The 144,179-nt window shown below is 37.1% G+C and overlaps 1 protein-coding gene and 1 pseudogene across 1 annotated transcript; one reads left to right on the forward strand and one right to left on the reverse strand.

Moving 5' to 3' along the window:
- The first annotated feature begins 1,810 nt into the window (after positions 1–1,810).
- Positions 1,811–63,160, forward strand: PTH2R (parathyroid hormone 2 receptor). Its single transcript, XM_041737580.1, has 12 exons — positions 1,811–1,900; positions 10,646–10,756; positions 10,891–11,012; positions 19,371–19,468; positions 23,265–23,454; positions 24,911–25,064; positions 34,264–34,324; positions 37,329–37,395; positions 45,231–45,325; positions 58,773–58,911; positions 60,551–60,592; positions 61,956–63,160. Exons 3-12 carry the CDS (start codon positions 10,935–10,937, stop codon positions 62,349–62,351), a joined length of 1,320 nt encoding a protein of 439 aa, XP_041593514.1. The 5' UTR covers positions 1,811–1,900; positions 10,646–10,756; positions 10,891–10,934; the 3' UTR covers positions 62,352–63,160.
- A 2,083-nt stretch (positions 63,161–65,243) lies between these two features.
- On the reverse strand, positions 65,244–100,383 carry LOC121480832 (annotated as a pseudogene).
- Between the last annotated feature and the right edge of the window lie 43,796 nt (positions 100,384–144,179).

The raw sequence follows: 144,179 nt of genomic DNA on the forward strand, positions 1-144,179 counted from the left end.
CCTTGCATTCTTTCTGGAATCACTCATCTATGGGAAGCCAGTTGCCACGTTGTAAAAACACTCAGGCACCATATGTAGAGAACTGTATGGTGAGGAACTAACATTTCTTCCTCTTATCAGCCTCTGAGGAACTTAAGCCCTCTGCCAATAGCTGTGTGAGTGCACCATCTTGGAAGTGGATCCTCTAGTCCCAGTCAAATCTAGGTGAAAGCATCTATAGATGAAGTCCTTTTTTTTTTTTTTCAGATGAACCCTTAACTGAAATCTCATAAGAGACTGAAACCCAGAACCACCCAACTAAGCCTCTCCCAAGTTGTGAGATAATGTTTAAGCCACAGAGTTTAATATGTTACATAGCTGAAAATAACAAAGATCTTTCCCTCCTTAAAAATCTGTTTTTTGGATTCATTTTTGGTACCAAATGAATTATATCATGTTAGATGAAGCATGACTTTGTTATTGAGTTTTCTGGAAATTCAATATGGTTTAAAGATATGTGTATGGGTGCCAAGTTGGCAGAGGTGGATTTTGGTGCCTTTGTTGGCTTTGTCAACTTGGCTATGTTAAATATTTTTTTCTAGAATCCACATTCCCTTTAGTTTCTGGTTAGGGTGACACACGACATTTTTTCATGAGCACTGGAGAACAGAAGTGAAGCAGCAGCCATTTTGTTTTTTACATTCAGATGGTCAAGGCAGGTACTTTCATATCTCACATGTTGTTGCTTATTTGTTGGCTCAGCTCACTGGGGAGAGATAGCAGCCAAGTCTGTAGATGCTTCTTCTTTTCCTGGGTCCTCATTTAACTTCTCTGGTTCCTGGGCTAAGTGGTGTTTGGGCCCATGATAAAGAATGCCAGCTTCTGCTGGACACCTACAGTATGAGGGTTGGAGCTGCCAAGAATTTGCATGTACTCTAGTGTGTCCTCATGGTTTCTAGCTCATGCTCATGGTTCCAGTTTGTTTTTACTTTCCTTCTGTTTACACTCATCTTCTCTTTTTTACTGGCTGACCTTCAGATTTCCACATCCAGCATCGGACCCCCACCCCCAACTCAAAAAAAAAAAGCCTTCTGGAGATTGTTTAACTACCTCCCACAATCATTTAATCAAACCCCTAAAACAAGTACTTATTGTCTCTATCTCTACCTGTATTTCTCTATAATCTACCTTAATCTCTTAATAGTTCTGCTTCTCTGATTTGTAACTTGACTAATAGAATGATCTTCACACTTATTGTGTGCCTTCAAATATGTTCATTCTCAAACCCATTAAAGTTAGTGCAAGAAACACAAAGTGTTCTTGTGAAACATGAGGATTATCAGGCTCCACCTCCAAAAATAAATTCTGATTCACTGAATCTGATGTGTAGCCTAAGGATCTGCATTTTATATGTGCATCAGATTCAGGTGGTCCAAGCATCACACTTTGAACAAACATTTCTGAATATTTTGTCATGTTTAAAATATATTTCACTGAAATGAAAGTTTTCCAAAGTAGAATTTCCTCTCCATGACTGGTGCTGTTAAAGTCAAATCAAGGTGAACTCATTCAATAAGAATTCATTATTCACTTGTATGTTAGAAGCATGTTCCAGGGTGAGAATGGGTATCAAGGTGTCTGGTGAAAGGTATCTTGTAAAAAGTTTGACTCAGACAGAAGGCTATTCCAGATAGGTGGATATCAAAACTTTAATTTTCAAATATATTAGGAGGTAGATTAATGAAAGATTATGTCATGGCTTAAAAAAAAAGAGGTAATGGGAATATTTTTCTGTTTGTATTTTGTTCATTTCCACAGCTGGATTCTGATGGCACCATTACTATAGAGGAGCAGATTGTCCTTGTGCTGAAAGCTAAAGTACAGTGTGAACTCAACATCACAGCTCAGCTCCAGGAAGGAGGTAAAGGTGCTGAAAATTATGTCTTCTTGTGTTCCTACCCCAATCCTCAAAAAGACTCAAGTTTCCCTTTTAAGTAGTAACAGAGTGTTCCTCACTAGTCTTTCCATGTTTCTATACGGAGCGTGTAGAATGGAATCAGGCTCTTCTCATTTCTTTAACCGCAAGCTCTTCCCTCCATATGGACAGAATGACTTGCCTGATTTTTGAGTTTCAGAGTAGCAGCTGGGCATGTGCATGTCAGTCTCTTTCTCAGGCCTCAGATCTGTTTGCGTGCAGAGAGCATGAGTACTGGTTTGCCCTTAACTAGGTAGTAGGCTTGGAGGGGGCAGGCTCTGTTTCTTGTGCATATTGCTTGGACTTTTGGGTAGTACAGATAAATATCAGAAGAACAAACAAGGAGGCCCTTTTATATGTACCTAAGCCCTGTTCTCAAAAAAAAATTTTTTTTCTTAGTAAAATAATCATTTAATTTCCATATGCCTGACTCTTTGTGTAATTAGTTCCAAATTCAAGTGGGGAACTAGAAAAACAAAACAACACTACAGGTGAGCTTGTGGTGGTGTTGGTGCTTTTGAGTGGTTCTACTCTTGTAAATATACAGGAATCTGTGGCTTGTGCTCCTTGGGGCCTGGTGCTCACTCACAGTTCTTATTGGGGCCATTGAAAAAAGTTACTTATTGGAATCTTTGGAGTAGTAGGTAAATTATAATAGTTTACATGGGAAAATTTCTTGCCTTGATAGTTGATTATAATTAAGGAATTTTTTTTTATTTTTTATTTTTTTTATTTTTATTTTTTTTAGAAAGGAATTTTTTTTTTTTTAAAAGAGAGGTGCTATTGACTGAATTTCCTAACTTCCCAACAATCAGAATGCAGCAGATAATGTCTTTAAAGCTATGCCTTACTAAAATTAGCAACTCAGGAAACAACAGATGTTGGCAGTGATGTGGAGAAAGAGGGCCCTCTTGCACTGTTGGTGGGAATGCAAGCTGGTTTAGCCACTCTGGGAAACAGTATGGAGGTTCCTCAAAAATGTTAAAAATAGAACTACCCTACAACCCAGAAATTGTGCTACTAGGTATTTATCCAAAGGATACAAAAATACCGAGTCAAAGGGGCACATGTTTGAAAACACAATGTCCATAATAGCCAAATATGGCAAGAGACCAGATGTCCATTGACAGAAGAATGATTAAAGAATATGTGGTATACATATGCAATGGACTGTTAGCCATCAAAAAGAATGAAATCTCACCATTTGCAATGACTTGGATGGAACTAGGGGGTATTATGCTAAGCAAAATAAGTCAGAGAAAGACAAATACCATATGATTTCACTCATGTAGAATTTAAGGAACAAAACAGATGAACATAGGGAACATAGATGAACAAAGGGAAGGAAAAAATAAAATGAAATCAGAGCAGTAGACAAACCATAAGAGATTCTTAGCTATAGGAGACAAACTGAGGGTCACTGGAGGAGAGGTGGGGGAGGGGGGATGAGGTAATTAGATGATGGGCATTAAGGAGGACACTTGATGTAATGAGCACTGGGTGTTATATGAAACTGATGAATCACGAAATTCTACCTCTGAAAAGAATAATACAGTATATGTTAACTAAACTGAATAAAAAAAAAACGCTATGCCCTAGGGTGCTTGGATGGCTCAGTTGGTTACGCTTAAGACTTGATTTTGGCTCAGTTCTATGATCTCAGGTTTGTGAGACTGAGCCTGGGATAGAGCTCTGCACTGGGTGTGGAGCCTGCTTAAAATTCTCTCTCTCTCTACCTACCCCTTCCCCCACCACTCCCTCCCTAAAAAGAAAAAAAAAAAGCTATGCCTTATAATGAAATATCTGGTTTGATCTACTTCATTCTAATCTCCAAATACTTAATTTAAGAATTTTTCTTAAAGTTTATCTATAACTTCTACCTCTTGAATAATATAAGCAATTTGAAATATTTTAATTTCTTCCAAATTATGTTATTGTCATATAATATTACATTAATAAGGTCATATAGTTTTATCTTAATTATATATTTTAATTTTTCTTCAAAAATTTACAAGAATGTCTTTTTGTAAGATTTCTTTATGTTAGAAGTTGCTTGCAGTGAGTTCTCTCAGTGTTTGCTTGTCTGAAAAGCTGTTTATTTCAGTCTCAGGCTTCAAAGATGCTTTTTCTGAACATAGGATCCTTGGTTGAGAATTATTTACTTTTAGCACCTGAATATTATTTAATCTTTGCCCTAGCTTCCATTGCTGTTGGTGGCAAATCAGTTTTCAGTCTTTGTTGATGATTAATTTTTTTTCTCTCAGTTCCTTTTAAGAGCTTTTCTTTGAGTTTGATATTCTGCAATTTTATTCTGTTTTCTAGGTACAGATTTATTTGATTTCTGAAGTCTGAGGATCTGCCTTTAGCCATTGGTGGGAATTGTTTGCTATTTTGTCTTTGAAACTTTGCTTTCCCTCATTCTCCTAGTCTTTCTATCTGGAACACCAATTAGACAAATGTAGGATCTTTTCACCCTACTCTTTGTGTCTTCATGTCTTGTATATTTTTCTTTTCTTTGTTTCTCTACAGTTTCTTTACTTTGTTTCTCTACTGTTTTGGTAATTTCTTCAGATATATTTTCCAATATGCTAACTCTTTGTTCAGCTTTGTCTAATGGCTGTTTAATCCATCCATTAAGTTAATTTTGATTATCCATTTTTCACTTTCTGGAATCTTTATATTTAGTATTTATAGTCTTTTTTATCTTCAATATCTTTTCAATTTCTTCTCTTTTTTATTAAACATGTTTTATATTCTTTTTTTTAAGGATTTTATTTATTTATCCATGAGGGACAGAGAGAGAGAGAGAGAGAGGCAGAGACACAGGCAGAGGGAGAAGCAGGCTCCATGCAGAGAGCCCAACGTGGGACTCAATCCCGGGTCTCCAGGATCAGACCCTGGGCTGAAAGCGGTGCTAAACCACTGAGCCACCCGGGCTGCCCTATGTTTTTTATTCAAAGAGCAGAATTATAATATTTGATAATTCTAATATTCATAGACTTTGCTTTTCAATACTTATTACCTCACATGGTGGTTTATTTCCTGTGTGTCTAATGATTTATGATAAACAACTCATGATGTTCTCATTGAAAACACATTTAAAAAATATTTTATTTATTTGAGAGAGAGAGAGAGCACACAAGAAGTGGGGATGGGTAGAGGGAGAATCAGAATCCTCGCTGAGCAGGGAGTCTGATGAGGGGCTTGATCCCAGGGTTCTGGGATCATGCCCTGAGCCAAAGGCAGACACTTTACTGAGTCACCTAGGTGCCCCAAAGACACATTTTTCCAGAGACGATTTCTGTTACTTCTGTTAGGTGACCTAAGTCTACTTTAAACTAAATTTAAACCACACATGAATGTGAGCTTTTAGTTAGAAATTTTCAGAGAATTGTTTCTTCTGTTGTTTTCTATTCTAATTCTACATGGAGCCAGGAGTGAAACAAGCCAATCTCTTTCTGAAGGATAGTTTTGTTTCTTGTTCACTAACTAATGGGGTCATGTCTGGATGGGATCCTGACATTATGCATGGAGTTCCTGTTCAATTTCTTGACTGCATCTGGCCTCAGGCTCATCTTTTGTTACTTGAACACAATCTAAATCCAAGCTCTAAGCCAACAGATCAGTAAAGGCCTCCAGGGTAAAGCCCTAAATACAGTGCCTGCTGATCCTATGAAATAATTTCTGGCCTCAGCTCTATTCCTTTCATTTATAGTCAGCAAAGCCATGTTTTAAGAAAGCAGGTTTTTATATTAATCCAGTCTTTGTAGGTGTCTTTTCCTAGGAAGGAGTTCTCTGACACTAATAGTGTCAGAAAAGAGATTCATTCATGTACCTGTAAAGAGCACTGATTCTGATAGCTCAAACATGCAGGTCTACTAACAAGGAGTAACATCGCCATTAAGGAATTTATAAAGATTATTATCTATGAAGGCTAAATGAACTATTTTCTATAAAGTCCCATGAAATATTGAGCTGGAATATAGAGACTAGCTAGTCCAACATTGTCATCTTTAGTGTCTCTTTAACAGTTCAACAAATATATTATTTGCTCACAGTGTATTGTTTCTGTAGTAAGTGCCGGAAAAAATGACCCTATTCTGTCCTTGCCCCATGGAGATGATGGAGATGTAAGTTTAACAACAGGAGTATGTGTGTGTGAGTTTAACAACAGAAGTATCACAACTATGGACCCATTGAAAGGGTATCTTATTTGATTGAGGATGATGGATTGGAGGAGGCTTCCTGGGGGAATAATCATTTCATTTTCAGAGTAAGGGGGTGGGAATTAGATGTGTAGAGGAGGAAAGGAAAAAGACATTCCTGGCAGAGGGAATAGGATAGGCAAAGCCAAGCAATGATGAAGAGTCACATGTCACATGAGTGACACATAAAAAGAATAAAGGATCTGGATATAAAGTTCTGTCTAAAACTTCTGAAAGTGTGAATCATGGGAAACATATAGGTGAATAAATATTTAAAGAGAAAAGGCACTTTCTAAATGTCTTCAGTTTATATGTAAAAAAACTAGAATGATATTTTGAATTCACTAGTAATTTAAGAAATTTCCATCTTTAAGTTCTCTTAAAGTTGAAAAAGGAGTATCAAAATGTTTAGGAATGAGCTGTTGTGCTGTCTACAATATACTCTAAAATACCACAGCAAAAAATAAATTAGATGAAATAAATATGGGAAAATATTAGCAAGTGTCAATTCTAGGTGATGTATATATACATATATACGTATATATATAACATTCTATGTTTTATTTTTGAAAAAAAGTGTAATAAAAAGAAAATACAAATTTTTTTCATGACTATGAAAATGAAAGTTTAAATGCAAATACCTATCTATAAAATGATTCAAGTAGTTAAAAACAAAACCCAAAATATTATTGATCCCAGTTTGATTTCACAAATGTTTGGTTACACTTATTATGGGTAGCTGTGGAATTGAAAGAGAAAAAGTTAGAGTCTCCAAATTTTAGACCATTCTGTGTAAAGATCATAGTTTGACAAGCATCACTAATAAGTAGTTTGTCCTGGCATACACAAGAGATAACAAGGAATGTAATTAATAGTGTTAATTTATAAAGAGAGATGGGTGAATCATCAGGCAATTAATTAGTTTCTTGGTACCGAATAAAAGTATTTACTTGCATAGGATGTGAAATGATGATCAAAGAGTAGATGTTAATTAAGATCTCTATATTAGCTGTGTGAGGCCATGGCTTCCCCAATCCTTTCAACCCTTGTGAATATTTATTATTCTCTTTGCCAAAGAGCCACCAGAGAGATGAACACAATCTACAGAAACACTATTTTTGAGGAATGTTGGTTTTCTGAATTTTGGGGAGTGTGTGTGCATGTGTGTGGGATGGTATCTTATAGGGAACTAGAAAACTGTCCCCTTGAGCATGAGGAAAATATCAGCAGATTTGTCTCCATAGTAGTTTAAAAACTACATAGTTATAGAATAAAAGGTCATTAGGTTTTAAACTTGTATGAACACCTTATTCCATTATGTAACTATTGCCAGAAAATTGCAACATTGCATTTTATCTATTTTCTTTTCTATCTATCTATCTATCTATCTATCTATCTATCATCTATCTATTATCTATCTATCTATCTATCTATCTATCTATCTATCTATCTATGAGAGAGAGAGAGAGAGAGAGAGAGTGCAAGCAGCAGCGAGGGACAGAGGGACAGAGGAAGAGGAGTCCCACTGAGAGGGACTCAGTGTGAAGCCCTACATGGGGCTTAATCTCACAACCCTGAGGTCATGACCTGAGCCAAAATCAAGAATTGAGTGCTTAACTGAATGAGCCTCCCAGGCACCCCTGCAGCATACATTTTAGAGGGGCAACTATCGGGATATAAGAATGTGTGTCCAGGTCCAGTTTTTGTAGAGTGCACGATAGCTGGTAAAGGATTGTAGGTAAATGAGGATGAATGACTTGTTAAAGACAGCGTGAATGAATGGGAAGCCATATGGAGTGGCAGCAAGATACAGAAGAGTGTCTAGGGTAAAGTTGATAAAGGAGATTGATTCACTGCACTCTGTTTAAACAAGAAAGTAAAACAGAACACAGGTAATGATGGAAAGGAACAGGTGAAGCTGTGCTCCAGCAGCAAAAGCCAGTGTGATGTATTCCTGGGTTGCTTGTGATATGGGAAGCACAGGCTTCTATTGTGTGAGCAAAGTGAGGCTGTTTCCAAGAAAATGTCCTCTTCTGTAAGAACAGTGTGGGCGACAGAAGACATTTCCTTTTTCTTATTGCTTCAGCAATTCCCAAAGCAAATCAAGTTATTTGTTTCCATTCGATATGGAGGACGCTAAAAATTTAATTTCAGGTCTATGCTGAGTTCTTTTCTATACAGATCAGGGTTTGTGGGACTGTTCGAAGCTGAACAAACAACTTGACAACATGAACATCAGCTAGAACAAAATTCCTCAGCTGCAGTAAGTGTCATTGGCAATTAAAAAATTGAGAAAGCTGTAAGGGATGGTACTCATGGTAGCAGAATAAGGGTCCCCAAAGATGTCCAGACCCTACTACCTGGTGTTATGCCTGTGTATGCTATGTAATGTGGCACAAGGACGCTGCCGATGGGTTTAGTTATGGGCCTTAGAATAGGGAGGTTATCCTGGATTATCTGGGTGGGTCAGATTTAACCTCTTGTTCCCTTTAAAGTCTCAGAGGAGGGTGGATGAATCAGTAAGGGGAAAGAAGAGTGGAGGAGAGACTGGAAATGTAAGAAGGGTTCAACCTGCCTTGCTGACTTTGAAGATGGAGGAAGGGAGTCATTAGCCAAGGAATCCAAGTGGCTTCTAGAAGTTGATAGCTAGTGAGGAAATGGGGAACTCAGTCCTGGCTGAACTCACTGGACTTCTGACTTAAAGCAGAATAGTGAGATAATAAGTCTGGGTTATTTGAAGCTGTAAAGTTTGTGGTAATTTGTTATGGTAGCAATAGAAAAATGAATATAACACTCATTAAAAGTAATCTCATTTTGAAATGGAGGATATGCTCTTTTCTTGGAAGTTCAATATACAACTAATGAAGAGGAGTCCTGAAGAACAGAGTGTTGACACTGACTGAATATTTGTTAAGCCCTTGCCAAAAACAGACAAAATTCCCCACACTTACTATTGGAATGCGATGAGAATGCAGTTAAAAAATATAGAAGGAAAGGGGATAAGGAGTACTTTGGATGTAATGGTAAGTGGGGAGAGTTTACTCAAAAGTGAGCTGTGAATAAAAGTCTGTAGGATGGAGGGGAATAAGCCTTCAGGCCATTTGGTGAACACACCAAATTGGAGGGAGAACTAGGAGGATCTTAGCAGAACTGAAGTTGAGGAGATAGCGGGGAAAGTGGATTTTGCAGGGCTTTCAGACACGGTAAGACTTGGCTTTTGCTGGGAGTGATATGGGAAGCCTTTGGGAGATTTTGGCTTATTGTGTGAACGAATGAAGGGAGAGCAAGAATGGACCCTGGAAGACCAGATTTACCTTTCAATGAAAAATTTCTTCAATGTATGTGTAAAAAACTAGAACAGCATTTTGATTTCAGTAATTTAAGAAATTTCCACTTTTAAATTCTTTTAAGGTTGAGAGCTGCATATCAAAATATTTAAGAGTGAGCTGTTACGCTGTCTGCAATTTACTTTAAAATACCACAGCAAAAAATATATTAGGTGAAATAAATATGGTAAAATATTAGCAAGTATCAATTCTAGGCAATGTGTGTGTGTATATATATATGTATATATATAAATATTCTGCTATATTTATGAAAAATTTTATAATAAAAATTTTCCTAATGTCTATGAAACAGAATAAAATGTAAATGCAAATACCTACCTATAAAATGATTCAAGTAGTTAAATTTTGGGAATTGAAAACCCAAAATTTATTGATCCCGGTTTGACTTCACAAATGTATATTACATTGTGTTATGGTTACATTATCAGTTCAGTTATAGAACTGAAAAAAGACAAACTTGGAGTCTCCAAATTTTAGATTGTTCTGTGTAAATATCATGATTGATGAACTTGGACCATGGTGTGGCAATGGAGGTTTTGAAAAGTACTGCAGTTATGGATGCATTTTGTCAATTTGATACCCTCCACTCCAAATCTTTATACTTGATTCTTGAGGAGAATAGAGCTTGTGAGAATTTTGAGATGAGTGTTAGACTCAAACAACAAATTACTAGAATTATTGGTAAAAAAAAATAAGCAAAGACATATTGGTAAAAAGGCAAACTCAAGTCTTGGAGCTTACCTGGGAAGCTCAGTCTGTTTCACATATCATATTTTTTAATAGCAATTTTTAAAAATCTCAAGTAAAAAATGTAGTTATAACTATGGTTGAATTTTACTAAAGTTGTTCACAATGAATTCCAGTGTTTCCTTTATGTTACTTGCTCAACTCACATATAGTGGAATCACTAATTTTTAATTTATGCAAACCAAATGTTCCTATTAATAGATCTTTATGAAACTAGGTGGATGACTCTTAGGACATTTGCCTCATATCAACCCCATTCTAGTTTCCACAATGACCAATTTGTTTTACACTTTGCTAAGATGGAGACCTGGAATTTTGTATTTTGAGTGCATCTATTATCTGGTTCCAATTGCATTTTTGTTTATTTGCTTTTTAATTTTTTTCTTTACTAGAGGGAAATTGTTTCCCAGAATGGGATGGACTCATTTGTTGGCCCAGAGGAACAGTGGGGAAAATATTGGCTGTCCCATGCCCTCCTTATATTTATGACTTCAATCATAAAGGTATTGAGTTTTTCTGAAATGATTAATTTGGAATAGAAATGTACTTTAAAGAAAAAAAGAAATGTGCTTTTTTCCCCCCTAATGAGGGCCAAGTGAATTGAGCAATTTCAGTGTTTTTCTTCATGTCTTTACAGGAGTTGCTTTCCGACACTGTAACCCCAATGGAACATGGGATTTTATGTATAGTTTAAATAAAACGTGGGCTAATTATTCAGACTGCCTTCGTTTCCTGCAGCAAGATATCAGCATAGGAAAGGTAATGATAACTTTGTATTTGTGAGCCCCTAAGGGAAAATGGAATAATATTTTTATTGCATTTCTTAATTGTCAATTATAACATATAAAAACCTCTTTATTCTAGGACACAAAGATTATAAAAGATGAAAACAAAGTTGGAATCTTTTTAGCTATCCAGTTAAGGAAAGGTGTAGGACCTGAAACATTCTAGTTTTTTTCTTTTTTTTTTTTTTTAATTTTTATTTATTTATGATAGTCACAGAGAGATAGAGAGAGAGAGAGGCAGAGACATAGGCAGAGGGAGAAGCAGGCTCCATGCACCGGGAGCCCGATGTGGGATTCGATCCCGGGTCTCCAGGATCGCGCCCTGGGCCAAAGGCAGGCACCAAACCGCTGCGCCACCCAGGGATCCCTCTAGTTTTTTCTTTAGTTAGAGTTATCTGGCTGAGATATATGCATATATACTTATAAATATGTGTCTGTATATTGTGTTATAGTATGTTATGTGTACATTATATTTAGCTATACTACATTAGATTATGCATACAAATCAAAATAGGTAGTCAGCACCATGATTTACAATTTCCTGTTACCTGTGAATGGCTACATCTCATTTCATTCTATATTCCTGAAGGAGATTTGTATTCTATTTTATTACTTATTTTATTTATTTTAAAGACTTATTTATTCATCAGAGACACAGAGAGAGAGAGGCAGAGACAGAGGCAGAAGGAGAAGCAGGGTCCCTGTAGAGAGCCTGATGCGGGACTTGATCCTAGGACCCAGGGATCACGCCCTGAGCCAAAGGCAGATGCTCAACCACTGAGCCACCCAGGCGTCCTGAGATTTGTATTTTGAAGATGTATTTTTCATTTCATAAGATTAGCCAGTAGGTGATTTCATTAGCATAAGAAAGATTAGAGTTGTAGAATTAAGGATTAGAAGCAAGGGGCATCCTTTAGGTCTTGTGGAAGATGCCTTAATTTTATACCTGAGTCAGCTCAGAGCCAGAGATTAGGTATTAGTCACAGTGGCCCAGCTCACTGATTACAGGCTCTAAAGCAGAATCCCGATATCCAAGTTCTTCATCAGTGCTATTTGCAGTATAGCAAACTGTTGTAAACTTTGGAAACTTCTAGATAGTCACTTTTAAGTGATACGTGGTGCTTTAAAAGTCATGCTTAATTTCCTATCACTCAAACCTCATGAGTAAAATGCATGATGATACATGCATACGATGTTAAGAGTGAACATGATAAATAGATGTATAAATGATTTTTATGGGGACCCTGAGAACAGTCTGTCATACATAAACTCTACGAGCATTAGAGATTTTTCTTTATGCTTGATTTTTTTTGGAGAGGGGAGAAGCAGGGAAAGCAGGAGAAGCAGTGAGTTACAGATTTCTTTGATTTTGCATTTTGCACTAGTCAGGACTTCCTTTCTTAACTTCCTTCTTTTCTACACAAAGCACTACCTACCACCTTAATGAACTCTTTAGTAAGTTGCTGAAAGACCTTCAGCTCCATTTAGGTCACTGTTGACAAACTTTTTGGATAAAATTAGTCAATGTGAGGAGATGATGTATTCCACAATGGAGCTAAAACTAACAGTGAGTTTGTATAAAATGTTTGAAAATAATTTTAATTTCATCAACAGAAAGAAATACTCAATATATTTTTAGTGTACTCTGTGATGAATTTATTTGTACATGAAATGATGATGAATGCATGTCTTTCACAGCTTTTAAATGGACATTAAGTTAAATCATGGTTTTATTTACACTGAACTCTAATCTTGTAACCACTCTTTGTGATTACTGTGTATTCCAACAATCAAAGTAGCTAAGGATGGTAGTATACCCAAGCATGTATTGTTTCATGTAAACATGATCTAAAAATTAACTGAAAAAAATTGATGAATTTTGTTAGCATCAATAATTTTATCTCCATAATTAAAAATGTAAAGAGTGTTTTCTCTTGTTTATAACCCTAAGCAATAATTTGAAAAAACTTAAGAAAACTAAATATCCCCTAGTAAGAAAACTGGATATCTCCTGAAATTTTGATATACTCTAAGGCAAAGTGATATTACTTATTTATGAGATATTAATTATTAATGGTTGTAATGAGAATTTTTATATAAGGAACAAGAAATAAAAAACAAAAATGTGCACATTAAGAATAAACATCTTTACTGGGATAAATAAGACTAAGGTTTTTTAAACATCTATTTTTTTGTTTCTTTAATAATTTCTTTGCTGTTGGCTTGACAAGATAAGACAGTTACTTTTAGGAAAAAGATGGGAAGGAACACTTCTGATAGGCCAGAAGTTTATTAAATTCGTTAGAGTATTATATTTAAAGCAGTAGCAGACTGTAGAAATTACCATATAATACGTCTCATGTTTAAAGGTTAAATGAACTTCTGGATAGCAATTTCGAAATGTATATTACAAAAACTTCAAATCAGTCACATCCTTTGATCTTATAATGTTATTTCTAAGATTCAAGTATAAGGATTTGACGTGGGAATTGAATGGACAAAATGTTCATTGAACCATTAATATTTATAGTCAATATTCTGAAGAATTTAAGTTTCTAGTGAAGAACCTTCCAGAGAAAATCAAATAAACTCCTATATATATTTTTTTTTTGTAAAGAGCTCATGGCCTTAGGAAATTCCTTTGTTATGCAGTTAACCGAAAAAAAACCCCAGGTAATAAAGTTGTATGTAAATTGGGAATGTAGATGCTCAAAACAATAGAAAATGCTGCATAGAGATAGAATAAAAAGACATACATGAAATATAGTGTTTCTTTTTGGTAGGAATTCAGAAGTTCCCCCTCCCCCCTGCTTTTGTATTTCACATATTATCCAAATATTTTCTTTTTTCTTTTCTTTCCTTTTTTCTTTTCTTTTCTTTTCTTTTCTTTTCTTTTCTTTTCTTTTCTTTTCTTTTCTTTCTTTTCTTTTCTTTTCTTTTCTTTTCTTTTCTTTTTCTTCTTTTCCTTTCCTTTCCTTTTCTTCTTTTCTTTTCTTTCTTTTCTTCTTTTCTTTTCTTTTCTTTTCTTTTCTTTTCTTTTCTTTTCTTTTCTTTTCTTTTCTTTTCTTTTTTCTTCTTTTTTTTTAAAGTAGGCTCTATGCCCAGCATGGAGCCCAATAAGGAGCTTTGAACTCATGACCCTGAGATCAAGACTTGAGTTGAGAGAGACCAAGAGTCGGTGGCTTAACTGACTGAACCACCCAGGTGCCCCCAAATATTTTCTACAAAAAGTTTTAGTATTTTATTAACTGATAATAATACGTAGTAAACATTTTAAAAAAAGGAACAAGAGGCAAAATCTTTTGCTTTCAGTTAGGATGCAGGAAGTTGTCACAGTAGGAGTAGATTAAGACATAAAATCAGTTATTTGTAATAACTCATCAGTGAGCTGAGGATGCCAAGCAAGCCTAATGATCCTCATTCTAGAAGTGGGCCATGACTGATATTTATCCCTGGGTTTGTAGCAGAAGAGGAACAACCAGGCCATAGAAGGTGATTGCAAGAAAAGAGCCAAGCTTTTAAATCAACTGTTTATTTATTTGCTTTAGAGAGAGAGAGAAAGAGAGAGAGAGAGAGTGCACGCATGCACAAGCAAGCTGGGGGAGAGGCAGTGGGAGAGAGAGAGAATCCTGAAGCAGACCTTGCACTGCGTCACAAGCCATTTGGGGCATCAGTCTAGATGCAGGGCCAGGTCTCAGGACCCTGAGATCCTGATGTCAGCCGAAACCACGAGTTGGCTGCTAAGCCAACTGCGCCCCTCAAACCAACTTTTAACAGACGAGGGCTGGCATAAGGGCTTAGAATCCCAAGAAGTGAGCCCCATTCAGTGTGCTATCACCCATTAGCCAGTTTTTTTTCCCCATGGAGCCTTCATTGAGTGTGTGGAGGCCTTGTTGTCAAATTTGGTCTGGGGGCAGCACTGGGGGGGGGGGGTAGCTAAGACAATTTCCCCCAGAGGTGCAAAACACTCTCTGAGTGAAAGGCAGCACTTAGCCAGAGGCATAGAACAGAATATAGCGTTAAGAGACATGCTTTAAGGTACTTGGTGCTTGATTGCACAGCCTGCATGCCAAGGGAGGGTGGCAGAGTGAAGTAAAATCCTTAACATCTCAAAAAACTGATGGATGATTCCCATAGCAAAAGTTCTGTGGTTCAAAAATGTCAAGTGGACTAAAATTCACATAATGGCCAGTAGGGGCTGCTAGTGCTAAGATCTCGAGGTCCGCTGTAAGAGTCCGATTCTGCTCTCAAATCCTAAAACCAGGATAAAAGGGTCACAAGAAAACATAAAACTACAACAAAGCTCAACTTAGTTTAACAACAGAGTAATCCAGCCTCTGGCTTACCTGATGGAGGAAGAGGCTTGTACTTTTCAGGCAGTTGACATCATACACTTTAGTCTCTACTATTATTTCACTAACAAATAGGTCCTGGAATGTGATACCAAATTATGAGGCAGAGACCCAAAATCTAGAGTAAAAGTAAGAGCAGGAAAAAAACAGATGATCCAGATGTTGGAATTTGCAGACGAGTATTTAATAATAGCTATTATAAACATGTTATATTATTTAGTGAAAAAGGCACGTAAAACAGGTGGGAAAATCAAAGAAATAAAAACCTCAAAAAATAGCAATATAGAAATTCTAAAGTGGAAATATTCAATTCAAAAATGAAGCATTCATTTGATATGCTCAACAGCATACTGGATACAGCATGATAAAAAAGATCAATGCACTTAAAGAGAGGTTGATAGAAATTTTCCAAATGAAGCATTAGGAGAAAAAATAAAATAACAGAAGCATCTGAGACTTGTGAGACAAATATTTAATTGTCTAACATAGGTGAAAGTAGAGGTAAAGAGAGAGAATGGGACAAAATAAATATTTGAGGAGACAATGGCCAAGAATTTTTTAAATGGATGAAATCAGTCAACCCACACATTCCAAAAACTTAGCAAACCCTATGCAAGATAAATGAAAAGAAAATCATACTTAGGTACATCATAGTTAAACTGCTGTAAATACAGTAAAAGAAAATCTTAAAAGCGGACAGAGAAAATGGCACATTAATATGCAGGGAACAGCAATAAAAAGGATACCTGTCTTTTAGGCAGGAAACAATGGAGGCTGAAATACAATAGGGTGACATCTTAAAGTGATAATATGCATTAAGATAATGGTAAAATAATGATACTCTTCAGACAGAAAATATATAAGAGAATTCATCTTCATCATACCTTCAGTATAGGAAATGCTCAAGAGAGTTCTCCAGGTCAAAGAGAAATATATCAGCTAGGAACATAGATTGGTAGGAAGGAATGAGGAGGACCAGAACGGTATATATGGATAAAAATGACAGACTAAAATAATAAATGAAACTATATTCTTTTCCTTATTAGTTGTTATATATATATCTATCTTTATATCTTTAGCTATAATTCATTTAAGTCTATTTACTGGGGTGCCGGGGTGGCTCAGTCGGTTAAATGTCTACCTTCAGCTCAGGTCATGTTCCGGGGGTCCTGGGATCAAGTCCTGCACTGGGCTTTCTGCTCAGCAGGAAGTCTGCTTCTCCCTCTGTGCTCTTTCTCTCTCAAATAAATAAAAAAATCTTTAAAAAAGTCTATTGACTGCTTAAAGCAAACATAATAGTCTCTTATTAGGGTTTATAAATTATGTAGACAAAATCTAAAAGGGACAAAGTCTGGAAAGTGAATTTGAGTATATGGTTGTAAACTTTTTATGAGAAACTTTTTGTGAAATAGTTCAATATTATTTAAGTGGAGGCTCTGATGAGTTCAGGATACGTAATTGCTAAAAAAAAACCCCCACAAATGAAATATTAAGAAATATTTGATTGGCCCTCCCCTCCTCAAATAAAAGGTAAGAAAGCAGGTACAGAGGAACAAAGAAAAGTAGACATATAGAATGTGAATATTAATGTGTTATTTTTAAGCCCAACCATAGCAATGATTATGTTCAATGTAAATGAACTAAACAGCCACTTGAAAGGCAGAATGGGTAATAAATGTATGACTTAATTATATACCATTTGCAAGAAATGTACTCTAAATGTAAAGATATAGATAAATGTGGAGATAATAGATCTGTTGAAATTAAAAGGGTGAATAAGTCATATGCAGTGCATAGCCTAAGCCTAAGAAAGTTGATGTGGCTAACTAGATTTTAAGACAGAGTACTACTAAGGTGGAAGGACATATCAGAATGATGAAAGAATCTATTTACCAGGAGGAAATAGTGATAATAAATATCCATGCATTTAGGAGCTTCATATTGCATAAAGCAAAAATTGTCAAAGCAAAAGGGAGACATGATCAAATCCCACCAAGTTGGAGTTTGTAAAAGTACCATTCTCTCAGTAATTGCTGAAACAATTAGACAAAAACTTTCATAGGATTTCTTTCATACAATTTGATGAAAATGACATTTATACAGTCACCAAACACTACAAAGTTCACATTCTTTTAAGTTACAGACTAAAAGTTCTTCAAGATTTAACATATACTAGACCTATAAACAAATTTCAATAATTCTCAAGACTAAAATCATATAGAGTGTATTTTCTGACCACAAAAGAATTAACTGGAAATCAATTCAAATGGAATATATGGACAATTCACAAATAGTTGGAAAATATGTGACCCATGGCAAAAGTTTGAATAATTATGAAAGCTGGATATATAAAAATTGTGGAAAACAGGAAAAGCAGAGTTTAAAAGGGGATTTATAGCTTATTATATGCTTAATGAAAAAAGAAGAAAGGTAAGTATTCAGTAATCAAAGGCTCCGCATTAATACCTAGAACAACCACCACAAGCAGTATACAAAAAGGGACATCAAAATGGAATTCTGCAAAATGTTTAAGTAAACCACAGGGTGGCAGGAAAAATAAAACAGAGAAGTGAAAAATAGAACAACAGAAAATAAAAAATAAAATGATGGGCTTTGCCTTAACATATCAATATTGTATTTAAAAAATGGTCTAATTATGCCAATTAACAGATTGAAAGAATCCATTAAAGAGCAAGACCCAAATGTATGCTGTCTACAAAGTTTGAAACATTTCACAGATACTGATAATTGTAGGTTGCATGCATACCATGCAATGGTATTTAGCCATAAAAAAGAACAAGCTTGATATATACAACAGCTTCCATGGATCTTGAGGTCATTATTGTGAGTGAAAAAAAGCCAATCTCAAAAGGCCACATACTGTATGATTCCATTTCTATAACATTTATGAAACGACAAAATTACAGAGATAGAAAACAGATTAGTGGTCATAGGTGTTGGGGATGCCAGGGAAGAGGGGGATATGGGTGACTTTAAAGGACAACGCAAGGTAGATCTTGGACAGGGTAGAATGGCTATGTTGATTGCAGTATTGGTTGCAAAAATGTACATATGTGATAAAATGACACAGAACTGAACTATAAACTCACAAATTGCACCATGTCAGATTTCTGCCTTTGATATTTTTTTTTTTGCCTTTGATATTTTAACATAATTATGTTAAGATGTAACCATTAAAGAATACTGGGTGAAGGATACATGGGACCTTTTTGACTATCTTTACCAGTTCTTGTAACTTTATAATTTTTTTTAAATTACAAAGGAATGTACTATTGATTCATGCAACAATATTGGTGAATATCAAAAGTAGTATGTTGACAAAAAAAGTATATCCTAAGTATATACTATCTAATTCTAAGAAGTCTAAGAACAGTCAAAAAGTACACGAAGTACATGAACAGATAATGCCAATTTGTGATGACAGAAATTGGAGTGGTAGTTACCTGGGAGCGAGTGGTGAGTGGGTTTTTGACTGGCAAGGTGCACAGCAAACCTGGCTTGTCAAAACTCATCAAACTGCTCATTTAAGATCTATACATTTTATTTCATGTAAATTACAGCTCAACAAAAAAAGCTTAAGGAAAATGAGAAATAGTAGTCCAAAAATGACATTGTTTTTACCAGTTTCCTCTTACGATAGCCCTGCAAAATGTGTTTTGTTTACTTCAAATATCACGTCTGGTATACAATTCCAGTTAGTCAAAACGACAGTGCAAAAATTCTTGAAGGAAATATTGCAATATTTAATTTGGCCTCACTTAAGCAAGAAATTCCAAATATTATTATTACGTCTTTAACTCTGACTTGAATTTAAGAAATAAAAGAAAGGCCAGATGAATAACCCACATTATATAAATGTGATAATACACTGCCTGTCTCTAAACAGGAGTGTGATTTGTTAGTTTATTGACATGTACTTGTTAAAAGCTATTTTTCTAATTAAATCTCTTCGCCTTCAGCAAGAATTCTTTGAACGCCTCTATGTCATGTACACAATTGGGTATTCTGTCTCTTTCGGTTCCTTGGCTGTGGCTATTATCATCATTGGTTACTTCAGGTGAGTGATTCCCAGCCCCTATCTCCATGAAGGGACAGATTCTGTTTCCTATGCATAGAAGACAAAGTTGTCACAATTTCTGGCCCAAATACTTTTCCCAGCACAAGTTTTTGAATTCAGCCTAGTGCTATAATATTATTTGGCATTGAAAATTTATTTTTCATGAGGAAATTCAAGGTTTTTGGTTTTTTTTTGTTGTTTTAAAACCAGAAAAATCTTTAAAAAATTAAAGCAGTATAAAACCTAAATTAAACACATAGATCTGCACTATAGTGTATTTGTTTGCAAAGTTATACAGATTTAGAGCAGAATGAGTTACAAAAATTTTCATTCATGATGCAAAGACTTCATTTTTTCCCAAATGATTTTGGTGTAATTGAACAGAAATCCATTTTAAATCATGAATAAATAACTTCCCAAATTATTATATGGAAAGAAGTCATCTTCTGTTATGCTTCTGTTATGGTTTATTTTTTATTTACTGAAATTTTTGTCCAATTCAATTCAACTTAATCTAAATCAGTACAAAATTTTCAGCACCAATATGTAGATAAAACAGTGTACAACAAATATGGGAAGTGTGTACTCATGATGCTTGTGATACAAATAGCTGAGAAAATGATTAGCGTCCAGTGTGAGAAGTGCTACGAGTCAGGTGGTATATGGTAGTTGGGAAGGCAGAGTAAGGAGATGTGGGGAGACCTCTCAAATGAAGCCAAATCTCAAAAGATACATGAGTATAAAAAAGATTTAACCAAAAGAGAATACTGGGAGACAGAATTCCAAACCCAAGTTTAGCTCAAGAAAGGCATGGAATATTTGAGAATTCAGAATTTTGGTGCAAGTTAAGTGTTGGGCAATGAGACTGGAAAAGTGAGCAGGGTTGAGAATGTTTTGAGACCTGTAGGTTATATGAAGAAATTTGAACTCTACCCTGAGAGTGATGAACAGCCGTTGAAGGATTTTAAGCAGAGGAGTGACATGAAAGGTCACTTGTAAGGTGGAGTGGTGGGAAACATGATAGGAAATCCCTTTGTAATAGCCCTTTGAGGGCTATTACAGTAATTCAGGACAAGAAGATGGTGGCCTGGTTAAGGGCAGTGGCTTTGAGGATTGGATAGAAATGGAAAGTATTGAGGTATATTAATTAAGACAATAAAATTTTAAGAATTCAGTGCTAAATTATATGTGGGAAAAGGAATAAGGGTAGATGACATATTTAAAAAACAAAATGTTTTATATTTTGTTTCTTATCATCTTATCATCCTCTCTTCCCTGAAATTTCTTATACCTGCTTCCTGGTTTGTCTTCTCTTTTGATTTATCACTGTCTAATGCACTATCTGATGTTTTACATTTATTTATTTATTTATTTACTTACTTACTTATTTATTTATGATAGAGAGTGAATGAAAAAGAGCATGAGTGAAGGGTATAGGGCGAGGGAGAAGCAGACTTCCTGCTGAGCAGGGAGCCCAACACAGGGCTCCATCCCAGAACCCTGGGATCATGGCCTGAGCCGAAGGCAGATGCTTATCAGACTGAGCCACCCAGGTGCCCCTTCTTTTTATTTTTCATCTCTCCCTCTAGAATGTACAGCTACATGAGAGTATGAGATTATGTATGTATGTATGTATGTATTTTTTGCTCATTGTAGCATTTTTAGTAGCTGTAATATAATTGATATGTAATGGTGCTTAATAAATACTTGTTGAATTAATAAGTAAATTAGTTTAATATTCCAACTACTTCTTCTAAAATAATTACTCATATTATGGTGATATAGTTTATCTTCCTAAAACTTTTTTTTTTTATTCACTAATCCATCTACACAACAAGCATTTTTCTGTACCATATGATAGACTCTTTTTTAGTATTGATGGAGAGGACAAGTTAAGATATGTTACATACTAGAAAAGCAGTATATATGAGAGACTGACTCATTAAATGATTATCAAATAAAATATTGTTAATACCATAATATAGTTTTTATAAAAGGTTTTGAGAACACCAAAGAGCTAGGCTAAAACCAACTAGATGAGAGAAACTTCCCAGAACACTAACATGTGAACTGATATTGCAATGATGAGAAGGAATTCAGTATATTACAGATGATAGGAACAGAATGTGCAAAACTTAGAGGCAGGAAGGAGCAGAGTAGACTCTGGGAACAGAGAAGAGTCCCATGTAATGCACCATTTGATGCAAAGGGTGGAGTGGCCACAGAGCAATGGCCAAGAAGAAACTAGATTCTGTGGCCCTGGCTTTTGCAGGCCCTTGTCAAAGGCTTTGGATTTTGTCCTGTAATGGTAGAGAATAGGGAGCTAATGAAATTTTTGAGAAGGGGAACACAATGGACTTATGGAGGAGTTCCCCAAAACAGCCCTGTAAAACTAGCTTGGCAGTATTATCCCATTTTACAGACCAAGAAACTGAATTTCAGTGTCCAGGATCACAAGGTCATAGGTGGTTTGGCTGGAAACAGAACCTTCATCTTCCAACTCCTATCCAGAGTTCATTCCATTATATCAAGTGTTGCTCTGGTTCTTCAGAATAATAGATGAATATTTACAAAAAAAAGGCTACATAAAATTTCAGGAGGATATAAATCATTAAGTAGTAATTCTTCAATTCACATAGAAATTTATTACTCTATTTAAAAGTTCTTTCTATAGAATGCTTTTTATATAATTACTATACTACATAGCAGAATATTATACAAATTTCAGAAACCTTTTTTTTTTTCACAAAACAAAATACTTTTTTTTTTTTTTGTAGGATAGTAAATAGTGTTGAGTCTTCTAAAAATCAGTACCTATTTATATACTGTGATGGCACTATTCACAGTCAGAAATTTCCACCGATACCTGATAACCTATGTGGTCAAATTCTCACCTGTGAAGACATTCCCTAAAAGAAATCAATCAATGAGGAGGACTGTCTGGGCACAACAGACATGCATACATGTCCCTAACATACTAACAAAATAACAATGCCAAAATGTCTAAATTTAGTTCATTCTCATTTGGCCTAGCTCTCCTATATTATGAGATTTAAAAATATATTATTGGATTAAAATTTTTCTTACTCCCTTACACTTGTGGAGTTTGTCCTTTCTGGAAGAGAAGTAGTATTGGTATGATCATCGTACAGGGAAGTTGTACTTTCTCACGGTCAAGTGATGGTAGAGTGGGGCCAGATTATACAACCTTTTCTTATTGTTTTTTTTTCCCACCAAACTTAAGAAAAGGTTTCTTTTGGAATTAGCTTTTTGTACCGAAATTAGTAGTACTGGGTCTACTCCTAAGTGTGTTTATGACTTGTGTCTAATTTTCTTTTATTATGTTAAAGTCAGCTTGTTTACTCTTTAACATTACTAGGACATAAAGCTGTATAATGCTATCAAAATATTTTACTTTTTCTGATAGAGAATGTGCTGAAAATGTGAAAGCTCCACTTTTAACAATATTTATCCCTTTACAAAATGTGGTTCTCCATTATTCATTTATTACTTTAATACACAGTTTCATATAATGCTATAGTATAATATAATAGTTCACTCTGCAAAATTGGTATAAACATGGTAGTAGATGTAGATAAGTTTGAAATTATTCTCAGAATGTTTTAGTTTTTGATCCCAGCTGTTTCTATTGGAAATAGATAGGAATGGGTATCTGTCTTTGTTCAGGTTTACTAGATTTTCTTCTTTTTTGGAGGTGTAAGGACTCATTTATCTATTTTCTTTCCCCCTTTCAAATTTCATTCAAATCTAAATATTAAATGTTTTCTCTCCATAGACGATTGCATTGCACTAGGAACTATATCCACATGCACTTATTTGTGTCTTTCATGCTGAGAGCTGCAAGCATCTTTGTCAAGGACAAAGTGGTCCATGCTCACATAGGAGTAAAGGAGCTACAGTCTCTGTTGATGCAGGATGACCTGCAAAATTCCATAGAAATGCCTTCTGTGGACAAATCACAGTATGTAAGTGTTTTCACCATTTTCTTTCATTACTGATTCATATTACATTACAGACAAGTAAAATTTTACAATCCGTTAAATATTAACTTGTTTTGGCTTATGTAATCTCTGAATGAACTGAAATAGGTGACCAATTTATATAATGATGTTTACTACCTCAATTTTGTCCTTAAGCTTTATGCCTAATTAGTCATCATGTTAGACAATTAAAAGTCTTGGGCTCTTTCTGCAAGAACATTCTGGAAATGGAAGCTTCAAAAAAAAAATCACATGACTGGAGTGCATTTGATGTATGGTTCATAGTAGCTGTCATGGCTTATGGTGTTCAAAAATAAAACGCCCACTTGCAAAACTAGAAGTGTGATTGATTGATAGGTTTGTTTGTTTATTTATTTATTTATTTGAAGTGTTATTTAAAAGCTCATGATATTTAGTTTCTTTATTGTAGATTCAAAGACTTGTTCCAATATAAAATTCCAGGGTATTTGATTCAGCTCTAAAATGTCCTGGTGTTATTTAGTAAATACAATCACTTAATAATTCAGTTAATTAGATCACTGGTGCAATATATCTGGAAATTAAGTATAATAGATTATATGTCTTGATGGTATAAATTATGTCCTTTCTGTGGCTTTGGCTTTTGCCCTGTAACTTTGTATTCCCTGTTGGTTCTGATTCTGGGCTGGCTTTTGTGACTTGTTTATCCAATAGAATGAAGTGGCAGTGATAGTGTGCCAGTGAAGGGTAGAGGTCTGTGAGTGAGCTTAGCCAGTATTAGCTGAGCCTGGCCCAGATCAGCAGAATCACCTAGCCAATCCAAAGATTCATAAGATATATTGTTTATTGTTTTAGCCATTGACTTTTGAAGCATAAAAAAGATGAGAATGAAATAAATTTGTGGTAGAATAGTGGCTAATACCTCTTCTTTATGCTTTTCTGTACTTTCTTAATTTTTTCTGATGATCCAGTATTAATTTTATAAACAGGGAAAATTAAGGAAAAGTGATTTTTTGGTTACTTCTAAAGGAAAAAAATCTTTTTTTTCAAGTTTATTTTTTAATTTTTTAAAAGATTTTATTTATTCATGAGAGACACACACAGAGAGAGAGACAGAGACACAGGCAGAGGGAGAAGAAGGCTCCATGCAGGGAGCCCAATGTGGGACTCGATCCCGGGACTCCAGGATCACGCCCTGGGCCAAAGGCAGTCACTAAACCACTGAGCCACCCAAGCTGCCCTAAAGGAAAAAAAAAAACCTTATTTTAAAAATAGAATTGAGCTCATAGTCTTAGAGATGCTGTCTTAAACTAACTTTGTTCTGATCTCTTTCAGTAGTCTGGGTTTTCCTACAGGAAAGATTCTAAAAAAAGAAATACAGAATGACTTGTTCATGGTCTGATGTTGCATGTAGTACAATTAAGAGTTCTAATATGAGGCAATTCTGATTTATTTGTAACAGATTGGGTGCAAGATTGCTGTTGTGATGTTCATTTACTTCTTGGCTACCAATTACTATTGGATCTTGGTGGAAGGTCTCTACTTGCATAGTCTAATCTTTGTGGCGTTCTTTTCGGACACCAAATACCTATGGGGCTTCACCTTGATAGGCTGGGGTAAGGTATTTATGTCTCCTTTCTTTTTAAACTGGATTATGGATTTCTGTTAAGCTACTGATGTGGCAAACAAAGGCAAAAGAAAAAATTAAATTTCTGTACTACTTACAGCTCATTGACAAGTCATTGGAACAGGCAGAGTGACATTTCCTTTAGGAACTCAGCTGCCTCCATGTTAATGCTTTGCTAGGGGCAAAAGGCAATCTTAACATTATGCTGACCTCCAGGATCCTGTAAATCTTCTCTTACATGTTAACTTCCTTTCTCTCTACCCCATAAGATCTATGTTAGCAATCATCCTCCAAGCATATGGCCCACTGCTATACATCTGAAGTATCTCAAGACCGAGTTTTTACCAAACAGTATAAATGATTGTTATTTAATAATAGCTAGCTCCCGCAGGGTCCTGGAAACCTTCTTTCTAAAATTCCTTGGAGGTTTGTGTTGTCCCTAACCACCCCCCAACTTGGAAGTATAGAATCAGACATCCATCACAACCCCAGTGCAGCTCCTTCTACCCATAGGTCCTGTCCTTGTGTTTTAATAAAGCCCCCTTTTGGCACCGAAGACATCTCAAGAATTCTTTCCTAACTGTTTTGAACCCAACATTTTCCTACATGACCTGTCATTAGCATACTTGCAGCATTTTCCTGAAATCTTTTCCTACCATTGGGGAAAGTTATTAAGATCAAGTTTAAAATCCTCCCAGTGGTAACAAATTTTCATGTTTAACTTATGGTTAGTGTTCTTAGGTCAGATTCTTGAGAGAATTTTCTGGTGGAAATATAAGAGAACACATTGTTAACCATACACACTGAGAATTGGTGTGCTTAGTGTAACTGTCTTATGTCAATGTCCTGACTTAGCAATAATTTCATCCTACATATTTTGATTTTTAAATTTCTAAGCTATAGTGATGAATTGTTGATTTTTATTTTTAGGTTGTATGATGAGAATACCAGAAAGGAATTTATAAGACTATCTTGGCTGCATTTAATGATACAAATTCCCAAATAATTATGTAGATTTCCATGTCTTTGGGAAGAGAATGATCCAAATTACTTTTTGCATAAGTAATTTTTGGAAAAAGGGTATTCAGCTCTCATTCCAAAAATGCCTTGTCAGCACTAGACTGCACTAAGCATTAAGTCAACATGACATGGGGAAAAGGATGTTGCTTGTTTGTTCAAATTTAAAAGAAGTTGAAATTCATCTGTAGTTACATTTAAGAAGCCTCATGATTAACAATTGCAGATCTCCATTGTTTTTTTAATATCCACATTATAGGTGCTCAGCATAGGAAAAAATTAACTGAGTGGCTCAAGATTAAATTTGAAGGTTTTTTTTTTTTTCCCTCCTCCAAAATAAGAATTTTTCTTATTTTGCTTGTTTGGCTCTGCTTGTTTGGCTTTAATATTGTGTGGTTTTTTTTTTTAAGATTTATTTATTTATTCATGAGAGACACAGACAGAGAGAGAGGCAGAGACATAGGCAGAGGGAGAAGTAGGCTCCTCGCAGGGAGCGTGATGGGCATTCGATCCCGGATCCCAGGATCACGACCTGAGCCAAAGGCAGGCACCCAACCACTGAGCCACCCAAGCATCCCAATATAGTTTTTTTTTAACATTAGAAAATGTGAAGGAGGGAATATTGAATTTCCTGCTAGTTACTAAGTAATCTTTAAGAAGACAGAGGGTCTAGGGGATCCCTGGGTGGCGCAGCGGTTTGGCGCCTGCCTTTGGCCCAGGGCGCAATCCTGGAGACCTGGGATCGAATCCCACATCGGGCTCCCGGTGCATGGAGCCTGCTTCTCCCTCTGCCTATGTCTCTGCCTCTCTCTCTCTCTCTGTGACTATCATAAAAAAAAAAAAAAAAAAAAAGAAGACAGAGGGTCTATTTCCTATAATATTTCATTTATTATGAAATGATTATTGTGACTCAAGTTTTATTTCTGAAGGCAGCTTGTCTATTTTAAAGCTGTCCCTTTGACTAGCAGCTACTAAAAATAAAAAAAAAAAGACATTTTATTTTTTAGGGTACTTTGGAAATTTCCTGAATAGTTTGTGGTAGTTTGCCTTCAAATCAAAATTATATCTGTGTACCCACATAATTACTAGAAGTCGGTAAAGGTGTTGGTAGAAAATTCAACAATGAATGTAGACATTTGTCTGAGATACATTTTGTATTTTGGGTTTCTACACCACTGGTCACACATAATGAATTCATCTTTCCTCTGTGTACTTATTGGGTTGATAGCCAGCATCTCCAGTAACTCTTAGTTGGTCTCTACTGATGTGATCTGAAGTGGGGTTCATGAGCAAATGGTGAATAAATAATTCTTGACACATTTTTTTTTGGCGCAAAAAGGTGCTTTTATGGAAGCATGGGGACAGGACCCTTAGGCAAAAAGAGCTGTCCTGAGATCGAGAGAAGCAATTGATTATATACTTTGGAGTTGGGGGAGGTAAAGACAAAAAAGTTTCCAAAAGGATTTTCAGATGCTAAAGAAAACTTAACAGGATCCTGGAGGCCAAGCTGTTGTCAAGCTAGGGTTGTTTTTATCTCTAGCAAGGCATTAACATTAAGACAGTTGGTAGTTTCTGGATGAAAGTCATACTCTGTCTGCCTCAAGTATTTGTCAATGGGCTGCAAGTTATAAAGAAGTTTAATTTTATTTACAATTTATTTTGCCTTTGTTCTCCACATCTCTGATCACTCAGTCTGTTCCTCTTTCAAGTCAGGAGTTTGTCTCACTTAAATGCAAGAAACTAGTTTTCAAACCTTAGTTCTATGAAAAACAATAAAATATAGTCCAGTTGATATAAGAAACAAAGGCAGAAGAAAAATTGTTAAATTTCCTTACTGCCTGCAGCCCACTGACAAGTCCTTGAAACAGGCAGAGTGACATTTCCTCTAGGGACTCAACTGACTCAATGTTAATACTTTGCTAAGAGCAACAGGTAGTCTTAGCCAAACCCCCAAGATCCTGTAAATCTATTTTAACATATAGAAATTCCTTTGGAAACTTCCTTTATCTCTATGCCACAAATATATTTTGGTGATGTCCCCCAAGCAAATGACTCACTGATACACATCTGAAGGGTCTCATGACTCAGGTTTTATTAGTAATAAATGACCATTTCCCAACAATATGTAGCCCCCCTCAAGGTCCTGGAAACCTTGCTTCCAAAGTTCCTTAGGGACTTACCCCTTCCCAACTTGAAATATATAATAGGCTACTCCTCATGACCCCGGTACAGCTCTTTCTGCCCATGAGTCCTGTCTTGGTGCTTTAATAAAATCACCTTTTTGCACCAAAGACATGCTTTAGTAAAATCACCTTTTTGCACCAAAGACATCTCAAGAATTCTTTCTTGGCTGTCAGGTTCGAATCCTCACGTGTTTTCCTGCATCATAGTTAGCTTCTATATGAGTATGAATTTCTTACCTTTCTATAACAAGTTCATTGATTTGCCCACAAGAACTTTGGCATTGGAATGATGACTACAGTAGATAAGCATTATTACTTGAAGTCTTCTTTTCATCAAATGGTTTAAGAACAAACAGAAGAGCAACTAGGCTTTACACAGAAGGTTGCTTGGAAAGCGTTTTACATGTGATATATCACATACAATTAACCACAACCTAAAACACTAATAACCAATCTTTATAGAATTACAGTTCCCCACTTAGTCTACCTTCTGACTCTCTCTCTTTGCTACTCCACTTTAAAAATGCTCTAGTTTAGGGCATATATAATTATAGTAATATTCTTTAAAGAATATCTCCCTGCTACTGGGGTGCCTGGGTAACTCAGGCTGTTAAGCACCTAACTCTTGGTTTCAGCTCAGGTCATGATCTCAGGATGGTGAGATTAAGCCCCAAGTACAGTCCTGCCTCAGGCCTGCATCAGGCTCCAAGCTCAGCCCAGAGTCTGCTTGAGATTCTCTGCCTCTGCCCCTTCCCCCCACTCATGTGTTTGCATGCCCATGCTCTCTCTCTCAAATAAATAAAGTCTCAAGAAGAAAGAATATCTGTCCATTACTTAAATGTAGCTCTATTTAATGAAGTAAATACTGAAGTCTATTTGATTAATAGACAGTCTGATTTTAGAATATCATTTTGCTTTCTGACTCATTTTTCTAAATTCCTATAAGAAAAATAATGATCAAAACCATTATAGCTGCTTTGCAGGATCTTCTACTCGAGTAATTTGTAGTGAATTCAATTTCATACTTCCTTCCAATGATGTGATTTATTGGCTTCACTAGAGAGGAGTGCTTGGATTCCTTTGTTACTCATTGGACCCAACCATGATAACTTTAAGCTCTCTTCAGCTAAATAAATAGTCAGAACTTTACTACTCACATTATAGTGACATGTGGGACTATATTACTTACATTGATTTGCTGATTCTTTTTTTTAAGATTTTATTTATTCATGAGACACACACACGCACACATACACACAGAGGCAGAGACACAGGCAGAGGGAGAAGCAGGCTCCATGCAGGGAGCCCAACATGGGACTCAATCCTGGGACTCCAGGATCATGCTCTGGGCTGATGGCGGCGCTAAACTGCTGAGCCACCTGGGCTGCCCTTGCTGATTCTTAAGAATAAATTGGAAGGGAAGGAAATTACAATCTAAAGAGGAGCAGATGCTGCCGTATCTGACCTTTAGTAAATTGAAGGCAAATGTTTAAAATAACTGTTTTTACACATCTTCATCACAAAACAAGATGTATAGAGGAGTAAAGGCAAATTCCAAAGATGACTATATTATTTGTTTTTCAACCAATCACATTCTAAATTTTCCCTATTCTTGCTTCAATTTTCTCATAAATAAGGCACTTTATTCTTGGTTCCATTTTGTTCTTTCAAGTATACATTATTTTTTCTATGTATTTGATTTTGTGTTTAAAAGGTGTCAGTCTTATTTCTTTATCCTTACTTAATGTGGTAATTTGCTTCTATATTAGCAATCATCCTTAATTCTCAGCTGTCAGATAAGATGCCAGAATGTACATATTATCATATAAGATCACGTATCCTGATTATACCATGTAGTCGTATCTCCACTGCCAAGCTTTCCTGTAGAATATTTTCATATTCTGTATTCTCTGAAGATAATCAGGAGATTTATTATCTCTGTATCAGGTGATCTCAATTCAGCAAATATTTTTTGATTATCCAGTTGGCAGTAAATATAATTGAAATACAGATGTGTTAAGTTCTCTGCACACAATAAGCATGTAGTCTGACCCTATAGGTTATTTTATTTTGTGTTTCGCTGTTCTGATCATATATATATTATTTTCAAAATATTTAGTTCATAAGATCTGTTCTCCAAAAAATTTATGATAGTCAATACCTTCATACAATTAATAATTTTCAATTGGCTTCAAGCAAAATTTAAAAATCTAGAAAAGCTATCTCTCCCTTCCCTTATGATTTTTAATGCCATTATTACATATGCTGAAAGTTGCCTTAAAGTTAAAATTACATTTAACAATTAGAGTTAAAAAAGATCAAAATTTTAACCCTACTTTATGAAAGATACAAAAGTTGAATCTCTCTGCTTATCATTTTCCCCAAACTTTGTACATATAATTTGGGGTTTTGCTCCTAACCACTTATTTTTTATTTTTTTAAAAGATTTTTTAAATTTATTCATGAGAGACAGAGAGAGAGAGGCAGAGACACAGGCAGAGGGAGGAGTAGGCCCCATGCAGGGAGCCCGACGTGGGACTCAATCCCGGGTCTCCAGGATCAGGCCCTGGGCTGAAGGCGGCACTAAACTGCTGAGCCACTAAGGCTACCCATGCTCCTAACCATTTAAAATTATATAGACTATTACCTCTTCTAAAGAAAACAAATTATAGTCGTGTTTAGATTTATAGTTGTAACAATTACATAGATTTATCTTAGTGAGTTCAGCTGGTTTCAAGATTTCATTTTATCTCCATCAATTCAATCTTTTACACTTTCTGCCCACTGGCAATATTTAATTCAGTAAACATATTTTCTTTTTTATTGTAACTCTTCTGTTTCAGACTGATCTTTTCCCACAATACCTTACTCTATTCTTCTAATAATTCTTCTAATTTTTTGGATTATAAATTAGATATATTTTTTAAATATTTCTTTTGTTTCCTGTAGCAATTACATCTCAGGAAGAGGTAGCTCTTCTAACTTTTCATAAATAGACACTCTTCTTTATAACAATGGAAGACTTCAAAGCCTTTGCAATTTTCTGGAAAGAGAGATGTACTCATTCAGTACTGGCTTAGAATATCGTGAGAGTTGAGAACAATTATGCCAAAATCATATGGAGAATGAATAAAACATAGGTGATGGGTTTTGAATTCCAGCATTCTGTGATGAGTAGTGAGGGAACTGGAAGCATAGCCTAGAGCTACATCTCTGAGCAGTCAACATGATGGATTCCTAGGAGAATCAAGGTTTCTGGTTGGAAAGATACTACTATATGTCGGTAGCAAAGCTAGGCATCCTATGTCATGATGGGTCTCTACTTTTTAGAACTAACTTTACACTTTATTTATTTTTAAAAAGATTTTTATTTATTCATTCATGAGAAAGAGAGAGGCAGAGACATAGGCAGAGGGAGAAGCCAGCTCCATGCAGAGAGCCCGATGTGGAACTTGATCCCAGAACTCCAGGATCACTCCCTGAGCTGAAGGCAGACACATTTAACCACTGACCCACCCAGGCTTCCCAACTTTACACTTTATGATCAACCTGTGACTTTACAATAGTACAGTAGCACCACAGGAGGAGGGTAAGGGTGTGGTATGGTTCTATGAAGCTTCTGGAAAATCCCAAGCAAGATGAAACTACATAGACCAAGGTGAGAAGATACTATTAACCCTCTTTGGCTTCAGAGCATCTCTGTTTTATGCAGCTGGTTGCTGCATAAGTTTTTATTTGAAGAACGGGTTTAGTTGCGAAAACCTTTTGACTACTATTAGTCCAAAACTTCATTTTAATGGAGCCACACAAGAACCCACATCTAGTTCTTTTTAGGCTAGAGACTGCCTCCCTCTCAGAGATACGTATTTATACTGATATTTTGTGAATATAACTGCTCTCAAGGTAAATGCATATATTGAGTAACATTCAAATTTACATTAAATTTACTTAAATTAGCATTTAAATTTAAAATAAAATCTAAATTTCAAAAATTTCCCCCTGTATTTATGTGTTCTCAATTATGTAATAATATGATACTAAGTTTGGTGATCAAAAATCCTTCAATCCCAGAATGCTTTCAATTTTTTTTTCTTCCATGGTTGTGTCTGTGCTAGTTTTGTGAGCGAGAATATTCCAAGATGATGAGAAAAGTAATTTCATTAAGACATGGTGTCTAATGTAAAATATTTGTTCTATCTATCATCTAAAACAGAATTCCAACTCAAGCACCATTGATCAATGTGTATAGAACGTTATTCAGGAAATTGCTTGATCAGGAGATTGTAAAGGAAGCAAAAGATAAAGACCTGGAAATGAGAAAATGTGAAAATTCTGATCAAAGACAGATGCTTTTTAAAGATAGCCAAGGCAGGAAATCAGTAAAGGAAGCTACATCAGGCCTTTTGAACCACCCTGTCAGAAGGAGCTCTACTTCATTATACAGCATCATTCTTGTTTTTTCTTCATAGTGCTGATTGATAACCAAAGTTATGTTATTAATTTTGTATCTCCTTCCAGAATATGCTTAAGAAAAAAAGGGATATTGTTGATCTGTTTATTGTTTTATCTTCTGAAACTTGACACACGCTTAATAAATGGTTATGGGATAGATGGATGGTTGGATAGGCAGATGGGTAGATATATAGATAATAGAAAGATAGATAAAATATGTGAAGTGAACCTAAAAAATAACCAGAATTGAGATTTACTTCGAAAAAAACAAACAAACAATTTCTTGGAACATAGAGTTTGAGCATATTTATTTATGATGTTTGAAATTTAGATGTTCTATACAAACAATAAATAAGATTTGAATGTGGAATCATAAAATTAAATAGCCACACCAGCAGGCTGAGGTTAAATTCAATTAAGTGATCACTGAGGAGGCCAGAACATTTTCTATTGCAGTGAATCATCTTATTTTCACTTTTAATGGCATTTTCCTTCATCTGAACCTATTCTTTTCCACTTTTTTTGCTAAAATAAGAGTATTTGAAAAATGACAAATGTGTTTTTAAAAGTGAAGAGTTTAATATTGTGTTCAATAATCTAAGGTAGATTAAAACTTTTCCTGTCCCTTTATAGGTGCTTCTTAACTTCTGCAGTGTTTCCATTATACTCTCTCTTTCCTTTTTTAAAACCACTTTCATAAATTCCACAGAATAAGAAGTTGTCCATTAAATCCTTTGGTCCTGTTTTGTCGTGTTCCATAAAAGTTATGGTTTGTGAATTTTTGTATGTGATGTCAAGAGTCTAATCAACTATAACATGAACTAGACAGTCAGCCTTTACCATGGGCAGCCTTTTCAGACTTGTGGAAAGTCACTGTAATAGATTTGACATTGCAAGCTCATGAGGTGTTTAACACTTATGAGAGATGCATATCTCATGCTCAAATCATCAGATTCACGTAGTGGCCACCCTTTGCTATGGTCTAAATGCATGCAAATGCTTAAGTTGAGCCGATATGAAGCCCACAGAAAGAAGAGGCTAAACTGATCCAAACTTCCCAATTTTATAACTTCTCAGTATAGCTTCTTTATGGTTTGCACTTTTAGAATGGCTAAGTTTGAATTTTTTAAAATAGCCTCCCCGCTGCTCCTCATGACATCTGTCATGTTGCTTCACTCCTCCTTGAGAGCATGTAGCTGTCAGGGTGGCAGGAGTCAAAGTCCAGTGCTCCAATCACTGCCTGCTTCTGGACCCAACAACCTCTATTCCTTCCCCATAAAGCTTGATCCTATATCCCTTAAGGGAAAATTGGGCCAACCTTCAATCTTTAGACTTTAAGGAACAAATGACGGCAAGGTACCTTGCTCACTTAAGTGGACAAGATGAAGACTAAATGGAATTTCTTGTTGATATATCAGCATTTACCATGTCTTTCTCTCTTTCAAATTTTAATAGTATATTCTTATGTGTGCTGAGTATGAGATTAAAAATTCCCTTAATATTAAATATGGTCTCTGATTCCCTTTTTGATTGCAGGGTTCCCAGCAGTATTTGTTGTGGCCTGGGCTGTGGCACGAGCAACTCTGGCTGATGCAAGGTGAGTGAAAAAAGGAGAAGTAAAGAGAGAGCCACAGATTTTCTCAAGACTCAGTCTTCCTGCCTGGAATTTACACTTGCTGCTATTATTGATCACATGTCCCTTTAGGGATGTCATGTAGGAAATTACCTTGATGTGATTGTAGCCTTTGATACATCTCAGAGGACAGAAAGACTCATGGACCTGATCAGGATGCTGAACCTCTTTACTTTAAAATATTATTTTAAATGTATTGTGAGAAGCAAGGGAAAGAGATGGGTAAGTTAATACACCGGAATGATGCAAGCATGTGGAAGGGCCACACCACCTGAGTCCTGGGATGGGCAATATTCAGATCTCTTCTCTCAGTTGGAGCCACATCAGCCTTTCCCACATAATGTCTGATCAAAAATAATGTTTTTATTTATTGTTATTCCATTAGAAAGCAAGATTTATCCTTTCATTAATCCTAGCTAATGATATTTATCTTCTCAATTTGGTGGAGCCTTGATTCTGCTAAAGTTAGAGCTTAAAAATGAGGCTGGAGAAGAAATGGGGGCCAGAATCTTCCAGACCTTTATAGATCATACTAGGATATTTGGGGTTTTTTTTCAGTGATAATGACAATAAATTTGCATTTTGTAAAGATCATTTCCACTACGTGGGGGAAAGATAGGAGAAAAATAATAATAAAGATGAAGCTAGCAATTTTGAATGATACATTCTAGACACTTTCTAAGGGTTATGCAAATAGTAATTTAATTGGACTTCGTATCAACCCTATGAGACTGAGGCCAGAAAAGTTGTACCTGGCATTGCGTAGCCATGAGTGGTAGAGAAGGAATTTGTCTAGATGATGGGGCTCCAGAGTCACTCAATAAATACTATGAGCAGACTAGAGGTTTCTATGAAGATCAGTAGTATTTGTTTTCTGTGGAGGAGGAATGTTGTAGAGGGATTCTTTTATGATACCCCTGACAGCTGCTCACTCTTCAGTTGTTTAGATACCCCTGATAATGAGGAGTGCACCGTGGGCAATGCCCATTGTACACAGGACAATTTTCATTATATCTACCCTTTGTCCTTCTACCTGTTGTAGTGCTTCCTATTCCCTTAATCAGAAATAGTCCATTACCTATCATGGAATTTTCAATAGTTCATATTTTTTTTTTTTTGCTGAGATACGAGTTCAAGCTCGTGCATTTGTACTGCATGGAAGTGTACAACGTTACTAGCACATGTGTTTCTCATTCACATGATAAAATTATATCTGCATTTCATGGTGTTCAGAAAGGGAAACTATAACTACAAGTACTCTACCATTTCAGGATGTTTCAGATGCGCCACTCCCGCATGTAAAATCTCTCTCAAATTACTGCATTTTGTATGTAGATTCTATAATTATCCCTTTCTTATATACTATCTTATTACTCTTGATGTGCATGTGTAACTGTCAGATTAAAAAAACCAATTGAATTACAAATGGGCAGGAGTGAAATTCTCTGTTTCATAATAGAGAACTCTCCAATGCTTACGGATCAGTTCTTAGGGATCTATTTAGCCACTTTCCTCCATTTGTTGAGTGTCTGTTGAGCAAAGAGAATGTTTGACTCCATGCAAGTTGTGAGTTACTAGGAAATGTATATTCTCATCTATTCGTTAATTGGCAGTTTTGGTGTCTCAGCCTTCCCATTTGTAAAATGAGAGTATTCCTGGCTATGAGTAAGATTGAGTTTACAGGGGGTAGATTTGAAAATCGATGAAATCCCATCTATGAAATGGCTTTGTAAACTCCACCTTCCATACAAATGTTACGTTAACAGTTGAGGGTTAATGTTATCAACATTATCGTCATTGCTGCGTATATACAATGATACTGGAAATGTCCAAGAAAACATAGTGTCTGCTAATTGATTTCTTGGAAGTGGGTGGGTTGAGTAAGCAAAGAGGTACTAGATAATGCTAAATAATTTTACCATGAGATGTAGAACCGTGTAACAGATTTGGAATTTTAGAGAAAATAAATCCTAAGGCATTTTTTGGTTCAATCCGCTGATTTGAAAGATGAATAAAATGAGTCCCAGAGACATCAGGTTGCATCTTCAAATCCTGTAGCAATTTTGACTCATTCATTTTGACTTATGCATTATTGTCAGTATTCTACAATGTGTAATAACACAGAATTACTAGAACTTCTGAAAGTGAGAGAGCTTTATCATTCCAGTGATAAGAAAAATGAAGTATCAGGTGCACCACATTTATTTGTTTATTTATTTATGATTATTTCAGAGAGAAAGAGAATGAGTAAGGAGGGGGAGGGCAAAGGAGGAGGGAGTAGAGAAGCAGGCACCCCACATTGATCATGGAGCCTGTCATAGGGATCTATCCGTAACCCTAAGATCATGACCTGAGCCAAAACAAGAGTCAGAGTCAGATGCTCAAATGACTGAGCCACTCAAGTGCCCCCAGGTACACCACATTTAAAAGGCAACATTTTTTTTTGTGGTTCGGGAAATGTGGTTTTGAATCTTGTTGCTATAAAAAATAAACGATCTTTATATTCCTCTACCACTAATAGTATGGAAACTAGGACCCATTACACATTTTTTTTTAAACTGGTTTGGGCGTTTTTTGAGATTTCTTTTTGTCTACTTATTTTTATTTTTATTTTTTTAAAGACTTATTTTTTAAATAGTCTTTTTAAAAATTTTATTTATTTATGATAGTCACACACACACACACACACACACACACACACACACACACACAGAGGCAGAGACATAGGCAGAGGGAGAAGCAGGCTCCATGCAGGGAGCCCGACGTGGGATTCGATCCTGGGTCTCCAGGATCGCGCCCTGGGCCAAAGGCAGGCACTAAACCGCTGCGCCACCCAGAGATCCCTGTCTACTTATTTTTAATAAAAAGCTTGGGACTGGAATGTTCAGTAAAACTTAAAGTGCTACTTAATTCTCACTGCCTATTTGCTTTGCCAATTTATTCATGAAAGTTCTTTTTCATGTCTCAGATGCTGGGAACTTAGTGCTGGAAACATCAAGTGGATTTACCAAGCCCCAATCTTAGCAGCTATCGGGGTAAGTGTTAAAATCCTGTGTCATGGAAAGAAAGAAAGAGGATGCATATTAAACTGCTGCTAAAATGGAGAGACAGTGTGTCTCTCACTTTGTTCTACAAAGGTTTAGGAGACTCACATTACAGCTATAGCTGTTGGGAGAGTCTGGGCTGGGGATCATATCCATATTTGTGGCTGGCACTGAGATCCATGCAGAAAGGACATCCTTCCCTTTAATCAGCAAGCACATCGGTTCAATTCAGGTCTTCAAAATATCTGTGAACATTTACATGTTCAGGCAATTGGAAGGTCTTTAAAACCTTTCCTCCTTTACGTCCATTATGTTAGAGCTCCACTTTAACTTTCTGATTACTTGGTAGCAGGTCAGGAGGAGAAGACAAATAGCCAGACAACAGAGGAATTACTGAGAAAGAGAAAAATGATAGTATGATTCATTATAAAGGATTGTCAAAAGCTCTTACTTGGCAAACGTCCCTGAGGAGTTAAGATAATGCCATATGGAGACATATCCCACAGAATCCTATCTAATAGGTCACAGGAAAAAGACTGAAGTAAGCAGTGCGTATTGTGTGGATTTTTTCTGCCTGTAGTATTTCACCTGCATATAACATCTGTGCTGTGAAAGAAAACAAAGTTATGCTTCTTTGTGTCTAACACAACTCTTCAAAATGTTTACTCTTGACTTCCCTTGAAGATTTTATCTCATTAGCTTCTCCATGGTTTGATGAAGAAATTATACTTGTAATAATTCAAGATTATAAACATCTTAAAAAGAGGACTTATGTTCCCATATTAACTGTTAAATCACTTGAAAGTAATGTAGCAGCCTAATTTTTAACTTTGTCTTTGTTCTCCAGTTTCTTGCTTTCCTCAGTTTGTTTTCTGTCTCCTAATGCATCCCCAGGTTTGTCATTATGTTGCCATGCTGGGTACAGAGGGACAGCTATAATAATGGGACTGAGATTTTGTAAGATCAATCCAGAATCGGAGAAAAGCTTATTTATCTCATAGGAAAAATGCGGAAAGAGAAATAGAGAAGCATGAAAGGGATTCTTCATTTCAGAAGCCCATTGCACAAATGTTTATAGGGGGAAATAAAATATGGAACACTTCCAGAGAGGCTAGTTTGTATCCTTGCTAAAACAGCCAGTTAGCAAATTAGACCTCATTTTTATGTCCTATGAGAAGCTGGAAATGTACTGTGGATAAATGAATGAATGACTTAAATTTGTGAACTCTTATCATTTTAATTTTGACTTAAATTAGTGAACTCATCATTTTAATTTTAATGAAGTGCTGCTATCTTAGTCTAGTGATAAACCACACCATCAAACCATCAGGTGATAAACTATATGCCTGGGGAACATCAGCGAACTAAAAAGACAGAAATTAATTTTATAAAGTAGCATCTGGTGTTTACTACCCTGATTTCCCTTTTATCCACTGATACTGTATCATCATCTGTGTTGCCCAGCCTTTCAGTTTCTTTCCTCCTTGTTCATCCTCCACTATGTTTGCTTGTCCATCACTTACTATCCTCTTTTTAAGGGGACGACTCAGGTCTTGCTACTTTTTTTGTGTGCCTGGGTACATTGTACTGAAATTGTGAAATAAGAGATAATTAAATATTATATGAAAATATAGGCAAATTTAAGAACATTGAGTTTTCATTTGATGAAAAGAAAAGATGTATTAAAACTCCAAGAAATCCTTTTAAAAATTAAGAATTGAAGCAAAGGACAGGAGACAAAAGTAAATTATAGGATGTCTTCCATTGAAACAGTTGATTTTTTATCCAAAGCTTCGTTTTTTTGTTTGCAGATCCTATTCACATTGTCAACATGGATGAGAAGTCTATATGCTGAGGTTTCTAAATTGCAAAGAAAAGCAGTAAAGTTAGGTGGTTATAGAGGTTCTAGAAGATTCCCTGTTGGAGAAAGACAGCTAGAAATGATGGTATACTCAGTGCATAAGCATTTTGGAGAAAACTTAGATGGAAGCCATTTTTTGTCTTCCTGAACTAAATGATGACAGCTCCAAAGCAAGAATTCTTAAATGTTTTTCCAAAATCACAGCATCCATTTAATCTAAAAATATCCTAGTCATGATCTCAAGGTCATGAGATCGAGCCCTGCAGGGAGTATGCTTGAGATTCTCTCTCTCTTCCTCTCCCCCTCCACCCATGTGCCTCTTTCTCTCTCTCTCTCTCTCTCTCTCTCTCTCTCTCAAATAAGTAAATAAAATCCTTAAAAACATTCAGAGAAGATTCAAGAGCACCTTTCTGTTCATTGAGTTACTTTTTAGTATTGCAATTCAGTTATTACAGTTTTGTTTAAAATCCCCTCATTTTACTGTAGAATCAGTCTGTAAGGGAAGAGATGTGCCCCGAACTCCATCCTAGTGTTTTGAATGAGGTGCTCCTTCCTCTCAGCTAGCTGTTCAGTGTCCTGAAGCCAGGAAGGACGATGCAAATAATAACAATGGACACTGCATTGTATGGGTACTGTTCTGGGTACTTTATTTACACAGATTTATCTAATCTTCTAAATGAAGAAACTGCCCAAGGTCACACAGCTAGTGAGAGGGAGTGGGATTCTAATTTCAGGTTCAGTATCCCTACCCAGTGAGCTCCCTGCACTTACAATAAAATCCAGTGTCCCAAAATAGTCTAGAGAAGACCCTGTCACTTGTGCCTGCACCCTTTACTTGCAATACCTTAGCCACGTTGTTTTCCTTTCAGTTCCTTGAATCTGTCCACCTCTGCCTCCTCAGGGCTATTCCATATTTGGTGCTATAGCCCTGGAAGCTTGGGATGTGCTTCCTTCTATTCCTTGCTGTATTTTTAAATTATATTATTTTTTAGATTTTATTTACTTGAGAGAGTGAGAGAAAGAGAGAAGGAGCAGGGGGGAAGGGCAGAGGGAGAGGGAGATACAGACTTCCAGCTGAGCAAGGAGCCCGATGTGGGGCTTGATCCCAGGACTCCTATATCATGACCTGAGCCAAGGTGGATGCTCAACTCACCGAGCCACCCAGGGGCCACCTCTTCCTTTTTTTAGATTCCTGTTCCTCACTTTAAATGCCACTTCTTCATTGTGGTCTCCTTGATGCGTCCAGTCTAAATTAGCTCACCTATTATAACCCACAGAGCAAGGTGAAGTTTTTCCTTCTCAAGATCATCACAATGTAAAAAACTTATTGTTGAATGTCCATCTTGTGCACTAAGCTATAAGGTTTATGTGAACTACAGCCATATTTTCCCTAACCTTCTAGATTTCTAGTGCCTAGCAAGCTTTCTGGCACATAGTGGCCACTCATAAATACTTGTTGAAAAAATAAAACCAGTATACAAAGTAAATGCCTTGAGGAACTGGTAAGAGGGAAGAGGTGAAATTAGAGCACAAAGCAAAGTTCTGTATGATTACAGAACCCCTGAGTCCATTCCATGCAACCTTTTCATTTCTAGAGACAGAAGCTAAAGCCCACACATAAAGGTCACACAGCTAGTGTGACAAAATAAGACTACAACCACATTTTTGGCCATGTTCTTTTCATTTGCACTCCAAAACATGTCAAGATTGTTTGAATTTATGGGAAAAAAGATCTTTCCATTTTTAAGGCAATATTTATAGTTTTTTATATATGTTAACTCTGGATAAGATATTTGTTTTTCAAACTTTTATGTAGTATGGTTTTATATAAATAGATATGCCCCATATATGCTATCAAAAATTATTTATCAATAATTTTATTTATTTAAATTTTTTTAAAAGATCTTAAATACTTTAGAGAGACAGCAAGAGAAAGTATGAGAGAGCGAGCAAGAGCGAGTGAGAGGATGGAGGGGAGAGGCAGAGGGAGAATCTCAAGCAGATGCCCTGCTGAGAAAGGAGCCCGATACAGGGCTCCATCTCCTGATCCTAATATCATGACCCAAGCTGAAATCAGGAGTTGGATGCTTACCTAACTGAGCCGCCCAGGTGCCTCACCAAAAATTTTAAGTATAAGTTTAGATCCCTCACTTATTTCTGGCTTTGGATATTAGAATAGCAGAAATCCTATTAATTGGAATTTTGTGTATCTGGGAGTAAAATCTGATAAAATGTGATTAGAATTTCTAAGCAATATAGGAAGGAGTTTGTAAAGGATAAGCATTTATAGGTTCTAATTTGAAGAAGTCCTATCAAGAAAATTGAATTTTAGATATAATCATAAAATTCAGTATAAACTTAAGAGGAACCACTTGACTTTGAAATCATGAAATGTAAAGTTATTGCACTGTTGTTGTCTGTGTTTTGTTCCTATGTGTTAAAACTATGCTTAAGAGAATAGAGTCATTAGAAAACATTAATTTTTGTTCTGAAAATAAGTATCTGCAAATATAATGATTTGTTATTCACCTTGCAACACTTAATGTTGATTTGAGGATAATTTTTAAAAATTCTTCTAGAGGGTTTAGAGAGGGCATCTCTCATTCAATCAATTATTCATTTACTCATTTAACAAATCTTGATTAAACACCAAGAACATTGTGGGTGCTGTGTGAGGTAACGGCCGGATACGGTTTGGAGACAGACACCAACCCTGAAGTTTAAGCAGAGTGGGTGAAGCAAAAACTGAAACATGACAAGTGCTGGGTGGAGCTGGAAGAGCTTCTGAGAAAAGCTGACATTCAGCATGAAACCTGGGAATGAGCTAACCTGAGAAGGAAGGAAGTAGGAGAATGATCCAGGCAAAGAGGACTCTAGGAACAAAGTCTCAGAGATAGCCCAAGGGGCCAGAGGTTTCAAGTCTGAAATTTTGAGTTGTTTCAATTCATCTGTGGTTCATTTTGAATACATCTTTAAATTTTTAATTGAGAAAGAATCTAATGTTTATATTTGCATTATTTAAAAACCATATTTGCATACAATTTATTCTCTGTGTGACTGGTTTTAATGCTTGAGAAGTGGTCATTTTATTCACCTTCTCGGTTTTTTATTTCTTTGTTTTATCTGTACTTTGCCTGAAAGAGACTAACGTTAAGCAAAATTTTACATCTTTTAAAGTAAAATTTAAAATCTCACCAGAAGTTTCCACCTGGTTTTGTTCTTTTTTGTTCCACTTGCCCAATGTATAATATTATTTAACAGGCTCAGATCTTCCTTTAGTACAGGGATTTTCCTTTAATATTTTTATTGATTTGTTCAATTTATCATAATCTTTTCTACAGAGAGAGAAATAAATCTGCACGATGACTCTCAATTCCATGTTACCCATGAAGGCATGTCTCTCTTCATCATATGGGTCTTTGTTCTTTATCTCCCCATTTGGGGAGAGTCTTCAGTGGTTTTCTACATTGCTGAATGTGTTCTCTTGCTTTGTTAAATCTCTTGTTTTCTGTTTCTAATGTTGATTTTAAAACTTGATGATATTTTAGATTCTTTACAATCTGTTCTTAATCCATCCCGTTCTTTAATAAATTTCTGTTTCTGGGGCACTTGGGTGGCTCATTCGATTAAGCACCTGCCTTTGGCTCAGATCGTGATCCCAGGTTCCTGGGATCAAGCCCTGAATTGGGCTTCCGGCTCAGCAGAGAGCCTGTTTCTCCCTCTCCCTCTGCAGCCCTGCCCACCTGCCCTGCTCATACACTCATACTCTCACTCTCTATCTCGAATAAATAAAACCTTAAAAAAAGAGCATGTGTGTGCATGGTATATTTTGTTGACTGATCTTTTAAAGCATCATAGTTTACTGAATCTTAAATTTTTCTTAATTCTTTCCATAATCCACTTAATTGTCCTTAAATGCATCTTCTTAGCTATTTAAACTTATGTATTGGATGTGTGTATCTTCTTTAGTCAAATTTCTGCCAGTTTTCAGTATTTATTTAGTGTGGTCTACTGGCCTGAGAACAGAGTTCCTGGTCATGGGCTTTTTTAAATAGGAATGGTGTTTAGGGTTGGCCCATCTGAAGCCATCTATAATTCTTCCTTTTCCAGGGATAGGAACTGACCAGTGACACTCTCCCGCTGGCACTGCTTCCATAGCACTGTCAGCTTCAGCTCCTATCCCTTTGTCCTTTGCATAGTAATTATACAGCATTGCTTCCCACCATTTTCATGCCCAGCTGCATCATATTGCCAGGGGCTGTGGTTGTAGGGAGTGAAATAGATGGGGCATGACATAATTGGCCATTCAAAAAGGAAGCATTCATGTGATATCCGTGAGCAGCTCTCATCCTCTTATTGAAAAATATTCTGTCTTGAGCCAGATGTTGGAATTGGTGAGGATGAATGGAGATTCTCAGCTCTCATGTTTTGCATCTTTTTTATCATCTTGAAGAGAAGGTAAAGATGGTGGTTAAGAATTCATATTACAGACTCACATAGTCATGGTTCAGAGTCCTCCAATAGCTGGGTAGCTTAGGTCAAGTCACTTGATCTCTTTGAGCTGATGTTTTTTTATCCATAATAAAGGGACATAAAAAATGCTTGTCCCATATCCGTGTGTGCTAAACTCGAGGGCTCCATAAATGGCAACTCTTACTAGCCTGAAGAATCCTTCTTCTATCACTTCACAGCACACCTCTGTCCTTCCCCCAGAGTATGAGACTCAAGACTCTGCCCCTAGTTATTATAGAAAGCTGCAAAATTAGTGAGAGGTGAGAGGTTCCAATAGTGTAGTCAGTAGTAGGATGGCAAAGAAGGTGGCAGGGGCTTAAGGAGGGGCTGATTCAGTTGATCATCTGTATCAAGTGGGGCACATGAATTACCCAACAACCCAAATTCTCCAAATTCCAGAAATGGTTGAAAACTCTGCAAGACATCTTATTTCCAAGAATGAAAAACTTGATGATTCCTCTCTTCCTGCTATTGCTTTTCCACTGATACAAGCCTATTCTTGGCAATCCACTTTTCCATTATTCCTAAATAGTAGCACTTTCTGGACTGCAGACATCTCCCTGAATATAAGGACTCCAAGAGTTCAGGCTTCCACTTCCTTATGACCCTAGATCTGGAGATCTTTTCTTTTTATTCACTCTTCACTCCCCTTGAAGCCTCCAAGCCCCCACAAGTTATCCTACCCAAACTTCCATTTTTAAAACCAGAACTTGATTGTCACTGGGGTGATCACACCTGTAATATTTCAAATTCAATCTAATTGCCTACACTGGGGGCTTTTTCTCATCTAGCATCTAGTTTGTGTGTGTATCTGAGAAGTGGGTTTAAAGAATTTTTTTTTAATTGAAGTATAGTTAACATAGTGTTATATTAGTTTCAGGTGTACAACATAAGGGGTTAACAATTCTATACATTACTCAGTGCTCATCAAGATAAATGTGTTCTTAATCCCCTTTATCTATTTCATCCATCTTCCCACCATTTTTTTTTTTAGAAACCTTATACTTCATTCAGTACTTTTCATATGTCATAAGAGGGATAGTATCCCCCAAACAATTCTATTATTCCCCTCCCTAAAATAGATACAGAAGCTGGGAATTCATTTCAAAAAGGGCAGTTGGCTATATTTATATAATAACTATTATCCTTTCTCCTGCTAGCCTGCCACAGGACTTTATCTAAACTTTGGTTTGGAAATTCCCCATGGATTCTTACAGATCATCCTCTGGTATTCTAGTTTCCAGGGCTGTTGAAACTTTTTATCTCTGTGTTTTCATGAGGGCAATTCAAGAATCACTAATTGTCCAATATCTTATCTCAGAGTCCCTCATTCACATTTATGGAATAGGTAACTTTCTGCTTTTGAATACGAAGAAGTTCAATTTGTATAAATTTTTATGAACATCTTGAAGGCTGACTTAATGATTCTTTGTAATATTACCTTCTCTTTCAGCTCAATTTTATTCTGTTTCTGAATACGGTTAGAGTTCTGGCTACCAAAATCTGGGAGACCAATGCAGTTGGGCATGACACAAGAAAGCAATACAGGTAATGTAATTGCAGGACAGGCACCCACCAAAGGAAATATCTGGGTTACTATTTAAAGAATAGATATTGATCGATCTGAAATTTTTGTTTGGTTTAATTGAATTTAATTGAATTTTAAAAATTAGTGTGAATTTTTATTTGGTTTAATTGTGCAATTTATCAGAAAAGTGTATGTATTTTATGAAAATCTAAGTAATCCAAAACCTTCTTAATGTGCTTAAATTTTAAGTATTAAGTATAATTTTTTTAAATCTGTTCTTAACAGATTGGGATTTTCCCATAAACTATGTGACTTCCTGGAAAGTCTCTTGTGGATGATCTTGGCAGACAATTTTACCTGTGTTCTTAAAATAATATGTCAAAACTGAAAATACCAAGAAAGTAGATTTGCTGTGTTGTTTCCAATCTGTCCATCATACTGGCCCATACCAAATATAAATTTTTAAGATTATTCAGTCTTTCAAGAAGAAAAGGGCAAATTGAAATGCTATCTGAGACACAGAAAGGAAGAAACCATAGTTGGCATTTTGGTCCTGTGTCACAAATGTTCTTGAAGTCCTTTGTTGAGTCATTTCCCTCTATGTTTAGACAACATTCACTGTCAGGCAGAAAAGATGATGGGTATGGACTGAAGTCTGGAATAGGATGTACAGTATGGACAAACCAGCAGCAGTAGGCTCCAGTCATTTGTATTGTGCTACAAGCAGTAGTGTTATAAAGTAAATTGTGCCTAAGAGTTTACTGTGAATGGCCTTTGCTATATTCATATAGCATGTCTCATGTCACATTCCACTGATGAAGACAAAGGCCAAAGGATGATAGAACGATGGAAAATGTAAATAGTTTTCAGTTTTCTCTGTAAAGAGAAACAGTACAAAGGTTTCTGAAAGCTGTTTATTTCTCTAGCTCTGAATAAAAGCTCCTTATTTCTCTAGTTCTGAATGATATGAACTTGTACTTTCAGTTGAAAGTTAGTCAAGAGATTTGAAAAACTCTGGAGAGAACAAAGGGTGAATTATCTTAAAAAATAGGATAGACAATATTTTGAATTCATTCATGCGGGATTATTTCTCAGAATAATGGAAGAGAAAAATTTATCAAGGACTAAAATAGTCTAGTATTCAGAATTCAGAATAAATTTTAAGTAATCTGGGGCCCAGAATTTTTTTAATTTTGGAGTGATTAATTTGAATAGGGTTTAGACTAATAATAGGGAAAGTATTTTCCGGCCAAAAACATTAAAAAAAAAATAGCCAAAACACATTAAGTATTCTTACTAATATCTAAAGTTAAGTTACAGATAAAAATATTGCGAGGAATGACTCTTTTTGGAGAGAAAAATGTGAGTACTTTCTTGGTAGTGATTTGGTCAATTTAGTATTTAATTTCTGAGGCCTTAGATTACCAAGTTTAAATAGCTTCTCATTTTGTAAATAAAGAAACCTAGAAAAGTGTAATTTGTGTCTCTGTCCCAGTGAAATTCTACCTATGAGGTTTAGCTGAGTATTTAAATTTATACCCACTCATTTTTGTACCTTTAAACTTCTATTTCATTTAGTTATTACCTTTGTCAAACAAATGTTCAAATATCAAATATTCTTGCTAACAATGAAAAAATATATTTATTTATATTATATTTATATTTCCAAGTGGTAGCATCTAAAACCGTTTTTAAAACACATTCCTTTGCAATGAAAAAATATATTTATTTAAATTATATTTATATTTCCAAATGGTAGTATCTAAAACAGTTTTTAAAACACATTCCTTTGCATATTACTCCCTGAAAGACTGAAAACATCTTTCGAAGCTGAGTCTCTTCCAGTGAGCATGCGCATACACAAAGACTTGGAATAAGTACATGGTATCCCTACATTGGTATGATGGTTTAAAGATGAAATAAACTGGGCAGCCCTGGTGGCTTAGCGGTTTAGCGCCACCATCAGCCCAGGGAGTGATCCTGGAGACCGGTATCTCTAATACAGAGTTGTAAAAATAATGCACATATATGTAATATATAACATATATACTGTTTACCCAGTTTCCCTTGAAAGTGATATTCTACATAACTGTAGTTCACATCAGTTATTTAAAAAAGTATTAGGGGTGCCTGGGTGGCTTAGTCAGTTAAGCATCTGCCTTCAGCTAAGGTCATTATCCCAGGGTCCTGGGGTCAAGTCCTGCATCAGGCTCCCTGCTTCATGGGGAGCTTGCTTCTCCCTCTCCCTCTGCCTGCCACTTTCCCTGCTCCTGTGCCCCCTCTCTCTCTGTCAAATAAATAAAATCTTAAAAAAAATTGGTGTGTAAAAAATAATTTATCAGATTCAACAACAGGACTAATGCATTTTTTTTTTCTCTTTTAAATTACAACTCAGTCCCCTTGCAAAGTAAGAGAAGATTGCCAGGATGGAAGAACATGAGACAGGAAAAAATGCAAGATTCAATGGAAAAGAATACTTGAATGTTTTGGCTAATTTGACTTTTCATTCAGTACTAGCCAAAAATCATTATTTATTATTTATTATTTTTGGAATGAATTAAACCAGTATCTATTATGCAATATGATAGTAAGGAGGACAGATTTTTAGGTTGAATCCTCTACTCATTGTCTAACTTTGGGTGAACACTTTCCTTTTCTGAGCCTCTGTCCTCATTTGGACATGGGAAAATAATGGCTCTCCCACATGGTTGACAGAGTAAAAGGAGGCAACCAGTACAGGATCTGACAAGGGCATGATAGCCAACAGCTTCATTGACTGGGTGCCCTTCTTGTGCCACACAAGAGATTCAAAATTAAGAAGATATGGTTTCTACTTGAAAAGCAAATTTGAGAGAGGGAGGGAGGGGGAGAGGGAGACAGAGAGAGAGAGAGAGAGAGAGATTAAAGTGAGGAGAGTACTAGTAGAGGCACTTACAAAGTGTTATTTGTATAGAAAAAAGGAAAGATTAATTCAAGCTCAAGAGGGATTGAAAAAGACTTAAGGGAAACAATACTTTTTTAAAAAGCTAAGTTGACTCTTAAAAGAAAAGTAGCGGAGTAGGGGGCAAGATGGCGGAGGAGTAGGGTCTCCAGGTCACCTGTCCTCAGCAAATTACCTAGAAAACCATCCAATCATCCTGAAAACCTATGAATTCGGCCTGAGATTTAAAGAGAGACCAGCTGGAACGCTACAGTGAGAAGAGTTCGCGCTTCTATCAAGGTAGGAAGACGGGGAAAAAGAAATAAAGACACAAAAGGCCTCCGAGGGGGAGGGGCCCCGCGAGGAGCCGGGCTGAGGCCGGGGGAGTGTCCCCAGGGCAGGAGAGCCCCGTCCCGGAGGAGCAGGAGCTGCACCAACCTTCCGCGCGGAAAGGGGCTCCCCGGGAATTGGAGCAGGATCCCCAGAAAGGCGGGGACGCCCTCGGGCTCCCTGGGACAGTAACAGAGGAACTGCGCCCGGGAGAGTGCGCCGAGCTCCCTAAGGGCTGCAGCGCTCGGCGGGACCCGGAGCAGCTCGGAGGGGCTCGGGCGGCGGCTCCGCGGAGGGGGCTGCGGGGCTCCGGGAACAGCTCGGCGGCGGCGGCTCGGGCGGAGGAAGAAGCTCCGCGGAGGGGGCGGCGCGGCTCTGGGAACAGCTCGGAGGGGCTCGGGCGGCGGCTCCGCGGAGGGGGCTGCGCGGCTCTGGGAGCAGCTCAGCGGCGGCGGCTCGGGCAGAGGAAGAAGCTCCGCAGAGGAGGCGGCGCGGCTCCGGGAACAGCTCGGAGGGGCTCGGGCGGCGGCTCCGCGGAGGGGGCTGCGGGGCTCCGGGAACAGCTCAGCGGCGGCGGCTCGGGCGGAGGAAGAAGCTCCGCGCGGAGGGGGCTGCGCGGCTCCGGGAACAGCTCGGAGAGGCTCGGGCGGCGGCTCCGCGGAGGGGGCTGCACCGCCGGGAGCGCGAATCCAACAGCGCAGGCTCCGGAGCACAAGGCGCCGGGACACAGCCCAGGATCCGGCCTCCCCCGGGACAGGCAGAGGCCGGGAGGGCCCAGGACAGCGAGGACGCTCCTGCCTGGAACTGAGCAGATCAGCGGCCCCGCCCGGAGCCCCCAGGCCCTGCAGAAGGAGAGCCCCGGAGCTACTGCGGGGGCTGACTCCAGGGTCCCAGAGCTGCCCCCGCCACTGTGGCTTCCTCCCGGGGCCTCACGGGGTGAACAACCCCCACCGAGCCCTGCACCAGGCAGGGGCAGAGCAGCTCCCCCAAGTGCTAACACCTGAGAATCAGCACAGCAGGCCCCTCCCCCAGAAGACCAGCGAGACGGACCAGTTCCAAGGGAAATCAAGGGACTTAAACTACACAGAATCGGAAGATACTCCCCCGTGGGTTTTTTTGTTTTTTGTTTTTTTGTTTTTGTTTTTGTTTTTTTTGTTTTGTTTTGTTTTGTGCTTTTTTTTTCTCTCTTTCTTCTTGATTTCTGATTGCTTCCCCCACCCCCCCTTTTTTCTTTTTTCTCCTTTCTTTCTTTTTCTTTCTTTTTCTTCTCTTTTTCCCCTATTTTTTTCTTCTTTCTCTTTTTTCTTTTTCTCTTTTCTTTCCTTCTCTCTCTTTTTCTCCTTTTCCCAATACAACTTGTTTTTGGCCACTCTGCACTGAGCAAAATGACTAGAAGGAAAACCCCTCAAAAAAAAGAATCAGAAACAGCCCACTCTCCCACAGAGTTACAAAATATGGATTACAATTCAATGTCAGAAAGCCAATTCAGAAGCACTATTTTACAGCTACTGGTGGCTCTAGAAAAAACCATAAAGGACTCAAGAGACTTCATGACTGCAGAATTTAGATCTAATCAGGCAGAAATTAAAAATCAATTAAATGAGATGCAATCCAAGCTAGAAGTCCTAACGACGAGGCTTGACGAGGTGGAAGAACGAGTGAGTGACATAGAAGACAAGTTGATGGCAAAGAGGGAAACTGAGGAAAAAAGAGACAGGCAATTAAAAGACCATGAGGATAGATTAAGGGAAATAAACGATAGCCTGAGGAAGAAAAACCTACGTTTAATTGGGGTTCCCGAGGGCGCGGAAAGGGACAGAGGGCCAGAATATGTACTTGAACAAATCCTAGCTGAAAACTTTCCGAATCTGGGAAGGGAAACAGGCATTCAGATCCAGGAAATAGAGAGATCCCCCCCTAAAATCAACAAAAACCGTTCAACACCTCGACATTTAATAGTGAAGCTTGCAAATTCCAAAGATAAGGAGAAGATCCTTAAAGCAGCAAGAGAAAAAAAGTCCCTGACTTTTATGGGGAGGAATATTAGGGTAACAGCAGACCTCTCCACAGAGACCTGGCAGGCCAGAAAGGGCTGGCAGGATATATTCAGGGTCCTAAATGAAAAGAACATGCAACCAAGAATACTTTACCCAGCAAGGCTTTCATTCAAAATGGAAGGAGAGATAAAGAGCTTCCAAGACAGGCAGGAACTGAAAGAATATGTAACCTCCAAACCAGCTCTGCAAGAAATTTTAAGGGGGACTCTTAAAATTCCCCTTTAAGAAGAAGTTCAGTGGAACAATCCACAAAAACAAGGACTGAATAGATATGATGACACTAAACTCATATCTATCAATAGTAACTCTGAATGTGAACGGGCTTAATGACCCCATCAAAAGGCGCAGGGTTTCAGACTGGATAAAAAAGCAGGACCCATCTATTTGCTGTCTACAAGAGACTCATTTTAGACAGAAGGACACCTACAACCTGAAAATAAAAGGTTGGAGAACCATTTACCATTCAAATGGTCCTCAAAAGAAAGCAGGGGTTGCCATCCTTATATCAGATAAATTAAAATTTACCCCGAAGACTATAGTGAGAGATGAAGAGGGACACTATCTCATACTCAAAGGATCTATCCAACAAGAGGACTTAACACTCCTCAATATATATGCCCCGAATGTGGGAGCTGCCAAATATTTAAACCAATTAATAACCAAACTCAAGAAATACCTTGATAATAATACACTTATACTTGGTGACTTCAATCTAGCTCTTTCTACCCTGGATAGGTCTTCTAAGCACAACATCTCCAAAGAAACGAGAGCTTTAAATGATACACTGGACCAGATGGATTTCACAGATATCTACAGAACTTTACATCCAAACTCAACTGAATACACATTCTTCTCAAGTGCACATGGAACTTTCTCCAGAATAGACCACATACTGGGTCACAAATCGGGTCTGAACCGATACCAAAAGATCGGGATAGTCCCCTGTATATTCTCAGACCATAATGCCTTGAAATTAGAACTTAATCACAACAAGAAGTATGGAAGGACCACAAACACGTGGAGGTTAAGGACCATCCTGCTAAAAGATGAAAAGGTCAACCAGGAAATTAAGGAAGAATTAAAAAGATTCATGGAAACTAATGAGAATGAAGATACAACCGTTCAAAATCTTTGGGATGCAGCAAAAGCAGTCCTGAGGGGGAAATACATCGCAATACAAGCATACATTCAAAAACTGGAAAGATCTCAAATTCAAAAGCTCACCTTACACATAAAGGAACTAGAGAAAAAGCAACAAATAGACCCCACCCCCAGCAGAAGAAGAGAGTTAATTAAAATTCGAGCAGAACTCAATGATATCGAGACCAAAAGAACTGTGGAACAGATCAACAGAACCAGGAGTTGGTTCTTTGAAAGAATTAATAAGATAGATAAACCATTAGCCAACCTTATTAAAAAGAAGAGAGAGAAGACTCAAATTAATAAAATCATGAATGAGAAAGGGGACATCACTACCAACACCAAGGAAATACAAACGATTTTAAAAACATATTATGAACAGCTGTACGCCAATAAATTAGGAAATCTAGAAGAAATGGACGCATTCCTGGAAAGCCACAAACTACCAAAACTGGAGCAGGAAGAAATAGAAAACCTGAACAGGCCAATAACCAGGGAGGAAATTGAAGCAGTCATCAAAAACCTCCCAAGACACAAGAGTCCAGGGCCAGATGGCTTCCCAGGGGAATTCTATCAAACGTTTAAAGAAGAAATCATACCTATTCTACTAAAGCTGTTTGGAAAGATAGAAAGAGATGGAGTACTTCCAAATTCGTTCTATGAGGCCAGCATCACCTTAATTCCGAAACCAGACAAAGACCCCACCAAAAAGGAGAATTACAGACCAATATCCCTGATGAACATGGATGCAAAAATTCTCAACAAGATACTAGCCAATAGGCTCCAACAACACATTAAGAAAATTATTCACCATGACCAAGTAGGATTTATCCCTGGGACACAAGGCTGGTTCAACACTCGTAAAACCATCAATGTGATTCATCATATCAGCAAGAGAAAAACCAAGAACCATATGATACTCTCATTAGATGCAGAGAAAGCATTTGACAAAATACAGCATCCATTCCTGATCAAAACCCTTCAGAGTGTTGGGATAGAGGGAACTTTCCTCGACATCTTAAAAGCCATCTACGAAAAGCCCACAGCAAATATCATTCTCAATGGGGAAGCACTGGGAGCCTTTCCCCTAAGATCAGGAACAAGACAGGGATGTCCACTCTCACCACTGCTGTTCAACATAGTTCTGGAAGTCCTCGCCTCAGCAATCAGACAACAAAAAGACATTAAAGGCATTCAAATTGGCAAAGAAGAAGTCAAACTCTCCCTCTTCGCCGATGACATGATACTCTACATAGAAAACCCAAAAGCCTCCACCCCCAGATTGCTAGAACTCATACAGCAATTTGGTAGCGTGGCAGGATACAAAATCAATGCCCAGAAATCAATGGCATTTCTATACACTAACAATGAGACTGAAGAAAGAGAAATTAAGGAGTCAATCCCATTTACAATTGCACCCAAAAGCATAAGATACCTAGGAATAAACCTAACCAAAGACGTAAAAGATCTATACCCTAAAAACTATAGAACACTTCTGAAAGAAATTGAGGAAGACACAAAGAGATGGAAAAATATTCCATGCTCATGGATTGGCAGAATTAATATTGTAAAAATGTCAATGTTACCCAGGGCAATTTATACGTTTAATGCAATCCCTATCAAAATACCATGGACTTTCTTCAGAGAGTTAGAACAAATTATTTTAAGATTTGTGTGGAATCAGAAAAGACCCCGAATAGCCAGGGGAATTTTAAAAAAGAAAACCTTAGCTGGGGGCATCACAATGCCAGATTTCAGGTTGTATTACAAAGCTGTGGTCATCAAGACAGTGTGGTACTGGCACAAAAACAGACACATAGATCAATGGAACAGAATAGAGAACCCAGAAGTGGACCCTGAAATGTACGGCCATCTAATATTCGATAAAGGAGGAAAGACTATCCATTGGAAGAAAGACAGTCTCTTCAATAAATGGTGCTGGGAAAATTGGACATCCACATGCAGAAGAATGAAACTGGACCACTCTCTTTCACCATACACAAAGATAAACTCAAAACGGATGAGAGATCTAAATGTGAGACAAGATTCCATCAAAATCCTAGAGGAGAACACAGGCAACACCCTTTTTGAACTTGGCCACAGTAACTTCTTGCAAGATACATCCACGAAGGCAAAAGAAACAAAAGCAAAAATGAACTATTGGGACTTCATCAAGATAAGAAGCTTTTGCACAGCAAAGGATACAGTCAACAAAACTAAAAGACAACCTACAGAATGGGAGAAGATATTTGCAAATGACATATCAGATAAAGGGCTAGTTTCCAAAATCTATAAAGAACTTATTAAACTCAACACCAAAGAAACAAACAATCCAATCATGAAATGGGCAAAAGACATGAAGAGAAATCTCACAGAGGAAGACATGGACATGGCCAACATGCACATGAGAAAATGCTCTGCATCACTTGCCATCAGGGAAATACAAATCAAAACCACAATGAGATCCCACCTCACACCAGTGAGAATGGGGAAAATTAACAAGGCAGGAAACAACAAATGTTGGAGAGGATGCGGAGAAAAGGGAACCCTCTTACACTGTTGGTGGGAATGTGAACTGGTGCAGCCACTCTGGAAAACTGTGTGGAGGTTCCTCAAAGAGTTAAAAATAGACCTGCCCTACGACCCAGCAATTGCACTGTTGGGGATTTACCCCAAAGATTCAGATGCAATGAAACGTCGGGACACCTGCACCCCGATGTTTCTATCAGCAATGGCCACAATAGCCAAACTGTGGAAGGAGCCTCGGTGTCCATCGAAAGATGAATGGATAAAGAAGATGTGGTTTATGTATACAATGGAATATTACTCAGCAATTAGAAACGACAAATACCCACCATTTGCTTCAACGTGGATGGAACTGGAGGGTATTATGCTGAGTGAAATAAGTCAATCGGAGAAGGACAAACAGTGTATGTTCTCATTCATTTGGGGAATATGAATAATAGTGAAAGGGAATATAAAGGAAGGGAAAAGAAATGTTGGGAAATATCAGGAAGGGAGACAGAACATAAAGACTCCTAACTCTGGGAAACGAACTAGGGGTGGTGGAAGGGGAGGAGGGCGGGTGTTGGAGGGGAATGGGTGACGGGCACTGAGGTGGACACTTGACGGGATGAGCACTGGGTGTTTTTCTGTATGTTGGTAAATTAAACACCAATAAAAGTTAATTAAAAATAAAAAATAAAAAAAAAAAAAAAGAAAAGTAGCAATTTTCCAGCCCTTTTCACCTAGGGAGAGAGATATTGCAAGAATTGGGTATCTATTTTCTAAAGAGGACACTGAGTCCAACAAACCATTTGATTTCATTATATTCCTCCCATGGCTTTGCCCTTGGACGCAGAGCCACCATCATGTCTCCAACAAGCCAGAATGCTACTTTCAACTGGTGCACCCCTGATCATCTCATTAGACAGCCGTGGCTTTCCAGAGAGCTGGGCTGCAAGGATGTATAGTGTGCATGAGTGACCAGATGGATGCTGAACAAATCAGTGCCCAGGAGAGCTGAATGATTTGATATGAGTAGAAAAATCCATCTTTATAAGTGAACAGACAGATGACCCATGTATGCATTGGCCTGGCACATACCACTACTTCAACTTGTTCACTGTCATTGAAGGATAAATTTTAAAAGAACATGTAACAATAGCTCGTATCCAAATATAAATGAACACACTTCAAAGATTTTATTTCATTCATTAATGAAGGAAATGGTAAGGCATTACACACGCTTAAATTAAAAGAATTATGAATGCTAAAATGAATTTACAAATGGATGCAAATTGTTAATATCCACAGGGCTATAATTAGTGGCATTCCATTGGACACAACTTACATTTCTATGGGCAGGAATTATTTGCACTGCTGTGTAGGTATATTTCTAAGATGCATGCCACCCCACCCCCTGCAAGATTACCACCTCCATGGTGTGCATGCCTTATATAATCCTCATCCTCCGCACCCCTTCTTGAGCAAGACCTATGAAGGAATAGTTTCTCCCTTGATTAGGTTACATTATATTGGAAAGGTGATGGGGTAATCACTCCTGTGACTGGCTACGTGGAGAGAGATCCTCTGCTGACTTTGAAGAAGTAATCTGATATGTTGGGAATGTCTGTGGTTAAGACCTGAGGGACTCTGGCTAGAACCTCTCAGCAACTGAGAGAGAATAAATGGATTCTGGTTTAACTCACTAAATTTGTGATAATCTGTTTCGTAGCAACAGAAAATGAACTCAATTATTATCTGTTTTCTACAAATTAACTTTTATCTCTGCAGAATTGTAAAAGAGCCTAGTCATAGATAGAGAGAAAACCCAGATGGCTGAGCTAGCAGGATTCCCACTAAATTTTAGTCTTGGATAACTTTCTTTACTCTTTATGGAACCAAACCATCCCTAAACTTTTATGTTTATCATTTCACATTGTGTTGCACTTATTTGTCTTTCCCTCCCCTCCCTTCCTTCTTTCCTTCCTTCCTTCCTTCCTTCCTTCCCTCCCTCCCTTTCCTTTCCTTTCCTTTCCTTTCCTTTCCTTTCCTTTCCTTTCCTTTCCTTTCCTTTCCTTTCCTTTCCTTTCCTTTCCTTTCCTTTCCTTCTTTCCTTTCCTTTTTCCTTTCCTTTCCTTTCCTTCCCTTTCCTTTCCCTTCCCTTCCTTTCCTTTCTTTCCTTTCTTCCTTTCCTGTTTTACTCTAGTTTTTGGCTCCTAGTCGCACACAATAGGACCAATAAAAGTTAGCTTGATTTTGAGAATTGTCTTGGTGGGGGTGGGGATTCATCCATTCATCTTAAAGGAGGAAATTCAACTTTCTTTTCAGAGTCATGTTAAACAAGACTTCTAAAGTTCTGTATGTGTAGTTAATGCTGTCCCCCCTTACCTGATTAGACTGAATTACAATTACATGACACTCACAGTGTCTTGCTCATATATGTAGTAATGGTAAGAGGGTAGTCACTAGTCAGGATTCAGGAGGACAGCATTTCCCCAGGAGCCTCTGGAAAATGAAAGGATGAGTTAGGTCAGAGAAATCCATTACCTTTTCAGAGATGCTGCCTTGAATGAAACAGACTTAAGGTAGAATTTTCAAATTAAGTAGACTATAGGTTAGTTCATGTAGGAGGTGTGAGATTAGAGCAGCATAGAGAAAGCCTATAGGCTGCACCAGGAAAACTATGGGTGTGAGGCAGAGTAGATGGCTCAGAGCCAAAGAGGAGCAGATGGTTTGGACACTAGTGACAGATACGAGAGGAAGAGGAGAATGAGATGGGGTAGATGTGCAACTTCAAATGCCTAGATTAGCCATTTCAATATGATTCTATGGGACACCCAGCTCCTACAGGAGCCAGAAAGATGGTTATGATAGGAAAGTGGATGTGTTTGGAAGATGAGCCCTAGGAAAGTCTTAGACTATGAGAGCTCTTATAAATGTCTGGGCCCTATTCCCTCATTTTAGAGAAAAGAAAACTGAATTATAATCACTTAGAAAGTAATGGAAAATCTGGAACATGAATCCAATTCTGTTTGGTTTCAGTTCAGTGTGATCTCTACTCACCCACATAGCTTATTTCTAAGAAGAAAACTAAATAAGTATATAAGTAAGTACATAAATAATGAAGGAGAGAAGAAAAGTAGCTGCAGGAAAGATCAGTAAGAAAGGGAGAGGGTTGTAATTGTTTGAGATTACTGAAGTACAAATGATGTGTAAAGAAGGGAGTATTTGAGAAATATGAAAGAGGAAGCCAGATTTGGCAGTTTCTTGGATAAAAAGTACAAAAGAAACCAGTGATGTGCTTGGGTCTACCAGCTGTCTATTGTGCAAATGACCACAAACATCTGTGGCTTAAAACAACACTCTTGCTATTTCACAGTTTCTGTAGTCAGGAATCTGGGCATGGTTTAGCTGGATCTCCTGCTTCAGGATCTCTTACAAGGCTCAACTGAGATGGCAGTCAGGACTGCAGTTTTATCCTAAGACTGGGGAAGAATCCACTTTCAAGCTTATGAAATTGTTGACAGGATTCAGTTTCTTGCTAGCTGTTGGCCGATGCCACCTCTCCTTGCCACATGGGCCGCTCAGTAGAGTAGCTCACAACATGGTTAGTTGCTTCATTAAACCAAACAAAGGAGAGAGTTTGCTCTCTTAGAGTAAAATAAAAGCTACAGTCTTATGAAACATAATCACAGAAGTGACATCCCATCCTTTTGGCTGTAATCGTTTGAAGCAAATTCCAGGTCTTTGTTCACACTCAAGGGGAGAGGATTAACAAGAATGTAAATACCAGGTGGGGATCATTGGGGGCCATTTTAGGATCAACCAACACCTTGGAAATCTGGCGTTCCTCCAGATACACAAGAAAATGTATATGAAGAGGTAGTTACAGAAAAATAAAGTCAAATTGCTTAGCTTGCAAAAAAAGAGCACAAAATCTAGAACTGTAGATTTTTGTAGAATATTTGACAGAGGATATTTAGAGAAAGTATTGACCACATGCAGCTCATTAGAAAATATGAAGTGATTAATGCAGATTCAACTGTAAGAAGAAACTAGGTAGTAGTTACTTTTAAAATGAACAAAACAAGCCAAAATGTGGTCTGTGAAAGTCAGACAGTTAACATGGATGGGAGTAATACTTGTTGAAGTCTCAAATCTAGATGCTAAAAGAGTTGAAATCTCAAGCATAGATGTTAAAATAAATTTAAGACAGAAAAAAAGGACATTTCATGGCTTCATGATGATAGTATCCTATGTCAGGAGAATGGGAATGAGATTAGAGAGATGTAAGGGATAGTAATCATGGGAAATGAGGATAAATGATTTGATTTAGTATAAATGTGACAGGGAGAGGAGGGAGGGGGAAAAAAACTAGCGGAAGTTGGGATCCCAAGAGATGGGGAGAAGTCAGCCCGTTAGCTCTCCTCGGCCTCATTTTTTCCCCCCAGCAAGTTGTCCCTCCTGATGGGCACTCTCAATGGATGAATAAAAAGGCTTGGCATTCTCTTTCAGGAAACTGGCCAAATCAACCCTGGTCTTGGTGCTGGTCTTCGGAGTGCACTACATCGTGTTCCTGTGCCTGCCCCACACCTTTGTGGGGCTGGGCTGGGAGATCCGGATGCACTGTGAACTCTTCTTCAACTCCTTCCAGGTAGAGAGAGCCAGTTCGTTATGTGGTTCTTGCATTTTGCTTCTCTTCTTCCCTTGCAACTCTGCCCTCTGCCCCTGTCTCTGGCTTTCATGTACCTGTCCCCAGAGGGCCACGGGAGGGCATCATTCCCTGGAGCCCATGCTTTTCACCTCTGACCAGAGGAGGAGCTGCTTCTCACAAACACGCCTGGGCAGCAAGACAGGCAAGCATGTTGCAGAATGTGTGCTGCATGCAGAGCAGGGGCCTCTGCGTGAATGTATGGAAAGCAGACGGAAGCCAAAGGAATGAAAAAAGGTAGGGAAGGAAGGGAAAAAGGGGAAGGGAGACAACAAAGAGGTAGTAGCTTCTACATGTTTCATCACATTTGAAAAGACGATCACCATCATCCCTCACATGGCTTTCTGAGGACACCAAATTCCTCCTCCTGGCTACTTACTCGCTGTCACCCCCTGCCGCCTTAAATCTAGTCTCTGTGCAATAGTCTGAAGGATCTTATTTTTTTTTTTTTAACATTTTACTTATCCATTTATGAGAGAGAGAGAGAGAGAGAGAGAGGCAGACATAAGCAGAGGGAGAAGCAGGCCTGATGTAGGACTCGATCCCAGGACTCGAGGATCACACCTTGGGCTGAAGGCAGATACTTAACTGCTGGACCACCCAGGCATCCCTCTGAAAGGTCTTAAAAATAAATTTGATCACCTCATTTATCTACCAGAAGTACCCAGAGGTTTCCCATTGCACTCAGAATAAAGCCCAAACACGATTTGCTGGTGTGCACAGCTCTGCATGGCAGGGATCCTGGTGTTACATCACACTTCTGGTCACCCACTAAGTTTGAGTCACACTAGTGCTTCCACACTTTGCTCCTCTAGCTCATTCCTGTCTCAGGGGCTTGCTCCCTTTGTGTGGAAAGCTCTCCCCGCTAATATTCACAAGGCCTGGCTTCTTCTTGTCACTCAAACCAGCTTAAATGCCGTCTCTTCAAAGCAGTCTTCATTGGGCTTCCCATTCAATCTACTCCATTCTTCTCTTTCACACCACTTGTTTTGCCTGGAAAGCCCTTATTATCTCACATTTTTCTAGTGTGGCTAGTTGTTTATATTTTACCCATCATTTGTATTTCCTTCTAGAATGTAGCTCTAAGGGAACAGGGACCTTGTCTGTCTTGATTGAATTGTTTATCCCTGGCATGCTGAGCAGTTTGCCCTGTATAAGCTCAATAAATATTTTTGAATGAGTGAGACAAAAAGTTTCTTTGTCCTTTTACCATATATTAGCCTCTGTCTATCGTTTCCAGCACTCACAGTATATAAATATGTTTTACCAACCGGGGGATATTCTGTGATCCTTGAGTGACAACATGAATGAAGCTAATATAATAGAAATCAGTTATTTCTGGGTGTCTTGGAGTGTTTTATTCAGTTACTTGTTTGGTTCCACTGACACCAAGGAAGGATCTCAGACAAATGTAATATAAACTTAAAGATCTGGAGACACCAGAAGAGAATACTTCATATAATTTTCTGAAGGAATCATAACACAATCCAATTTTTCAAAGTACTTATTATGACACAAGACATCTCGGTTGCTGTGATCTTCATGAGTTGTCCACATGCTAACCTTCTTTCTTATTCTCCAGGGCTTTTTCGTGTCTATCATCTACTGCTACTGCAACGGGGAGGTAGGTTTGAAGAACCCCTGAACATCCCACAGGGCCAGCTCCAAGTAAGCTTGGTAAATGGCCATTACAGTGTGACCGGAATCTCTTTAGGATCCCCCGGAGTTACAGGAAACAGTGAGCAGGGAGAAAAGAGATATTTCGAGAAAGCAAGAATTAATGTAAATAAGCTAGAGTCTTTCTCTTCTGGCACTTTTCAATGTTAATTCAGCTGGAAACTCTGATAGCAAAGAGCCACCTTGTTGGAATGTAAATCGATTCTTGGAAGGACAGTGCATTTCATATTCCAGTTAATACTTATACTCAATGTCATGTTCTATAAGAAACTAAAAAATAAGTGTTCTTGGGACAAGTCCATGAGAATATTTCGATATTTTTAGAATTACTTCATGGTGATGCTTTCAGTTCATGTAGGGGTTAGCTGGAGACAAGCAGCCCTACTGTTCTTTTAGGTGACATCAACTTACCAAGTGCCACTGTTTCCCATGGAACTTCCAGATGAGCTCCCTTCTGGTAAATGGCAATAGCAGTAGAATTGAATCTTCAACCACAGGTTGGAAGCAGGAGCCTCTCTCCATTAAGAATGCATTTGCAGGGATGGCTTTTCCCATTTTTTCCTCCTTCGGGATGCCCATGCAAAGTGCTAGTGTTACATTTTAGGTTGAGTACCTTCCATGCCATTCCTGGCACTATTTATCTCTCCTTCTTTCCAACCCAGAATCTTCTTTTCCTTCTCCCACAGGTCGGATCAATTTCTTTCTCTTTCTTTTCCTTCTTTCTTTTCCTTCTTTCTTTTCTTTCTTTCTTTCTCTTTCTCTCTCTCTTTCTTTTCTTTTTTTCTTTTCTTTTCTTTTTTCTTTTCTCCTCCCTCCCTCCCTTCCTCCCTTCCTTCTTTCCTCTCCTTCCTTGGTTTATTTATTTGAGAGAGAGAGAGAGATTGCAAGCAGGGGTGGGGTAGGTGGGAGGAGAGGGAGAAAAATTCCCAAACCGACTCCCTATGAGAGGGGAGCCTACTTGGGGCTCCATCCTGGTCCTGGGATCATGACCTGAGCTGACCCAAGAGTCTGCCCTTAACCGCCTGAGCCACCCAGGCGCCGCAAGCCAGCTGTTTCCACGGGCAGCACTTCAACTTCTGTGCAAACACTAGTCTTGGGTTAGGTCCCTTCACCTCTCGCCGCCTCCCGTTATTCGTCTCCGCTAGCCCACCTAGCTCCAAGGTGTCTTGAGGCTGGGAGAGAATATGTACATCGAGTCCCTGGCGCGGCGGACACTCGGGATTACGGTCACGGAAGGGCCAACGTTCGGTGTAACAAGGCTGCAGGGTCTCGCCCACGGCACCTGACGCTCCGTGTTTCCCGCCACCTAGGTTCAGTCTGAGGTGAAGAAGTTGTGGAGTCGGTGGCATCTCTCCATCGACTGGAAGAGGACGCCCCCGTGCCGTGGCCACAGGTACGGCTCCGTGCTCACCACGCTGACCCACAGCACCAGCAGCCAGTCGCAGGCCGCCGCCAGCACCCGCATGGTGCTCCTGTCGGGCAAGACGCCCAGGCCGGCAGCCCGCCAGCCCGACAGCCACGTGACGCTACCTGGCTACGTGTGGAGTCACTCGGAGCACGACGGGCCGCCACACTCGATCCACGAGGAGCCCACGGCAGGGAACGCGAGGCTGGGCGACCAGATGCCCGCCGCCGAGTCTCCCGGGCCGGTAGCCTTGAACCCGGAACCGGAAGGAAGCCGCGGAGAGATGGAGGACGTCCTCTGAGGCGACATCGGGGACTTCCGCTTCCGAGGGCGGGTCCTTCCGGTTGGGTCTGAGGAGCTTCCCTGGCGTTTCTCTGCTTGAGCCAGAACTGAAAATTCAGTGTTCAACACGTTCCTTCACCGAAGTTTTCAGGAGGCGTCGACTGGATCCTGTAGATACTAAAGACCCAAAAGGAGACGCGTCAGGGGAGTAGTCAGTTACCTTACTTTGGCTTAGGCTTCTCTTCTAATTGGTTGTGTGGTACTTGCTCTGTGGTAATTCTTTTTTTTTTTTTTTTTCTGCTTCTTTTGAGTAGAAAATGTTTCAATGGCTTGGCTCTAGCTTTCTGTCCGAGATACCACTCTAAGTATGATGGCGGGCACTCCCTGTGTGTTATTTCCCTTTGAAGACATTAGCATTCTCTTTTTCTCTCATTTTAATGTACTTCGACCATTGCGTTCCTTTTGCCTGTGCATAGGAGCAATTCGGGTCTGAAAACATACCTTGGACGATGAAAGAGCTAAGCACCAGTAACATGCTAGAAAAAAAGTGGCTGGACTTTGATAAGATAATTAATTTGTGAAATAGCTGTTTCTTTCCAGGAACAGGGAAAATTACTCAAAAAGAATGTTGCACATGTTCCTTCTTTTGAACGTCTCCTCTGTGACCGGCCAAATCTCAGGTCTTCACTTCTGTGCAAACCTTGGCATGCCACCCGGTTTTCTCAGTCCGTGAGCTTGTGTCTGCAAACTGCTTCTGTTTGCAATCCTCTGCGTGGATAGCAAGGCACGCTGCATTTGTACCTTTTTCTTCTTTGTTCTATTACTGTATTCCAGACGGCATGTGGAAAAAATTAAAAGTTTGTTTTAAAAATACCTTTTGGGTCGCTTTTAAAGATTTTCTCTCAGCATCTAATAACTTTGTTTTTGAGAACCAACCAAATGTTTCTTCTTCAAACTTGCAGAGATCAGCATGTAGCTCCAGCACTTTCCCGAACTTGAAACTTCAGTATGTTGCAGTAACGAAGCATTTATTGAGTGTATGTCAGGTACCCACCATCCTGCTGTTTTTTTTTTTTTTTATATAAGATTAACTTATTTAATTCTCACTACAAACTTATGGTTCAGTTTTATCACTGTCACCCCATTTGTTTTTACAGAGGGCAATGTGACTCGTAGAGGTGGAGTAACTTGCCCATAGGCACAGCTACACGTTGACAGAAGGTGGTTTCAGACACAGATCTACTGACTTCAAGTCCTGTGTTCTTAACCATTGTGCTCCAGTGTCACCAATATATATGTTGCCCATTAACCAATCAAAGCATTTAATTTCTCCTCGGTTGAGAGTGCTTTAAGAACTCTTATGTTTTAGCCTCTGACCTTCATGAAATTTCCACTGTAGTGAGGTAGACAAATATATGTAGGAAATGAAAATATTACAGAGCAATGTGTTTCTAAGTGAAACAACACATGTCAAACTAATCTGTCTCATTTTGCTGAATGATTTACCCAACATGCCACTGGAGTCATGATGAATAAGGTGCCCTGATGTCTACACACCTTCTTGAAAAATACTATACTTTCCTTCTATACTCATTCTTACCACCCTCTTCTGTACTACACAGAGGTAATTTCCTCCGCATCCTGTTTATGAAGGTGCCATTGTGAATATTTAATTCATCTGATTCTATGCCTTATTGTCACACTTCACACTGTCTCCTTTTCAGGGGAGAACCATCATGGGCTGAAAGATTGAGTTCAGTTCGATGGCTAATTTTCTGCTAAAGACTTTTCTAAAGTCTTTATAAAATTGCTTAGCTTCCTTCGTAGTTCAAGTTTTCCATCTCTAAGATGAAGATATTATCTACCTTAGAGAAATGTTCTGATGATAAGAGAAATCACATACTGAAAGCACTTTGTAACATAAAAATTTACAAATACTTGGTTTAGGTTGTTATATTACAGTTTCAAGTTAAGATCTGGCTTTGCCCCTTACATTATAAAAGATCTTATTGGTCAGTGCAACATAATGATTGTTAGAATATCTATCCATATATCTTTTGATAATATGGAAAATATTAAGGTTTCTTTAAAAATTTTTTAAAAGACTTTATTTATTTATTCATGAGAGACACACAGAAAGAGGCAGAGACATAGAGAGAGAAGCAATCTCCAAAGCAGGCTCCACACCCAGCGTAGAGCCCAATGTGGGCTCAATCTCATGACCCCAACATCATGACCTGAATCGAAATCAAGAGTCAGATGCCCAACTGACTGAGCCACCCACGCACCCTAAGGGTTCTTACTTTCTATGGTAACCCTACATTTTATAGGTCGCTACTTCTTTATGCTAACAAGTATGAGTATAATCCTCAGAGTAACCAAAATTCTCTTTAAAGTTCAGTTATTCATTTAACATTTACGTAAAGCCTATTATGTGACAGAAACTATGCTATGTGTGTCATAACAAAACATGAGGCATAATTGATTCCCTGTAAGGAACAAAGAACCCCTTAGGCGCATGCTAAGGTTCTTTACCTCATCTGTGTACACACATTTTTCTTCTAGGTTTTGATGTTTGCATTCAATTAGACAAGTTATACCACTGTTGATTTTTTTTTATCATTAAACTTTTGTTTTAATGGGTCTCAAAATTCTGTGACAGCTTTTGGTCAAGTTGTTTCCATTAAAAAAGTACTGATTTTAAAAACTAGTAACTTAAAACTGCCACACACACACACACACACACAAAACAAATGGCCCACAAAACATTCTCCTTTCCTTCTGAAGGTTTTACGATTCATTGTTATCATTAACCAGTCTTTTACTATTAAACTTAAATGGCCAATTGACACAAACAGTTCTGAGACAATTCCTTCATCACTGATAAGGACTGGGGTGGCAGGTATTGGGGATAATATTCATTTAGCTTTCTGAGCTTTCTGGGCAGCCTTGGTGACCTTGCCAGCTCCAGCTGCTTTCTTGTCCACTGCTGTGATGACACTCACAGCAACCATCTGTCTCATGTCATGAACAGCAAAACATCCTAGAGGAGGATAGTCAGAGAGGCTCTCAACACACATAGGCTTGCCAGGAACCATATCAAGACTGGCAGCATCACCAGATTTCAAGAACTTGGGTCCATCTTCCAGCTTTTTTCCAGAATGATGATCTTCTCCTTCAGCTCAGCAAACTTGCAAGCAATGTGAGCTGTGTGATAATCCAGCACAAGTGTATATCCAGCACTGATTTAGCCTGGATGGTTCAGGATAATCATCTGAGCCGTGAAGCCAGCTGCTTCCATCAGTGGGTCATTTTTGCTGTCACCAACCACATTGCCATGACAAACATCTTTGACAGCTACATTTTTGACATGGAAACCCACATTGTCCCCAGGAAGACCCTCACTCAAAGCTTTATGGTGCATTTCAGTAGACTTTACTCCAGTTGTAACATTGACCGGAGCAAAGGTGACCACCATGCTAGGCTTAAGAACACCAATCTCCACTTGGCCCACAGGGACAGTATCAATACCATCATTTTTGTAGACATCCTGGGGAGGCAGATGCAAGGGCTTATCAGTTGGACGAGTTGGTGGCAGAATGCAATCCAGAGCTTCAAGCATTGTGGTTGCACTGGCATTCCCATCTTCATGAGTGACTTTCCATTCCTTGAATCAAGGCATGTTAGCCCTTGGCTTCAGCATGTTGTCACCATTCCAACCAGAAATTGGCACAAACCTACTGTGTCAGAGTTGTAGCCAATTTTCTTAATGTAGGTGCTGACTTCTTTAATGATTTCCCTGTATATCTTCTGGCTGTACAGTGGCTCAGTGGAATCCATTTTGTTAACACCAACAATTAGTTGTTTTACACCCAGTGTGTAAGCCAGAAGAGCATGCTCATGGGTCTGCCCATTCTTGGAGATACCTGGTTCAAATTCACCAACACCAGCAGCAACAATCAGGGCCACACAGTCAACCTCAGATGTGCCTGGAGCCATGTTTTTGATGAAGTCTCTGTGTCCTGAGGCATCAACAATGGTCACATAATACTTGCTGGTCCTGAATTTCCGCAGGGAGATATCAATGGTGGTACCAAGTTCACATTCAGCTTTCAGTTTACCCAATACCCAGGCATACTTGAAGGAGCCCTCTCCCATCTCAGAACCCCCTTCTCAAATTTTTCGATAGTTCTTTTGTTGGTCTCACCGCATTTGTAGATCATATGACTAGTAGTGGTAGACTTTCCCAAATCTATGTGTCCAACGGCAATGATGTTGATCTGAGTCTTTTCCTTTCCTATTTTGATTTAGGTTTAGCAGTGATTTTCACACTTGTGTTCTGATGGGAAAGCTGTTGCAAAAAAAAGAAGCACCACTCTTGATTTTATCAAGTAAAATACAGGTAGTTGTTAAGGATTGGCTGATCTCGATTCAGAGGTGCAAACTACTGGCTGATTAGCTAAATTTGGTCCATGGCTGTGTTTTATTTCTGTCAAGGGATTGGGATATATTGTTAAGTTGTCAGCCTTGAAAACATGAATGCTTCCACATAAAAATTATATTTTCTGAATTATAAAAATGTCAGACAATTTTATGAACCAACAATCAGCTGTTAGAGCTGAGGTGGCTGACCTCTTCAGGTGGAACAACAAAGACAGTAGTACACTCAGTGCCCACCTGGCCTCATCCACTTATTTCTGTTACCTGCCTGTGCTCCAGATCCCTTTAACCTACATCTCTTGACCCAGACAATGCATTTACATAAAACTTTAAGAACAGTTTTCTAAACTGTTCTCAGGGAGTGACATTCTATATAGCTTTAATGTTTCTAATGTTGTTAAGCAACCAAATATTAAAAAAAATTTTTTTTGCAACCAAGTCTTTTTATGTGTGGTGTTATTTAGGCTTGAAATCACAGTTATTCTTTAGATGAGCCTATTAACAGAAAAATTCATCCCATAGTTTCTGTGCTTTCAGATCCCAACCACATTATACTTCACTTTCTAAGTTGTTACTCTGACTTACTGCAAACAGAACAGATATTTTTCTCTTTGGAAATACAGCAAGTTCTAGATGCAAAAAGGAGTAAATAGTATGATGGGTTACAGGGGTGTATGAAGACAGCCATATATGACTTGTTGACATGGATATTAAATTTGGATACCCTATTTTTCCTGTAGCCAAAGGAACCTGACATCAGAGAAAATAAAATTCCACTGCCTCGTGTAAACAGGAATGATTTTGGTCATGTAACTCTTACTGTCAGAGCATTGTCTCTTGCTGCTCTTGAGTCAAATGAAGTCAAATGAAACACCTTTGCCAAAGTTGCTGAGAGAACTCCACTGTTTTTGAATCATTGGAAGAAAATGAATAAGGTATGCGTGAGCTGCAGTGTATTATTTACAGCTAGAGATTAATGGTATGTAATTCAGAGGTGATCTTCCTTGGAGATTATGGTAGACAGAATAATGCCCACTTTTCTCTTCTCAAAGATATTTCCCACTAATTCCCAGAACCTGTAGCTATGTGGGGTTACTTGGCAAAGATGAATTACATTGTACCTGGAATTAAGTATTGCTAATCAGTTGACTTTAAGATTTTATTTTTTTATTTATTAGACACACACACATACACACACACAGAGGCAGACATAGGGAGAGGGAGAAGCAAGCTCCCCACAGGGAGGCTGTGGGACTCGATTCCCAAACTGGGATCATACCATGAGCCAAAGGCAGACATTCAACCACTGAGCCACCCAGGTGTCCTAATCAGTTGACTTTAAAATCAATGGATTATCCAGGTAGGCCCTGTATAGTCACAAAGGTCTATAAAAGTGGGAGAGGGAGGCAGAAGAGGAAGTCAGAGTGGTGTAATGTGAGAAGGAATGCCTCTTATTCCTGGTTATGAAGATGGAAGAAGGGGCTATAACCTGTTAGGCAACTGGAGAAGGCAAAGAAACAGATTCTTCCCTAGAACTCACAGAAAGAGTACAGCCCTATTGACATCTTGATTTTAGCCCAGTGAGCCCCTTGTTGGATTTCTGACAGAACTGTAAAATAATCGTTTTGTGTGCTCTTTAAAAAAGATTTATTTATTTATTTCAGGGAGAGTGAGAGTACGAATGGGAGGGGCAGAAAGAATCCCAAGCAGACTCTGCTCAAGACCCAAGATCTCAAGACCCTGAGATCATGACCTGAGCTGAAACCAAGAGTAGGATGCTTAACCAACTGCACTACACAGATGCCTCTCAATTAGTGTTGTTTTAAGCCATTAAGTTTGTGGCAATTCGTTATGGTACCCATAGAAACCTATTATAGATATTTATATAGATGATCCACATGGAAAGAATTATAATGACAAATTAGAATTATGCTGAATAGTTTCTGCTTGTCAACTTGCTTCATGAAGATCAATTATTTCACTAGTGTTCATGGTATTTTATGTGATGCAAATACTATAGAGAGGAAAAGTTGCCTAACTCACTTTTTTTTTATGATTCATTTTAGAAACAAAACTTTTCATCAGTAAAAGACATTCTCATCTTTTCTAAAGAGTTATTAAGTAGCTGGTTTTATGAGTTGGATTTCAATCTTTGTCTCTTTTTAGGCCTGCTCTGCCTATGTCCTCTACCCTCAGCCCCTCTCTGTGATTCAATAGGGATTCAGTTGTTCAGTAAAGCTCTTGCCTGCTCATCCAGGGAAGTTGTAGGCTGATAAGATGGCTCACTCCGTGGGTAGTGTAGGAATAACATAGGAACTGAGCTCAGACTTTTTTGCCTGTTTTATCATATAATCTTCATAACACACTGTGTGGTTATTACCATTTCAAAAAATGTAGAGATAATCAGAAATTAGATCATTTGCTCCAGATCGAAGAGACTGACTTCAGATTTGAACTTAGTTCAGTTTGACTGTTCTCTCAAGCATATGGGCCTGTTTTCCTTTCTTTATCAAGAAACTAATAGTATGCCAAGTCAACCAGGGAATAAATAAGAATTTAACTATTGTGATGGTAAATTACCAACAATTATGGGAATGTAAAAACAGTAATAACATGATTATTGTTTTGGGTAAAAGCATTTTTATATCTCAGTATTTTATGACTATCAGAATAAAAAATAACTTTTTAATCTTAGCTCTTCTTTTAATTCTAGACAGAAACTCTTAACTAGAGGTATAGAGATCTAAATCTTTCTTAAGCTGCCTCATGAGACCATGGAAAATTTGCCCACGTATTGTTGCAAAGATGACTTTGAGCACTTTGTCTTCATATTACTCATCTTTATGGCATTTAAAGAGTTTTTATGTGGGCTTCCACTTACTATTATAAAAACCACGGAGAGCAATGGAAGTATCTATAAATGGTGCAGAAGCCAGGCAAAATGGTAAACATCCTTTTCTCTCACTGACTCTTAGTTTCATGTTGTTAGCACTTAAACTCAGCTCCTACTTAGATCCCTAATCTCTTCCAACACCACATTTCATTTTGGGAACTTATGGGTTCTTTTGATTCATGATTTAATATACTTATATACTGTGAGTTTGTCTAACTTTTTTTTCACATCTCTAGGACATATGGCAAATTGCTGCTGACCAAAGAAATTTCCAAAGTCTGCTACCCTTGACCTCCCCAGAGCATGCCAACAGAGATCTGTCTCTGTCCTGCATCCTCACCCGAGTCTTGTGAATGCTATCTTTATTCTAGTTGAGTTTCTGTTCCATTGAAGAGAGTTGGAAAGGAACTCAACTCTTGTAGTTTTATTATATTAGCTGGAACATCATCAAGTATACTACAGATATTCTTTTGGGTGCTTCCTTTTTTGACAATTTCCCTTTTGTGATGGTATTGATTTCTATAATGTAATCTAGATCACATATTCCCTTTTGAAATGAGGAAGTCAAAGACAGGCAGTCCTGGTGGCCCAGTGGTTTAGTGCCGCCTTTGGCCTAGGGTGTGATCCTGGAGACCTGGGATTAAGTCCCACGTTGGGCTCCCTGCATGGAGCCTGCTTCTCCCTCTGCCTGTGTCTCTGTCTCTATCTCTCTCTCTGTGTCATAAATAAATAAAAAAATCTTAAAAAAATAAGTCAAAAGACTTCCATTTTTTTCCTTTTGTCATAATTCTCATACATTTAAGGATTCATTGATTAAAGTTGGCATTAAGTTATGTGTAGAACTTCTTCTTTGTAGAGTTTTAGGCTGTGCCGTTACAACCTTGGAAATTTCCACCTGAGTAACAGTGAAATGTAGCTCTTTGATTTAACCAACACCTATTGAGCTGTGATTGAAAGCCATATATTTAAGATAGGGAAATCATGGACTATCTCTACTCTCAAAAAGCTCACAGTCAAATATAAAGACTATTATGAGAGGGGAGAATTAGTTGTGAGGCCACAGAAAGAAGGCACTTAGTTCAGACATGGAGTAAGAAGCAGGCTTCCTGGGGCAGTAAAGCAGGATCTAAAGAAGAGTAGAAGGGGATGCCTGGGTGGCTCAGAGGTTAAGCATCTGCCTTTGGCTCAGGGTGTTATCCCAGGGTCCTGGGATCGAGTCCCACACTGGACTACCAACAGGGAGCCTGTTTCTCCCTCTGCCTGTGTTTCTGCCTTTCTCTCTGTGTCTCTCATGAATAAATAAAATCTTTAAAGAAGAGAGAAGTTCTGAGAACTTCTCTTGGGAGGAAGGTGTTCTAGGCAGTTGAAACTGCAAGTGGAAAGCTACAAAAATATGGAAAAATGCAATACTTCAGGGAACTGCCAGGGTTTCATGATGAAGTGTGAGCTGGGATGGAGGAGATGTCAGAGATGTGGCTGCAGAGCGAGGCAGGGAAGATATGAGGAAAGGCTTCTATCCCTTGCTATAATCTAAAAGGGGTGAGGAATCCCTGATAGAGGTGAGTAGGAAAGGAGCAGGTATATATTTCTAAGATAACTCTCAAGCTGTGTGAAGAGGAGCTAGAAAAGGTTAAATAGGCATAGACAGGAGGTGAGTGCAATGATGTAGGTGACATATGTGAGTCTGAACTATGACAAGGTCAGCAGAAATGGGAGGGAGAAGGTACTTAAGAGGTAGAAGGCAGGGGAGCCTGGGTGGCTCAGTCCATTAAGTGTCTGCCTTCTGCTCAGGTCATGATCCCAGGGTCCTGGGAGTGAGCCCCATGTTCAGCTCTCTGCTCAGTGGGGAACCTGCTTCTTCTTCTCCCTCTGCCTGCTGCTCTACTTGTGCTCTCTCTCTTTGATAAAATAAATAAATAAATAAATAATAAATAAATAACTAAAAAAAAAAAAAAAAAAGAGAGGTAGAAGGCAGGCAGAGGTACTAAAGAGCAAAACTGGTAATTCCAGGGTTGGATGTGCTGAATTCAAGAGCTCTGTAAGTCAAGGTGGCCTGAGGATGGAAGCAGAGGAGAAGTCAGAGGAAATTCCTAATGCTGAGACATTACTCTCAGTCACCCCTTCAGCAACTGCCAACCACAAAAGTCTACCTTCCTACCCACTAAGCAAGTATTTTCCAGAGTTCTGCTGGCTATACCACCAAGACTTTCCCAAGTATTATCTATTAGGTTCCAGCTCAAAGAAAAGAGCCATAGTCCAATAATTTAAAGCTGCCAAAGAGGGAATGAAACTTCATGATAGTGGTGATCTCCCTCCCTCTGGAGACATTCAGGCAGAGTAGCAACCAGCTGTTAGAAGCTGTAGAAATATTCGTGAACAACCAAAGAAATATTAAATAACATAGCCCCTGCACTCCTTTTTGTCTTCCTTATTCTGAACAGAAATAGCAAAACTATGTAAATCTAACTAACATCCAAATAAAAGGGATAGGTTTGAATCAGGCTATGATTGATTCTAGTTAAGGGATTAGAAGAAAGATACTATAGAGGTCATCTTTTGCTTGATGCCCAGCATCTGCTCTTTCTAGTAATAAGACCCCAAACTTCCTTTGAGAAACCACCTCTCCTTCATTCTCAGTGTTGTGAGTTGAGTAGAATTGACTCCATTTCTAATCCCAGCTGGGACATGTTGGGCTGTAATCAAGCACTTTATTTCTTCCCTCTGGCCAGCTATTGGGTTGGTGATGAGGGTACAACCAGGGAGAAATAGGTTGGGCTTCCATGAAAAAGTAGCTCTCTCTTCCCGGACTGATTGTTAAAATGTGTGCCTGAAGCAGAGTTTGGCAACGAAGCCAGCCTTGAAGATGCAAACAAAGCTGACATGTGCATCCTGGTGACATTGTTTCAGGTAACAATTCCTTTACCTCGTATATAATCACTTAAATGGTGAAAGCAGTCAATTCATTATTATTATTATTATTATTATTATTTTGCCAGTGGAGGTTTTTCTGCCATTTTCAACCCAGAGTTATGTAGATTATAAAAAGTCACACTTTATTTAGAAGTTTATTTTATTCATTCAGCAAATATTTATCATGTGCCAGGTTGTGTCTGAGGACTTGGGATTAAAGCAGTGAACAGATAGACATGGTCTTTATTCTCAAGAAAATTGTATTCTTTGGGAAAAGATAGCATAGACTGTAAATAAATGAAGTCTTGCGCAGAAGAGAAAATTCCAGATTGAGTTAGCTGTTATGAAAGACATTAAATGGGTGATGTGATAGAGAGTAATGTTGGGGGAATTGCTTAAAATATAGTAAGTCAGAGAAGGCCTTTATCTGAGGATGTAGCTTCTGAGTTGAGACAAAAAAGCTAGCTATGGAAATATGTTTGAGGCAGATGGCACACAGCAAGGGCAAAATTCTTCAGCAGGGAAGAGCTTTGAGTACTCTAAAAACAATGAAAATCAGTATTATTTGAAGGTAATGACCAAGAAAAGGAAAAAGGTGAGCATGGTGTATCCCCCTCATAAATAAATACTACCTCCTATTTTTAATCCAGATGGATTTCTACTTCATTCATAAATTATGCATTTGACTAATACTTATGCCTTTTATGTACCAAGTTCTGTGATATATACAACAAATAAAGGGATGAATAACTCAGAATTCTTGTTTCAGAGGATTTCACAGTCTTTGAAAGATCTTTTCACCCAGAGCCTCTAGAACCTCATGTACTTTGCTGTTCTGTATTAACAGCTCAGTGTTTGAAACTTGAGGTCTGTCTCTCTTTTCACATTCATCACCTGGTCTACCAAGCATTATAGTTTCTGCCCCATATCCCTTTTACATCGTCTGTTTGATCTTCTCAGACCTAAACCTCTTTCCTTATGGTTGAAATCCCACTTTCTGGTTTGTAGCAGTTTTCCAATGCAAATATTTATGTTCTATCAGATGGGACAAAATCATTAAATGTGGTGTATAATTTGTTGTCATAGTCACCGGTGATCTTAGCAATGCATGCTTGATAGTGTAATGTTTTATATGTGTATCTTTTTAAAATTGCCTCAAGTTTGTAACAGTAAATTCAGGAATTCTGTACAGAATATAAAACTATTTGAATGGTATTAATGAAGATTATATGTTTATGAGATTTTCTAGAAATTTTCTTAGGAGACAAAGCTAGACTGACAGATTATGAAAAGTAACTAGAGAAGTTTTCACACCCACAAAATCTGCCATCTAAATCTGCCATCTAAATGAGGAGACCCAGAAAAAGTAGTCATACCTTTTTGGCAGTCTACTAGAAGATGTTTTATATACTAATATCAGAGAGAATATCAGAAAAGCAGTGATAAAGGCAAACGAGATAATTTTCATTGGCAAACATTTATCAGTTGTTACTTTATGTAAAGCACTGAAGCAAGATTAATTGACATGGGGCCATTCAATGCGCATAAATCTGTATTTTTGAAAATAACATTTGAAGACAAACTGATGAAGCATCATGAGGCGGTTCCAAACATTGGAAAAGTCTGGAGGCTCTGACACACCAAATCTCACTTCATGTTGTCATCCAGCCATTGTCCAAGTGGAAAAATTCATTGAATTCATGAATATGAAATTAACCTTGCTTTACTTTCCCTCATCTATTATGTAAACTTCCTTAAATTTCTAAAAAAAAAGTAAAGAAGCAGTATGCATTCATATAACTATGAATGTTATATTCCCGTAGATAGATGTATTTAATGAACAGACCTGTTACCTCCTTTATTCTTGATTCTAGTAGAAAGCATGAGAAAATGAGGGGCACATCATGAATATTACAATGAAAAATCATGATGTTCAAAAGAAATAACATATAACTTTCCAAAAAGCGATTAAGCATGAAATATATAAATTCAACCATGTAAACTGTGCAATACAAGCTAAAGTTTGATACTGAGTTTATGTAAACACCAAAGCTGTGTGCCAAGATAGAAAGAAAATGCAAAGATAAACACAGTTATGTCATCTCCTAGCATGACTTATCAACAGTGACCCAGGTATGTGTGAAGTACGTGGGTACAGTCATCTGCTCTGCTTCTGCCTTGACTTGGTGGGAGTAGGGAGCTCTGTGGTCAGGATAAGGGAAGAAGGTGGTGATCTGAACCCTCTCTTGTGTTACTAATGAGGTACTACAAACTATTTTTCCTTGCAACAAATTGTTACTCTCACCATATGGTACCATCCTGATTGTAACTATGTTTTATTTTTATTTTTTTAAGGATTTTATTTTTAAGTAATCTTTCCACCCAAAGTGGCTCAAACTCAAAACCCAAACATCAAGAGTCATACACTCCACCAACTGAGCCAGACAGGTGCCCCATAACAACATTTTATTTAAAAGCATCTGTCTGTGTCTGACTATAAACAAAAACAGACTTTTTGAAAATTCACATTTTTCATGCTGTTTCGGTGACTCCCATTTCCTTAAAAAGGACTTTATTGTGTTAACCTAAAATGAAATGTACCTATTTTAAGTGTGCTGCTGGGTGAGTTTTGACAAAAACATATGCCTGTGTACTACTACCACACTCAGGAGTATTTTTATCACCTAGAAGAGTTTAGTTTGTTGGCCACTCCCAGTCAATGCCTGTCACTCATGGGACCAGATAACCATTAATCTCCTTTTAGTCACTACAGACTAGTCTGTAGTTTGCGTTTCTGGTGTTTTATATACATGTAATCATATACCATGCTGATTGCTTTCATTCAGCACAATGCTTTTTGACAATCATCCATGTTGCTGGGATATAAGTAGCTTGTTCTATCTATTGCTGAGTACGATTCCATCACATGGATGTATAATACATTTTTTATTAGTTCATTTGTTTATCTGTTTGATTTTTTTTTTTTTTAAGATTGCATTTCATTTGACTGAGCACAAGCAGGGGAGCAGCAGGCAGGAGAGAGAGAAGCAGACTTCCTGTGGAGCAGGGAGCCAGATATGGGGATCCACCCCAGGACCCTGGGATCATCATGACCTGAGCCAAAGGCAGATGCTTAACCAATTGAACCATCTGGGAGTCCCATTAGTTCATCTGTTGATGGACATGATGGGCATCCCAGTTTTTTAGCTAATATGAATAAATCTATTTGCATATGTAAATAGGTCTTTGTGTGAACCTGTGTTATTTCTCTTAGGTAAATACCTAGGAATGGAATTGTAGTGTGTGAAGTATTTGATTAAATTTATAAGAAACTATTAAATTTGTTTCAAATTAGGTTGTATTACTTTGTACTTGCAGAAGCCATATATAAAGACTTTAACTTGGGCCATTGTCATGGACACAGAGTAATATCTCACTGCAGTTTTCATTAGCAGTTCCATGAATATGAGTGATACTGAATGGTTTCTCATATTTATTGGCCATTTATGTATCTTCTTTTATGAAGTAGCTTCATATATTATTTCTCATTTTCATTTGGCTGTTTGTCTTTGAATCATTGAGTTGTAAGAGTTCTTTATATATTCCATATACAACTCATTTCTAGACAAAAGATTTGTGGCTTTGTGAATATTTTCTTTGTCAGTGCTTGCCTCTATATTTCCTCAATTATATCTTTTGAAGAGTAGAAGTTTTCAATTTTGATGTAATGCAATTTGTCAAAATTTTTTTTTAATGATTCATGGGTTTTGTGCCCTTAGGAAATCTTGGCCTACCCCAAGATCACAGGAAAGATCCTATTCTGTCTTCTAGACTTGTTAGGGTTTATGATGAGAATTATGATCCATTTTGAGTGCATATTTGTGTATGAGGTGAGGAAATATGCAGGCTTTATTTTTTTCCCTATCTAGATATCCAGCTGTTACTGTGCCATTTACTGAAAACACTATCTTATTCCAGATTGGCACCATTGTCTAAAAAGTTAGATTTTGATTGGGATTAAATGTATACATGGATTTGAGTATCACTGACCCCTTAACAACATTGGGTCTTCTGACTCACCAATGTGTTATATGCCTTCATTTATTTATATCACCTTTTAAAAAATTTATATCAGCAAAAAAATTTATATCACCTATGATTTTACTCAGTAATATTTTATAGTTTTGTGTGTATGTTCTTACATATATGTTGTTAAATTAATCCTTAAGTATTCATATATTTGATGTGATTGTAAATGGAAATTAAAACAGTTAAATTTCTTGGAGTGCCTAGGTGACTCAGTTGGTTAAGCGTCTGCCTTGGGCACAGGTCATGATCCCAGGGTACTGGGATTGAGACCTGTGTAGGGTTCCCTGCTTAACAGGGAGCCTACTTCTCCCTCTATGTCTGCAGTTCCCTCTGCTTGCGTGCTCTCTCTCTCTCTCTCTGTCAAATCAATCAATCTTTTAAAAAGTCATTTAAATTTCCAAATGTTCATTGATAGACTTTTTGTAGAAATATTTTTTTTAAACTTTTCTTTTCTTCTTCTTTTTTTTAAATTTATTTATTTATGATAGTCATCACAGAGAGAGAGAGAGAGAGAGAGGCAGAGACACAGGCAGAGGGAGAAGCAGGCTCCATGCAGGGAGCCTGATGTGGGATTCGATCCTGGGTCTCCAGGATCGCGCCCTGGGCCAAAGGCAGGCGCTAAACCGCTGCGCCACCCAGGGATCCCTGTAGAAATATTTTTATTCTGATTTTGGAATATTAACTTAGTATCCTGCAACCTTACTCTACATGCTTAAGAGTTTGTTTATTTATTTATTTTTATACATTTTTAAGGATTGTGTCTTCCCAATCATGTGAACTGTGAATAGTGACAGTTTTACTTCATCCTTCTTCATATGTTTGACTTTTATTTCCTCCCCCCCTTATTTTTTTTAAAAGATTTTATTTATTTATTCATGAGACACACACACACACACACACACACACAGAGAGAGAGAGAGAGAGAGAGAGAGAGAGAGAGAGAAAGAGGCAGAGACACAGGCAGAGGGAGAAGCACGCTCCATGCAGGGAGCCTGACGTGGGACTCAATCCCTGGTCTCCAGGATCAGGCCCTGGGCTGAAGGTGGCGCTAAACTGCTGAGCCACCTGGGCTGCCCCCCTTCCCCCCCTTAATTATAGCAGTGAGAACTTCAAGAGCAATGTTGAGTAAGTGTGATGAGAGTTGGCATCTTTGCTTTGTTCCCGATTACAAAAGGAAAGTGATCATTCTTTTATCATTGAGCACAGTGTGAGCTATAGGTTTTTCATAGATGCCCTTTGTCAGGATGAGGAAGTTTCCTTCTCATCTAGTTTGCTGAGTTTTTATGATGAAAAAGGATTAAATTTTGTCAAATATTTTTTCTATTTCGAATGAGATGTATATCATTATTTTTTTTAATATGGTGAATTACATTAAATGATGCCCTAATGTTAAACCAATATTGTATTCCTGGAGAAAACCTTTTTGGTCATGATATATTATTATTTTTGTAGCTTGCTCTTAATGATATCTGCAGCTAAATTCCTGAGGACTATTGTTCTGTTTTATTTTCTTGTACTAGTTTGGCCTAGTTTTGGAATCAGATCAATATTGGTCTTACAAAGTGAGTTAAGAAGTCTTCCTTTTTTCTCTATTGTTTGAAGTAATTTGTGTTGGCTTGGCATTATTTCTTCCTTAAATGTCTGATAGAATTTATTAATGAAGGCTCTGCATGTGGACTTTTCTTCATGGAAATATCTTGAATTATGAATTCAATTATTTTAAAATTTGATATGGGGCAATTTGGCTTTTCTACTTGATTCAATTTGATCTTTGTGTCTATTATTAAGGTGTTTATTACTTTATCTAAGATGTCAAATTTGTTAGCATAACTTTATTCCTAATATTTCCTTAATTATCCTCTTAATGTCTGTAGTTATACAGTTATGTCCTCTCTTTCCTTCCTTGTGCTGCTAGTATGTGTTTTCACCCTTTATTTCTTAGTTCAGCTAAATGCTTATAAAAATCTTCAAGATTTTCAAAGAACCAGTTTTTTTAATTTTTTTTTAATTTTTTTTAATTAATTTTTATTGGTGTTCAATTTACCAACATACAGAAAAACACCCAGTGCTCATCCCATCAAGTGTCCACCTCAGTGCCCGTCACCCATTCCCCTCCAACACCCGCTCTCCTCCCCTTCCACCACCCCTAGTTCGTTTCCCAGAGTTAGGAGTCTTTATGTTCTGTCTCCCTTCCTGATATTTCCCAACATTTCTTTTCCCTTCCTTTATATTCCCTTTCACTATTATTCATATTCCCCCAATGAATGAGAACATACACTGTTTGTCCTTCTCCGATTGACTTATTTCACTCAGCATAATACCCTCCAGTTCCATCCACGTTGAAGCAAATGGTGGGTATTTGTCGTTTCTAATTGCTGAGTAATATTCCATTGTATACATAAACCACATCTTCTTTATCCATTCATCTTTCGATGGACACCGAGGCTCCTTCCACAGTTTGGCTATTGTGGCCATTGCTGATAGAAACATCGGGGTGCAGGTGTCCCGACGTTTCATTGCATCTGAATCTTTGGGGTAAATCCCCAACAGTGCAATTGCTGGGTCGTAGGGCAGGTCTATTTTTAACTCTTTGAGGAACCTCCACACAGTTTTCCAGAGTGGCTGCACCAGTTCACATTCCCACCAACAGTGTAAGAGGGTTCCCTTTTCTCCGCATCCTCTCCAACATTTGTTGTTTCCTGCCTTGTTAATTTTCCCCATTCTCACTGGTGTGAGGTGGGATCTCATTGTGGTTTTGATTTGTATTTCCCTGATGGCAAGTGATGCAGAGCATTTTCTCATGTGCTTGTTGGCCATGTCCATGTCTTCCTCTGTGAGATTTCTCTTCATGTCTTTTGCCCATTTCATGATTGGATTGTTTGTTTCTTTGGTGTTGAGTTTAATAAGTTCTTTATAGATTTTGGAAACTAGCCCTTTATCTGATATGTCATTTGCAAATATCTTCTCCCATTCTGTAGGTTGTCTTTTAGTTTTGTTGACTGTATCCTTTGCTGTGCAAAAGCTTCTTATCTTGATGAAGTCCCAATAGTTCATTTTTGCTTTTGTTTCTTTTGCCTTCGTGGATGTATCTTGCAAGAAGTTACTGTGGCCAAGTTCAAAAAGGGTGTTGCCTGTGTTCTCCTCTAGGATTTTGATGGACTCTTGTCTCACATTTAGATCTCTCATCCATTTTGAGTTTATCTTTGTGTATGGTGAAAGAGAGTGGTCCAGTTTCATTCTTCTGCATGTGGATGTCCAATTTTCCCAGCACCATTTATTGAAGAGACTGTCTTTCTTCCAATGGATAGTCTTTCCTCCTTTATCGAATATTAGATGACTGTACATTTCAGGGTCCACTTCTGGGTTCTCTATTCTGTTCCATTGATCTATGTGTCTGTTTTTGTGCCAGTACCACACTGAAAGAACCAGTTTTTAATTTCCTTGACTTTTCTCTATCCTTTGACTATTTTGTATTTCATTGAATTCTGCTCTTATCATTATTTTCTTGTATTTTGGGATTAATTTGTTCCTATTTTTGCAGCTACATAAAATAGAAACTTGCTTATTTTAGAACTTTCTCCTTTTCTTAATAAGTACTTAAATTCACAAATTTCTTTTTTAGGTACTACTTATTAGCACCACATGTATTTTAATATGTTGTGTTTTATTATTATTATTTATTTATTTATTTATTTATGATAGTCACAGAGAGAGAGAGAGAGAGGCAGAGACACAGGCAGAGGGAGAAGCAGGCTCCATGCACCGGGAGCCCGATGTGGGATTCGATCCCGGTTCTCCAGGATCGCGCCCTGGGCCAAGGCAGGCGCCAAACCGCTGCGCCACCCAGGAATCCCTGTTGTGTTTTATTTTTATTATTTTTTAAAAAAAAATAGTTTAATTTTTAGAGTAATTTTAGGTTCACAGCAAAACTGAGAAAAAGATACAGAGATATCCTATATTTCCCCTGCCCTACACATGCATAACCTCCCTCATTGTCACCATCCCTACCAGAGTGGTACATTTGTTACAACTGATGAACCTATACTGGCATAAAATCATAACCTAAAATTCATAGTTTACAGTAGGGTTCATTCTTGCTGTGTTATATATTCTATGGGTTTGGAAGTGTATGATGACATATCTCCATCCCTGCCTTAGGCTCGTCTTCTAATTCTCTTGATAGTATCTTTCATAGACAGAAATTTTTAATTTTAGTCAAATCCAGCTTATCATTTCTTTCATGGATTACAAACCCAAGATCATGTAGATTTTCTTCTAGGTTGTCTTTCAGGAGTTTTATATTTTACATTTAGGTCTGTGACTCATTCTGAGTTAATTTTTATGAAAGGTATGAGATCTGTGTTTAGATTTATTTCTTCCATGTGGATATCCAGTTAGTCCAGTACCATTTGTTGAAAACTCTCTTTGTTACACAATGTTGCTTTTTCTCCTTTGTCAAAGATCAGTTGCCTATAGTAAGTGAGTTTATTTCTGGATCTTTATTCTGTTCTGTTGATCTACTCATCCATTCTTTCATCAATACCACACTGCCTTATGATTACTGTCACTTTATAGGAAGTCTTAAAGTCAAGTAGTAATATTAATCTTCCAACTTCTTTCTTCTCCTTCAATATTGTATTGGCTATTCTGGGTCTGTTGCTTCTTCATATAAATTTTAGAATCAGTTTGGCAATATCTACAAAATAGCCTGCTGGGATTTTGATTGAGGTTGCATTGAATCTGAAGATCAAGTTGGGAAGAACTGACATCTTGACATTATTGAGTCTTTCTATCCATAACCATAGAACATCTTTCCATTTATTTAGTTTGATTTCTTTTATAGTTTCATAGTTTTCCTTATATAAATCTCACATGTATTTTGTTAGAGTTATGCCCAAATATTTCATTTTTGGAGGTGCAAATGCAAATGACAATGTGTTTTCAATTTCAAATTTCACTTGTTTGTCATTGCGTATGAGAAAGTGACTTTTATATATTAACTTTATATTCTACAATCTTGCTATAATTTCTTATTAGTTCAAAGAGTGGTGTTTTTTTTTTAATTCTTTCAGATTTTCTACATAGATAGCTATGTTATCTATGAACAAAGGCAGGTTTGTGTTCTCTGTCCCAATGAGTTGTCCTATGGCACAGCATAGGACTTCCAATATGATTTTGACATGGACTGATGAGGGTGAACATTCTTGCCTTGTGGGAAAGTTTCTAGTTCATTATCATTAAATGTGTTAGTTGTAGGTTTTTGGTTATTATTTACAGGTGGAAAGACATTTCCCTCTATTCCTAATTTACTGATAATTTTTATCATAAATGAGTGTTGGATTTTTGTCAAATGCTTTACCTGCATCTTTTGATATTATCATGTGATTTATCTTGTCTTTAGCCTGTTGATGTGATAGGTTATATCAGTCAATTTTCCAATATCGAAACAGCTGTGAATATCTGAGATTAATTCTACTTGGTTGTGGTATATAATTCTTTTTACACATTGTTGGATTCAATTCGCTAATACTTTAAGGCTTTTTGCATCTATATTCACAAAAGATATTGCTCTGTGGTGTTCTTTTTCCATGTCTTTGTCTTGTTTTGTATTGGGGTGTTGTTGGCCTTTTAGAATGAGTTTGCTCTTTTAAAAATATTTTCTAAACTGGACAGCCACATGCAAACAAACAAACAGAAGTGGACCACCTTCTTACACCATAAAGAAAAATAAGCTCCACTTGGATTAAAAACCTAAATGTGAGGCAGGAAACCATAAAAATCCTAAAGGAGAACACAGGTAGTAATTTCTCTGACATTGCTGTAGCAAAATGTTTCTAGATATGTTTCCTAAGGCAAGGGAAACAAAAGCAAAAATAAACTATTGAGACTTCATCAAAATAAAAAGCTTCTGCACAGCAAAGGAAGCAATCAACAAAACTAAAAGGCAACCCATGGAATGGGAGAAGATATTTGCAAATGACATATCTGATAAAAAGTTAATATCCAAATCTGTAAAGAACTTATCAAACTCAACACCCAAAACCAAGTAATCCAATTTACAAGTGAGCAGAAGACATCAACAGACATTTCTCCAAAGAAGATATCCAAATAGCTGACAGAAACATGACAAGATGCTCAACATCACTGATCATCAGAGAAACGCAAATCAAAACTACTATGAGATACCACCTCACATCTGTAAGAAAGGCTAAAATAAAAACCACAAGAAACAAGTGTTGGCAAGGATGAAGAGAAAGGAGAACCCTCTTGCACTGTTGGTGGGAATGCAAGCTGGCACAGATACTGTGGAAAACAGTATGGAGGTTCCCCCCAAAATTAAAAATAGAACTACCTTATGAGCCAGTAATGTACTATTGAATATTTATCCCCCAAACACAAAACCCATCATTAAAAGGGATACCCCTGTGTTTATTGCAACACTATTTACAATAACCAAACTATGGAAGCAGCATGAGTGAGTGTCCATTGACTGATGAAAGGATAAAGAAGATGTGGAATATATATACATATATATATATATATACACAATGAAACATTACTCAGCCATAAAAAGGAATGAAATCTTGCCATTTATAATGATGTGGATGGAGCTAGAGTGTATTATGCTAAGAGAAATAAGTCAGTCAGAGAAAGGTAAATACCATATGATTTCACTTATGTGTTTGAATTTAAGAAACAAAGCAGATGGGACTCCTGGGTGGCTCAGCGGTTTAGTGCCTGCCTTTGGCCTAGGGTGGATCCTGGAGTCACAGGATCGAGTCCCACATCAGGCTCCCTGCATGGAGCCTGCTTCTCTCTCTGCCTATGTCTCTGCCTCTCTCTTGCTGTGTCTCTCATGAATAAATAAATGAAATCTAAAAAAAATAATTAAAAAAAAAAAGAAACAAAGCAGATGAACTCACAGGAAAGAAAAAAAAAAGAGAATGAGAGAGTCAAGCAAACTGTAAGAGACTCTTAACCATAGAGAACAAACTAAGAGTGGATGGAGGAGGTAGGTAGAGGATGGGCTACATGGATAATGGGTACTAAGGAGGGTACTTGTGATGAGCACTGGGTATTGTATATAAGTAATGAATCCCTAAATTCTTCTCCTGAAGCCAATAATACACTATATGTTAACTAACTAGAATTTAAATAAAAATTTGAAATGATAAATAAATAAGAAATGACACTGCATTTGGGACACCTGGGTGGCTCAATGGTTGAGAATCTACCTTTGGCTCAGGTCATGATCCCGTGTCCAGGGATCGAATCCCACATCAGGCTCTTTAAAGGGAGCCTGCTTCTCTCTCTGCCTGTGTCTCTGCCTTTCTCTGCGTGTCTGTCATGAATAAATAAATAAAATATTAAAAACATTTATTAAAAAAAGAAATGACACTGCATTTGATAAATTATGTAAATATATAATATTATAAATAAATATATATAAATATATATAAATATATATAATTCTCCCACCGACCTCATTCAAAAGTATACAAATACAGACACACACATGCACATATTAAAAATGAGAGAGGGAAATTGCCTTATGCTTGTTTCCTTTGTATCTTGGTTTAGCTCTTCCTAATTTAGAGTCATGGCTTTTTTCCATTACTATAATGATTATGTGTGCTTTTTATATTACTAATAAATAAGTACATAGACTTTGAATATGAAGCTTCACTAGATTTAGGGAATAAAGTGATGCTCCCTGATATTTCCTCAAACTTCTTAATCACCCAGGTTCCTGATATTGGAATCACCATTCAGTTTTTATACATGAGGTATTTAGTGTAATTATACATCCTTTGTAGACAAATTGTTTACCGATGTCCATGCTCAAATTCTAAATGCACCAGTACAAAGTTCAGTTCTTCACTTTAATGTAGCTCAGGACACCTTCTAACTCAATATTAATCACCATGACAGGACTTTTGAAGAAAAAAAAGAAAACCTGTCTTATCTTGCCTATTACATCATAGTAGAAGTTGTAGAGAGATCAGTAGACAAACTATGTTATATTTCCTTGAGTTGCAATTCCATGCCTCACTATATCCAATTCCTCTCAGACTACTTTTCATTTGGACTTTAAAAGAGATATTTTGTTGGTTAACATAGCCATTTCTATGCTTTGAAAAAGGTTACCATGGTTACACATGGGTCAGTAGACAGCTTGTTGTTTTTCTTAATTTGCTATAAGCCAAATAATAGTAGGACAGAAATTTACAAAGTGCATGGACTCTACATCTTAGAATCAATGAATGGTTCTCTATAAAATGATGCAACTGCTTGCTGGTTATCTAACTATTCCAATGCTACAATGCCTACCTTAAGTCCTACTTCTTTCAGAAAGTCCTCCTGTTTTGGACCTTTTTTTTGTTGTTGTTCATTATCTCTCAAAATGTGAGCCACTGAACTATCTTCATATGGAGCACCTGGAATGGTTGCTAAGCCTGCTGATTCCTAGGTTTCATGTTAGGCCTAATCAATCAGAGTCCCTGCTGTGGAATATAGTAATCTAAATATTTAGCAAACATCCAGAAAATGTGCACAGTAAGTTTAAAAAATATTTTTATCATTTCAAACTTACTTTATGAAATAGAATTCTACATATGTAATAAATCTCACAATATATAGCTTTTGCTTTAAACAGTCAAATATGTTTTAAGAAATCTTATATGTACAATTTTAACAAATGTATACACCTGTATATACCTTATCGTGAACTAAAACATTTCCATGTCTCCAGAAAATTCTCTCATTATTTATTTCCTGTCAATCTCCCTCCCTAGAGAACTATTCTGGTTCTGGGTTTTTAAAAACATATTTTATGTGGTTTATATTAATGCATATACCACCTCAGATTATGTCTCTTATTGATGTATAACACAAAGGCCACTCTCACAGTTTCCAAGCATATGCCTTTGACTTTTACCTGGTTGGTAGGAAAAACTGTTTCCACTCAAAATACAAATTTGATTAAGGACTAAACCATTGTTAGCAGCTGGAATGGATTTGGGTGCAAATTGAGTGTGACTATACTGCTCTTCAAAAAGTCAACTGCACCTGCTTCCTTAAACATTTCCAGATGAAAATAAATGGATTATTAATTATTATATGGGTGTACCTTAAAGTATTTCCTGTGAGAGCCCCAAAACTCTCATCAAAAGATGTTAATAATGTGTGCCTCAGTGACTAATATAATATTCTATGCCTAACCATACAAATGTTGATATAACTCTATATTAATTATAATTAACTCTTAAACAGAATTTACATTGTTTTCAAGTGGATGTGGAATATTAGCAAAAATAAGCTAAATAATGTTTCATAAAATAAGTCAATAAATTTAAAAGGATGAAGGAGTTCCACCTATGATATTAAATTAGAAATAAGTAACAAATATAACTGAAAAGTCTTCCAAATATTTGGAAATTAAATAATAATCTATTGGCCAAACAAGAAATCACAGGAGAAATTAGAAAATATTTTTTGTTCTTTTTTTTATCATGATAAATGTACTCTTTAATCCCCAGCACCCATTTCAGCCATCCCCCCATCCACCTCCTCTCTGGTAACCATCACTTTGTTCTCTATAGTTAAAAGCCTGTTTCTTGATTTCTCTCTCTCTCTCTTTTTCCTTTGCTTCTTTGTTTTGTTTCTTAAATTCTACATATGAATGAGATCATATGGTATTTGTGTTTCAGTGACTTATTTCGCTTAGTATTATACTCTCTAGCTCTATCCATGTCATTGCAAATGGCAAGATTTCATTAGGCTGAGTAATATTCATATATATTCTTTCTCCTTTCATGTGGCTGTTCAGTTTTCCCAACACCATTTGTTGAAGAGACTGTCTTTTTTACATTGGATATTCTTTCCCATTTTGTTGAAGACTAGTTGACCATATAGTTATGGGTCCATTTCTGGGTTTTCTATTCTGTTCCATTAATGTATGTTTGTCTTTATGCCAGTACCATACTGTCTTGATCACTACAGCTTTGTAATATAACTTGAAGTCCAGAATCGTGATTCCTCCAGCTTTGCTTTTCTTTTTCAAGATTTCTTTGGCTATTTGGGTTTTTTTGTGGTTCCATAGATATTTTAGGATTGTTTGTTCTGGCTCTGTGAAAAATGCTGGTGGTATTTTGATAGGAATTGCATTATATGTGTAGATTGCTTTGGGTATTATAGACATTTTAATAATATTTGTTCTTCCAATCAATTAGGGGGGAATGTTTTTCCATTTCCTTGTGTCTTCTTCCATTTCTTTCATCAATATTCTATAGTTTTAAGAGTACATATCTTTTTGTCTTCGGTTAGGATTATTCCTAGGTATCTTATTGTTTTTGTGGAATTGTAAATGGGATCAATGCCTTGATTTCTTTTCTCGCTGCTTCATTATTGGTGTGTAGAAATTCAAGAAGTTTCAGTACATTGATTTTATATCCTGCAACTTGGCTGAATTCATGTATCGGTTCTAGTAATTGGTTCTGTTTTTGTCCATGTGACCCAGGGAACCCTCAGACCAAACTACCTGCTCTCAACTCTCTGCCCTACTTCCCCCAGGAGTACTGCTAAGCTTGCCAGGCATGACACAGGTGATGATGCAGACTTTTAAAACTTTGGAACTTTGAGCTCCACTGCTTGTAAAAACTTGTGGTAACCAGACCCTCTTCTTTTCCCAGTCAGTGGTTTTGGGGAAGAGTTTTTCTTGTGCAATCCCCTGCATGCTGCTTTCACTCTCTGTCTCTGTCTCGGTCTCTCGTTCTCATTCCTCTCTCCACAATCAGGGACTCTCTCCCTCCACAGCACCTATAGTTCTTTTCTCTTCCAAATTAATTCTGCAGCTCCTACCTTCCACAGTGTGATTGTTTTTCTCTCTAGTGGTGCAGTTCTCTCAGTCTTCAGATCAATTTCTTGGGTGTTCACAATAATTTGATATTTATCTGGCTGTGTTCAAAGGATGAGGCAAGCCTAGGGTCCCCCACTACTCCTGCAGTGTCATTTAGATAGACATGGTAAATATGTAGTGATTTTATTAAAAATTGAAAATTAAAAAATGAAAGAAAGCTTAATTAATGCAGAAATACATTTGAATTTATTTAAAAGCTGTCACATTTAGTGAAAATATTCCCACAGTAACTGTGATTAGTTTTAAAATTTCTGCATAGATTAAAAAATTTGAAGCACCAGGAGTATGTTGCAATGGCACTATATTGGAAAATGATGTATCTTTATCGGATGATGTGCATAATGCTAAATTAATGGCTTGTTGAAAGACATGGTTAAAATATAGAAAGGATATTAAAACAGAATACTTGAATACTTGTGCATGTTCATACAGAGTGATATTAACAATCTATAAAAAATGGGAGTCCTTATCCTTGAATAAGAGTAAAGGGAGTTAAGTCACTTCAGATTGATGAGAATACATTTAGAATTGGTCTCTTACTTTTTTTCATGGAGTCCTTTAGTCCTTTCACTCAAGGAGATGATGAAACCTCATGGGAAATGAAGACTTAAACCTATGAATGGGAGAATAAAACACAAAATATATTTAAATACAAGAGATATGACCAATGAGTGCCCAGTGCAGAAAGTCCCTTAATCAGACAGCCTGTCTACATGGAAAAGAAAAAGAAATCATTTGTTTTCGTCAGTCCTTACTGGATTCTCACTGAGTTTAGAGTACTATGCTAGACATAAGAGCTCAAGGTTTCAAGGAGTTGCAGCAGAGACATAAAATACTGCATTCTTTTCCATCACTGTTTATATGACTATCATTAATCCTATATATAGAGTGAATAAAGTAATTTGTAAACAATAAATAACACCTCTTCTTGAGAAACTGTCTTGTACCAGGTGCTCAGCATTTCACATGTGTTATGTGGTCCTCACCACAACCCTCCTTTATGTAATGAAATTGGTGCCCATGGTGTGACCAGGCAGGATTCAAAGTTCACTACCCACAGGTTATTTATAAACAATGTTCACAATGATAATTTATTGGCTCTAATTGCTAATTCCTTGTTCAACAGGAATTAAACCAGAAAATGAGGGAATTAACCTATTTAAGTGGAAGCTGTACAGTACTGGGAGCCACAGAACCTGTTCGAATTCAGCCCTGAAGTAACCTGGCTGTTTGACCTGCTGCATAAGCTTGCAAGATATTCTATTTTAAAACAGGTTGGTCACTTTTCAAACTTTCTATCTGAAATCTTTATGTCTGAAAATATAATATCTGGATAACATCTAATCTTTCCATTTGGAAAGCAATGTGGTAAAATACCAAACTTAGCATTATATTTTAAATTAAGCTCTGTTATGTTCTATCACGACTTAGGGGGGACTATTTCTGCTCCCCGTCTTAACTTTCACTATTGGTTGCCGTGGTGGTGGGCTGCTGAGTGGAATGTGCTCCTCGAGGAGCTCAGAGCAGTTGTCCTCATGCACCACAGTCTGCGTGTTTTAAAGGGAGCCTTGACTCTCTCAGGCAGTGTGTGATAGCACAATAGTCCTGGAGGTCTTAAATATTTGGTTAATTCTCATGTATGTAGTCATTTGTCTAGTTTTTAGATGACCCCAGTGCTATATAGATGAGTAATAATTAAACACTTTGTCAGAAATACTTGGTTGCCTTAAATCAAGAATTATCAAAATATAGTTTAATAAGAACACTTCCTGATAAAAGGATCAATGCTAATTTTTAGGGTATGAATGTGGTATTATTAATGCGTATAATTGATGTATATTCTTTTATTTTTTTAAAGATTTTTTTATTTATTTGAGAGAGAGAGAGAGAGAGAGAGTGAGCACAAACAAGGGGAGTGGGAGAGGGAGAAGCAGGCTCCCTGTGGAGCTTGATCAAGACCTGAGCCAAAAGCAGACACTTAATGGACTGAGCCACCCAGGTGCCCCTAATTGCTACATACTCTATTGAAGCATTGAATCTATTCTTTTGATACTAATATGCAGAAAAAGTGATTTACTTTTGACAATTCACTGATAAAACCTTTGATGCCACTTCCTGGAATATGGGACCAACAAGATTTTATTTTGCAGCAAAATGGTCACGTTTAATATTAGGTTCAAGAGAGTGGAGATAAGCTTAATTTCCCTTATCTTTGTTGTCAATTTGAATATTACTCCAATCAAGACTTTATTTGGTCCTTGGTAAATAAAGCCTTAATAACTTGTAGATGGATTAAAAGATCAACTTATGTGTGTATGTAAGTATATACATTCTCTATTTTAAATAAAGCCAATTGACATTTGGTATTGCTCTCCTTAGTAATATTTTATTATAAAAATGAAGACTAAATATAGTCTCTATCTTTTAGAAGCCTCACATTTAAAAATGAAGTTGATACTTAAAATATTTGTTAAATCAAGGACAAAAGTGATTTTTAAAGTGTACAGAAAATGGAAAGTCTCATGAAATTAGGGCACATGGATGTAGGCTTTCAGTGTTCATTTTTCTAAGTATATGGCAATATTTAATTTGTGTTTTCTTACTATGAATCAGCTAAAGAACTCTTAGGAGTTATGCTGTTCATTTTATCACTCTGAGCAGAAACTGCATTATAAAGAGGAAATTATGGGGGTGACTGAGTGGCTCAGTCGGTTGAGTGTCAACCTCTTGGTTTTGGCTGCGGTCATGATCACAGGGTGGTAAGACTGAGCCCCGCATCAGACTCCACACTCAGCAGGGAATCTGCTTGGGATTCTCTTCCTCTCCCTCTGTCCTTCCCTTGTCTTTATTAAACAACAACAACAACAAAGCATTAAAGAGGAAATTGTGATATTATGAGGACTGGAAATATCTACCTATCATTTTGTATACACCTACTACAATATTTTATCATGCTCCTAAATGCACTTTCCCAGCAAGTATAATTGTCCAATAACTCAATTTTTAAATTTTATTTTCCATTTATGTGGGTTATTTTGTTTCTGTGTACTTTTTTCCTTGTCAATTTTTATTCATACAGGTGCAACCACACTACTTCCCATTCCTATGAAAGTGAATTAAACTAGAAAGATGCATTTTAGTCAGGGACTCCACTCTTCCAGCAAGCATTTTACTAAAAGGGATTATGCAAAAAAATATTCCAACTAACACTACAACTTGGGCAAATACAAGGTCTTCTAATTTTGCTTTCAGGAACATAGCTTGCCCCTCAAGCATGAATTTTAAGTCCTTAGTCAGAACTATAGGTAGAGAAAATATTCTCTTATTTTGTGTAACTAGGGTAACTCTTCAATTTCAGCTGGTCTACTATAGAGTGTAGAGTGTCTATCCTCAAGGTGTGTTCCCAGGATTTCTGGAACTCTCTAAGACCTTTATCCAGGGTCCATGAAATTCTTTTTCTAACTACATATCTCTGTGAGGGTGGATTTTCTTCATATATATCACCCAAAATAATACATCACAATGAATTGGATGCAAAAGCAGGTCTGAAAACTCAAATGTCTTCATTAGACCAGACATTAAATAGATTTTACAAAAATGTAAGAGCTGTTTTCACTATTTTTTGTCTTCTCACTATTTCTTTCCTCCAATTTTTTATTTAAATTCCAGTTAGTTAATATACAATGTAATATTGTTTAGGTATAGAAATTAGTGATGCATCGTTTACATACAACACCAGTGCTCTTCACAACAGTGCACTAACAGTGCACTCCTAATTCTCATCACCTATTTAACCCATCCACTCACCCATTGTCCCTCTGGTAAGTATTATTTTGTTCTCTATAGTTAAGAGTCTGTTTCTTGGTTTGTCTTTTTTTTTTTTTACCCGACCCCCATGTTCATTTGTTTTATTTCATAAATTCCACATATGAGTAAAATCATATGGTATTTGTCTTTCTCTGATTGATTTATTTTTCTTAGCATGATACTCTCTAGCTCCATCTACACATTGCATATGGCAAGATTTCATTCCTTTTTGTGACTGAGTAATATTCTGTACTATATATATTGCATTATATACTATATATAATATTGTATATTATATATTATATATATTATATATTATATATTATATATTATATTGCATTCCCACCAATAGTGTAACATGGATCTCCTTTCTCTACATCCTAGCCAACATCTGTTGTTTCTTGTATTGCTAATTTTAGCCATTCTGACTGGTGTGAGGTGATACCTGATTTGTATTTCCTTGGTGATAGGTAATGTTGAACATTTTCTCATGTGTCTGTTGGCCATATGTATATTTTCTTTGGAGAAATGTTTATGTTTTCTGCCCATTTCTTGACTGGATTTTTTGGTTTCTGGGTGTTGAGTTTGATAAGTTCTTCATAGATTCTGAATACTAACTCTTCACCAAATATGTTATTTGCAGTTATCTTCTCCCATTCCATAGGTTGCCTTTTAGTTTTATTGATTGTTTCCTTTGCTGTGAAGAAGCTTTTTTTTTTTTTAAGATTTATTTATTTATTTTAGAGAGAACATAAATGGGAGGAGGGGGAGAGGGAGAAAATCCTCACGCAGACTTCCTGCTGAGTGCAGAGCCTAATGTGGGGCTTGTTTTGAAGACGCTGGGATAATGACCTGAGCTGATATCAAGAGTCAGATGCTTGCTTAACTGACTGAGCCACCCAAGTGCCCCTCTACAGAAGCTTTTTTATCTTGTTGTAGTCTAGTTTATTGTTTCAAAGCATATATTTTAAGGTAGACTTCATGACACTAAGTGGTATGCAGTTTTGAAAATATCATTGCTCAAAATCAACAAATGATTTATTTCTTTACTACATTTGGTCATCCAGTTTCCTTCCTGAATTCAGTTACCTTCTTTTTATTTATTGCATACTAGTCTGGATTTGTTCCTTCTACAGATTGTAAGTATCCTGTAGAAAGAGTTGTGGTCAAATTCATTGCCCCTAAAATACAAATCATGGTAATGCACATTAGGTCCAAAATAAATGCTTATTAAATGAACTGTAGGTGTTACAAAACTTGTTTGGTACAATTAAGATTTAACCTAATAAACTCTTAATTCTTTTCTTTCGGAGAAATTGCATAAATATTGGTAAGACTTATGTGATTAGACCATTCCTTCAGTTTTCTTTTTATAATTGAGTTTCTTATTTCTTCCAAATAAAGAGTTACAATTTCAAATTATATTTGTGTATATATGTGTGTGTATGTGTGCATTTTGCTTACTGTTTACTTCTTTTTCAAGGTATAATAAAAATATAAAATATCTGTGAACTATTTATTTCATGAATTTTAAATATGGTTATTATGATGCTAAAGATATCAGATGGATGACTCAGTAAAATTGAGGAGTTAGCAAAACCACTTTTTTGCTCAAAATATTGGTAAAGCTGGCCAAGTCTAGACTGTTATACAATCACCCTCATTCTAAAGTCCTCTCCAAGGGAATAATTAATCTTATAAGAAAAGCTGATATTTTTCTTTCATTAGTATCTTCCCCAAAATAATTTCACTAAAAAATTTTAACTTAAAAGTCTAAAATTTAAAATAGATTCAACAGTTGATATAGCCTACACAGAATTAGGAATAAAATTATTAAAAGTAAAACCTCCACCAGTAGCAGTGTGAGGGGTTGGTCTGAGTGTGACAGAAACGGCATCACAACATCCATAACTCTGCCCTATGGGGGAGGGGCACTTTGAGAATCGAATGGAAGTTGGAAGCTGCCACATGCTGCGTTGTTCAAACAGCAAAGCTGGTAATTAAAAGGGGAGGCAGTCAGAGATAGGGAGGGAAGAAGGGAGGGATGATAAACTACAGGGATACACAAAGAAAAAAGCCATTCCTATTTCTTTAAATTTATGTAAATCAGGGCAGCCCGGGCGGCTCAGCAGTTTAGCACCACCTTCAGCCCAGGTCATGATCCTGGAGACCCAGAATGGAGTACCACGTCAGATTCCCTGCGTGGAGCCTGCTTCTCCCTCTGCTTGTCTCTGCCTCTCAATCTCTCTCTCTCTCTCTCTGTCTCTCATGAATAAATAAATAAAATCTTAAAAAAAGTTATGTAAATCAGAGCTTAAGCAGTTTCATAAGCAAAACCTGAGACTTTTCCTGCCATTAGTAAATTCTCTGATTAAAAAGTAGCAATTAACACAGATCATCAAGAAACATGAGAGATTAAAAAGAAGATTAGCAAAATTATCTGATTTAAAAAGAGAATCAGGACAGTCTTCAACCAGTTAATTCTTAGTGATGCAGGATTTAAAGCCCTGGAGGGTATTATGCTGAGTGCAGTAAGTCAATCGGAGAAGGACAAACAGTGTATGTTCTCATTCATTTGGGGAATATAAATAATAGTGAAAGGGAATATAAAGGAAGGGAGAAGAAATGTGTGGGAAATATCAGGAAGGGAGACAGAACATAAAGACTCCTAACTCTGGGAAATGAACTAGGGGTGGTGGAAGGGGAGGAGGGCGGGGGGTGGGGGGGAATGGGTGATGGGCACTGAGGGGGTCACTTGACGGGATGAGCACTGGGTGTTTTTCTGTATGTTGGTAAATCGAACACCAATAAAAATTAACTTATTAAAAAAAATAAAAAATAAATAAAAAAATAAGGCCAGTATCATTTGTAAGTGTTCATATGTAATTAACTGATACACAAATCAATTATATTGTATTTTGTGAGTTATCATTCTGTACTAATGTTTCCCAACCTGTTTTTCATTATTAGCACCATAAGGAGAAAAATTAAATTTAACTTTAATTTCTCCCTAGTGAGAGAAATTGAATACTAAGAAAAAAGATCTTTTTGTGTGTGTAAAATGGAGCTTTGGAGGATTTCAAAACCATTGTAATATATAAGATAACCTGCCTCCTCCCACCTCTTCACTCCCCTGGGGGCAATATTGCTTCACTTGAAAAGACATGTTCTATATGGATTTAGTTATTCTGTTATTTCTGGCATCAATCATTTCAAACTCCCTCCAATTACAGATAAAAGAAATAAGAAAATCAGTGGGAAAAATGACTTATCCTCTACAAACTTATTTGTCATTCATTAAATGGAGTTAAATGGCCTAAACTTGCTTTTGTCTAGATAGGAGTTGAGCAAAGGGTGGCTGTGTCTGGAAGGAAACCCAGGAAAAGAAAGTAGACCTCTTCTTATGGATGACCTCTGTAGGGAAGGTAACCAGTGGATTCCAAGGATGGGTACAGTGATTAGACTGGGAAACAGTAATTAGAAATTAAGTGGTTGCATCCAAGTGATCATCTGAGATGTGGTACCAGGTGTAGGAAATTTTTTATTATTTTAGAGACATTTAACTATGTGGGAAGTTAGAAGTCCTTCAATGCTTCAGTAATTACATATTTTGACACAAATATGAATAGCCACTCTTTTGGGTCTTGTAGCTTCTTGAATCCTGAGATAAAGTCATATTTTTTGTTCCACTCTGTGTGGAAACCTACATTGGGACTCTTCTTATTTCTCTCCTTTCTTGCTTTCCTTAAGTATTTACCTTGAAGTTTAATGTAGAGGGCTTGGAAAGTATTTCTGGTCCACATTCGTGGTCCTCAAAATTGTCCAAGGTTATGCCTATGAAGCATTGACTGTGTTCCTAAATGTTCTCTGCCATCTGAGGTTTAGCTGCTATCTCCTTAGCAACAGAAAAATTTCATTCTTCCCCATGAGGGTAACTTCTTGCAGACTCATCCACAGCCTATGTCAAAAAAAAAAAAAAAAAAAAAAAAAAAAAAAAAAAAAAAAGTAAGCAGTTGAAGCAACGCTGTTATCACCAAAAAACAAACTCCTGCCCCTACATTAGTTCTAAGTAGTATTAATCCCCTTATATAGGAAGCAGACATTTTCTGATACATTAACTGAAGTTTTATTATTAATGGAGAACACTTTGGACAACTTACTTCTCTGGAGCAAATGTCTGAACTATATTAATAATTTCTGGATTACTAAAGATCCAATTAAATTCCATGGGAGATGGTTGTCCAGGAAAAGAACTTGGAATAAGATGTTTTTTGAGAGAAAGTAGAATGAAAATGAAGATTTCAGTAGGGAAACCAACTCCACCTGTACTGGAAGATAAAACTGAGAAGGCCTAGACTCTCTCCTCCTCCTCTCTCTTGGTCTCCTCTCCCCACTCTCTTTGCTCTCCCTCCCTCACTCTCATTTTCACCCCCTCTCTCTGGTCTGGCAAAGATATTTAGGGATTTGATTTGTGTAATTGCCTGGGCTAAAGTATTTTAATTTCTTCAGAAGTCTTCTTCTATAGATTAAGAGAAGAAATGTTTTCAAATTAGAAGTAAAGACCTGTGGATTATCCCAGAATTTAAAACCCTGCACTTACATGGAGACTGTCCCAGAAACAGTGCTCTGGGAATTAACAGAGGTATAGCTAGATGGGTGAGGGACAGTATTTCTGGAGGAAGTAGTAAGGAAGTACTCCCCTAAGTAGGAGACAAATGATAACCCAGGATGCAGATATTTTGGGTGGTGCAAGAGGTGCTTTCATTCAACCATTAGATATACTGGAGATATGCCAACTTCAGAGAAAAGGGAGACTCCATTCTATCTGACACAGAGGAATAGGTATATCTGACACAATTCCAGGAGGTAATGGGTTTTGTTTTACTGTATTGGCAGTCAATTTTAAATATTGTCTGATGTGCTTTTAAACTGTTATAAAAAGTATAAATCATATTTTAAATAATATCTTCCATAGATATCCGTTTGTTCTTTAAAAGTTTTGTGTGACCCTAATTTCAAACATTACATAATAGTACACTACACCTGAGCTATCTTTCTTTGTCCAAGTGACATTTCATCCTTCATGAATAAACATTTCAAACTCTAACAGTGGGAACAATTCAGTGATAGAAGCATTGCCATACTTGTATAACAGTGTTAAAACAATCTGTTTGAATATTTTATTTTATTTTTTCCTTAGTGTTTAGTGATAACGAATGATTGAAAAATGCAGCAAAATGACTACTGATAGTAATGGTTGGCTTAGAGACCTCATAACACCTTCAAAATGAAGATGGGGTTCATTAAAGTTTTGAAAACAGTATATCTTTCATCCTATTAGTTTTAGAATGAGGAATTGTGTATTAAACTGAAATACAGAATCAAAATCTAAAACTATAAATCTGGAAAAAATAAAACTATAAATCTGGAAAATAATAAGAGCATAGGATTTCTACCTTATGTGTTCCTAACTCCTATGTTATACATAAGATAACTCCAAAATTGATAAAATATTTTTTTTAAATTTAAAAATGGTAATAGGAGAAATCATGGAAAATTCTTTTATTATTTCAGAGTGAGCAAGTTCTTTCTAATAAAAGCCAGAATGCCTCAAAGAAAAGATCAACTAAAACTTACAAAAGAATCTGTTTTGCAAAATCTAGTAATAACATTAAAAAAGAATATTTTAAATTCACATCTAAGAAAATTATCTTATTTTCTAATTAGTTTAGATATTCCCTAATGTGTGAAAAAAAAACTCACTTCAAATAATTTACAAAAGAAGATAAGAGAAGCAATACAAAATGGGCAAAGAATAAGAGAAACCATCTCTTCTACTTCCTAAGAATGAGGAAATATTTTTCAGAAGTTTCCTGTGGACTTTGTTTCACCTCAGCCTTAATCGAATCATGTGCTTATATCATGAAGAACAAGGGAAAAAGTTTACCATTATGGGTTTAGATCGACCACCTACTGGATGTTGGTTATGCAATCATGATGATCACTTTGGGGGCTCATACTTCAAGTTAGAGATGAAAAAGCAAACAAACAATGATTTATATTCTGTTTCCTTATTTGTTTAAATAAAGAAAACTATTTTGATGGACAAGAAGCTAAGATTGCTATGATTAAATGCCCATTCTCAGGAGGCTTGCGTCGAGGCAAGGATTCTAAAATTGTAAATAAATTTAAATTCTCAGTATCCCAAAATCATAAAATCATGAAGTGCCTCCTTCTTCAAGTACTGACACCAATATTTTGATGAAGTCCCAATAGTTTATTTTTCTGGAGACCTTCCTAGAAAGAAGTTGTTACAGCTGGTGTCAAAAGAGGTTACTGCCTGTGTTCTCCTCTAGGATTTTTATGGTTTCCAGTCTCATATTTAGTAAGTCTTTAATCCATTTGGAGTTTATTTTTGCGTATGGTGTAAGAAAGTGGTCCACTTCTGTTCTTTTTCATTAAGCTGTCCACTTTTCCCAATACCATTTGTTGAAGAGATTTTCTTTTTTCCTATCATATGTTCTTTCCTTTGTCAAAGGTTAATTGACCATATAATTGTGAATTTATTTCTGGGTTTCCTATTCTGTTCTGTTGATCTATGGGTCTGTTATTGCGCCAGACCATCCTGTTTTGATCACTACAACTTTATAATATAATTTGAAGTCTGGAATTGGATACCTCTGCGCCCCAACCCCTGCCCCCTGCCCAAGATTGCTTTGGCTATTCCAGGTCCTGATTCTGTTCAAATTTTAGGATTGTTTTTTTCTAGTTCTGTGAAAAATGCTATTGGTATTTTAATAGGGATTACATTGAATGTGCAGATTGCTTTGGTAGCATAGACATTTTAACAATTTTGTTCTTCCAATCCATGAACATAGAATGTCTTTCTATTCAATTTCTTTAATCAGTGTTTCATAGTTTTCAGAGTACAGGTCTTTCACCTCTTTGGTTAAGTTTATAACATCTTCCTTATTTCTTGAATATTTGATATCTACAAGACCAGTATATTTTTATACTAAAGGGATGATTTCTCATTAATTGATTCCACTATTCCATTTGAAATTTGATTCAAAGTCCTCTGTGCCTTTTTTCTTTTGGGGAAAATAAAAAGACAAAGTAATAGATTCCAAGGAAAATTTCACATTGTGTAACATAATAGATTCTTTGTTGAGGTCTCTGAAATCTTTGTGTTTTTTTTAATGTAATTTATTGTTATGAATGTAATGTAATTTATTAATGTAAACAGCCCAAATCTAGGATAACTTATTGACTCAATATTCAGAGTTCTGAGTACAAATATGAGTAGACAAAGTCCCTCTTAAATTATATCGTCAATATCTTTATCCTTATTTAGAGAATAAAGTTCCTTCTGTTATATTCTATTGGTCATAGAAAGTCACAAGTGCAGACTAGATGCAAGGAGCAGGAAAAACATCCTATTTAATAAGAAGAACTGCAAAATCATATGGCAAAAGGAGTGGAAATGAAGATTGGAATATTGCATATTGCACTTTGTATATTGCATATTGTAATATACAAAGTCCCTCTGAATGTCCTTTTGTCATTTTTCTGTTGAGAAAACAAAGCCCATCAAGGTTAAACAAGCTATCCAAGATAATGCAGTAAGTAAATTGCAGACTGAAATGGACTTTGCATCCAGGCCAGGGATCATGTCATTTCACCATGCTGTCTCTCCCAAGGAGCAGTAGCATTTTAACTAATGTATTTGGTGTCTAAACTCTAAAAAGGAATAGCTGGATACATTTAAGGGCTCATGATAAGCGAACTTGACTACTCATTTTTGAAAGATGGTAATCTTAGACACTAGTCAAATTTCTTATACCATTAGTTCATTTTTTTTTACATCAGGCATTTTCTCTGTTTTTTGCATGGATAGTAAATTTGAGTCCAGACTAATAGCACTAATTAGCACTTTTCTTTCCCCCTTTTCTTGTAATTATTATCTAGGATACTCTAAGATTATGCTAATAATGCTGTTGCATATATCCTCAAACAGATTAATCTGAGTGGACTTGAAGCTGATGGCTTGTTTCATTTATAAGCAGTTCTGAACCAAATGTTATCTCAGCGTGGCAAGGCTAATATGCAAGAGGGAAAATCTGGGAGCAAGTTCAAAAGGATCTTTTCTCTACTGCACATAATTCTAATGCCATTCTCAGTTTTCTTGGAGAGACGCTGCATGTTTTTTTTTTTTTACCTGCTATAATAAATGATCTCCATAATGAGTAAAATAGGTCACACTATGATTTTTCCCCTTTTTCTTCTTTCAGTGGACAATTGGGAAATTCTTATTAATCATAATTATATGATCTCATGTTTCTGAACTGTTTTACTGTATTTCAGCCTCTCTAAAGTTAGCTCTGTTTATGGCATATTATCCTTTTCTCATGGTGGATGGTTCTGTTTGATGAGCCTCTTATTACTGTGCTGTGAATAACATACTCCAAAATCCTAGGCCAATGACAAGTTCTCTATACTGACGTTCTCAGACTTTAAAATAAAACTCGTACTCAGTATCTTCGCAAAAGTTAGCCAGTGATTTCCATTTCAAGCAGGAGGTACAAATAAGGAAGGTGGAAGCAGTAGTGATTAAACATGAGCCAATTTCTGGTCCAGTGGTAACTGGCAGTGTCACCAAAACCTCAGTCATCTGACTTATGGCTTCCTCTTACCACTACTCTGCCATTTCAAGTCCTTGGAGGTGTCTCTCTTGTGCTGCTGACTGACACCTGCCTCCTGACCAGGTTGGGGCATCCTTTCCTTTTCAATAGTTACTGACTGGCTAGTGTGTGCTTCCTGACACTGCTTCAGTGCCTTCGTCTCACTGCTGTGGCCTCCAGCCTCCTTAGGTTGTGTTCCTTTGGCCACCACATTGAGCTCGATGGGAACCATTCCCCTACTCCCCCTCACCACCACCACCACTACCACCCCTGCCACGTCTGTATGAATCTGCTTCACAGCCCAAACAGACATGGCTTGTGGGCTCTCAGTTTCTCAGGTATTTCTCCTGGTGCTATTCTCTTTGAACAATTATTCATCTAATTCATTATCACTTTCCCTCTTCACATTGTCTCTACCTCCACTCTCCTTCATAACCTTGGCAAAAGTTTCCTAGGGCTGAATCAGATGACAATTTGAAGAACTCAAAAATTATTACTGTATCCAAAAATCCAAATAAAATTCCAAGAGCAAATGAAATTTATACACTTAGACTCTGTTCTCACTTACAATGATCTTCCTCCTCTCCCGATCTTCTACTGTACAACTGAGTAGGGGAAGGGGTAGTCACTGTTTTCTTCCTGGACTACTATCAGCCCAAATCCTCTAAATCACTGTGTCCCTTCTAAGGATTACTATGCTTGTTGCAGCCCACCTGCTTCTGTTTAGCTGAGGCATTCCAAGCCACGTAAGAGAAGGCTGTAGTGGTAAGATCTCAGACTTATTAGACTCATCTGAACAAACTGTATAAACTCTTCCTCTCCTGGCCATGTTGTCTCTACTTTGCTAAACTTTTATCTTAAATTCCTACCCATTGACATATGAGGTGTAACAGAGTCCCCAGATGTGCAATGATCAAATCACTGCAGTTTCTAACAGCTGGATCAGGAAATATCCAACCTTTGCCCAGAAGCCCTGCTCAGATAAATGAATGACAAAATTGATCAGAGAGCTGTATAAATCAAGCTTCCCTTCACAAATTTAAGAAGGGGTATCTTTAAGCCTGTAAGTTGAAGGGAATTGAGAATAGAGTACTTAGTCTTTCTGTTCTCAATTATTGATTCTGGACAGGGCTCTCTTTATTCTAAAATGGATACATAAAATCATCCAAAGAAACTCAGTTTCAGAGTGCTTTGCTATGATAAACAAAAATGTTGGAAAACATTTTTAAGTCCTTACCAAAATGCAGAATAGATGGTTTAAATGGAACAGGAGTAGGAACCTTGCAGTGGAAAATATGTAAAGTTACCATCCCTGTGTAGGAGAAGAATGTAGACTGGATGTGCTATAATGCTCCAGAAGTGCTGAAAAATACAGCTAACATCCTTTAAATATTTGAATTTGTGAGACAGGAAAATCTCAGGAGATAAAAATTATTAGGAAACTCCTACTACATCATTTGACTGATTTCGTTCTAAACACTTGATTTGTACAATGACTTATTTTTATAGAATAAATAATTAAACAGGTAATTTGGGAAATAGAAGATAATAGAAAAATGAAAGAAATTGGAAACAGTTTGTGATTAATTACACTAAAATTTTATTTTTAATTGGATGGGTCAATTCTGTATTTGATAAAAATGATATCTTTTAGTATTTTTCAGCTCATTGCATGCTATCTTAAAATGGTAGTCTAGTATTGGAATAATTAGTTTCTTTGTAAAAAATATTTCATTCTTGCTAGAAAATATATGGTAATTTGTATTCTTCATCCCCTACAGATACGTTTATTTGAAGTTCTTCAAGGAAAATGCTTATTTTCTAGCTAAAAAACCAGTTAGCTTTATTGTAGTATACATCATCAGTGTGGTAGACTTTTCTCAACTTTATAGCTGATGACCATTTTGTGAATGCCTTTTACAAAATATTTCTCATGCAATTGGTGTTGCTATCTGAAGTTACAAACCAACTCAGTCTCTCCAAACTACTTTAGTATGAAAGACATGTGATCTGAGGTCCTTCAACCAGACAAACTCACAAGGCTTTCATTAGGCAGTAAATACTCTGAAGAAGCAGGTTCTTCACAGGACAGAGTTTATAGGTTCCTGTCAGGATGGTAATTCTGGTTAGCATGGGCTTCTGACTTCCCTAGGAAAGCTAGAGATGAGTGAGAGGTAGATGACTATAGCTGTGGAGAGATACTTCTGGAAGGGCAGTCAAGGGACAGTTTGGAGATAAACTATTGAGTTCTGCTCTTGCCTCTCCTTGACTTTGCTTTGGTGCAGTCATTGCCTGCTTCTTCACTATGCTGCTAGCAGGGAAAAATCAGGGTAGTGCAAAACCTTGTTAGGCTGGACCTGAAGCCCTTCTGCATTATGAAATGGCAGGCAAAGTACCATCAGAGGAAAACACATGTTCACCATCCAAAATTACAAGACCCAAGGACTATAGTTCTCATAAAGAAGTAACAGCTAAGCAGCATATGCCATTTGAAGCTGGATAGAAACAGAACAAAAATATAAAACCTATGAAATATCCTTAAGTAGATAAGGAAAATATTAATACATTAAAATAAGGAGTATAAGGACAATTATAAGGAAATGAAACTGTTCCTTGGGGAAAAAACCTAATAAAAATAACTGAAAGCATAATATAAAGAGTAGTGTGACTAGAGAAAAAGCAACAAATAGACCCCACCCCCAGCAGAAGAAGACAGTTAATTAAAATTCGAGCAGAACTCAATGATATCGAGACCAAAAGAACTGTGGAACAGATCAACAGAACCAGGAGTTGGTTCTTTGAAAGAATTAATAAGATAGATAAACCATTAGCCAACCTTATTAAAAAGAAGAGAGAGAAGACTCAAATTAATAAAATCATGAATGAGAATGGGGACATCACTACCAACACCAAGGAAATACAAACGATTTTAAAAACATATTATGAACAGCTGTACGCCAATAAATTAGGAAATCTAGAAGAAATGGACGCATTCCTGGAAAGCCACAAACTACCAAAACTGGAGCAGGAAGAAATAGAAAACCTGAACAGGCCAATAACCAGGGAGGAAATTGAAGCAGTCATCAAAAACCTCCCAAGACACAAGAGTCCAGGGCCAGATGGCTTCCCAGGGGAATTCTATCAAACGTTTAAAGAAGAAATCATACCTATTCTACTAAAGCTGTTTGGAAAGATAGAAAGAGATGGAGTACTTCCAAATTCGTTCTACGAGGCCAGCATCACCTTAATTCCGAAACCAGACAAAGACCCCACCAAAAAGGAGAATTACAGACCAATATCCCTGATGAACATGGATGCAAAAATTCTCAACAAGATACTAGCCAATAGGATCCAACAACACATTAAGAAAATTATTCACCATGACCAAGTAGGATTTATCCCTGGGACACAAGGCTGGTTCAACACTCGTAAAACCATCAATGTGATTCATCATATCAGCAAGAGAAAAACCAAGAACCATATGATACTCTCATTAGATGCAGAGAAAGCATTTGACAAAATACAGCATCCATTCCTGATCAAAACTCTTCAGAGTGTAGGGATAGAGGGAACATTCCTCGACATCTTGACATGATACTGTACATAGAAAACCCAAAAGACTCCACCCCAAGATTGCTAGAATTCATACAGCAATTCGGCAGTGTGGCAGGATACAAAATCAATGCCCAGAATCTGCGGCATTTCTATACACTAACAATGAGACTGAAGAAAGAAAAATTAAGGAGTCAATCCCATTTACAATTGCACCCAAAAGCATAAGATACCTAGGAATAAACCTAACCAAAGAGGTAAAAGATCTATACCCTAAAAACTATAGAACACTTCTGAAAGAAATTGAGGAAGACACAAAGAGATGGAAAAATATTCCATGCTCATGGATTGGCAGAATTAATATTGTAAAAATGTCAATGTTACCCAGGGCAATTTATACGTTTAATGCAATCCCTATCAAAATACCATGGACTTTCTTCAGAGAGTTAGAACAAATTATTTTAAGATTTGTGTGGAATCAGAAAAGACCCCGAATAGCCAGGGGAATTTTAAAAAAGAAAACCATAGCTGGGGGCATCACAATGCCAGATTTCAGGTTGTACTACAAAGCTGTGGTCATCAAGACAGTGTGGTACTGGCACAAAAACAGACACATAGATCAGTGGAACAGAATAGAGAACCCAGAAGTGGACCCTGAAATGTACGGTCATCTAATATTCGATAAAGGAGGAAAGACTATCCATTGGAAGAAAGACAGTCTCTTCAATAAATGGTGCTGGGAAAATTGGACATCCACATGCAGAAGAATGAAACTGGACCACTCTCTTTCACCATACACAAAGATAAACTCAAAATGGATGAGAGATCTAAATGTGAGACAAGATTCCATCAAAATCCTAGAGGAGAACACAGGCAACACCCTTTTTGAACTTGGCCACAGTAATTTCTTGCAAGATACATCCACAAAGGCAAAAGAAACAAAAGCAAAAATGAACTATTGGGACTTCATCAAGATAAGAAGCTTTTGCACAGCAAAGGATACAGTCAACAAAACTAAAAGACAACCTACAAAATGGGAGAAGATATTTGCAAATGACATATCAGATAAAGGGCTAGTTTCCAAAGTCTATAAAGAACTTATTAAACTCAACACCAAAGAAACAAACAATCCAATCATGAAATGGGCAAAAGACATGAAGAGAAATCTCACAGAGGAAGACATAAACATGGCCAACAAGCACATGAGAAAATGCTCTGCATCACTTGCCATCAGGGAAATACAAATCAAAACCACAATGAGATACCACCTCACACCAGTGAGAATGGGGAAAATTAACAAGGCAGGAAACCACAAATGTTGGAGAGGATGCGGAGAAAAGGGAACCCTCTTACACCGTTGGTGGGAATGTGAACTGGTGCAGCCACTCTGGAAAACTGTGTGGAGGTTCCTCAAAGAGTTAAAAATAGACCTGCCCTACGACCCAGCAATTGCACTGTTGGGGATTTACCCCAAAGATTCAGATGCAATGAAACGTCGGGACACCTGCACCCCGATGTTTCTATCAGCAATGGCCACAATAGCCAAACTGTGGAAGGAGCCTCGGTGTCCATCGAAAGATGGTGGATAAAGAAGATGTGGTCTATGTATACAATGGAATATTCCTCAGCAGTTAGAAACGACAAATACCCACCATTTGCTTCAACGTGGATGGAACTGGAGGGTATTATGCTGAGTGAAATAAGTCAATCGGAGAAGGACAAACAGTGTATGTTCTCATTCATTGGGGGAATATGAATAATAGTGAAAGGGAATATAAAGGAAGGGAGAAGAAATGTTGGGAAATATCAGGAAGGGAGACAGAACATAAAGACTCCTAACTCGGGGAAACGAACTAGGGGTGGTGGAAGGGGAGGAGGGCGGGTGTTGGAGGGGAATGGGTGACGGGCACTGAGGTGGACACTTGACGGGATGAGCACTGGGTGTTTTTCTGTATGTTGGTAAATTGAACACCAATAAAAATTAATTAAAAAAAATAAAGAGTAGTGTGGACACAATTAAGATTGAAGTAGTCTCCTAGAAGGCAGGAGGAATGGATAAAATAAAAGAAAATATAAATAAAAGACATAATGTGCCAGCATATGGATAAGGGGAGTTCCAGGATAAGTAAAGAACACATTTGAAAGAGATGAAAACATTTGAAGGAATGATTAAGAGCAGGTTCTCAGAGTTTATTTTTTTTATTTTTATTTTTATTTTTATTTTTTTTTTAGGTTCTCAGAGTTTAAAAGCAATATGAAAGACCTCAGACTGAGAGCATTTATGGAATGTCATTAAGAGAGAGGAAGAAAAACTAATACCTCTATGCAGAATTACAATAAAATTTAGGAGAATTGCCAAGTATAATTTTCAAAAGTTCTTATGTGGTTCTTATATACAGAATGGGCAGTGTGAAAGACTTTTTTCAATTAATGAATGAGGGGACTAGTATGATGATAAGTTTGTTTAAAGAACATTTGAGGGACAAGGATTTATATAGTGGATTAGGAAAAACATTTCCAGTAAAAGAATGTTCGAATAAGACTGCTAAATTCATACAAAATTAGTTAATGTTTTGCGTGACAATAAAACCACAACCTTGTTGTGTGGTTGTGTGGCTATCTTTTTATAATGGACAAAAGTCTACAAGTTTACATGTAATCTCAGGGGCTGAGCTCTAATAAAAATAGGAAAGTCAAACACTACTACATTTCCTAAGTAACTAATCCTTAAGGGAACCTATTAACCAATGTCCCAGGATGACATGGGGAGGACATGCCACCCAACTTTTTGCCTTATTTCCCAATTGGATATTTTTCTTTGTAACAGGTCTTGGATCTAGAGATAGCAAATATATTTTCCAAGCTGTCATTCTTTGTGTTGACTTCTTTGGATCATCCCTACATAAATCTGTCTTTTGTTATTATTTCTATTTTTCATTGTCCCTTTGGATAAGATGTTCTCCTGCGCTGGCCAGATTTTAAAAATTATAATTCTTTATGAAGGAGAGTAGCAGTAGCTGACAATTTCCGAGTACTGTGAACTCAGCAAACCTAGATTTAATTCTTTTCACTGTACCATTTAATAATATAGGAGTTCAAGCACTTTTTTTTTTTAACATGTGTAGAGCCTTTTATTTATTTTTATTTTTTTAAATTAACTTTTATTGGTGTTCAATTTACCAACATACAGAAAAACACCCAGTGCTCATCCCGTCAAGTGTCCACCTCAGTGCCCGTCACCCATTCCCCTCCAACACCCGCCCTCCTCCCCTTCCACCACCCCTAGTTCATTTCCCCGAGTTAGGAGTCTTTATGTTCTGTCTCCCTTCCTGATATTTCCCAACATTTCTTTTCCCTTCCTTTATATTCCCTTTCACTATTATTCATATTCCCCAAATGAATGAGAACATACACTGTTTGTCCTTCTCCGATTGACTTACTTCACTCAGCATAATACCCTCCAGTTCCATCCACGTTGAAGCAAATGGTGGGTATTTGCTAAATGGAGTCTCCATTAGGAGACTTACTATTTTTCAATTCCTATTTAGTAGATATGGGGTGGTGGTTAGTAACTTGTATTTTTAACAAGAAGACCCAAGAAATTTTGAAGACTATCTACTGACATTTGAGAAGTACTGATTTAGGGTGTCTCAGTAACTTATGAAGCAGGTTCTGTTTTCACTGTGCCCTAGGGTTATTGTTTTAAAATAAATTCCTGTTTATTCAGGTCAGTGTGGGACATAAAGAATGTAGAGGTCACTAGTTCTCAGATTTTAATGTCCTTTGGAATTGGCTGGGAGCATGTTAAAAAAAAAAAAAAAAGGCAGATTTCTAGGGCTCAGCTCCAAAAAAAAAAGTGTGATTTAGGAAGGATAATGTGGGCTGGATAAAACTGCATTTTTAACAAGCAGCTCAAATATGATTCTTATGAAAGTGAAGGCCAAACTTTGGAAATGCTAGTGTAGATCAGTAAAATTTGTCAGTAGTACTACTAGTCTTCTTCTTCTCTCCTTCCCCCAAAGAATGTATTAAACCAAACCAAAAAAAAAAAGGAAAAAAAAGGTTTTATTTCCCCTCTATAGGAAGTGCTAGTATGATATAAAAAAGAGCTTGCTAATGAAAGGAAGAGAAGATATGTTTTTGTAGAACTTGGATTATATAAGCTCTAATGACTTGTAATGTCATTATAAATGTTTTCACTGTGTCTATTAAGTTGTTGGAATTATTAATATCTTTCAAAGTCTGGTGATTCTATTTTTCATGTTAATATAGGCTAATAATTCAAATATACCCCAGTCCTAATAGAGAAATGAGTTAGTTTTCTTATGAAAGGAGAAAGTATGGAGACTAAGGATGCTAAAGGTGGCAAGATGGCACTTTGCTAGGAAGACAGGAACCACAGGGCAGCCCCAGAAGGTCCAATCTTCCAAGATGGCAAGAGCACTGACCCAAAACCTCAAACGTTCCTTTATTACCTAGGATCTCCAGTGCCCTGATGTTGCCCATTACTCAGACTCTTAAGTTCTTTAACAGACCAAATGTCTTCTCCCATTTTGTAATTCTTGAAGTCAGATGGTATAATGTTCTATCTAGGGGGGCTGTTCATAAATGGAATGCTCATAAGATTTTCGTAACAATATTTTCCACATTCCTGGTAGCTTTTTACAACTCTTACTAAGAATCAATTCTTTTGAAATAGAGTTTCAAATTGAAATCAATAACTTGTCATTGATAAGTTTGTGTTATGATGCAGATTAATTCCCTTTAGGTCCTTTGCCTACAATTCCAGTATATAGTCTTTGGACAGAGATGTTTTCTATTAGTGGAGCAGAGTCTATTATATGAGGTTGGTTCTTTCTCTTCAGGAATAATACAGAGACAAAGCGTAATTTTTCCGGAAAAAATCTTGCTCAAAAGAAAGAGGTTTGGGGAATAGGAGATATAGACATCCAATTAAAGAATGAATAAGTTACAGGAATAAAAGTTACAGCATAGAGAATAGAGACAGTGGTATTGTAATAGTGTGGTATAGAGGCAGATGTGATGAGCACAACATAACATACAGACTTGTGGCATCACCATGTAGTACACTCGAAGTTAATGTAGCATTGTGTGTCGACTATTTCAATTAAAGAAAAAGACAAAAAAGAGACTTCAATTGCTTCTTTAATATGGAAAGTAAATACAAAAGATAGAGAATAAAACAAATACTTTCAACATGCTGTTTATCAATCCACTATAGTTATTCACTGCTTAATCAAACAGTTTGCCTTCCTTTCTTTCAAAAGCAATCTTCAACCTTTCCACCTGCAATGGTTTAGACAAGCTCATTGCTCTGCTTATCATTTCTATCTGATCTTCATGAGGAGTGTGGGTATTGGCTTCAGCCATTCCCTCTATCACAGTATGTAAAAAGCTGTACTCATTTCTTTAGTGATTCTCAGAGGAGGCCTTTATTCACCTACTGCTATTCTATCTACTTGGTGCCTATGAAGAAAAGCTGAGTGGGGTTTTTGGTTTTCAGAGTGACTCTGTTTAGGGGGGCATTTTGGTCCCATTGTAAAAATTTAAAGACCTTAAGGTCTCAGATTGTATCCACAGTACATTTATCAGAACTTTATTATCATAATGATGCTATATAACAAATAACTACAAAATGTCTGTGGTCTACAGCAATAAGCACATTTACGCTCACATGTCAGGGTGGTCAGCCAGGGTGGTTCTGCTGGTTTTAGCTGGGCTGGCTGTTGACTGACCTAGGCTGGTTGTTGTGGGTTGAATCGTTTCCCCACTGACCCCAACTAAATTTCACCTATAGAGGTCCTACCTCCTCATACCTCAGAATATGACCTTATTTGGAAAAAAATATTGTTTATAATTGTTTTATGCAGTTGTCTTTCAAATCAGATAGAAAAAAAGACTTTCAAACCTTCTATCTGATAAAGGACTTATATTCAAAATATACAAAACTCTTAAACTTGATCATGAGAAAATAAAGAACCCAATTTTTAAAATGGGCAAGAGATCTGAACAGGCACTTCACCAGAAAAGATACACAGATGGCAAATAAGCATATGAAAATATTTGTTACTAGGAAAAAGCAGCATTTGTTACTAGGGAAATGCAAATTAGTACAACAATGAGATAGCATCACACCCCCATTAGAATGGCCAAAATCTAAAACACCTGGCAATACCAATTCCATGTGAGGATGAAGAACCAAAGGAACTCTCATTCATTGCTGGTAGGAATCCAAAATGTTGCAGTCACTTTGCAAGAGAGTTTAGCAGTTTCTTACAAAGCTGAAGTTTATCTTACTAAAGGATCCATCATCTGTACTTCTATGTATTTACTCAACTGATTTGAGAATTTACATGCACACAAAAACCTGCATGTGAACATTTATAACATCTTTATCACAGTCACCAAAAATTGGAAGTAATCAAGATGTTATTTAATAGGTGAGTTGGATAAATACACTGTGGTACATCTGTACAATGGAATACTATTCATTTCAAAAAGGACTGGGCTATCTAGCCATATAAAAGTATGGATAAATATCAAATGCACATTTCTAAGCGAAAAAAGTCAGTTTGACAAGGGTGCGACTTATGACATTCTGGAAAAGTAAAACTATAAAGATAATAGTAGGATCAATGATTGCCAGGGATGTGGGGAGTGAGGAAGGTTGGATAGGTAAAGCATATAGGATTTGTTAGGATGGTGAAATTATTCTGTATGGTATTCTAATGGTAGAAACATGACATTTTTCATTTGTCAGGATCTATAGAACTTTAATAACACAAAGAATGACCTTAATGTATACAAATTAAAAGAGGCCTTTGGAACCTCAGATGACAAGAAGCAGAATCAGAAATCCACAGAGCTGAAAATATGGATCATTTTTATGGAAAAGGAAGCCTAACTCAAGAGTCCAGATCTGGAAACCTAGTAGGCCAATCAGAAAACCATGAAAAAGTACTTTGAGGAAGAACTGGGTTGCATTTGGGAATTGGTGATATGAACATCTGAACTTCAGAATTGCTATGGAAGAATGATTGTTAGATGCCTCCTGCTCCATTTTTTTTTTTTTTTGGAAAATGATTATAAACTCTTGGTAATTGGACCCTTGTGTAACCTGTTCTCAAATCTGAGTTGGCTCTATGACTCTTTTTTGACCAACAGAATGCAGCAGTAGTGACAATTGCTTAAGGACTTTTGATGAAAGAATCTGCACAACTTCTTTAGAGAATAATAATTTATAGGTGAATAACTGATATTTAAGTTCTGTAGAAAAAAGAAACAATAATTTAACTGAGTAAATTATAAGCATCTAAATGGCTTTACTAAACAATTCATGAATCAGTCCATAGCCTAGTAATAGAAAGGAGTTCCTCAAGTCTACAGAAAGTGAAAAGTTTTTTTTTTTTAATTATTTTTTTACTCATGAGAGACACACAGAGAGAGGCAGAGACATAGGCAGAGGGAGAAGCAGGCTCCCTGTGGGGAGCCTGATGTGGGATTCAATCCTAGGACCTCGGGATCTCACCCTGAGCTGAAGGCAGACACTCAACCACTGAGCCACTCAGGTGCCTGAAAGAGAAAAGTTTTTAAAGGCAGAGAAGGTTGGGACAAGGAAGTCATAAATTTTAAAAAGATTTATTTCAGGCAATGTCACCTTTCTTTGAGAGAATGATAGGATTTATAAGGAGGATTCCTTCACTGAAGCTGACCAGAAAATTTCCAACTGGTTGGTTAGGATGCATTTCTGGGAAAGGTTGAGACTGCCGTTGGGTCAGATACTAAATGTTGGTTTGATATTGTGGGCTTAGCCTTAGTGACATCATTTTGGGTTCATTGCTTTTTTTCTTTTTTTTTTTTAACAGCTCCATTTATTTTTTTGGTTTTATGATGTTTAAAAGCATCATAAAAATTATTTTAGATTTTTGCATTTTTCTGAGTCTTAAAGGAGATATTGTCTTTATAAAAGTACAATTCATATTAAGATTTAATTGAGTGACATTTGGTAAGAAACAAAATGACCTTCAAAAATTATTGGAGTCTGGGCCTAATTGAAGAAAAAAAGAACTTGATGGAAGTGAAGTATTCCTGGGCAACATGATTTTGCTTCAGAGAAGTCATCCATTACTTGAATTTAATCTAATCTAGGGTTATGTTTACTTTTTGCTTTTCATTTGTTTTACCCTTCTATTGAAACAGAAGAACTAGATTCTTTAGTGAATGGGGGCATACCTTTCTAGAATGTTAGGCTTAACCTCAGGATTTCATCTTGAGGGTCTTACAGTAGAAATTCCATTATGAATGGCATCCTTGTGTGAGTCTCATTTGTGGTTCTTCTGAGTCAAGTAGAGAGAAACAAGTTATCTTGCCAAATGCAGCAAAACTACATGTTGGTGGTCAAGATAATAAAGAGAATCTCCATCCCCTCTCCAGCCAGGAAAACGAATCACAGCAACAACAAAACAATAAGAAAATACCATAAACTCTCTAAAGCCTAAAAAGTGACCAAGAAATAAAAATTTAGAGCAGCCTAATATCTCCACCATGTAGTAAAGTCCCAGGGGTTGGGTTGAAATCATTAATCATTATTGATCAACAGTCCTTCACAAGTCCTATATCCAAAATGCTGTTTGCAATATTTTTAAAAACTGGCTAAATTATGCCTCTCTCTTCTGAGTATTCCTATAGCTAGGAAGATCTTATCCATAATTTTTAAAAATGTCATCCTGGGCTTCCACAAAATAGAATCACCTAGTGTGCTAGCCCTTAGTGCTTATTACTGTGAAACTCTAAAATTGGGCTTTTCAAACAAGCTTTTCTTTGTCCAGTAGCAGCACCCAGATTTCTTTTCTTTTTCTTTTCTTTTCTTTTCCTTTTCTCCTTTCCTTTCCTTTCCTTTCCTTTCCTTTCCTTTCCTTTCCTTTCCTTTCTTTTCTTTTCTTTTCTTTTCTTTTCTTTTCTTTTCTTTTCTTTTCTTTTCTTTTCTTTTTTTCTTTTCTTTTCTTTTCTTCCTTTCCTTTCCTTTCCTTTCCTTTCCTTTCCTTTCCTTTCCTTTCCTTTCCTCTTTCCTTTCTTTTCTCTTTTCTTTTTTCTTTTCTTTTCGTTCTTTTCTCTTCTTTTCTTTTCTTTTCTTTTCTTCTTTTCTTTTCTCTTCTCTTCTCTTTTCTTTTCTTTTCTTTTCTTTTCTTTTCTTTTCTTTTCTTTTCTTTTCTTTTCTTTCTTTCTTTTCTTTTTTCTTTTCTTTTCTTAACCAGCTCTGCTACTCCCAGTCCATGTGACTTGGCTCATAGAATGCAAACCTGGAGCTGCTGGTGTCTCTCCCTCCTGTAACTTGCAGAGATCCTCTCTGGGAATGAAGCTAACACAGAGGGGTACAGAGAGACACATTTTGATAATACCATTTAAATACTTGGATTCTGTTATTTCCGAAGCTGTGTTGATTCCTGCACTGTTCCTTTTTAAGTCAGAAAATTAGTTTATTTTTAAATGAGTTTGCGTTAGCTTTTGGTTATTTGTAAACGTAAGGATTCTGACTAAAGTAGTCACCAAATCAGAATTTTTTGGTGTAGATTATATCAATTATCTATTGTTATGTTATGAACAACCATAAAATCTCAGTAAGTACTTTGCTCCCATATCTGTAGGTTAACAGGAGAGTAAACTGATGGAGGGTGAGTTTGGCAGCTCTGCTCATCTTGTCTGGATATTCATCTGGGAGTCAGCTGGGTTTAGCTGGATTAACTTGGCTCTGCTCCACCCTTGTCTCCCTCCTGCGACTGCCCTTCTGGGTGGAGCAAATTTTCCCTGAGACAGTGGAAGAAGTGCCAGCGTGCAGGCTGGATCACACAGGTGCTTTCAATGGCTCAGCCTGTGTCGTATCTGGTAACGTTGCCAAAGCGAGATACATGGGCTCAGCAGAAACCAAGGGCTGGAGAAGGCATGGCCCATCTGTGGTGGGAAGGCATTGCATACTTAAGTGGCAAAGTGTGGAGGGAGATGACTTGACACAACTGTCTAGACTACCACATTGAGACTGAGAGAACTTCTTCACAGGCACTCCAGCTGATTCCATACACCCTAAAATTTGAGAACTTCAGGCTTAGCGCTGAGGTTCTCAGGGCTAACTGAATCATCTGGGGGCTTAAACATTTCTGATGCTTAAACCCCAACCCCAATTAAATTAGATTTTAATTTAATGAGACCTAAGCATTGGGATTTTAGCATAAAAAATTCCTGGTTAAGCATTCCCCTCCTAGAAGAATTTGAGTTTCAGAGGAAATCTCTGTTAGGTTTCTCCCCTCTGCTGAAAGTTTTAATAGAGATGAAAATCAGGGGAAAGTATCAATGGAGAACCAAATCTCAGAAAAGCAGCTCTTAAAGACTAGTCACAAACAAGTCTTTACTGAATATCTCCTCTGTGCTGGGTGTTTGCTGGCCATCAGGGAAATTGCAGATACTAGATGTACAGAGTTGCCTACATGGAGCTTAGAGAATCCTCAGGAAGATGGATGATAAGTAAATATTTACAAGTTATTAAATAGTAACAGGTATGCACAGTACTGAAAAACACAAGTATAAGCTGCTATGACAACAAATAACAGAGACCTGTTTCTGTTTTCAACTGCAAATGCATTGATTGCCAGAAGGAAGAGAGAAAAACTGTAAAGGTAAGAAAGGAAATATTTTAAAAAGTCAGTCACAGCTCGTTTTTATAACTAGTCTCTTCCCTCCAACTGTTTTGGTGCCCTTACTACCTAGACAGCCTGTCTTAAATTGCATGGAATCAGCGGGAGTCACTTCTTAGGATCTCTAAGAAATGTGAGCACTGGACCATGATAACAACTTTGGTTAGGTGATGAGCTGAAATCTGGGCAGTCTGTCAAATTTAACTTCTTGTTGATCCTGATGGACTCTAGCCCTTTAAAGAGTAAAAGTTATTATATGATGTAATGTCTGTCACATGAACTGCATTTTGTCTAATTATGTGATTCTAAAGCTGACTTTCACAAGAGAGACTTGCTAAAAGTTATCTTTTTACAAAAATTTTTTATTTAAATTCAATTTAGTTAACATATACTGTACTATTAGTTTCAGGAGTAGAATTTAGTGATTCATCAGTTGCATATAACAGCCTGTGCTCATTACATCACGTGCCTTCCTTAATGCCCATCACCCAGTTACCCCACCCCCCATCCATCTCCACTCCAGCAACCCTCAGTTTGATTCCTAAAAGGTCAGTGTCTCTTATGGTTTGCCTCCCTCTCTGTTTTCATCTTCTTTTATTTTTCCTTCCCATTACCTATGTTCATCTGCTTTGTTTCTTAAATTCTACATATGAGTGAGATCATATGGTCTTTGTCTTTCTCTGATTGACTTATTTTGCTCAGCATAATACCCTTTAGTTCCCTCCATGTCATTGCCAATGACAAGATTTCATTCTTTTGGATGGCTGAATAGTATTTCTTTGCGTATATATACAACATCATCTTTGTCCATTCATCTGCTGATCCTGATTGACTCCAGCCCTCTAAAGAGAAGTTTTTATAGGATGTAATGTCTGTCAAATGAATTGCATTGTGCCTAATTATGTGATTTTAAAGCTGACTTTGTTTAATAAGTGAGACCTTCTAAAAGTTATCATCTTTAAATCAGAGATAGGGTTAGAATTCATTCAATGTGGTAAATCTGCCATTTTGAGTGATATTCTACTGGGTGAGAATCCTAACATAAATTCAGCCAAAAGAGAATTACTGCCAGCAAAAATAGATTTTTTTTTTTTGGTCCCAGAATAATACATCTGCCACTCTACTTCACAAAGTTATGAGACTTTTATTTAGTTACTCAATATTTAATCAAATCTATAATGTTTTTTATTTCATTTGAAATGACTTTATTGCATTACTGATTATTAGAGGCATTAAGGGTGATAGTCTAAAAGATGTTTTTTTGCTCTGTTTTCTGCTGTGAGCATTTAAGAAATTATTTAAACATTTTAAATCAAAAGATGTCAATGAGTTTCAATTTTGCCTAACCAATCATCAGAAAACATACACAGTGCCAGTCAATAGTTAGAGTAAACTTATTGCCACAATAATAATTATTTTTTCCCTCCTGAAATCATGACTTTTAAAAAATCTTAACTCTATTTTTAGGTTGCTGCATTTATCAAATTTAACATTTAAATTTGACATGTATATTAGATTGCTGTGTAACAAGTTATCACGAGCCTAGGGGCTTAACACAACACACACTAATTATATTATAGTTTCAGTGGGCCAGGGATCCAGTTAGGGTTTAGCTGGGCCCTCTGTGCCAGGGCTTCTCCGAAGGCTGTAATCAAAGTGTTGGGTTCTTAACTGGGAGCCGTGCCTTCTTCCATGCTCAGCTGGCCAAATGTATTTCTCACAGCTCTAGAACTCTGGGAAGTTGACTTCTTCAAGGCATCTGTGTCAGGCTTCACCTTTGAGAATCTCTGATTTAGATCAGGCCTACTGAGGATGGTGTCCCAGTTGATTCACTGATTAGTAACCTGGTCACAGCAGCGAAAACTCATTATGTTCACAGCTTCTGCCCCCATTTGAAGGGAGAGGGTTGGGGTGAGTACCTTGGTCAGTGGGAATCTTGGGGGATTCTAGGATCTGAATGCGTCCTAATTCATATGTTGAATTTCTAACTCACAAAGATGATGGTTGAAATTCTAACTCACAAAGATGATGGTTTTAGGAAGTGGGGATTTGAGACGTGCTCAGGTCATGAAGGCAAAGCTTACATGAATGGGATTAGCGTCTTTATAAACAAGGCCCTGGGAAGATACCTTGTACCTTCCATCAAACGAGAACTTGGAGAGAAGTACTTTCGACCCAGAAGAAGGCCCTCACTCAACTGTGCTGGCATCCTAATCTTGGCCCTCCAGCCTCCAAAACCATGAGCAATAAATGTCTGTTTATAAGCTACCCAGTCTGTGGTATTTAATTACAGCAGCCATCTTAAAATTTTGCTTACCCCAGAGTGAAACTAAGATCTAACATAGTTCTAAAATATCTTGGACAGGAAAGGTTTTAATTTGGAGTTTTATTTGAAACTTTTATTAAATCCACATGCAATATGTACTTTATGTATTTATTATGTTTTACTTTGCAATGCACACATACACACACTCATTCAAGAGTGTACTTGTATACTGTAGTGCAGTCAGTGAACATTCAGAAGAGAATATTTGGAGACTAATTTTTCTTTTGACTATCCTTCAGCCCACATTTTCAATGCACTTCAAATCAAAGGCCAATTTCAAGGGTTTATAAAGAAGGAATTTAGTTGTTCATCAGCTTGTTCAAAGGCAGAGAGAATACTAAATCAAGTCAATAACCAGTTGTTTGATGAATAAAATGTTTTCATTCAAAAATAACATGCAGCTAAAGTTGAGTCATTTTCTTTTGCAAATATGTTTACTTTGTGGAAAAATAGTCTAAGGAATGAACGTAAGGAAATCAGTGGAGTCTGATTCGGAATTACTTCTTAATGTGTTAGTGTGTATACATCTTTTCCGGGGGGAGGGGGGAGGAAAAGTCTTGCCTATTTTTCTGACATCATTATTAAAATATGTTACTAATAAGAAAATACTGTTTGGAAACCATTGAAAATTATTCCAGCTCATAAAAAAGATCATTTTGGAATTTAATATTCCTATGGAGTTTAACTATTTTCCTAAAGTTGATCTTCCCATGCTTTTTGCAAAAATAAACCCAAATTAATAACTTTAATTTAATTATTTGATTGGTACAAAACCTATTTTAGGAAACTCCTAAAAGCATCTGTGTGAATGATCTGAAGAGGTCTCTTAAAATTCTTTGTATCACAAAATAAAAATTGATATTTTAATAGTTTTCTTATTTGTTAGCCATGATATATAAGTTATATACTTGCTGATAGTCCACAAATTTAATGAATGAAATTAAGGGAGGTAACAAAAATTAATAAAATTACAAAATAAAGAAAGTTGATTGGAAAGTAATAACAAAGCAATTAAGAAGGAGGAAAGAAACTGGAATTAAGGTTACAGGGTAGGTCTCGAATGTGGTGGTAAGCATTCTCGAAACCAGTGAAATGGAGAAACTGAATTCTGATATTGATGCAAGCAGGCTTGGTCCAAGGACCCAGAGGCGAGGGTCCCATAGGACCAGCCAAGAGAATCCTTGGCTTCATACAAGATGGAAATCAAATGGGAGCCAGAGAAAATGAAAACAGAATTGACTGAGTGGGGTGAGTGACAGAGAATAGCAGACGGAGTGTCTGGGAGACTCAGAAAGAAAAGGAAAATGAGTCTCATTGTTGCTTGGAATAGGGGTTTATATTGGAAGAGGATTGAGGGTATGTGTTTCTTTAGGAATTCAGCAAAAATTGGTGTTTTTTTTTTTTGTCACCAATCAAAGGTGAATGTTAGGTGAACAATAGGTGTTGTTCCATAAATCAGCAAAAGTAGAGATGTTGATGCCAGTGTCAGCTGAGTTTTGTTTGAAGCTAACATCCTGGAACATGTTTGGGATCTGGCTCTTCTTAGATGTTATCAGGTGTTTGGGGCCTAGGACAAAACTCAGAGAACGATGAGCTTTTTGGCTTCCCCTTGAGGTGGGAACATAGCTTCCTTGGCTCTTGCTAGACATGGGACCTAGCAGAAAAACTGCAAAGATGGAGTGTTTCCAAAATGGAGTCACTTCAGCTTCCTTATATCAGTATGAACACAGAGAAGATCTTCACCCTCTAGATTCTTATATCATGCCACAGCATGATTCATTCATTCATTCATTCATTCATTCATTCATTTCAAAATTGTTTCTAAGTGATAACTATATGTCAGGTGTTATTTTAGATGTTGGAGTTATGACAGAGAAAAAACCCAGGAAATTCCTGCTCTCATGAAGTTTATGTTCACATTCTATTACAAGGCAGAAGATGATAAATAAGCTTTTTTTTTTTTTGAGGCATATATATCTAATGGTAAGAAGTGCTATGAAGAAAAAAAGACAGACACATGGGAGAGTAGAGCAATGAGTGAGTGGATGGAAAAGTGGTGGTCAGTGAAGGCTTTTGTGATGATGTAACAGGTTTTGGACCCATATTTGAAAACATGAGGGATTGAACCATGTGGTTCTGTGGACAAAGAGCTTCTGAGGCCAAAGATAAAACAAGTACAAAGGCCATGAGGTAAGAGCATGCTTGATGTGTTCTATGAATAGCAAAAAGGCCAGTGCATTTGGAAGGAAGGAGAGCTAAAGATTTTATTCTCAGTGAGATGGAAAGCCATTTGGAAAGTTTAGATAAGTAAATGATATTATTTAACTTACATTTTAAAAGGATCACCTTGGCTCCTGTGTTAAGATTAGACTGTAGAAAGTGAGTGGAAGCAGGGAGATCAATCAGGGTTTTATTAAGATAATTCTGATCATAAGTGATGGTGGTGTAGATTAAGGAGGTAGCAGTGAAGGTCAAGAAAAGTGGTTGAATTCTGCATATAATTTGAATAGGGGGCCAATTAGTTGGCTGTGAAGTACTAGAGAAACAAGAGTCCAGGAAGGATTTTGGTTTGGGATGATGAGTTTGAAATGCTGATTAGACATGTAAGTGGGACACAAGAAGGAGCTATACATGACTATCACTATCCAAGGTTGAAGGTCAGGAGAGAGATCAAAGATAGAGATATAAATTTGGGAATCATCATTATGTGCATTCTACTTAAGGAACGGGATCAAATGACTAAGTGATGTGAATAATGAGGAGGAAGAGTCCTAAGATTGAGACCATGTGGCAATTTAACATTCGGAGGAAGTAATCAATCGTTGAGCAAGTTGAGAACTAGGAACAGACCACTGAATTTGTTAAGTAGAGGTCCTAGTCACTGGTGACATTGGCAAGAACACTTGCACTGGAATTGTGCAGATAAGATTGTAAGTGGGGTGAGTTCAAGGCAGAACAGAGGGAGAGGAAATAGGGATGGCAAGTAGAGAAAATTTGCTTAAGGATTTTTGCTTCAAAAAGAGCAGAGAAATAAGGCAGTGTTTGGCCGGAGAGGGGTGAACAAAGAAGAGTTTTCTTCTAAGATGATAGATGTTATAGCATGTTGTGTACTGAAAGGAATAATCAAGTAGAAGAAAAAAAGTAATGGAAGATCCAAAGAGAAGAGCAGATGGTGCTCAGAAGAGCTTGCTGTGGTGTGCTGCATGAACCTGAGTGAAGGGGAGGGTTGGCTTGATCCTCATGAATGTGCCTGTTCTCCATAACACCCACAGAAGTGAGCAGAACTGCTGGGTGAAACCTTCCTTTTCTGGAGGATGGAAAAGGATTCTCCCTCCCCTCCTGGTGCTTCAGAGAGGCCTGGCAGCCTGGCCCTGGCCTACAACTGACCCACAGCACTCACAGTCTGGTCTCATTCTCTATCTTTTCCATATTCTACATTACAAAAGCTGAAGCCAGAGGAGAACACAGGATTCTCTTTATAGGATGAGGCATGTAAGAAATGGAATAAAGGCAAAATTCTCACAGTTGTCACCACTTCACACAGATAATTGCCAATGTCTCTGTCAAGCATAATGTAGAACTTCACCCTAGAATAAGCATAATAAATCAGTGTCAAGAATGAAATAGTAACTCCACAGGGTGGCTCTGTGAAAGGGAAGTTTGAGAAGCCTTTTTTCCTGGCATCTCACAGAGATTTTAGACCTCAGGCTATTATTAGTCTGGTAAGAAGAGCTCTTGACAGCTCCTAATAATACGAATGAGTAAGCAGCACTGCCCAAACAGGTCTTTGATCTTCAGGCAAAGAACAATGAAGTGCTTTCTAGTCTTGCTTACTAGGTTTTGAACCTTTTGTTGGCTCCTCTCTTGGCAGTGCCCTGGAGTGCCTGTAAAATCCCATGTGGTGGCAGAGAGCTCCAGGCATGTAGACAGCTGTCCCCAGGTGCATTATGATTCATACCTTATTAGAATCCTATTTGCTAGGTAAATGCTATAATCAAAAGCTAAATGGAATAAATTAGCTATAAACTCTTGGTGTCTTCTGATTCCTGGGCTACCTCCTATAGCTTTATGATCACAGGGAATTTTGTCTCAAAGTACTAATTTTCCACACCCATGATTTCAGTTTGTAAAGAGCAGACTTGATTGTGGCATTATTTCTCATTCCTCCTCAAATTCTTTTAGCAATGCAATGCTTTTCAAAAGAAAGATTAGTAATATAAAACCAATATAAAACAGGTAAGAGCAAATGATATGACTTCACAGTTTAATTAATCCTAATTTAGATGGAAATGAATCACTGTTTAAACTTTAGGAGAGAAAAAGCATACCCTGAAATCTCTCTTCTCCATATATGTATATATGCCTATAATGTTTTTATGGTTTAAATTCTATTTTCTACATTTTTTGCACAGTTCTTTTTTAATTTTTTTTAATTTTTATTTATTTATGGTAGTCACAGAGAGAGAGAGAGAGAGAGAGGCAGAGACATAGGCAGAGGGAGAAGCAGGCTCCATGCACCGGGAGCCCGATGTGGGACTCGATCCCCGGTCTCCAGGATCGCGCCCTGGGCCAAAGGCAGGCGCCAAACCACTGCGCCACCCAGGGACCCCCTTTTGCACAGTTCTTATATGTATGCAACAAATAAGAAAGACAGAAGAGAATTTTCATTTTGGGTCATAGTAGATTTATAGTCAAAAGACCTCGAGTCCAAGTCCCAAGTCTGTCACTTATGGGTTGTATGACTTGGGTGATTCACTTGCTGACTGGAGGCCAGGCTCTCTTTATTTGCCACCTGAGAGTGTGTGTGCTTCTTTTAGGACTTTTGCTCTTGCCCCACTTCTTGATTTCTTTTTTTTCTTATAGAGAGAAAGGAGAAGAGATAAAGGAAGTAAGAAAGACAGTAAATGTTGACTAAAAGAGAAGAACAAAGTTACACTGGAAAAAATGTGTAGTGGGAATGTCCCCTCTCATCTTTCTTTCTTTTGCAGCCAGAGCAAGTGGGGGGAGGGGCAGAGAAAGAGAGAATCTTTTTTGTTTGTTTTTTAAAGGTTTTATTTATTTATTCATGAGACAGAGACAGAGAGAGAGGCAGAGGGAGAAGCAGGCTCCGTGCAGGGAGCCCGAGGTGGGACTCGATCTGGAGACTCCAGGATCCTGCCCTGGGCTGAAGGCGGTGCTAAACCGCTGAGCCACCTGGGCTGTCCGAGAGAGAGAATCTTAAGCGGGCTTCACGCCCATCTTGAAGCCCAACAGGGGCTGATGAGGGACTTGAAATCAAGAGTCAGATGTTTAACCAATTAAGCCACTGAAGAACCCCATCATCTTTCTTATTTTTAGGCAGCAGTTCCTCTTTCTTTCCCAGAACAAGTCCCTCATCATAGAATAGAAATAAAGTTATTCAAAATTGCATGTACTGTTGTCAAGTGAACACAAATCTAAAAGGGGAAAAAATGGAGTTTTAAAAGGGAAAGAGACTCCCTTCCTTCCTTTTTCTTAGAGTGTTTACTTTAGAAAACTTTTATTTTTGCATCCTTCTTTGTTCCTTTGATATGGATGTAAATCTTTCTAAAAGCTAAAAGCTTTTGCTAGCTTTTCAATCTGAGAATATCTTTTTTTTTTTCAATCTGAGAATATCTTTTTCAAGTGCTTGGGTACCATCTCTTTGAATGCAAATATCAAGGAAGAGAAAACCTCTATTTCCCATCTTCATGGGTTTTTAACTTAGAAGGCTGGCTCTAAATTGTTAACTACCTATCTTAGAGATATGATATTATTACTCTTTTGGATAAAGGCAACTAGTGAACATGAATGATCACTCCAATTAGCATGTGAATTTAAGATGAGTTATGGGTAGCAGGGGGTGCTGTTAAGTTCTCCTACTTGAAGATTAGCTATTGTTTATCTTGGGAAAGGTGGTCTCAAGGACACAGCCTTTGACTCCTACGGGAATGGGCCTTAGCCCTGGAAGACTTCCTTACAGTAGGCTGATGTAAGTGTTCTGAGCAAATTTAAGGAATGCTAGGCTAAGCTATGATGTTTGATAGGGTGGATGTGTCAAACACATTTTCAACTTACCCATATTTTCGACTTACAATGGTTTATTGGGACATAATCCCATCATAAGTCCAGGAAGATCTGTCTAAGTAACTAAAAGTCTTTCTTCATTTTTGCCTTGTTGCTTTAACTGACTATTGCGATACCGGGCAGCTCAGTTCACTCTCTCCCAGCTCAGCTGAATCCTGAAGACTAAAAGCATTATTTTTCAGACACCAAAGAACAAAGTCTTGCTTACCAAGAAAGGCAAGCATTGGTTGAATTTAGACCAAAGGAAAGTGCAGGTCTTAAACTATACTTTGGCTATTAAAGTGAAGAAATATAAAACTTAAAAAATTTAAAATTTCTACTTTAAATGAAAGCTTTAAACTTCAAAGACAAGTGTGATTGAAAATAAAAAACACTTTACTATTCTGTGTTACATGTGTGTGTATTGGTTAACATCAGTAATTCTTCGGTTACAATGTCTTTGTGACTTTCTTGTTTATAGAGTGAACTGCAATTAAAATATTATGAAATCATTTCTAGAAAATGCTCCTTGATAGGAACTTGATATGCTTATATACTTCATAGCACAGAATCAATCCCTCTCAGTCCAGACATGGTCATTGAATATTCCTTATGTGTCTGAAACCATTAAGTTTTCTGGTGGGGGAATGGGTTGTTATAAACTTAACCTTTAACTCAAGAGTTCAAAGAAACCACATAACACCACTGAAACAAACAGAAGTTAATCGGACTGTGCTGGCAACACATTATTTAGAGCTTAATTAATTAGAGCTAGAGATTGAGAGGATCCCAGGAATCTAATGGGATTCACAGGGAAGCATTCCGCTTCCTCCTCCTTACTACCTCATCTCTCAACTAGAAATACTCTTCTAAAAAAATTTTTTTAAGTAGACTCCACCCTGGATGTGGAGCCTGATGTGAGGCTTAAACTCATGACTCTGAGATCAAGACCTGAACTGAAATCAGGAGTCAGTTTTAACTGATTGAGCCACCCAAGTGCCCCTAGAAATATTCTAAGTAATTAAAGCTCTAATTGCAAATGGACGAATGGGGGCACATGTTAAAAGGAAGCTCTTATTGCTTTGGTCAATTTACATTCAATTCCTTATCTTTTCACTCTTTCCACATTTCTGTCACCACAGTGAAAGGAAATAGGTTGCGCTTTCCATCCTGCGTATCAGAGAGACATCATCGTCATATCCATGCTTTCCTCTACATCACGGGAGTTGCCTTGCAGAGAGGGAACTTGTGGGTCATTGCGGGTGTACTCTGCCCAATGTATTTCACTCCATATCATTTTTGCGTACAGTAATGTGTTGTTTGGAGACTGAATTGTAGCATAATGCTTGAGTTGGCGTAGCAAAGCTGTTTATTTTCTAATTTTGTGCCTCATCCTTGATTGCTGGTTTTTATTAGTTGGGATACATGAGTAATAGTTTTCAGTGGACCAATGACCCATTATGAAAAATAACCTTTTATCTAGTTATTCTGGTTGTAGACAAGCTTAGTTCTGCTATTTTTGAAATTATCTATTTTTAAAATTCAATCTACTTAACCATTACTGTAGACTCTTGCCTAATTTCAAAAAAAAAAAAAAAAAAAAAAAAAGAACTATTCAGAACACAGATTCTTGTTTTATTTCCAAAGGGAAAACTAGGACAGGAACATGTAGAGGAAGAATTCAAAAATCGTACCTTTTGATCTATGCATCTTCTATTTTTTTTTATTTTTAAAAAGATTTTATTTATTTATTCATGAGAGACACAGAGAGAGGCAGAGACATAGGCAGAGGGAGAAGGAGGCTCCCTGTGGGAAACCTGATGTAGAACTCAATTTCAGGACTCTGGGATCATGACCTGAGCCAAAGGCAGACACTCAACCACTGAGTCACCCAGGTGTCCCTGAACTATGCATCTTTTTAAAAAATAGCCATCCTCTTCTTTTTCTGAAATTTCTTTATTTCTTTATTGTCTTATTAGCCGTGATTGAGACTAGGTTTTAACTCTCATTGAATCTTCATGAAACTACATTTCTCCAGACAGTGCTTTGTAAATATTATTTATTAATCTTATCAGTGAACTATTTATATCATCTGTTTAAATATTGCATTGCAGGATGTAAATATATGCAGTATAGCCATAAAAACTTTTAATATATAACACTATTTTTTCTAGACTTGTATTCTCAACAGTCACAAGTAAAAGAGGCTTTTATTGTTGAATATTTATATCATGTGAACTATTTATATCATCTGTTTAAATATTGCATTGCAGGATGTAAATATATGCAGTATAGCCATAAAAACTTTTAATATATGACACTATTTTTTCTAGACTTGTATTCTCAACAGTCACAAGTAAAAGAGGCTTTTATTGTTGAATACGTTATCTTTATTAGAAAATATAAACAATCTTTCTGAATTTTAGAAGACTATATGTTTTATATAAATAAACTCTAGTCATTAATTATATTTCTCTTGAGGAAGAGGAGCACCTCCACCTTCAATATGCCAGAAGCCGTGTGGCACGCACTGCCCAGCTACAACCCCCTGAGGAAGCAGGAACTTCTCACCTGAGTCGGGCTGCTGCTTAGTCTTGGTTAATAGCAGGCTGGGTCACTGTGTTTCTCTGGACCTTCCTGCTTGTCACATTCCTAGGCAGTACCTGATTCCTCAGGGAAGGATGCCCATTTTGTTGTGCTATGTCATCCACTTATTACAGCAATATTGTCAAAGCAAATCAGCCCCAAATATTTTGGAGGGTGGGATGGCTTTCTCTGTCTGCATGAGCACTCCTCCATGGGAATACCATAGGAACTTCAGAATTTTCCACTCCTATGATTTATAGTTTGAGAGGAATAGGGAATTTAAAGATGTAAATTTTAATCCATTTGGCCCTGCTTCATGAGGTTGACCTTTACAAATGTTGTCACTTGGGCTTCTGGTTGGATTCAGCTAGCGGGAGGCCCTGGTAGGAGAATGGAAGGTGGGAACCAAGACAGTTTGAGATAATTTTCCTTTTTCCCCCAACCTGGCCAAATTTTGGGCACAGGTACATTTCTGCAGATAGTAGCTCTTGTTAGTCTTGTTTCTAAGGTTTTCAGTCTCACTGGGTTCTAGTTTTTCCCCTTGACTCATCAGACCTGGAATGGTAAAAGATTCCTGCTATTGCAAGTCCCTAGGTACCTTATCTTTCTTTCTTATTTCCTCAATCCTGTCCAGACTTCTCTAAATAGTCTCTTCATTAGATTCCCTTTTATTCAACCCTTTGCATGTTACTGGTTTCCTACTAGAACCAGTGGCTGATAAAGCATAAGCTGGTTTAATTGCTTTAAGTATAAGCTCATATATCCTAATGTAATTTTAGTTATTCTTGTTAAGAGATTTCATTTATTTGAGAGAGAGAGAGAGAGAGAGCACAAACATTGGGAGCAACAGGCAGAGGGAGAAGCAGACTCCCTATTGGGCAGAGAGCCCCATCCCGGGACCCTGAGATCATGACCTGAATAGAAGGCAGACACTTAACTGACTGAGTCACCTAGGTACCCCTACCCCAATGTCATTTTAACAGGGTTCATCTCTGTAGCAGTTGTATTTACATTAGTAATTGGTATTTAGACTTCCCAGGAAAAGAGGGATGATTGGCTCGGTGGGTTCTGGTATTCCTGGGTCCCTGGCCAAAGTCATATCCTAGTACTGACTAAACATCACCCTTGACTTCCTTTCTTTGTTGTTTTGGAACTTCACACATTGTTCTGGTAGGTACCAGTCATTGAGTAATAATGGTTAAGTAAGTTAATTTTTGCATATGGTTTTACATTGTCGTGTTCACATTGCATGAGCAACTTTGTATTTTTTCACTGGGAATTAGACGACAATAATTTCTTAATATTAAAGAAAATTTGATAAATACTTAATGGAAATATAACAGTTCAATATACATATTTTAGATGGCACAATAGATCAGCCTTCTACATTCTTTTGCTAAAAGGAGAAATGCTCATATTATCACTCTTGAGAGAAAAAAACTCCCCCACTTTCTCTGATAGTTTATTAATTCAGAGACTGGATAGTTCATATACAAATCATACCGTTTCAATTCTGTTTTCCAAAATCAATATGCCAGCCTTCCTCAATAAATAGCCAATGCAGGAAGTCACATTGCTAATATCAAACTAAGAACAAAACAGCCAATATTTTAGAAGCAAAAAAGGGTTTATCCAGGAATAGCAGAGAATTGCAATTCAGAATATGCAAGCAATGGCAAAACCCCAGGCAAGTATGAAGAGACAAAGGGAAGGTGAGCTCTTAATAGATTTTAGGAGGAAACTGGGAAGGGTTGTTTTGAACAGAAATTCATTAGAGAACAAGAGAGGTTGTGGTGGTTTCTCATTGGTTGCAGGCCAGTAGTGTGCTGCTGCTGGAAAGAGCTATTCCTTCTTTTTCTTAAAAGCCAGAAGAGAAATTTTTATAATGAAAAGTGTCCTCCCTTGTCAAGAATGATCTTCCTCCTGCCTGCTGGTTGTGTAGGTAGTGATGTATGGGATGGGCATGAGAGCCCCCACCCTTCAGAATTTCCCAACTCCAATTTAAATGAGGCTTTTTAAAACTCAATATCAGTGAGGGCGACAGAACATGAGAGACTCCTAACTCTGGGAAACGAACAACGGCTGGTGGAAGGGAGGTAGGTGGGTGGTTGGGCTGACTGGGTGACAGGCACCGAGGGAGGCACTTGACGGGATGGGCACTGGGTGTTATGCTATATGTTGGCAAATTGAACTCCAATAAAAAATATACAAAAAAACTCCTGATTGTCACACTAGTTATGTTACTTTCAAAACCCAGTGGATAAAGAAGATGTGTTATACATACACACACACACACACACACACACACACACACACACACATATATATATGTCATCATTTGCATTTTGGAAAATAGAATTGAAATGGTATATATATATATATATATATATATATATATATATATATATCCCCACCATTTGCTTTGATGTGGATGGAACTGGAGGGTATTATGCTGAGTGAAGTAAGTCAATAGGAGGACAATCATATGGTTTCATTCATATGCGGAATATAAGAAATAGTGAAAGGGATTGTAAGAGAGAGGAAGGGAACTGAGTGGGGAAAAATGAGAGAGGGAGACAAACCATGGGAGACTCCTAACTCTGGGAAACAAAGGGTTGCAGAAGGGGAGATGGATGGAGAATGGGACAACCGGGTGATAGTCATTGAGGAGGGCACTTGATGGGATGAGCATTGGGTGTTATATGTTGGCAATTTGGATTTAAATTTAAAAAATGTAAAAAAAAATCAATCAGTTTGCATCAGGAAAAAAAAAAAACACCCAATAGACAAAAAAACACCCAATAGTAGTACGATCATCGTTACAGCCTCACCTGTAAGATGTGTTTGCACAAGGATGCAATAGCCCAGTTGAGAGGGCTATTTCTGCACATCACTGCTCTGTCTGAATCCCGCACTGGCCAGGTTTTGCAGACCTGAGTGGACACTAGCAGACCCACATTAACCTGATCAATAGGAGGCACATTAGTGTGGCACCGGGCTACCCCACAGCTTCTCTTCCCACTCCCAATGCCTGGAATTCTATTTTGAGAGTGGTGGTTCTTGAAGTGCAGAGCTCTGAACAGAAACATTAGCATCACTTGGAAAAATTTTAAGATACAAAATTTCAGGCTCCACTCCAGACCTGCTCAATCTAAAAAATCTGTGGATTGGGCCCAGCAGTCTGTGTTTTACAAGCCCTTCAGGTAATTTTGATGCTAAAATTTGAGAATCAATTGTTTACAGCATGGATACTGAAAAGACATGTATTCACTAATGGAATGTGGAAATTCAGAGTCAGTTTGATAGGAGATGGAAGGATGTCAGAGGAAGGATCTAGCCTTGAAGTGGGAAGAGGCCTGATGAAGTGATAAAGAATAGACTTTCAGGGAAGCAAATGCCTCCGTTTATTTTATTTACTTCACAGAGAAAGCAGCTGAGAAAGAAGCACTTGACAATTATACTGAATTTAATATGGTCCTTTTCATGGCAGGAAATGAAAAATGAGATAGGGAGGGTCAATAGGTTCCGGAAGGCAAGATGTTAGTTGACACATGTGTATCCATCTAGGTATCTAGCACCATGATGTCTGTCCTTTGAAGGGAGGGAGGTTTGTGTGTCACCCCACCCTTTCCAGACTCTCCAAATCCAGCCCACCTAAGCTATCTTAAGGCTGCTTTTCCTTCTCAAACTATTTCTGAAATGCTATGAGGTCTTGGGAGTGCAGGAACCCATCCCTCATTGCCGTAGGACCTGCATCAACACATGATATCACATGAACAAAGATAATTGTAGTAAGATTTACAGAAAACTCACTCTTTTTTCTGCCTTGGCGATAGAGTGTGCCCTTCTTGTAAACTATATAGATTACCTCATAATAAGTACCACATTATTAACAAATATAAAGGTAATGATTACAATTTTTGCAATCATCAGTGCTATAATCATTTTGGTTGATAGCCTCTGGAGATCTACTAAGCACTGCTCCTCAGTCATTAATGCCCACAAGAATTACTTGGATCTAGTTATGGTGCAGGTTCTGATTAGTACCTCTGGATTGTGACCCAAATTGGTGCCAATAATGCTGAGTACCTGGATCACACTTTAACAAAGAGGAAGAATAAGAACCACACCAATTTCTTTTTCCAGTAGAAAAAAATAGAATGTCAATCTCAGTTCCTACAACTATCAAGAACCTATTATTTCTGTTCATCACAGTTTTTGTGGCAAAAGAAATTTTTAGTGAGTATTATGGGATATGCAGGCTAATTTGTACCAATTTTGCATGGCAATCAAAAAATAAAGCTCAGGCCAGCTTTTATCCTGTAAAGCTCTTGCAGAAGCAGTCTACTCTTCAAAGCAATGGGACAGCAATGAAAGGGGCCATTGCAGCCCGTGTATACTAGAAAGCATCAAGACTATGATATTTTGAGGGGCACCTGGGTGGCTCAGTCAGTCAAGCGTCTGCCTTTGGCTCAGGTCATGATCTCAGGGTCCTGGGATCAAGCCCCATGTCCAGCTCCCTACCCAGCAGGTGTCTGCCTTTCCCCATGTCCCCTGCTTGTGCTCTCTCTTTCTCTTTCTCTCTCTCAAAGATATAAAATCTTGAAAAAAAATTAACTGTGATACTTTCTAAATGTCTGGGAAATTAGGTCAGTACTTTCAGATTTAATTCAGGAAGGCCTGCTCTACCAGAAGTCCTGATTGCCAATTAAGATCTAATGCTGATGCTTACTAGCTATTGAGAATTAGTAATGAAGTTGAAGGTTCATGTAGTATCATAATATAGATGAAGAACTTCTAAAAATTGAGTGACTAACACTGTTCTTGCATGCTGATGGGATATTATCTAATTGCCTTTCAGGGGCTGCAACACTCAAACAAAATTTTCTTCTTTAGAATTTTACTTAAGGCTATTTATGATGCAAATCAGATGATTGCAGAGTTACACAAACAGAATAAATATCAATTAAAGTAATTTCCTTTTTACTGTTCCTTAACTAATGATTACAAAACATATATTGGTCGAACAGATGATTAAATATTGACTTTATTTTAAAGAGAGAGGCATTGTCCTAATGTCACAGGTTGTATTGCATCTACTGGATCAAAATTTAGAGTAAGATGCTTCCAGTGTGGTGCAAAGCATGTACCATGCTGCTCTTCTGGGAAGAATGAATAGTTTAGGTGAGGAGGAGCAGTGGAAACTAACTGGTCATGAAAGCTAGAGTTATATTGCTCTAGTAGTAATCATTTTACTATAATTCAACTTCAGTAGAATTTTTAAAAAATATTCATTTTATGGTCTGAAAATGTTTTCATTTATCCTCTTGGTTCCCTGTTATATATAGATCAGTTGTGGAAGCCCTAAATGAGGGGAGGTCAGAGTACTTGTGGTTGATGGAATTTTAAGATGGTCCCCAAGATTCCCACTCCCTGGTGTAAATGTCCTATATATTCCCTCTCCTTGATGTGGGCAGGGCTGAGAAAAGGATGGGGTTTAACTCCTATGACCAGGGTATAAGTACAGAGTATAAGTACTCCTATGATTATATGGCATAAGTACAGAGATTTGGCAGGTATAATTAAGGTTTCAAATCAGGTGATTTTGATTTCATCAGAAGGGGGCTTATCCTGGGTAGGCTTGAGTTAATCAGGTGAAAACTTTGAGAGACTGGGCCCCTCATAGAGGGACAGATGACCTCCTACTGGCCATGAAGAACTGTTATGAACTGCTTGTGGAGAGTGACAGCCTCTGGGAGATGAGGATCCCAGTCCTACAGCTTTAAGGAACTAAATTGTACCAACAAACTGATAACAAAATACAGCCTCTAAAATATGTGCCTCAAAGATTTATATCTGAAACAACATGATTCACACTGGTTGAAAACCAAGAAATTGGATATAAATTTGCACTTCTGGCATTATGGATGACTTCCTGCTATAGAGTAAATGAATTCCACCCAGGGAGAACTTCTCTATTTATTGATGGATATCCAACAGAATACTGTGGAAACAAAACAAAATAGATCTGGGATTGGGGGACAAGGCAGTACTTTTCTGGATGGTGTAGACTTGCCCTGGGGATGAACATGTATAGTAAAATCACTGTTTAGATTATGAATCATGAGCCAAGAATTAGCAAAATCAAGCTGGTATTAAAAGTAGACATAGTAAGCTTATAATGTAGGAGTAAGGTTGTGTAAAAGTGGTCCCGATGTCTACCAGCAGAATCAAATTTTTGGAGGAAAATTTTTCTAACCCATGTGAAGTAATTAAATAAAAATAAATTATCATTAAGCAATGGAGAAGGTGACTCATCAAGTGTGGGATTCAGTAGAAACAATAGGCCATGAGACCTATTGGTCTTTATCTACCTATTTATCATGCTATTTGTCTGCAATAAAGTAATAGTTAATAAAAGCACACCATGAATATTTTTGTGCCAATAAACTTAAACTTAGACAAAACATAAATAACTACACAAATATTCACAGTTAGGTGAGTCAACTGATTCAAAGTAGAAGGGATGTATCTTGCAAGAATTTGCTGTGGCCAAGTTCAAAAAGGGTGTTGCCTGTGTTCTCCTCAGGATTTTGATTCTTGTCTCACATTCAGATCTTTCATCCATTTTGAGTTTATCTTTGTGTATGGTGTAAGAGAATGGTCTAGTTTCATTCTTCTGCATGTAGCTGTCCAATTTTCCAGTGGGTTCTGGGTTCTATATTCTGTTCCATTGATCTATGTGTTTGTTTTTGTGCCAGTGCCATGTTGTCTTGATGATCACAGCTTTGTCGTACTTGAAATCCAGCATTGTGATGCCCCCAGCTTTGGTTTTCTTTTTCAATATTCCCATGGCTTATTCGGGGTCTTTTCTGATTCCACACAAATCTTAAGATGATTTGTTCCAACTCTCTGAAGAAAGTCCATGGTATTTTGATAGGGATGGCATCGAACGTGTAAATTGCCCTGAATAGCATAGACATTTTCACAATATTAATTCTTCCAATCCATGAGCATGGAATATTTTTTCCATCTGTGTCTTCCTCAATTTCTTTCAGAATTGTTCTGTAGTTTTCAGGGTGATAGGCATTGAGGGGGGCACTTGACGGGAAAAAAGGAGACAATATCTTAGAATGTTTTAAAAACCCCAAGAGTGAAAAAATTTTCCCAGAATAGCTTCCAGACTCCATTGGTTTTTAGAGGCCTATTCTAACACACTTTCAAGAAGTTGACCTGATCTTAAATCTTTTCAGAGAATTGACAAAGAATTCACTGGTTAATTCTATGTTATTTGTATAACTTTGTTTCCAAAGTAGAGAAGTACAGAATAAAAGAAATTTAAAAAGAAAACAAGCCAATCTTAATCCAATGAGGTATGAGGAAGATAATATAACACAATCAATTTGTAGTTTTCCAGAAATGCAAGAGTACTTTAATATTAGCAAAATCTATAAATGTTATTCAACACATCAACTAATTGAAGGAGGAAAAATATAATCATCACTTTAGAGCGTAAAGAAATAGATAAAATTCAAACCCAATTAGAATAATAATAATAACAAGCTAGGAATAGCAAAAAATATCCTTGCACTGATAAATTATATGAACCACCAATGAACGAAAAAGCATCATTCTTAAAGGGAAAACACTGAAAGCAATTACTATAGAATCAAAAATGCAAGGACACCTACACTTACTATTTCACCTACACTTACTAGTTTCTATTTATCATTAAACTGGATGTTTAATGTAAGTGTTAATGTTTAATGCAGTGTAGTAAAACATAAAAAGGGAACTTGAAATATAAGGATTGGAAAGAAAGTGTTATTTTAAAGAGAAGATTATCTACATAGGAAACCTAAAATAATCGGAGAGATTGTTAGAAATAAGAGAGTATATTATCAGAGAGTACACCAAGCGTATGAATATAGAAAGACGGCAAACCTTTAGATCAATACAAAATTGTTTATAAGGAGTACTACCTAACAATGACAATTTCAGTCATATGGATGGTCCATAGAACAGTTTTGTTTTTTAGGGAGATCAATCTCCTTAAGCCAACTGGCAGGACCATCTTTAAAATCCTAGATTTCTGTAATATTTATTTATTTATTTATTTATTTATTTATTTATTTATTCATGAGAGAGAGACACACACACACACACACACAGAGGCAGAGACGTAGGCAGAGAGAGAAGCAGGGAGATAAGCAGGGTCCATGCATGGAGCCCCATGCAGGACTCGATCCCAGGATATCTGGATTACGCCCTGGGCCAAAGGCAGGCGCTCAACTGCTGAGCCACCCAGGCATCCCTGTCATTTTTTTTTTTTTTTATCTCCCATTCTTCAGACCAGTGGTGAGATTCTCAATAGCAGTGTTTCTTCTGGTTTTCTAGTCTTTATTCGCTAAAAGTTTTTATCTTTTTTCCCCACCTCCTGGAACACTTAGAAAAGGATTCTCTATTCTACCAAGAGTTGACTGTCATCATGTTGTTTTCAAAGGAGGCATGTTCTCCCTTCTCAAATATCGCTTTCATGTGACTGGGAAATTAGTGCTTCCTGACTTTGTGAATTTGTTTCAAAGAAACTTTACTGATCAATGACACCAGCAGAATATGAAGGCAAATACATTGAACTGGAAGTCAGGACCAGGCCTAAGTGTGTCACCACTCTTCATCCAATGCTCTAGGGCTCAAAAGACCTGAGTTCTAAATTGGTAGAAAGTCAATTCATCCTGCTGACCTTCTGTTTCCTTAACTGTAGAAAAGGTTTGCTTGTCTTATGGAGGTTAGAAACAAATAAATTATGTTATAAATGTGATTGAATTTTGTGTATTAAAATTCTGAATGAATTGGAAGTCATATGGTTTTATGCATGTGCTGTTTGTTGAGTTAATCCTTTAAACTCTTTTCTGTGCAGTGCTATCCACTAGCAAGATAGACATAATAATTGTAAAGAATAAATGTAGCTTTCCTTCAACTATTGTGTGATGGAATTGAAAGACTAATTGTCCATAATCCTGAGGCACAAATAGGTATCATTAAACTCACTTAGAATCCTAATCTCAGCTTTGCATCTCAAGGAAATTGTGTTAAGGTTGTCCATAAAATACTTCTTCCTATTTTACAGGTGTGAAAAAGAGTAAAATAATTTGCCTAGAGTTTTGGATATTGACTATATAGGAGATGTGTCATCCTGTTTTGGCAAAATTCCTCTTGAGTATATTTTCTTTAGAAATAAATTGCCTTAGTCTCAACTTGTTCTTCAAGCACAATTACTTCCAATAACTACTTTGGCTGCTCTAAAGATGATGAAGCTAAATTATTCAGTGTTCTGTTTTACCAACAAAAAAGCAACTAAGCAAATAGACAAAAATGCTTGGTTCTCTCTGTATAATGATGAATTTCTGCCAGTTTCCATGGAAGGCTTGAAAATACTTTATCACTAACGTAACTATAACTGTCAGTTATTTGACTCTTTTCTTCTGATGAAGGCAGAAAATTTAAATTACTGAACAGAACGTTAGCCTTCCAAAGTACACTTTGTTGAACAAGTACTTTGTTGAACAAGTCCTGTTTTCTGGGGAATATAGGTAGATGTTTCATATCATTCAGAGTCCATTCCTTATTTGAATGTGAGAATGTTACCTTCATTATTAGCGCATATTCTTATATTTTATTTCAGCATATAAATTAGATTCCATTGAAATATCCTAAATTGAAGAAAGACAATCTTACAAGAATGTCAACATGAAAAACTGACTCATGTTTGTTAAAATTGTTCTTTCTTGTTTCTTAACTGAATATTTTTGGGTTCATTGTGATAATTAAACTGATTGAACTCATCAACAGTGTTTCTCAAAAAACCGGAGAGTTTGGAAAGAGGAGTGTCAGTTTTACACAAAATAGAATAAAAGAAAGTATTTGTAAAATAAAATTATACTTTTATTTTTTATGACTTTATAAGAATATAACTTTATTTTTAATTTAGATTTTAAAAATTATATTTGAAGCTTTAAATTATAAAATTATACATTTACTTTTATAATTATTACTTCATAAAATTATAATTTAAATGTTGAGTTAGTTGCAAAACCATATGGAATAATTATTTTAAGTTACTTCAAACATATGCTATAATTGTTTATCCCAATAAGGTATATCCTAGGGACAAAAAAAAAACCTATAAAAAATCATAAACTGTTTTCTATAATTATAATGTTTAGGATAGTTTTAGTTTTATTATTTTGAGGCCACTGCATGTTAATTATAGGATAAACCAAATGAAGAGTTGTGAGAACCAGAATTTTCAGTGTGGGTGTAAGGCTACATAGTTGTAATATCAAAATTTAAGTGAACCTTGTAGTCTTGAATTTGTATTAGAACTATCTGTGTGAACTTAAGATGCATTTTATCTTAAAAATCAAACCAAACAATTGGGGCACCTGGGTGGCTTAGTCGGTTGAGCATCTGACTCTTGATTTCAGCTCAGTTATGATCTCAGGGTGGTGGGATTAAGCCCCAGATCAGGAGTCTGCTTGAGATTTACCCTCACTCTGCCCCTGCCCTTGTGCACACTCTTTCTCTAAAAATAAATAAATCTTAAAAAACAACAACAACCAAAAGCTTAAAAAAACCCACCCCTGTTTATTTATATTCAACAAAAAGACCTAAAACAATGGCCAACATAGTAGCTATGATCATCCCCACTGTGCGAGTTGTTGTATCTAAATATCATCACTCACTAAAGAAATTAGGGGTCCTTTGGAGAAATGGCTGGACCCAAGTTTGGAGAAAAAATAAAAAAGATGAGCTTTGAATGTCTTGTCAAACCAGAAAGTGAGAAAACCATCAAAGGGCACAGAAGCCATCATTAAGAGATTTCTATTGGTAAAAGTTTGAACACTTTGAACATCACTAAGACTAATACCATCAATTCATTATTATAGTAAAAATCACTGGTTACATTTGGAGGATATTAGGAAGTAATACATTCTGAAAAATAGTAAATAAAGAGAAATAATTGAATATTTATCTTACTTTTTTCTTTACAGACTGATACACCAACAAAAAAAGGTTCTCCAAATGGAGGTTTCCAGTTAACAAGTAAAAAAGGAACAATAACAGCATTACCATTTTGGTAATCTTAATGAAATAATGTATGCTATCAAGGATTTTCAATAGCCGTTAAAATACAAAACAAAAGATGATCAGGTATTTTCTGCCTTCTGATGGATGTACCCAACACAACTTAGGAAGTATTCTTGCCAAAATTCAACTCTGAATCTGATCATTCATCTAGATCTCACTACTAATTTATGGGAAACACAGGACATAAATATTAAACAATGTGAGTAAAATCACTAAAACCCACAGTCTGAAAAGATGTAGGAAAAACAACTCAGTTTTTTTTAAACAAATTAATTACAAGTGACAAAAAAAAGGTAAGCCATAGATTAAAAGAGACTTATGAAGAAAGTCAGCCAATTTGAAATTTATACCTTCTCTGGATCCTGATTTACAAACAAACTGTAACTTATCTGCTTGTGTGTTGTTCTACTGGGAAAACCTTAGCAGATGGTTCTTCCTGATATTTGTATGAGAGTAGTTTTATTTCTTTTGTTGGTAGGTAGGACTCATTTTGTATCATCAGATAGATGGTCATTTTCATCATGATGGTGAATTTTTGTGGGTCCAGATTTCTACACATGACTTAAGAGTTCTCCTGGGAAATATAATCAGTCTGGTGCTAACTTAGCTACTGTGGCCCTAATACTTCAGCCACCCAGGCTGCAGCTTTTAGTGATCAAATTCACTTTCTGTGACATCACAGATAGAGAAACCCTCCTAGAGACTCACTATTACAGGCCAGGCCAGTTTCCTTCCAGAGCCCTCAATACATTAACACAGAAGACACACTGAATAGAGTAATTGAGGAAGTTTAATAGACTGTGAATAAAGTTATGGTCAGGGTTTAGAAAAATCAATGAAGGCTAGAGTGGGATGAGGAAGCAAGAAATAGTGAGGAAGTTGCCATAATCCACACGGGCCTCACTGATGGCTTCTGCTACAAGGCAACAGATAAATCCATCTGTAATCACTATAAGATGATTTCTTTAAATGTGAAGAAGTAGAACCACTTGAAAAGAGTCCCTGGGAAGGAAAATTACTTCTTAGTCATCAAGAATGTTGTACGAGATACTTTTCCTGTTCCCTCCTGACTCTTTCACCTTGCCTTGTCTCATTCGAGAGATGCCCAAAAGTGTAAAGCAGCTACTCTGAAAATGATTGGGCATTTTGCAAATTAGAGGCTCATCATTTTGAAATATTTGATTTGAAACAGTCTGATTGGATTTTAAGTCCATTCACATTATCATAATAATTTTCAACATTAGAGTTGTCAATGGATGAAAAGAACAATTATATTTAAGTTCAATTGTAACTGTTAATATTGAATTGCAATTAAAAAGGGTGTTATTTCTTCCAATCTCCAATTCCTGGCAACTATCATTCTTTTCTTTGGTAACTATGTGAGGTGATGAATGTGTTGATTAATTTGATGAGATAATCATTTCACAATATATATGTCTATCAAATCATGTTGTACACCTTAAAACAGCACATTGTACAATCTAAATATATACAATTTTTGTCAATCATACCTCAATAAGACCAAAAAGTACTGTTTTATTTAGGAGGGGAGGGGTAGAGAGAGAGAGAAAGAGAGAGAGAATCTTAAGCAGGCTCCACGCCCAGCACAGAGCCTGATATGGTGCTCTATCTCACAACCCTGAGATCATGACCTAAGCCAAAATCAAAAGTCAGACACTTAACTGAATAACCCTCCCAGGCACCTCCAAGGTACTGTTTTATATGCAAAAATATAGAATGAATTTGCACCAAAGCCTCTATTTTCCCAAATCACCACCAGTTTGTACCAGCATCCTATCAGATTTTATCATTTGCTGTATCTGAAAAAACCTTTGCAAAATACTGCAATAGATTACATAAAGAACCAATGATAGGCTTAAGAGAGAAATTTCTTCCAGGTTTTAGTGGAGCTTTCTTTCACATCAGGTTTCCCACTGTCAGAGAAAGGAACTGCAATAAGGAAGCAGAAAAGACTAGAATGAATACTGTGGTGTTGAATTGGAAAATGGAGGCATCAGGGTATTCTGATAGTTTTTAATACAGTTAGCTATAAAGGTAAATGTTTAAGCAGATATATATATATATATGTATATGTGTATATATATATATATATATATATATATATATATATATATACTGTGTATGTTTTTATGTTTATTTATGTAAACCTCTGCATCCTAGTTCTGCCTGCTGAGCAAGAGTTGAAGCAACGACACACAGTACCTATAAGCACAGTGCCCAGATCTTGGTTCTGGATACCACTCTTTGATAGAAGGAATCAGGGCTCTGGACAAATGGCTGAAATAGGGAAAGTACAAGATCAATCTGGAACATATTGTGCTGAAAGTTAAGAAAGTGATCAAAAAATAATGGGGAAGTGTTAAAGATATAGGAGCCAACTTAAGCCCCCAAGGCCCCCCCCAATAATAATCTATTATAGCCTACTGAATACAACACGAATTCATGAGTCCATAGTGATACAAATAATTTTTAAAAAATCAATGGGAGAGAAGAGAAACCTCTTCTTTAAAGTAGAAGTCCAAAGTTTAAATATCTTTAAGATATTGATAAAATTGATTAAATATCTTTGAGAGAATGGTGAAACCAGAAAATGTTATCTGGGAAACACGGCAGTAATTGCTTCTGGCAAGAATCACCAACGGATGCTAGAATTAGTGGCTGAAAGTGTGGTGGAAAACAAAATACTCAAACTGTGTAGTCTTAGTTTATTTGTCCATAAGATGCATATGAATTAGAAAGGGAAAAATAGTAATGTTATGATGGAGAAATAAGACAGACACCACCTGTTGTGGGTTGAATTATGTTCCTCCTCTCCAAATTCATATGGTGAAGTCTTTACCCCCAGTCTCCCAGGATTGGGGCTTATTGGGAAATAGGATCATTGCAAATGGAATTAGGATGAGGTCATACTAGAGTTAGATGAGCCCCTAATCCAACATGATTGATGTCTTTACTCTTTAAATTATTTATTTAGTTTAAATTTTAGGTAGTTAACATACAGTGCAATATTGGCTTCTGGAGTAGAAATCAGTGATTCATCATTGAACATACAACACCCAGTGCTCATCACAAGTGTCCTCTTTAATACCCATTACCCGTCTGGCTAATCTCCTGCCCAACTTCCTCCATCTACCCTCAGTTAGTTAGTTATTGTTAAGAGTCCCTTATAGCTTCTCTCTCTTCTTTTTTCTTTTCCTTCTTCCCAAATCCTTCTCTAGGATTTTGGTGGTTTCTTGTCTCCCATTAAGACTTTTCATCCATTTTGAATTTATTCTTGTGTATGCTATAAAAAAAAATGGTCCAGTTTCATTCTTCTATGTGTTGCTGTCCAGTTTTTGCAACACAATTTGTTGAAGACTGTCTTTTTTTCCACTGGATATTCTTTCCTGCTTTGTCAAAAATTAGTTGACCTATTTTATTTTAATTTTTTTTGAGAGAGAGTGTGTATGGGGGGGGGTACCGAGGGAGAAGGGGGAGAGAGAGAATCTTAAGTTAGCTCCATGTCCAACATGGAGCCTGATGTGGGGTTTGATCTTATGACCTTGAGATCACAACGTGAGCTGATGATTTGCTGGCAAATTATGTCAAATCATCAGAATCTAGGGAGAGGAATGGGACAGGGTCTTCCTCATGGCCTTCGGAAGAAACCAACACTGCCAATACCTTGCCCTGACTAGTAGCTTTCAGAACTCTGAGACAATCAATTTCTGTTGTCAAAAACCACTCTATTTGCTGTACTTTGTCATAACAGTCCTAGCAAACTAGTACACAAATATGGGTGGTTATATATTTTTTTAAGATTTTATTTATTTATTAATGAGAGACACAGAGAGGGCGGCAGAGACATAGGCAGAGGGAGAAGCAGACTCCCTATGGGAAACCTGATGCAGGATTCAATTTCAGGACTCCGGGATCACGACCTGAGCCAAAGGCAGACACTCAACCACTAAGTACCAAGTGCTCTTGGTCATATTTAACATCATCAGTGATGGAATAAATGGACATTATGTTTTTCTGATAGAATGTGCTTAAAAAAAGCACATTATTTCTGTGGGATTTCACCAAAAATGCATACCTGAGTTTCATAATGATAACATGGCAGATAAAGCCACATTGAGGGACATTCTATAAAATAACTGGCCAGTATCCTTCATGAAAGACACAAACTAAGGAATTGTTTTAGATTCAAGGAGACAGACAGGTAACACATAAATGCAATGTTGGTTCTAGATTGGATACTAGATCAGAAATAAATCACTTAGTGGAGCTATTGGAAAACTTTCAAGTCTCTAGATTAGCTGATATTATTTTATTAATATTAGTTTCCTCATTTTGATAATTATACTGTAGTTACCTAAGATGTAAATATTTCATGAATCTTGAAGGAGAGGATACAGAAATTCTTGTGCTATTTGACAACTTTTTTGACTTGATTTTTTTTCAAAGTGAAAGTTAGAAATACTAAAACAAAAACAAAGTCATGTTTTAGATGCAAACAGAGAAAAGGTTTTTTTCCTTATCAATCTGCAAACAAAAGCCTTATAGTCCTTTGAGTCGATCAGAAGCAATTCTGGAAAATTATATGTTACCCCCAAGGCCTTAACAGTATTATATTCAAGCCATCATAGCCCAATAATTTGGCAATAAGATTCAAATATTAATTCCTTCTTTTATGTCATTTTAAAATTCTTCCTCCAAGACTTCTCTAATTTTTAAATATTTTAAACTACTTCAAAGATAGAAATCAACTCTTCTGATTGTCCAAAATTGCATTTAAACATGGTATAATTGAAGGCACATCTCATTGTCTTGCAAAGGACTTCACTACACTGCCTTGATAGTCACAGAAATGTTTATTGGACTTTCAGAAAATTAGGTAACGCTGATGGTAGATAGAATAGTCTTTTAATGAAACCACATGCTTTCTTAACAAGGACAGTCTCTTCATCAGCATTTCTGATGAAGAGAGTTTCAATCTTTTCAGAGATTAGTAACACATTTAGATAGAAAGATTGATGAAATGTATAGTGTGCATAGGAGATAAAGAAATTTCATCCTTGTAAAAGTGACAAGTTTCACTCTTCTGTATATGCTGGACCTCTCAAATCTTAGTTTTGTTTGGTTTTGTCTGCTTTCTTTTTGTTTTTGTGGGGCCCTAGGGATATGTAGTAGGGTTTAGGAAATGTCCCAAACCATAAATGAAGCATATTTAATATAGAGACAAATAATATCTCAGAGTGTGGTTGGTTATTTGGTGTTGTTACCATGGCAGCTTATAGACAGTCCCTACCATTTGGCACAATTAACTTATAGTACAGCTTGTGAGTTGATGTTTGCAATTTAGAGCATGAGAGAGATTGTACACACCAAGACATTCAGGTGGATAAAATCTGAGAGGAAACATGACTTGGGTTGTGTTCTCTAAAAGGGAAAATAATAACCATATCTGTGTCTCCATTCAGGTTGGGATGTCACTAATTTTCCATAGGATTGTGATATGCATCTTTCTGTTAGTTATATCTGAATGTGTCTATTGCTTCTTGGGACAGCCACACCCTAACATGACCCTGAGTGAGTCACACTTTTGTATAATATCTATCACTTGAGTGTAGGTGGGTCCTGTGACTTTCTTCTAACCTGTAGAATATGGCAAAGGGTGGTGGGATGTCACTCCCTAGATTAGGTTGCACCATATAAGACCTCCACTTAACAGATGGAATAGACTACTGGTGCTGGCTTTGAATAAGTAAGCTGCCATGTGCTGAGGGCCTATGCAAAGGGTTGAGAGCAGCTTTCAGTGAATAGCCAGCGGTGGGACAGGGATCTTAGTCCAATAGGTACAAAGAGATGAATTCTTCAAACCAGCCTGGAAGGCTGGAAGTAAATCTTTTCCAGTAAAGCCCTAGATGAGAATACAGCCCCAGCTAACCCGTTGATTTTGAGTAGTAAAATCCTGAAGTAGAGAAGCCAGCTAAGCATACCCAGATTCCTGACTTAAGGAAACACTTTTAGTATGATACAAGCCATTAAATTTGTGATAATTTATTACACATTAATGAAAAAACGCCCTCTCCCTACCCAAATCCTTGTATTATGGTGAAATACTTCATCTTACTTCAAAAGATGACCACTTATTTGTCATTCATAAGGGGCACGGAGTGATTCCTCATCGTTTATTTGCTTTATCTTATTTTTGCTAACATATAGGAAGGGTAAATGTTATTGTAAATTTAAACATAATCAGTTGCACACAAACAATGGCACATTCTCCAGCACTAAAAATCATATATTTAAGGAATATTCACTGATATGAGAAAATGCCTGTGGCAAAAAATCATGATGTTTTCCAAATACCCCATAAGTTTTCCACATTTCTCAAACCCCTCCCAGGGGCCATCTGATGATTCCAAGCCATTTACCATCAGCAGAAATAAGTTTGCTTACAGATGAGGTAGTGAAAAGTCTTTGTATGATGCTAATTCTTTCTTCTCCTGTGATGACAGCTGCTGTGGTCATGGTTCCAGATGGCCCAGCTAAAAATGATGAAGTTTCCTTAAACCTGTGTCCTGGAGACACTTTTGGAGAGGAGTGCTGTCCTGTATGGTGCATCTAGCATGATGGAGAAATAAAGATTTGTTGTCATAAATCACTGGGATTTGGGGGTTGCTTCCACAGCACAATCCAGTTTATCCTTATTAATTAAACACTGTTATAATAAGTTTAAGATTATGATAAAACATTGTTTTGTACAGACAAAATAGCACAAAGAAAAATAGGATGGTATGTTTACTAAAAGGCCAATAGTGGCTATTTCTAATTGGTGAGATGAGTGGTAAGATTACAAGCAATTGCTGATTACTTTGTCATATGACAAGTTTTCCAAAATATTTGTAGCCAACACACATACACATGCATGTGTGCATTACAAACACACATGTTATTATCTAAGAAATACAGGCCATTTTTTAAACTGGAATCACTGATGAGATATCGTAATGTTTGTTTACTTAATGTTATTTTATATCTAAGTCTCCCTATCTGCTAAATTCCACCAACCACCAAGATAATATGTTATCCTACACCAAGATAAAAAGGAGCAGTTTGATATTATTATTGTGAAACTACTTGTGTTTTTCAAGACTTTTAGAAATTAAAGAGCTAGTTTTCATTTGAAAGAAAGAAAAAGCGAAAAGTGGGATATGATAAAATTGTCTTACTTACTGGAGCAAAACTGTAAGCCACTGTTTTCTTTTTCTTGTTTAAGACTCCAAAACACCAAAGGCTAATGCAGTCTAAAAGAATAATGTAGCAACTACTTAAAGGTATATCAATTTCTGATGATTTTCACAATTTTGAAGTCTTTCACTGCAAATGGATCTTACCACAAATGGATAATGTCGAAAGGCATTTTTTAAAGTATTGGGAATAGCTAAATTTGGTTCATTTTAGATGGAGTTAATATTTCCCACCTAAATTCTTCTCTGCAATTAAAAGAACTTGACCACAGACAGAAAAAAAAAAACAAAAAACAAAAAAGCAATGGATTTTGGCCTTGGGCAGCATCTCATCTATCAAGCTGTTACTTCTAACTAGTGTGTGTGTGTGTGTGTGTGTGTGTGTGTGTGTATTGCCATTTCATAAAAGCAATCCCTTCTCTTAGCTTAAAATTGGAGAAACCCTAGGTAATACTATATAAGCCTTTTA

This window comes from Vulpes lagopus, chromosome 22 (genome assembly GCF_018345385.1).
Source record: "Vulpes lagopus strain Blue_001 chromosome 22, ASM1834538v1, whole genome shotgun sequence".
Lineage (NCBI taxonomy): Eukaryota > Metazoa > Chordata > Mammalia > Carnivora > Canidae > Vulpes > Vulpes lagopus.

Bases quoted from the DNA above. Each gene is read 5' to 3' on its own strand.
- PTH2R (XM_041737580.1), top strand. From the start codon at position 10,935: ATGTATAGTTTAAATAAAACGTGGGCTAATTATTCAGACTGCCTTCGT. The intron at 19,469-23,264 runs GTGAGTGATTCC...TTCTCTCCATAG, and splicing joins ATCATCATTGGTTACTTCAG to ACGATTGCATTGCACTAGGA. The intron at 34,325-37,328 runs GTGAGTGAAAAA...TTCATGTCTCAG, and splicing joins GCAACTCTGGCTGATGCAAG to ATGCTGGGAACTTAGTGCTG.